The following is a 121,896-nucleotide window of genomic DNA, read 5'->3' on the forward strand; positions in this document are numbered from 1 at the left end:
AATGCAAGAGTCATTGCGCTTGAGCATTAAGTCATGATTATACACACAACTTCACCTTAGCCACTGAGTCATGAGGCAGACTTTGAGAAGCTCCGTGGAGCCTATCATTCCTAAGGAAATTCAGTGTCTTCTCAGTCTTGAGTGGATATGGCACCTGGTAGATACACTGTGTAGAAGGTACTAGAGTCTCAGGAGTCAAGCATGAGACCATAACTTTGTGTACTGTGCTTGGCCCTTGTAAAAGGACACGTGCCTGTGGGAAGTCATAATTATACTTCATTATTCACACCAGTTTGACAGTTGGTTGTGAGTCATTTGTAAAAAACTGTTTTAGAAATTCCTAGAGGAAGAATGTAGAAGCCAAGTTCCTAGTTTAGGCGTACACTGTCTTAAACAGACAACTTTCCTAGCTTCTGCTTGCAAAGCAGGACAACAGCTTCACCACAGTTCATGTTCTAGGGGTTTCTAAAGCCTTCCTGCTGCTGAGGCTGGATGCTGAGAAGAAGCGCATCCCCTCTTCATGCGGTTTGCCAGTTGATCCCTTGTGGTACAACCTGACTATATAGCTCAGGTTCTGAATTAGACTCTGTGGGTAACCTGTGCTTACAAGTCTTCAGGACAACTCTAAGGAAGACAAGGTTAGCGTTCCAAGCTCAGAAAAGGAAGGAGAGGTTCAGAGAGGATGTGTTGTAGATGAAGTAAGAGTTGATGTAATTTTAAGTAACATCACATTAACTGGGCACCTGCTGGTGCTGCCAAGGTGCCCAGCAAGTGTGAACACCTTAGACATGTATGTGAAGCCATGTGATGATGCACAGAGGGGAAATGTACTTTCAGAAAAATTTCCCCACATTTATTGTGTAAAAGCAATTGGTGCTTGGCAAATGTCAGGATCTTCATCTCTCAATGAGGCAAAACTAACTGCCCCAGTGTGAGCCTGTCTCAACCTAAGAGGCAACTAAAGATGACAATGACATAGACACCAGATGGAAGCCACTGGGGTCTGAGCAGATAAAGACTTTGGGTCCTTCGTCACTTGGGTGCTCTACTCAGAAGGGATCCCTTGGCCAGCCTGATTCCAGACCGCATCCTTAATGGTGCAGTCTGTTTGGATGCACTCCCTCATGGTTTGGCAAGACCTGCCGTGTGAGAAGTACTGTTGGCTGATGGCTCTGTTATCTGTGACTCAGGCTTAAAATTGTTGAATCTGTAAAGTGTCAGCATCTATCTCAGTAGCGGAGCTATTTCCAGAAATCACTCAGACCCCTCATCGCCGTTGTCTCTCATGTGAACATCTGACAGACCTTCGAGAAAATCGGCTCAGGGCAGGAGGCTGAGTCATACTGGAAGCCTGATTCAGACCTTGCTATCAGACCGCTGCCTTCCCCATGTACCCAGGAGGTGGCAGAGTGGCCATTGCTACTCAGGACTGGCTGTGTTCCCCAAAATGTAACATGGAAACCCCCTTGGCACTGATTCTTAGCCTTTGACCACCTGGTGGAACTGGAAAAGAGGCACCGAATGGCGCCTAGAGAGTGGCGCTGATTTTCAGGTTTTGAAAGTGTAGCACCCCAAATATCAAATGCACACTTGGGCAATAAGAACACTGAACCCTGTGACTGTAGGACTCCTCAGAGTGGTGTTTCTCACGACTCTTCCCAAACACATTTTCTTTTTTAATTGAGAAACTTTATTTTAAGAAACAAAGATAAATGTACAGATTTTAAGCATTTTTGCATAAAAGTATATGAATACATTTCTGTCAGTACTTGGTGTTTTTAAAGGTTTGATAGTGTGCATTAAGATCTTCCTAGTTACAATGGGCATAAAGTACATGTAAAACAAGATGTAACCTGGAATTAGTCAAAGTTTTCTTGGTGTGTAAAGATTAAGCATAATGGTTTTTTCTTTTTTCTTTCTTTCTTTCTTGAACTTCACACAGTCTGTGAGTTGTTTCTGGAGTGTTCAGAGCTTTCTGGGGTTAGTATCCCATTATCAGTGACTGCATATTATGTCTGTTCTTTTGTGACTGGGTTATCTCAATCTCACTCAGGATGATATTCTCTAGATGCATCCATTTTCTTAAGAATTTCATAGTCATTGTTTCTGATAGCTGAGTAGTACTCCATTGTGTAAATATACCACAGTTTTTGTATCCATTCATCTACTGAAGGACATCTGGGTTCTTTCCAGCTTATGGCTATTATAAATAGGGCTGCTATGAACATTGTGGTGCATGTGTCTTTGTTGTATGTTGGAGCTTCTCTGGGGTATATGCCCAGAAGTGGAATAACTGGGTCTTCAGGTAGTACTATGTCCAATTTTCTGAGGAATCGCCAGACTGATTTCCAGAGTGGTTGTACCAGTTTACAACCCCACCAACAGAGGAGAAGTGTTCCTCTTTCTCTCCATCCTCACAAGCATCTGCTGTCATCTGAATTTTTGATCTTAGCCATTCTGACTGGTGTGAGGTGGAATCTCAGGGTTGTTTTGATTTGCATTTCCCTGATGGCTAATGATGTCGAGCACTTCCATAGATGCTTCTCAGCCATTTGATATTCCTCAATTGAGAACTTTTTGTTTTTCAACTGTGTTAGATTGTTTAAAATGCCGCGTGAATGCTTGTTTTGTGCCAAGTGTTGTATCACATAATGCCACCTTAAATACCAATGTCACTGGGTAGTATTCCCATCTCCAAGGTAGACATTAGGAAAGGAAGAGGAGGTAGAAACAGCCAGGCTGAAGCTGCATACGCTTTAACCCTACTCGGAAATACTCTACTTCAGTCTCTAAAAGTCTCTTAGTGTATGTTAATTAGGCATGATGGTGTTTACTTCGTACATGTTTATTCTTACATTACTCATTGTGGTCCTTTGCACTTTTGCTGTAGAATGTTTCAGTTGTCATGGCCTATGACTATTAAGTAGAAAATTCTAGAAATAAAAAATTGACTGAAGTAAGTTTTGCTATAGAGTATGTTATCATTTTCCTGCTTCTTTATTCTCATTATTATTCCCTTGTTGAGTCTAATTTTAAATTAAAAATTTGTGATTTATGTAGGGTCACATGCCATCTGTGACTTCAGCATCCATTAGGGGTCTTGGAATACACTTCCATGGGTAAGGAACGGCCCCGTACACCTTACCAGGCCCACTTGATCTGGGCTTCTTCCATGACTGCATCACCTTTTTTTTTTTTTTTGCTTAGGCAGAAGAGAGTGACTTGGGGGAAAGCGAGGAGGCAGAGCAGGCACAGAGGTGAGGGAAAAGCTTACCAGGTACTGCAGTCTCTGTGGCTCATTGCCAAGTCCCATACACAGGCCATAACTTCCTCTGCAGAGATTTCAGGATGAAACAACTCAGTTTTGTGTTGCTCAGAGCCTCGTACCGCTGACACACAGAGCTAGAGTCTCAGACAAGCTCCCGCAGGGATGGGTGCTTCACTCACTGTGGTATGACTCTCAGAAGCATCTCCAAGAAAACCATTATCAAGATGAAATTCCCGCCCCCTCCCCTGTCCTGCTAGGTTGTTTGGCACTTTTTGTTGCTGTTGTTCTTGTTGTTCATTAGATAACAGTTGTTATTTTCTCTAAAACCATGGATTTGGACCAAAGGAGGAATGTTTGCACCTTGGCTGTGATCATGTGCATTGTGATAAGGCTTCCAGGGATAGTGGTGAGCTGCCTTCTAGGGCTAAACACTAGATGGTATTCCCCGGATTTCTTCGCCTTTATACTTTGTGTCCCTTGTAACCAAATATTAAGTGGAATATTTGTTTGTTTGTTTTTGTTTGTTGGGAGTGGCAGTCAATTTAGACTTGGGCTGTTGGTATGCTTATCCCAGTCACAAGGGTTGTAATCCCAAAATTCAGGTCCCTTGAAGTTCCTAGCTTTGAAGCACCCTGTGTACTCAAGATGTGAGTGTCACCCTGCTACTAGACCATCTGTCTATCCATCTATGTAATGTTTATCTCTCCCTCCCTCCCTCCCTTCCTTAGTTCCTTTCTGGATAGAAGTAACATTAAAAACATTGTTCAAAATACAGGGATGTGCTATTTACTTAGTAAGTCCTGAGAAAGCGAGACATCAGATTTCACAGTGCCAGTGAGAACTGACTCTTGCATTCGTGGTTTAATGTGGAAGTCGGTGGCTCTGGTCTGGCCTTTCTCCTTTGGTACCCATCTCCTGTTTTAAGGGAGAAGTATTTCTGAGTCATTTCGAGAGAACTTCCTTTTATATCATCGGTCAGCACAAGATGACACATTCTCTCCTACACCAGCCCCTGGGGAAAGAATAGCTTTTATGTTTTGTTTCAGCCAGTGATACCTGAACACAATCAGCTTCCTCTGGGAAGAAAGATGGCGGGAAAGGAAGCCAAGAGTCTGAGGAGAGAAGAAGGGATGGAAAGGGAGATGAGGTGACCAAGCAATGGCTGGAGGAAGTGAGGAAAACAAGAAAGATGCAAACCAAACAGCAACAGCAGACTACAGCTTGCAAATACTTTAAAACTCAATATGCTTTACAACAAATCTTGCGTAAGATCAGGTTCATTTACCATCATGACTCATTCTAGCCTCATTTTGGTCAAACTTTTTGAGGTAAAATTTTATAAAAATGAAAATCAAACCTTGTGTTGTTTTTCATTCTTTTGGTTAGACTTTTTGTTTTGTTTTGTTCTTGTTTGTTTTGTTTTGTTTTGCTTTGCTTTGGCTTGTCTATTAATCCTTTTTGGTTTCTGTTGGAAAATGGTCTTCACCCTTTTGGACTCCTCACATGCTTTCTTTAGCTATTTATATAAGCCAGAATAGAATTAAACTAAAGTGCCCATGGAAACTTTAATTTCTTCAAAGGAGCGGTCTCTCTTTCCCTCAATGTGTGAAGACCTTGTTGAACCCCAGGGTTGGGCCATATTAGCATCCTTACTCTGGAAATCCTTCTTTTAAAAGGGGATCAACTGGAAGGTGCACATTCAGCCACAGAAACAAGGCGACCAAGTTGCAGGCTTGTACCCCTCCCTTAATATTTAAATGTGGACAGAGGCTCTGGCAGGGGCGTGGGAGGGGTGTGTGGATCTAAACCAGTTTCAATGGTTTTAACAATGAAACTCACCTCTGTGTGTGTGTGTGTGTGTGTGTGTGTGTGTGTGTGTGTGTGTGTGTGTGTGGTGTTGTCCTTCAGGTTTAAATGCTCTCTAAAGTCAAATTGAAACCCCTAAGCATGGGGCTGACCCTCCAGTACTTTGAGCTTCAGGCCATGTGAACTGAAACCTGTATACTTCTCACAGCTTGTCAGGACCCACCTTTGAGGTTAATAGCTCCAGGAGGTAGCAGCCAATAAGCTGGTCCTGGTGGTTTGTGTTGAATCCAGATGGAAGACACTTTGAATTCCAACTTAAACTCTATTTACATTAGACACCATCCTCTTAACCTATTTCCAATACTGAGAGATAATGCAAGCCCTTCAAAAGTACACACACACACACACACACACACACACACACACACACAGGTAAAAGCCTTACATTTTTACTTAATGATCGGATTTACAGAATTTCCTTGTACCTCCTCATTCTATTTAATAGCTTCAAAATGTTTGTCTAGTTTCTGTTCTGTGTGTGGATGTTGCGGTCCTCAGATCCTCTTATTTGGCAGTGGAAATAACACTGCAGCTGTCTAGAAAGTTATTTCAGTCAATAAAGTGTCTCCCTTGCAAGCAGGAGAACCCCAGTTTGTTCTCCAGAACCCACATAAATTCTAGGGTTAGCAGCACACACTCACAATCCCAGGGATGGAGAGGCAAATTCAAATGAATCATTTGGGACTCGCTGATGGGGCATCCATACTTGGTGAGCTGCAATAGGGGACTATCTCATAAACATAAAGAAAGGTTGATGACACCTGAGGAATCATATCCAAGCTTATCCCCTGGCCCGAGTAAGCACTCACACACACGGGATAAAAGGAAAGCATCCATCATAGGGTGAATCTTTTCTTTATACCCTCGGCACTCAGCAGGTTCATTTCTTTGCCAGTTTTGCACAGTGGCTACACTGCAAATCTCACCGACTTTACCTGTGTATTGGTCAGCAGTGTTGCCACTAATGATAATGCTTTTGTATTTTGACTTGCATTTCCTGGTATTATCTAACTGACCTTCAACCCCAGCATACCTAGCTTCAAAGTCCCCATACTTTCTCGGAATCTGTGATTCATTTTACTATAGGGCAAAACTTCTAAGAGGTGACAATCTCTAAAGCCAAGGATTGCTGAGATCCACAACCCTGTGAAACATCTGGCAGCTGCAGACAGACATTGGTTTGCAGTGTCCTTTCCAAGGTGACAAAGCCCAAAGATGTCAGCACCCATCTTCCCTGAGGTTACAGAAGAATTCAGGGACATAACTTAGGGACATTAAAAGGTCAAAAAGCACATAAATGTTCATTGCTATCAAGTGTCAATTTTTATGATTTTATAAGACTCCGAGGTCCCTGTATCCTCATGAAGTTTGCAGTTTACCTGTTTCAATGGCAGTGATGCTACTGCTTTGGTCTAGTTAAGGTAAATTTTCTCATAATATTTGGAAGGATTCTTATTAAGACTATTGAGAAATTTTCTTCAAAAAAAGTTGTGTTGGCATGAAGGGAGAAACCTAGCTACTGCATATCTATATTTTTTTGTTTTGATATGAGGGAATTTAAAATCTTACATGGATCTTAAATCTCAACACACACACACACACACACACACACACACACACACACACATGCACTCATTTCTAAAGAACTGAAAATTATTCAGAATGCTTTTAGTTGAAAGTAACAAGGCGTAACTACTAACAGCTTAAATAATCAGGCATTTGTAGTCATTGTCTAGGGATGTCATATGTGTGTGTGTGTGTGTGTGTGTATTTGTGTTTGTGTGTATGTGTGTGTGTGTTTGTGTGTGTGTATGTGTGTGTATGTGTGTGCTTATGTGTGTATGTGTGTTTGTGTGTGTGTGCCTGTATGTGTGTGTGTGTGTGTGCGAGCGCGTGCGCGTGTGCGTGCCTGTGCGTGCGTGCAATTCCAGAGCCAGCAGGGCTGGTGACATGTGAGATCCTTTTTTGGCGTGTAGTGGCTGTCTTCATACTGTGCCCTGACACTGTCTTCCTTCACTTGCTAATTTCTTTAAGACATCAGTCAGACTGGATTATGGTCTACCCTAACATGTCCATTTTAACTTGTATATCTTTTAAAAAGACTCTATTTGCAAATACAATTCCATCATGAGGTACTGGCATCTAAATGTCAACATAAGGATTTTACCTGGACACAGTTCAGCCCCAATCTTACAATATGCAGCAGAGAGGCAGGCTGTTGTTGCCTCGGGCATTGTAGTCAAGGGAAAAAGTAAGAACAGGTGATACTGTGCTTCTTTTAGTAAAATAGCAGGAATTATCATGGGAGATACTTGATACACATCATTTGTTATTTCAGTGGCTGGACATGAGGCAGAGAGGATATGAAAAGTTTCAGTCTCTAGAACAGAGATGGGTGTGGGAGACTGACAGATGGTAAGCCGATAGTGTCTGCCCCACAGAGTCTCCATGATACCCTGCCATGCTTCCCTATTTGGTTTTGGTTTGCAATTTGTGGCTCCTTTTAGTGTGGCTGACGTCATGCTAAAGATTACCATGTAAGAACACTTACTAGATGTCAAATGTCAATTCCTCCTTAATCCTATCAGAGTTTATTTGATTTTTAAATTTATTTTTTCATAATTCTCTAATCCTTACATAATCAATATGTGCCAACTCTACATTTCAAAAGAGCAATGGGCATGGGAAAAAACCAAATTGTAATGTAGGAAAGCAATTCTTGTGGAGTGAATAGAAGTGAACAAAAGGCCCCTTTTTCTGAGAGGAACATGGGACTATGAGGGCCACATAGTCCAGAGTCATGCTTCTACCAGGGGTTCTGGGGAGATCATTTGTCAATATAGAGCCATAGAGCTGATCGGGGATGCCCCGTGGAGGAGTGGTCTTGCTTAGAAACTGCTCAACTGTATCCATTACTGGAACAGAATTCCTTATGCTACATCTTCTGTCATAAATGTAAATGAGGTGCTGCTTTAAATGTCAAGAAGCCTTCTGTCTCCTGAAAAATAAATACATTAGTTACCCTTGAGAAAAGAATAACCTTCTTTTCTTCTCCTCCTCCTCCTCCGCCTCTTCCTCCTCCTCCTCCTCCTCCTCCTCCTCCTCCTCCTCCTCCTCCTCCTTCTTCTTCTTCTTCTTCTTCTTCTTCTTCTTCTTCTTCTTCTTCTTCTTCTTCTTCTTTTCTGTTAAGGTAGATCTTGCAGAAGCTTTCTGGAGAGACTCTGGGTCTTACTTATAGGCTTTATGTGCCTTGTGCATGGCCTGTTCTATACAGATCAGGGGACCTACAGCAGCAGAAGAGTATGCCATTCACTATATACCTATGAATCTGAAAAGGGCAGATCATAAGCTCTGTTTTCTGTGGAGTACATTATTAGAAGCTGAATCTTGTCCCATAAAATGACACATTGACAGGCTAGCCTCAATGTGTACTTGGCCTTATTTGGAAACAGTGCCATTGCCATTATAATTTGTGAAGTTCAGTTGAGATCATGCTAAGAGAGGAGGATGACTAATGTCCTAGGGGGAAAATGGACACAGATGCTCAGAGAAAAGGCCACATTATAACCAAGGAAGAAACTGGAGTGACATTAGGCAGGGACACCATGCTCTGCCAGCCACCAGCAGAAAGTGGGAGGGAGCTGGGATTTCCCACATCTCGTTCTTGAGTTCCTGACCTCCAAAACTCCGAGGCTGCAGAATAAAGGTGTCTTCAGATTTCAGGCCCCAAGTCTGTGGCAATTTATTAGGATGGCTGTAAGGAACAAATGCAGATGCATGCACAGAACCCTCAGCAAGGGCCTGTATTGAGGCCATCTTATTCCAAGAGAATCTCTGCACTGTCTCAGCTCAGATGAGTGGGAAAAGCCTGATGCGATTCTCAGTCACTGCTGCTCCAGCAAGGAGTCTGCAGGGTGAGTGGGAAAGGAGAGCTAAGGGGAGCTTGCTTCCTCTTTTGAGCTTATACAGGCAGTAGTCAGAGCAGCCTTTGTTCCACAGAATCACCACAGTGGCACTGTGCAGCCAAGAGGTATCCAACCTGAGGAAAGAGTGGTATTGGGCCTGGACTATCCCTGCACAGACCCATAAAAGGCCCCGTAGTGCTACTAGAGGTGGTGGAGACTCTTTTGGAGGTCCCTAGTGAGGTCCTCAAGTCACTAGGGTCTGTCCGCAAAGGAGACTGTAGGAATCCAGTGCTTCCTCTTTCTCTTCTCCCTCCCCTTCCTCTTCTCCTCCTCCTTCTCCTCTTTTTCCTCCTCTTCCTTTTTTCCTCCTCCTCCTCTGCCACCATAAGATGAGCTTCTTCCTCTCTTACATACTCCCTGCTGTGTGCTGTGTTGCCACAAAGGCATTGGTGCTAAGCAACCATAAACCAAACCCATGGACCAAAGTAAACATTTAGGTTAATTATCTCAGTTATCCTGGCCAATGATAAAAGTTGACTAACAGAAATACAAACGGAGTAAGACAAAGCTTAATAACAGCAATTATAATCAAGGCAGCAACAATGCTAAAAATGAGTCAAGTGGAGAAATTTGTATTTTCAATCATTTTGTTTTTAAAGTTCCTGCTTTGTGAGTCTTGTTTTAGCTTCTCATATAAGGAAACTGAGAGGTAAATTACTTTCTTAAAGTTATACAGTGGCACAATAGGAAACTAAATATTGACCCACAAGGACTAGCTCCCAGTAAGAAGGTTTGGAAAGGAAGCTCGGGACCTGAGCTTACATGTGCAGTGGGTAAGTTGTTCTCATGTGAGTTCTTTTAAGACCACACCATCAGTTTCTAGAGAAGATTCATTCGTTCTTTTGGACTTGGTCGGCTTTTTTTTGTTTTGTTTTGTTTTTATTTTGATGGCATCGGGGTTGGGCCCAGGGCTTCAAGTACCAACAGCAAGGATATGGAATCAGTGTAGATCACTGATAACAGAAGAATAGATAAAGAAAATAGTCATTGTACACAAAAGAGTTTTATCTGGTTATAAAGATGAACAAAATCAAACACAAGGAAATAAATGGACTGGAAGTGATCATTCTAAACAAAATAAGCCCCAACTCAAAAACATATATCTCTCATATGTGGAATCTTGACACATATATGTATGGGCATTTTGTTTATAAATTATATATAAATGGTATATCAACACACACACACACACACACACACACACACACACACACACACACACACTGAAAAAAACAGTGCCTTGGGGCCTGTGAATATTAGCAATATAAGCAATGTGTAAAAAACATTGCAATGAAACCCGTTATTTTGTGTACCAATTAAGAATCTTTGAAAAGAAAGTAAACTGTTTACTGTTGCAAACTGTAGAGCTCCCTGGGAATCCAGTGCTACAGGGATAGAGGCAGCCATGGAGGGAACAAGGGATGCAGGTAAAGGCCATCTCTTGCTCTGCCCAAGGGCCTGGAATTTGTTGTTTGGTCCAAAGCTCTGCAGCCCCTTTCCCTTTGCCTTCCTGTTTCTGCTACACTGAATCCTACACCATGGATGGTGCCCAGACAGGAGCATAAATGTAGAGACCATGCTTGGAGCGGCTTGGGAGCTGAAGCTATTTTTTTCTGACACACAGACACTTGGGAACTCATTCTTCAGCGTTTCCTGTTGTGGGTAAGTTGTTTTCCACTTCTTAGTCAGGGATTCTTGTCTTCCTTCCAAAATCCCTCCTTCCTTTCTGTGTGTTCTACCTGCATCCACAGTGAACTCAGACAGGCCTGAAGGCAATAGTCCCCACCTTAGAAACCTGGGATGAGAGAACGCGTCTTCCCATTCAAAAACAAAATTTAAAGAAAGGAAGAAGAACGTTTGGCAACTTTCCTAGAACAATCGGTTTCCCTCCAACTGCTTGCCCTCTTCTCTCTCGGTCTCTCTCACTCCCCCGCCCCCCCCCCCCCCCCCCCCCCCGTCTAGCATAGTGTTTCCCTTTATGTCTCCCTCAGGCATGCTCTCTGTCTCTCTTTGTCTCCCCTCTGGATACTATTTGCCTCTCAGTCTCTGAGTCTCGTTTCTCAGTTTTCCTTTTTCCTTGCTGACATCAAAGGGCAGAAAAGAAACTTACCTTGTTTAAACTGACCAGGACCAGGACAGGGTGCCCACCCACACACGGCCAAGTGTGAAGAAGTGTGGTTAGTCACCTTCCAAAAAGAAACTTCTCACTGAAGAAGAACAGAGAGCGAGAGGTCAAATTATTTATTCATCTCATCTGCCAAGGGATGATCAGAGTCTATAACAGGTGGACAGCCGAGGCATCAGAAGGACAGCCACAGCGACAACCTTGTCACTTCAGATCTTTGGCATCTTGGTGCACTTACATCAGATCCTGTGGAACTGGGTTTCTGAGGAAACTGAACCACGAGAGAAAGGAGAAAAGGGGCGTTCTGGAAAGATCTGTCCTAGGCCATGGAAGCTATGTGGACAACACGTGCAAGAGTCTGGCTTTTCTGAGACTGGAGCTGGCTTCTCTTTTGAATGAAGTTTCTCCCCCATGGCCTATGCACAACCTCTCAGGTCTCAGGAGCCAAGCTCATTTAAGACCCACTGGCTCTGATGGGGGCACAAGAAGCCTGTTTGCTCCTGGTGCCATGTGAGCACCCACAGAGTCCAAGGCCATGGTGGCCCCGACTTCCCAGATATACCACATTTATGCTTTTCTTTCCTGGTAATTTCCTTGCACCTGAGCTAAAGCATCCTCATTCCCATCACTGTTGGACTTCCAGCATAACTGTTGAAGGTAGGCAATCATATGCTCCTGTGGTACTTTGATGCTTCTAGAAGCTTCTGGAAGGTTACCAGTTCTTGTGACTTTTGCATTACTTTTAAGCTTCTAGATTTAAAGTTTCACCCGCTTGTGTAGCAGTTTCTTCTGATATTGAAACATTCCATCCTTCAGGGAGGTAAGCAACTCAAAATAGCTTCAGTCCTGAAACTGACCAGATTCACTAGTCTGTGTCAGCATAATTAAAAGCTGAGAGTAACTCTCAGACTAGACAAGCTACAATGAAAATCCAGACCAGACCAGCTGCCTGGAAGAAGCAAAGATAAGTAGAGATGCCCAGAAGAGGCTCAAGTCCAGAGTCACAGCCCACGTGTTGAGCTGCCTTCAGATGCAGTGTGCGCCCAGGTTCCCAGGGTTACCTGTGCTGGGATGGGATTTGATGGTGCCGCTGTATTTGTGTCCTTTCTGTTCCTGTAAGTTATTTATTATTTAAGTTATCATTCATTACCCCCTCAACCATATTCCTGTAAATAACCCCCATAAACTCACTGGTTCAGCACGGTAGACTTTGTTGGTATTTGTATTTGGTTAGGCATGAGTTTCCTCTCTGGGGCAGTCTTGTGTGTTGTATCTCCTCAGGAAGTTACTCATACAATACACCCCTGAACTGGAGGTTCAGCATAGAACTGTCCATGGAGCTTGACAAGCATCCATCCTGGTTGCTGCTGTGAACATGCTTCAGAGTATTGATACCCCATCCATCCCATTCTTACTTCTAGCAGGAGGATGTCAAATGTCACACTGTCCTTGTGATTGGCGATTTGATGGTTTACAAAAAAAAAATATGAATGCTTAAATATCCAACAATCTTTTGGGAAGAATTTTATTGTACATTTAAAAAGTATATATGTATCTGAAAACACATTAATAGCATGCTATTTAAATTGGATGCCACATAAAAAGCTGTAAAATATCTAATAGCTTTTCCAAACACAGAAAGCCCATACAGCAATGGTTAAGCAACAGTTCTCAACCTTCCTAATGCTGCAAACTTTTGAATACAGTTATTCATGTTGTGGTGACCCCAGCCATAAAATTATTTTTATTGCTACTTCATAGCTATAATTTTGCTAATGTTATAAACCACAATATAAATATCTGTGTTTTCCAGAGGTCTTAAGCAGGTTCCATAAAGGAGTTGTTCAATGCCCCCCAAGGGATCACCACCCACTAGTTGAGAACCATTATACCAGCAATTATTAGAAACCATATTTCATTGCATGAAAAAATATCAGTGATGTACCAATAAATATATGAGATGATATTTTGGTGAATTGTTTTGTAAAGACATTTTATCTGTAAGTAAAAAAATAAGACTCCAGACTGATATGTTAGTAATACTTTCTCCAGATTATAGGCAATTTAAGAATGCCATTTTCATAAAATATTTGCACTACATTTCTTTATCTTTATTATTTGTTTTTGTTTGTTTGTTGGTTTGTTTGAGTCACAAAGTAGCCCTGGATAACCTGAGACTAAAAAGCTGAAAGGAACCCAGATGTCCTTCAACAGAGGAATGGATACAGAAAATGAACATTTACACAGTGGAATACTACTCAGCTATTAAAAACAATGACTACATGAAATTCTTAGGCAAATGGATGGAACTAGAAAATATTATCCTGAGTGCGATAATGCAGTCACAAAAGAACACTCCTGGTATGCACTCACTGATAAGCAGATACTAGCTCAAAAAGCTCAGAATACCCAAGAAACAATTAACAGACCATATGAAACTCAAAAAGAAGGAAGGCCAAAACGTGGGTGCTTCAGTCCTTCTTAGAAGGGAGAACAAAATACTCGTGGGAGGAAATACCCCTCTGCATAGCAGAGAAGTCAGACTCAGTCCTGTAAACCAGGTCAAAACCAATGTCTGGAGAGAGTATAAACTATGCGAGGGGCAGACATACTACTGATACCTCTGCTGTTTACATAGTATGAAATCATCTTCCATTTTCATGTTTATACTCATAGACAAGTGATACCCCCAGCCTTGATCAGAGAATATCCTCTTTATACTGGGTGGGAGTGTACTCAGATACTCATGTTTGATCACAGCGCTGAGGGTAACTGACTGTTAAATGAGCAGCCCTGAACGGGACATGCATGCCACCCAATCTAAGGCTGGGGAGATGTTCCAGAAAATGGGGCAGAAAGAATGTACGTTTTGGATGATTGGAAGAAAGCTGTAAAGTGCTGTCTTCTGAGCATGGACATTACATTTACACACTCACAGCAGCTCTGGCTGCTAGCACTGGGGCTCCGTAAGACTAGTTCATTGTCTTCAACTGTTTACCTGCTGGTGATCTCACCATTCCATGTCTGAGGTCTTGTGGATGTCACCAGCAAAGTCCAGTGGGTCACAAAACAGAACGCAAAGATGTGAATGTTAGAGAGGGACTAAGTGTGGTGGGTGGTGGGATGGTAGCGGGGAAAGAGACAAGAGAGAGAGAGGTGAGAGAAATCACAACGTGTTTGTTATATGGATGTGCGACATTTGTCAAATAATAAATTTAACCCTATAAAAATAAAATGTGTACAAGCTAGAAACCTAGGGGACATGGAAACTCCCAGGAATCAGTGAAGGTGACCTTAGCTAAGACCCCTAGCAATGTGGAATATGGAGCCTGAACTGGCCATCTTCTGTAACCTAATGGAGGAATTGGAACACCAACCCATCTACAAAGCCTTTGGCCTATCATTTGTCCTGCTTACAAGATGTGCTGGAGAAGAATTGAGGGAGTGGCCAACCAGTGAATAATCCAGCTTGAGAAGGAGCCCACTCTTGACATTATTAATGATTTTCTGCTATACTTGCAGGAACCTACCAGAATCATCAAAGAGGCTTCACCCATCAAATGACAGAAACAGACCCACAGCCAAGCATTAAGTGGAGCTTGAGGAACTCTGTGTTAGAGGGAGAGAAAGAATTGTAGGAGCCAGAGAGGTCAAAGGCACCACAGGAAAACCCACAGAGTCAACTAACCTGGACCTATGGGAGCTCACAGAGACTAAATTTCCAAGTATGCCTGGGGTGGACCTAGGTCCTCTCATATATGTTAGAGTTGTGCAGTTGGTCTTCATGTGGGACTCCTGACAGAGGAGCAGAGGCTGTCTCTGACTCTGTTGCCCGCCTTCAGGACACTTTTCTCCTACTGGTCTGCCTCCGCTAGCCTCAATGGGAGGAGATGCACCAGGACTTACTGTAACTTGATTTGCTAGAGCTGGTTGAAATCAACAGAAACCCTCCCCTTTCTGAATAGAAATAGAGGAGTGGAAATAGGGAGAGGGAAGGGGGATGGGATGGTGAGGGCAAAGTGCTGTCAGGATGTAAAATAAATTCATTAATTCATAAAAAGTGAAAATGCGATGTGTGTGTGTGTGTGTGTGTGTGTGTGTGCACGCATATACACACACATCTAGACATATAGAACAGCCTTTGAGATCACATATCTGTGGTGGGCTGAGGTGATCTCGCAGTAGGAAAGGACACGAAAACAGGAGCAACTTCATTGTGAGAAGTGTGGAAATCTAATATCTCGGCTATTAGTTTGGAGTCATCACATTTTCATAGTCTCCTCATGCAAACTTGGACCAGTCAGGGCTTTTGAGTTGACCCATATGAACTTGATATTTTCTAAGTTAAAATGGACAAATATCAGGAAATCCAAGTGACTCAATGTAGTTTTTCTTTCTTTCTTTTTCTATACACACATATATAATAATATATACAATACATATATCCAAACTACATATTCAATCTAGTCTCTGTGTGTACATATATATATATATATATATATATATATATATATATATATATATATATTATGCCTAAATACTAAATGCATATGTACATGCATATATAAGCATTCATACACACATCGACCATGAGCAAAATCCAAAACGATTGAAGCATTCTCTTGGTTACTTGAACAGAAAGACGTTGTGCTCTTTTTTCTTTCTTTTTTCTTTTTTTTTCCTGTCTCTTTATGTTGTCCTTTCTGGGAGTCTTGTGAAAGGTCATGGGGAGAGGTGATGGGGTGTTTTTGGCACTTACAAGCTCAGGAACTGGGAGGGCATAAGCCCAAGTCTTTCTCTGAAATGCAGTCACCGCAAGGAAAGACCACTGGCCAGTGTCTTCATTCTGAGAGGTCCCATATGTCTCACTCACACTTCACCATGGATACGAGATGGCTGAGACACACCTTGAAATTCTGTCTTACTTCTGGATGCTTTGCTTTAGGCCTCGAAGGAAAATAATCTTCAGAAAGGAATCTCTTTCTTTCTTTCTTTCTTTCTTTTAAAAATCTAGATCATCTCTTTGTACCAACGAAATAAAAGTAGACAGAATGCAGCTGTGATTCTGCTTATGGGGAATCCAGAGATTCTGAGTTTGCCTCTCCTACATTTTACACCCCACACCCCTCCAACCACATAGCAACCCTCGCTCTCCCACATCCATCACAGCTTAGGTGCCATCACCCATGGTGACACTGACTTAGGAGGGTTAGAATGATGTGTCTCTTCCAAGTTGTGTTGAGTCATTTGCACATTCTCTCACCTTTGAATGTCACTCTGCCTCGTGAGCAAGCACTGCTTAGCAGGGACATGGTTTGTGAAGTTTACTGTTGAATACAGAGGAACCTGAGCCTTTCTCCAACTATCAGGGGTAAACACTGAAGGGAAAGGATGAGGAGAAGGACAAGGATGAAGGGGACTAGGAGGAAAAAAGCTCCTTAATGGAGTAGTCATTATGGAAAAAGGAATCATTCATAAAATACATAGTTATGGTTCTGAATAATAGAGAAAACAGAAAGTACACACATTTTACATAATAATTTTGAAATATTATTTGCAGGCTATAAATCACCCTTTAAGAGCATGAAACTCAGCCAATGGTTATCATACTTATTGTATAATTATCACCACTGCCTAATGTACAATACTTTAAAAATTCCTCAATAAATTTTACATCTATTATAATTTATTCCCTACTTTCTACCCTCTCTAGTCACTGACAGTCACTTAACTTCTGTGTCTGTGGATGTGTCTATTCTTAACATCTTGGGGACATGATTCAGGTAGTGTACGGCCTTTTGTGCCTGATTTGCTTTACGCAGAAAGTCTTCATAGCACATCATGTTTAGCACACATTAGACCTTTCTGGCAAGAACCTTTCCCTGATGAATAAAGATTTCAGAGGACCAGTCACTGGGCTAGGAGCAGGCAGGACTTCCAGGTCAGAGAGAGGGAGAGGCGAGGCAGGAGACAGAGACCTCCTGCCTTCTAGGATGGGAAGGAAGACGGAGACAACATGTAGGTAGGAGAGGCACCCGGTTCAGGCGCTGGATGCATTTGCAGATGCATTTGGATCCACTACCGGAGGGTTTATAATTTGGATTATTTACAGGGCAATTTGTCTTATCTAGGGGGGCAGTTTATATCAATAGGCTCTGAGTTTATTGTGTGAACATTTTGTGGGGTGAGAATTTACTGATCTAAATCTGATAAGAGTTTGTGATTTTACGGGGTTGCTGGGAATGTGAGCAGAGAGCCGCGGGCGGCTGCTGCTGGGTCCAGAGAGTAGCCGACGCCAACGCGTGATTAGCCATGGAGCTGAAGAGACCGCCAGGGTCAGAGAGTAGCAGGGGTAGCATGGCATTGTGCCTGGAGCCATTTTCTATCTCTTAATATTTACTGCTACAGCCCTTCATTTTGTTTATGACTGGACAATATCCTATTAAGTTCATAGATCATATTTTCTTTACCCATTCATCAGTTGATGTATATCTGGGCAAGCTTCTGTTCTATTATGAAAGACGTTCTTATTAACATTCACAGACATTTTAAATAAACATACATTTTCAACTATTTCAGACATATACCTCAGAATTAATTTAAGATATTTTCATTGATTCTTGAAGAACCTCATACGTTGTATTTTGATCATATTCTCCCATTAACTCCTCCCTGATCTTCTCCAAGTCCCTATCACCCTCAACTTTATATCCGTTTTTAAAAGCATAACTTATCAACTCTAATTTTGGTACTCATGGCTGTGGGACCATCCACTGAAGAGTGGCCAATCCACCTTGAGACACACTCTCAAAGAAAACTGACACTCCTCAGCGATCATCAGCTATCCCTAGTTAGGGGTAAACTCCACAACAGGATGCTGTTGGGTTCCATCTTGTGCATCTCTTGGGCAGGCAACCATGGATCCTTTGAGTTCACCTGTGTAGTGGTCTTGTCATGTCTAGAACATAGTGTTTTGTTCTGATCCTCCCTGACCTCTGGCTCTTAAAATCTTTTCTCCCCAAGTCCATGATGGTCCCCGAGCCTTGGGAATGGGTACAATATAGATATCCCAATTATGGCTGAGTTCTCCACTGACACGTTTTCTCTGCACTTTGACCTGTTGGGAGCTTCTGTGTTAACCACAGTCCACTGCACAAAGAAACTCCCTGAGGATGTTTGAGAGCTGCATTAATCTGAGCCTGGATCCAGAAGGATATTCTCTACTTCCTCTAGAAATTTCAGTTTCCAGTCTTTTAGGTCAACCTGGAATTGACTTTTGCACAAGTTGAGATATCCATTCTCCCCAACACCATTTATTAATGATGCTCTTTTCTCCCACATATGTTTTTGGAATCTTTGTCAAAACTCAGCTATGTCAGGAATTTCTAAGTCAGATGAGAACATTGCTAGACTCTGTCCACCTGTTGTCAAAGTGGCTTCATCATTTTACATTACCATAATAAAGCTGGCGAGTCCAGTGTTTCTACACACTCATCATTGTTTGTCTTATTATTGACAGCTATCCTAAGAGGTATGAAGTAGTATGTCATTGGGGGTTTTCATTTCTTGTAATGGTTAGTGATTTTTTTTCATATATTTATTAGCTAGTTGAGCATTGTTTTGGGGGAAATGTCTGAAGATACTGTTGTGTTTTATAAAAATAAAGAGAGAAGGACTATGTTTGGTGGAGGTATGGTATGGTGTGGGGAAAGGCAGTAAAGGCAGTGCCTCCAGGGGCCCATGCTGAGGCATCCCTTCCCCCTGAGGGACCAGCCACACAACAGTATAGTTTGAAATAGTTTATTCAGGGCATAGGGAGGGGAGTTGAGAGGGTAGTAGAGGCAGAGTAAGGCTGGGGGGGGGCACAGAGGAGTAGAGGTCAGCCATGAACACACATGGAGAGATAGAGGGGGGTATGGGAGAGATGGGGAGCAGGAGGGAGGGGACAGAGCAGGAGCAAGAAGGCAAGAGAGAGAGGAGGGAGTGAGCAGCCACTTTTATAGTGAGTCAGACACACTTAGCTGTTGCCAGGTAACTATGGGGCGGAGCCTAGACAAAATGCTGACAGATACTATTTTCCTGTTTAGATTGTTGTTCTTTAAACAGTTATTTCTTTAATATTGAGTTGTATTTTATGTTTATTCTGTGTACAAGTGATGCCTGAAACCTTTGCTTTATAAATACTTTGAAATCTTGTTCTGTAGCCTTTTCACTTAATTAATTCTTAGTTTCAAAATAATTTGATATTCTTTATGGAATTCCTCTTGAATTAACACTTTTTTGTGTCATTGGACTCAGTATTTTGTCTTGGGCTTTTGTCTATTAGTCACAGTGGATGAGGTCTTTGTAGAACACCTTCTCTTTCTTAGCCAGGCCTGGTCACACATCTACAGTTCCAGCATTCAAAGGCCATGGTGGGAGAACTGTGTGAGGTGAGCTGTAGGCCAAATCAGTTTTCAATTCTGATCAGACATTATTAATTTTGTTCCTTTGTTATTTATGCTTAGAAATCATATGTGTGTATGTATGTATGCATGTATGTATGTATCATCTATTTATATCTATCTGCTATCTAGCTATCTATCATTCATAGATAAGTAGATAGATGATAGATAGATGATAGGTAGGTAGATAGAGGATAGAAAGATAGATATATAGATAGATGATAGATGGATACATGATAGGTGATAGATAGATGATAGATAGATGAATAGGTAGGTAAATAGGTAGGTAGAGGATAGATAGATAGATAGATATAGAGAGATGATAAGTAATTATAGACTCTATCTATCTATCATCTATCCACCCATCCATCCATCCATTCATCTATCTATCATCTATCTATCTATCATCTACCTATCTATCATCTATTCATCCATCCATCCATCCATTCATCTATCTATCATTTATCTATCTATCAGCTATCTATCTGTCTATCATCTACCTATCATCTATCCATCCATCCATCCATCCATCCATCCATCCATCTATCATCTATCTATCTACCTATCTATCTATCTATCTATCTATCTATCTATCTATCTATCTATCCATCACTATCATCTATATATTCATCTAGAGAGAGAGCTTCCAGGTTTGAAAAAAAAGGAACAGTGGTTAAGAACACTTGATGTTCTTGAGAGGACGTAGCTTTGATTTTCTCACAACTATCCATAACTCCAGTTCCAGGGAATCCAATGCCCTCTTCTGGCTTCCTGAGGCACCAGACATATTTGTGGTACATGCAGGCGAAACAGTCATGTATATGAAAATAATAAATAAAATGTTTTTATTATTCCTTTTACTTCTTCTAAGATCATATAGTTTCAGCTCATATGACAATGTTTGTGACTATAAGTCAATTATTATATAAAAAGAAAGTCTAATTTCATATATTTACACTTGGCAGTCAGTTTGTTCCAGAACTGTTTATTAATATTTTTTCCTCCTTGAGTCATCTTGGAAACCATGTCAAAATCAACTGACCACAAATGAAAGTTTATTATGAGCTCTCAGTTCTTTTGTACATCTGCATTTCCAGCAGCATGCTGAAACCATACTGCATTGCTAGTGTAAACTTGGGATAAGATTAGAGATCAGTCCTCCAACTTTATTTTTTCAAAATTGCTCTGACTTTTCAAATACTTTGCATTTCCTCTTTTTTTTCCTTCCTTTTTTCCAGTTTCTACAAAACACACACTGGAGCTGTGCATGGGACTGTATTGACTCTGCAAGTATAACTGGGGTGCATTGTCATCATAATAGCAACTATTAAATATACCATTCTTTGTAACAAGTATTGGTTTAAATCTAATTATCTAGTGCTTTTGTATTTTATACTCCAATCTAACTACCTTGTATTTCTTTTGTTAAGTGTATCCTTCAAATATCTCATTCTTTTTTAAGACCGCTGTAGTTGGAATACCTTCTTAATTTTACTTTCTGGTTGCTTACTAATAGTACACACAGAGGATTAGTTTCTGTGTATTGGTTATGTACTGTGTTAATTACCATGGTTTATTTTGTAGACTAGACCCCTCAAGATTCTGCGTATGAGACCACATCATCTACAAATGGAGGCAGTTTTCCTTCTTCCTCTTCCATTCGATGGTTTCTACTTCTCTTTTTATTTGCCCTCCTTTGATCCTATAGTACTATGTTGGTTCAAACATTCTTTTCTGTCTTATTCCTAATCATACAGATGCTGTGTTGGGGTATTTGAGAAGGTTCCTTTACTTCTTTAGTTTTTCTGGGGAGGAGGTGTCATGTTTTTATTGACAAAAGTTATTAGATTTTGTAAAATTCCCCACCTCTGGAAAGACTTGTAATGTGTTGTTCTGTTCCATTTGGGTTTATTAACTGATTTTTTTTTCAATAACAAAGAAAATTTTTATTCCTTCAAAAATTCCTCTTAAAAGCACTTTTTTAAAAAAGAAATCTTGTGACAAAATAAACTGATTGCTTGTTGAAATTTTTTGTTTATTTTTGAGATTGTATTCTAATTACAAAATTCCTCCCTTCCCTTTATGTCTCACTCCCCAACTGTCCCCTATGCCCCTCTCCCCCTCCTTCAAATTCATGGCTTCTTTTTCCACTAATTGTTATGCATGCATGCATTTTTAATATGCATATACATTTCTAAACACAATCTGCTGAGCTTGTATAATGTGACCTGTAGGTATGTTTTCATGGCTGGCCAAGTGGCCATAGACAAACAAGTGGGGTGCTCTTCCTTGGGGAGAGGTGCAGCTCTCCCAGCTTGGCTCAGGAGCCTGAAGTCCCATCTAAATGAAGACTACTGGACCCCATTGTTAATTGTGGGCTTTGGGGGGGGGTCTAGACTTACAATGGTGATGGTTTGTTTTTCTCTGCCGTGTTGACATGGCCCAGTTTTGATGTCTGTGACTGGCTTCCTAGAATGAGTTGAGAACTACGCCCTGACGTTCCCTTTTCTGAAAAAGTTCATGAGAGGTTCTTGCTAGGTCTATTCTCAATATTAAGAGTTTGCCAGGGAAGCTGCTTGCATTTGAGCCTTTCATGGGAAGAAGGGTTTTCTTTTTGTAATTCACTCAACCTTCAGATTTCTATTTCTTCTCTCAGTTTCAGCAGTTTATGTCTGGCACACACGTTAAGATTTTAAAAGTTCATCTGAATGTCTCTACATCACTCAAGTGTCTTCTTTATCAATTAGGCTCATTTTTCTGAACAGTGAAAAAAAAAAAAAAGAAGAAGAAACCAAAAATGTTCCCCGTTACAGATCTATTTCAAACAGGTTACTATGGCTGTCTTCTACATAGCCAGCTCCTCTTTAAAATTTCATTATAAAGAAACACACAGAAAAAAATGACAGGGAGACACTATTTTGCTGAGATAGAAATCTGTTTTGCAAGGCGTCATGGTTAAAAAAGTGGGGGAGCAAACATCAAACTTTGTCAGATCAGCCAGGCCCAGGAGACCTGGAAAGCACTCAGAAGCATAATGTGATTGTTAACAAAGCTGTGACGATGATTCATAACTTCAACAGAATTGAGAAAATTATATTCTGCACTTCCTTCTTCATTAGAATTGTAGCATAAGAGAAATGCTACTTCTTTTCTGAAGGTTAATCTCAAGTTTCTCTCCCCTCCTTTGAAGGAAGTGTTTTGCGCATTGATGGAGAACCACTTTTACGGAGAACTAAGGGTGAGGTCGCACCTCATCTTTTCATTTTGGAATAATTGAACAAATACAGACAGAAGCTCACCCTTCTACTCTTGTAGGAGAGCTCTCAATTCTGTTGTCTAAGGGAATGTATCAGTTATTTTCCCACTGCCCTGGTAGAACAGAGCGACCAGGGCAGCCGACAGAACAAAGCATTTACTTGGGCTTGCAGTTCCGGATGAGCACAGCAGCAAGCAGCAGACAAGGCAGATGGAGCAGAAGCTGATTAATTACATCTTGAACTACAAGCATGAGGCAGGAGTCTATGAACTCTCAAATCCTGCCTTCAGTCTCCTGTAATGTACCTCCTCCCACAAGGCCACACTTCCTAAGCTTTTCCACAGCATCACCAATTGGAGACCAAGTATTCAAACGCTCCAGACTATGAGGGACATCCTATTCAAATCACCATTGGGAATAAATCATTCTCTTTAATGTACCTTAAAAACATCACCACCACCAACATTACGATGCTAATTTATATTCAAACTTAAGTGAGAATTGTTTTCTAGAAAAGTCAACATTTTTTTCTGACGTATTTGTACCTCAGCATCCCAGTTCTCCATTTCTCAGGGAAGCATTTTGTCATTTTGAAGGGTCTGGTCTCTTTTCTGGACTCCCTTCGTTCCTCAATTCTCCCTCCCTCCCTCCTTCCCTCCCTTCCTCTCTCCCTCTGTCCTTCCATCTCTCCCACTCTCTATCCCTTTTTCTTTTCTTTCTTTTTATTTTTATATTATTATTATTATTTTATTATTATTATTATTATTATTATTATTATTATTATTATTATTATTATTATTATCATCATCATCATCATCATCATCATCATCATCATTATTATTAGTATTTGCCCCAGCATGATGATACTTTATGTTACAGAAGTTTGATCTTACAGGTTCTGTCTCTGTAAGATCAAGCTGGCTTGTTGTTAATTAGTCTGGATTAATTACACAGAAATTGGTCATCTGTTGCCCACTGAAGGATTTCCCTGTAGCTGAATTTATTTTGAATGCTTTGCTCTATAGCCAAAGACTGAGTTTCAGAAGGAGACCCTGGGTTCTCCTAACATTGATTCTGCTTCATGGTTTTGCAACTTTGGAATGATTATTTAAACATTTTTCTTACATCCTTTGTAGAGTTGTTATTGCTGTCTCTATAAATCTTATATTTGATTCTAATGTAAATGTCATTGACGAAGCCTCTCAAACGAACTGCCAAGCTTACTCCTTTTGTATGTCAACGTTCTTCATAAGAGTTTGCTCAAATATTTACTTAGAATCTGTTCTACCAAAAATTATTTCAGACTTATACAAAAGCTTCAAAACTAGTATGTATAGTCCCCATATCCTTTTCACCCAAAGATCCCATATCCCCTTTACCAAGAGCTCCCAAATGTTTATTTCTTACCAGATTTGCCTTGTCTAATTTAACATTTCTAACAGAGCTGTGATCTCTAAGGGTGGATCATTTTATCATGTAATAGGCATCACCCAACTCTAAAAGGCAGATTTGTTGCTATTAAGAATTCACATCTCCCTCCCAAAAGGAACTCTTCTATCCTATTTCAGAACAGCAGACACATGCGTCCTTACACCTTTAAAAACATCGAAGGACCCGAAAAGCCAGTTTTTAATTATTTCATAACTGAAACTAAACTTGAGCATCGGTCTGATACTGTAAGCCACACACAGGAAGCCCGAGTTCAGTAGAGAGTCTTGCTTTAGAACGGTAAGACAGGTATGGTCTCGGAAAGCACTCTGTAAATCAAGGCTGTGACTCGCTGATTCACATCAGTAGCTTAGCTCAGATAGGAAGCAAAGTATGAACAGTTTATTTCTACCTGTGGTGGAGTCATTATCTCAATGTGTGAGATGTTAACAGTCCTGCCCCCCTCCCCCACCAAAGACTTAGAATGTCATGACCTAAGTAATTGATAGCCTAAGAGAAATTATATGGATGTTGATACCACAATTCTCTTCTCTTTTCTTTGCCTTGTTCTTTTTATCTGTAGGCTTCAGTTGCACAAAGTTGAATTTGTCATTATCTTTGGTCCATAATGGATTTTCACCTTGGGTCCACAAATGGCCCATTTTTATTAATTTTTTCTCATTTACTTATTTCTAACAACAACAACAACAACAACAAAGACCAGCGAACCCTCCCACCAACATAAAAGCCAGGGCTGTGAAGCCTGAATTCTAGTTTACCAGCCTTCCTTTCTTAGTCCATGTTTCTCCCATCCAACAGTTAAAGTGTAACTGCTCCCCTGACTCTTCTGTTCATCCTCACATTGTTTCCTTTGACTCGGCTTTGGTTATTTTGTATGCTTGGCATTAGCAAACAAATGTCTCATTGTGTAGCTGGTGCACCAAAACTCGCCATCCTTCCTTCCTGGCCTTCCTAAAGATGGAATCAGAGACACCATACAGACTGGTTTTCTTGTCTGTGTTCTCCATTTCAGTATTGGGAATCAAACCCAGGGCCTTGTGTACACTAGGCAAACACTCCAAAGATGAACCACATCCTCAACCCACCTCTTTCTTCTTCTTCTTCTTCTTCTTCTTCTTCTTCTTCTTCTTCTTCTTCTTCTTCTTCTTCTTCTTCTTCTTCTTCTTCTTCTCCTTCTCCTTCTCCTTCTCCTTCTCCTTCTCCTTCTCCTTCTCCTTCTCCTTCTCCTTCTCCTTCTCCTTCTTCTTCTTCTTCTTCTTCTTCTTCTTCTTCTTCTTCTTCTTTTGATATTGGATTTTAACTAGGCATCTTTTTTGATTAGAAAGTTGATTGGTTGGTTGACTTTAAGCCCCTCCCAGCTACTGATGGGTCTCTCAGCCACTGCATTTGAATGGATGCTTTTGCTCCTTCCTGGGTTTTATATTGGCTCCTTCTACATTTATCCACACAGCTAGCAAAGTCACAGAGCAACTCCATTTTAGTTGTTAATAAAATCCATTGGCATGTCTGTAGGTTGCCCTGGTTACTTCACCTTGGAACCTTCCATGACTATTTCTGAGCAGCGCCTGCATCTGTCAGAGTCCGGTTGGAAACAGCACCATGAGTTGTCCTGAGTGGCAGCCAAATTAAGAACTTTTCCAGAGGAAGGAGAGGCCACACCCCGGTTCTGGGAGGCCGTGGGTGCTAGTTATGAGGCAGCAGGTACCCCAGACCGGATTACAGACACTCAGCACACTTTCAGTTCTGCTGTGAATTAGCTGTGTGACCGTGCAGATAGTTTTACCTCTCTGGACCTCAAGTTCCTCTTCTGGGGAATAAATACTCAAAAGCTATTTGTAAAGGTCTCTCTAGATGAGGAACCTAGGAAAAGAGTCGGGGGGGGGGGACTTGTTCAAGGTCCCACTGTTCCTCCTTTACCAACTTGGTCACAGGGTCAACATCCATTCCACAGAGCGCCTCCCTGTGTCAAGGACACAGGGAACTCGTCATCCATCCACACTATGAAATACCTCAGCATACTTTTTCAACATGTTTACCACTTCTTCTGTGCATGGGTATATGCTTTGATATGAACACCGAAGGCTCATAGTGGAGCCAACTTTAGCCAAGGTCAGGGCTTGGGAGACATGGGGACAGTAAGGGACTCATATGTCATAAGCAATAGTACCATTGTGACTCAGCACAGTTCCACACCTCAGCTGAAGTGTGGGGAAAAACCACTCTCACCATCTCACTGGCCCAGGGAGGATATGGCCTTGGATTTTATCCCCAGTGACGAGAAGAAAAGGAGGATCCCACCCCAGCTGCCTCACTTCTCCTCGACAGCATCTCCACTTTCTCCCGCTCAGTTTGCTACTTGATAGAAAATGGCTCTGACCAAACTATTTTATATGAGAAGTGACAAACCTCTCACTTTCTTTCTGAATTCCTAATCTTGCACCAAGCCCATCTTCCTCAATCCTACTCCACTCTACTAGACCAGGCTCAAGCGGAGGCTGAGGTGACCCTTGGTGCATCCACTCACCAGATGGAGATGGGAGAAACTCCGGTCTAGGGAAGAGCTGGCCTCCAGCTCTGTCAGGGTTCATGATAGATGCTGGGTTATGCCATGTTGGGTTACGCCAGCCTCTGACCCTAAAGGACTCGTCACATGGGTTCTGAGAGAACAAATTAAGGAAGATAGCCAAGTAAGAGTGAAATGACTGGGAAAGATAGGCTCGCCAAGGGAACCCTACTTCAGGGCTTTAAAAAAAAACTAAGGGTATTAACAACACAACATAAGCCACACAGCTTTTGAAAAGAGGTTCCTAGAAGGCAGTGAAACTTGGCAGTGAACTCTGAAGCCAGCAGCATGTTAGCCACATGCATTGGACAGAAGGCATGCTGCTGCTGTAGCTTGTGGAGGAGGACCAGCGGGAACCAAAGACACCATGACATCAGTTCTAAATTTTCAGTGACTTTTAGGGGTTCTTATGGGCCCACGTCACCTTAAAAGTTCTGACATCAGTAGGGAATGCAGAAAGCCTAGAAAAGGATGCTTTTGCCACTTGCTTCCCCCGTGGTTACAAACTTAGTCTAAGGAAAGCATCTCATGGACAGTGGTGGCATTTAAGAGCCCAACTGAGCCTAATCTGTCTGCCAGCCCTTCCTCATTTTACAACTGGCTCACCAACTCTCTGTCAACTGGAGGGAGGCCGGACCCCCACTTCCTGTTCTGGGAAATATCAATCTTCGGTTGTCATTAATGTTACGTGTATACAGTGACTAAAGGCACACATTCTTTCAGAGCTTAGCATCGGACCCCAACCAAGCATGGATTAGGACCACTTGTGGATTGGCCACCCGGGTGCTGGTTCTGATCTGCACTGAGGCTTGCTGTTATCAACATTACTCTGCTGTGGTGATATTTTGACCTGACTTGTTCTTCTAGCTTTTACTGCCCCCCCCCACCCCCTGGGTTCTGCTAATGTGCGCTGTGTTGAAACCATTTGTCTGAGTCTCTCTGACTCCTCAGTGCCTGATAGAAGTGAGGGATAGACAAGTGTGTGGACAGCCATGTAGAGAGCATGAGGAGACACAGTGAGAGGAAAGCTATGACTTCCCATGTTACATTATTTACACTGAACATACATTTATGGAAATGTTTGCATTATGTTCATATATATGTATCTACTGTCTAACTATGTTTAATATTATAAAACACAAGCTCTGACAAATGGACATTGTTTCCCTAGATTCCATTTTGTTTGTGTCCTATGGTGCTTTCTAAAGGGAAGAACTCTTTGGTGTTGAGATCTTTAAAAATTAAGGTAATCATAATCTTTGGAATGTAAAGTGGTTAAGTCCATACAGTATTCTAGAAAAAACAAATCAAGCTTTCTGAAACAGTTTTCTTTTAAAAATTAACCTGATCTTCCTCTGGCGGCTCTTGGTTGACTAATCATAAGAAATCCCCCCATGCTGAGATAGTTCCAATTCTGATTTTATCATTGTGAGGAAAAGGAAACTTCCATATTTTTCCCCTTAAGAGGGTGTCAGTGCTTCACACAGACAGCCTTTCTCTGAAAGAATACATCTCCTCAGACACAGAATTGTTTACGCTTAGACAGTTATTTGGTTGTTTAAAAACTGAAAGGTTACTCTCATAAGCTAAATGCAAGCAACCAAAAAAAAAAAAAAAAAAAAAAAAAAAAAAAAAAAAAAAAAAAAAGGACTAGAAGTAAGTACTGTTGTTATAAGATGATTTTATTTTCTTAAAAAAATACTTCTACAGGTGTGGAGAACAGTGTCTGGAATGGGCCTCTAGGAGATTCTTTTTGTGCATATAAGCTATGGATAAATCCTTTAAACATTGCCTATAAATGTTGTCCTTCTATTTAGTCAGAGGGGTGTGTGTTGAATGTACACACAAGAAATCTTTAACCTGCATGGTGCTTCCCATGTGTGTTGAATGTACACACAAGAAATCTTTAACTCGCATGGTGCTTCCCAGCAGGTGATGTAGGCTGTAACAAAAGGGAGAGTGGATGAGCCAGGGGCACAGAGTTAGCTCTCCTGGCCTGGCCTCCCACCAGCCTCTGCGCCTGCTCTAGCTCCTGGCTCAGAACCCTCCCAGCTCTGCATTTAACAGGTTTCCCGAGAGAGTAGCTGGCGCGTCTCTGCATGGGTTTTTGTCCATTCCTGACATTCTTGTCCACAGGGAGGACTGTGTGTTAGTGAACAGGGCAGGGGGCTTATACACATTCTCCTGTGGCCCCTTACCTGATTATCTTGGAGAAATCTAAAGCCAGAGATAGCTACTTCTCTTCTGTCATCTTAGTCCCCCGAACAAGGTACCCACAGGCAATCTTAGTTCTGTAGAAAGTAGTGTTGCCTGGTGAGACCTCTGAGGTCTATTAATTATCAGTTCTAGAAATAGCTCTGGAATTTATTTTTTGGAATGTGTTTTGCCATTACCAAAACTCATGTAGAATCTGGTTTCCAGTGTGGCTGTGTTGGAAGGTGAGGCCGGTAACCCTTTTTGTTTGTGTCCATTTGCCTTCCATTGTGGAGTTTCAGCAGCATGAGCCCCTCACTAGAAATAGAGGAGGCCTGTGTCCTGAACGTCCAGCACAGAGCCTCCAGAACCTCTCCCTCTTGGACATCACTCGTCTCGGAAAGTGGAGGAGGATAAGGATGTTGGGTCATTGCCAGAGATCATCTGGGGACGTCCATGACTGTGCAGAAGCCTGTGCTGGACTGTAGAAATGTTGTTTCTTTATTACTACTTAGTAACGCATCTATCTTGCATACTCCTAGTCAGCAATTAGGCTCCTATAGACTCCATCACTGGAAAGAATCTGTAAAAATCTTTCTTCTCCGAAACTAAGCCTGACATACTTGATTTCAGCTCCTTACAGAAAGATACACACTAGCTTTCTACTTGTTTCCTTTTAAATGTCTTACATTCTTAAAAAACATCAAAACTTACTGTTGTGGTTGAGGTTTGAGAATGCAAATTCACCATCTCCCTTTCCTGTCAAGGCTTTATAAATTAATTTTTAAATGCAGAAATGATATACAACAACTCAAAAACTTGATATGGACACAAGGTCCAGAAGATCTATAAGGGAATTTGTCCAAACCTAGTCTTCACAGGAAGGACAGCTGTGGCCTCACATGGCCAGGACCCCATCTGGCTCCTTGGTCTTACATACCCCATGGAGGGGGAGGACAGGTGCTTCCTGTTTAAAAAAAAAGATTAGAGAGGAGGGTGGGAGAGACGGAGAAGAGGGGAGTACCTACCAAAGCGGAAGGGGAACAGTGACCTTACACAGCAACCCCGGTCCTGAGCAGGCCACATGACTCAGGGGTGCAGTGGGAAACACAGAGGTTCTTTTTACAGCTTCCCAAAGTTACGAGTGTCTTTTTCTTGGTTGAAACCAGGACAAGAGGGACAGGACAATTAGAGGTCCCGTGGAACATTGTAATACGGCCAAACCACTGAGGAGGTTTTGTCTCAGGGCACCGGAATCTGAAATCAAGGAAGTATTAAGTGCAGATTTGTAAAAGTCATTGAATCCCACCTCAAGTAAGTAGTAGGCCCCCAGGCCAGCATGGACACTAGTGGTTTTGAGGGGAGCTGGAGACCAGAGCCTCTAAAGACATAGATCTTCCTCTCCTTCTTTTCCTTTTCCTGCTGTACACACTAGGACCTCCCTCAATTTACATTGTTTACACATTCCTTGTCCTAATGTCAAAATGTCTAGTTAGACAGGGAGGAAGTGGAAGGTGGACTTAATCAAAGCACATCACATGCACCGTGACAAGCAATTGTAACAAGTAAAAAAGGAAAGAAGAAAGAAACTAAAGGAAGAAGGATTTTACTTGTAAGAATTGTCTCCAAGTGGGTAGTGATGGGGAGAGGTAGGCACATAGCTCAACTGGTGGAAGGTTTGACTTGCACTGTGTAAAACCAGGCATGGTGGTACATACCTGTAGCCCCAGGACTCAGAGGTAGAGGCTGGAAGATGGAGGGCTCAAGTCATTCTCAGCTACAATCTACCAGTGAGTACAAGACCAGACTATGTGTGCTACATGGGACATGGCCTCAAAAGCAAACGATACACCAAATTCTTTTAACATTTTCAGTGTGCTGCGTGTTAATTCTAGGATGCTTAATTCTGGAAAGGAACTCGGAACAAAGCTGAGCTCACATTCAGGAGCTGTCCCAGCTTCCATGTAAACTGGAATGTCAGCGGCCTGCTACAGCCGCTTGGAGAATACCAAGAGATAATTCAAGGGTTAATTCCCGTAGGGAAGGCAAGAGATACAGGTAAGATTTATACAAGTGACTTGTTTAGGCTTTGTGGCAGTGCCCCCCTCACCCCACCTGCACCCAACTTCTGCCTCCTTGGAGCTGGGATTACAGACATGTGGTACTACAATTGACATCAGACACTTTCATTCTGAGGCAGGAGAGATACCACAACCACAAATTTAACTACTTTTTTTTTTTTTTTTTTTAGTGGTGAAAAACAAGCTTCGAACTCCTATTTCTGCTCTGGTTTTGCCAGGTAGTCAAAGGAGTTTAGACTTTTCTTATTTGCCTTCTCGGTTTGTTGAGAAGGGGTATTATTATGTAGCCCAGACTGTTTTAGAGCTTGCATCCCTCGTGTCTCGGCCTGGATAATAGGAGTCACAATGTCCGGATTTGGGGAAAAAAGTTTAGATTTATGTCTTATTTTTGTGGGCATGACTGTTTTGTCTGAATGTGCGCCATGTGCACGTTGGTGCCTGCAGAGGTCAGGAGAAGACTCCAGACCCCCTAGGACTGGAGTTCCAAATGGTTGTAAGCTGCCGGGTGGGTGCTGGGAATCAAACCCAGGTCGCCTGGAAGAGCGAGGGCTCTTTACAGCGGAGCCAACTAGCAGCCCCGATTTAGATGTTTATTGTGGCAGGCTACACACAGTCTAAGATATGTCATCATAAAGACTGATGAAAGGAAAGGTTTGCAGTGTTAGTTACATTCACAGAGCTGGGTTGCTGCCCTCACCACCGTCTGATGCCAGGCTGCCCCGCCTTCTTGAGCTGAAATCCTATGCCCACAAACACATATTTCATAATCCAGCCCCTGGAAACCATGACTTTATTTTCTGACTCTACTAACTTTCCTACTCCAGTTTACAAGTCTAAACTTATAAGGAGCTTCATTTGTTTAGAAAATTCTCTCCAAGATTCATTCCTATCGTAGCATGCATCCGAATCCCTTTGGGAAACTGAATAACATTCCACTCTATGGCTCCACCGCGTTCTGTTTATTTGTGGGTTGATGGCTATAGGGTTTATTAAATGGCTTATAATAAACATTGGAGTCTGAGTATCCAGCTCACTGTTTTCAGTTCTTTGTGGTCCATGTCAAGGAACTGAGTTCCCAAGTTGTGGTACAATTATCCATGTAACGTTGTAGGCACATCACACTGCTTCCCACAATGGCTGCAGCATTTTACCTTCTCCTCAGTCACGTACACGGGCCCCGGGTTACCTCTGCCGTCACCCACACCTGTTTATTATGGCTTCACTTAGATCTTCCTAGTGACTAATAGTGTTAATGATTCATTACCCATTTGTATATATTTTCTCACTGGGCTTTCTGTCTTTGCCTTTTTGACAAAAACAAATCGTTGAGTTCTGAACGTTTTCAAATTGATTCTGAATATTAATCTTATCAGACACATATGTGATTTATAAATACTCACATTTTATAGCTGTCTTTTACTTTCCTGATAATAACGTTTAAGCACAAAACTTTCGATAAAGTATATAATATAACCAAAGTCTTTTTCTTTTGTTGCTTGGTTCTGTGAGAAACCATTATCAAATTCCAAGTAATACCAATTTATTTCTATTTGGCTCCTGAAATTTTTCAAGACTTATTTTTATTTTCTTTAATATTTTAAGGATATATTTCTCTACATGTTATGTGTATGAGTGCTTTGTCTACATGTATGTGTGTGCACTATGTATCTGGTACCCAGGAAAGCTAGAAGAGAGGATCAGGTGCCCTGGAACTGGAGTTATAGACAAGTGTGAGCTGCCAACTGGTATTGGGAATTAAACCCAAGTCCTCTTTTATTATTATTATTATTATTATTATTATTATTATTATTATTATTATTATTATTTTACTTTGCAAGGTTTTGCTTTGTTTGACAGCAGTTATGGGTTGAGGGGGCACACAGGCCTGACCCCCGTGTTCCGTTTGTCCATGTGAGGAGACCCACGGCAGTGCTGGTGGTCCTGGGGGACCAGCCAGAAGAGCTCAGCCGGAACCACTGGCTTCGAGGCTTTGTGTTCATTTCGCCTTCGGCCCCTTCTCGATAGGCTTCCCGATGTCCTTCCCCCGAGCTTGAGGCCGATGGCTCTCTCAATTTTGCCCAAAACCTGGTTATTCGGAATGGCCCGTCCACTTTCATAGTCTGCGATGACTTGCAGCTTTTCATTGATTTTCGTGGCCAGGTCCTCCTGTGTCAGGCCTTTGCTCTGCCGACCCCGCTGGATCACTTTGCCCACCTCCAGGGTCACCCTGTCGTGATGCAGCTCCTCTGTCTCCCGGTCTAGCTTGACTGTGTTTTTAGTGATGGAATGCTGCTTGTTCTGGCCAGCAGCCCATTTCTTGGATGTCTCCACATCTTCTCCTCGTCGCTGAGCTGCTAAGATGGCATGCTTAGACTTGGCGGGTGGGGCCCTTCTTGCGCAGCACAGCACCCTCGTGGTGTCCCAGTCGGTCCCTCCTGCTCGAGACCCCCCCCCCCTCCTCTTAAAGGGCAAGCAGTCTTAACCCTTGACAGTCTCTCCAGATTACTGCTCTCCTTCCCACTTCTGCCTTCTCCTGCTTCAAGGGTTTAGGTTCACAGAAACGTTTAGAGGAAGGTAAAATTTTCCCACATATTCCTGGCATCCTCCATTATCAAAACCCTCCCTCAGGTTACGTACACCATTTATGAACCCACACAGGACACCATAATTACCCAGGTTCCACAATGTACCCCAGGGATTACCTTTGCTGTTGTAATGTCTGCAGGTGTCTGGCATTTCATCCTTCTGTTTAAATCCCACAAAAAGCTTCAGTGTCTACAAAGAGTCCAGCGGCCGGGTTCTTAGTTCCCTCTGTTCATCCACTGCAAGGACGTCATGCACGTCAGTCAGGATCTAAGTTCTTTTATGTGCTGCAGTTGTCTCGGTATCATTTGTGAAACCAAGTATTTCCCTCATGGAATGAAACTGGCACCTATGTCTAAGGCGAGTGGCCATAGATGGTGGGTTTAATGTGGGAGCATTGATTCTCCTCTGTTTCTATTCCACCCATATGTTTATCAATATGTTAATACCTCCTTGGTTTGTGTATTGCATTCTTGATGGGAGTGTTAGGTAGAGAGAACTATGAGTCCTGTGTTACAGTTTAAATGTGAGATGTCCCTCATAGGCTCCTGTGTTTGGAGACTTAACACCCAGGTGGCAGTGCTGTTCTGGGAAGACACGGAACCTGGGGAAGGACACAGGGCTGCTACTGACAGAGGTGGGTCATGCCCATGGGCCTTTAAAGGTGACACCCATTTCTGCTTCCTGCCCTTGCTCCGTGTATCTTGGTCCTTGACAGAGTTAAGGTTCCTTAAACAAAGAGATAGAGTTTTTTTCCTCAAGTTAAGATAGGTTTTTTTTTTTTTTATCTTTTAAGGTTATTTTGGCTACTGCTGGCCATTTGAAATTTTTACTATCAGCTTCCCCATGTCCTCAGTAGTTGGGATACTGAAAATAATGGCAGGGACTTGGATGGGTACAGATGACCGCAGCATCGCATCTTCTAGTCCATGAGCACAAGATGTCTTTGTATTTTTCCCCCCAAAATGTTTGCAGTTTTCTTTTAAGCCTTTTATGTCTTTGGTTGAATATTTGTTGGGTTTTTTCTTTCTTTTTTGTTTTGCTTTTTAGGACAGGGTTTCTCTGTGTAGCCCTGGCTGTTCTGGAACTCTCTGTAGACCAGGCTAGGCTCAGACTCAGATCCACCTGCTTCTGCCTCCTGAGTGCATCACAAAGACCTGGGTCTCTCATTAAATTTATTGGCAGGCAATTGTTTTTAATGATATGTTTGTAAACTGAATTGATTTTTTTAAATGTGGGTTTTTTATTGTTTTTTTCTGGCACATAGAAACATACCTAATTTTTGTGTGTTGATTTTATAAGCTCTAATCTCTCCACTGAAGACACAGGAAAGCTGATACTGAAAAGTATAGACATTTTCAAGTGGTCCACAGTAGCCAAAATAATCTTGAGAAATTCTTTAGAACCTTGAAGAAGTTTACTTTTTCCTTTTCAATTTGATTTCCTTCTTCTCCTTGTCTAATTTCTCTGCCTAGAATCTCTGGTGCAGAACGCAGAGGTGAAGGCAGACAGCCTTGTCTTGAAGGGAAACTGGGAAATCTAAAAGGGAAAGGTGTTTAGCCTTTCACTATTGAACCTAATGTCACCTGTATGTCCCACAAATGGCTCTTAACACTTCGAAGAAGCTTTATATAAACTCCAGTTTTGTGAATTATTTTTAAATCTTGAAACCATATTGAATTTTACCAAATGCCTTTTGCATCAAATGAGATGATCATGTGTTTCCTTTCATTTGTCCTGTTAGTTTTAGATTTTTTAGGTGGCATTCAAAGTGATGATCCAGTTATGACATTTTCATTTATATTACAGCTCACTAAGCTGTTCCTAACCTCCCACACTTCCTTCCCCTCCACCACATCCTTGATGCCCTACTAACTTAATAAATCTAATATACTGATCATCTTAAACATTTTAAATTAAAAACTTTTAGAACTTTCAACCACCTTTGTTCTTGTTGGGCAATTCTGGCACAGTGCCTAATCCTTCTAATATGTCATATGATGTCATCTGCTAGCGTTAGGTTGAGATTGTTGCATTTACATTTTTGAAAGATATTTGTCTATAACTATCTTGTGTTTTCTTAGCCTCGCGATCCACGTAATGGTGGATTTTTTTCAAGTCAAGATGGGTTTCCTCCTCTTCTTCCTCTTCCTCCTCCTCCTCCCTTCCTCCTTGTTTTACAAGAGTTTGTAAAGAACTGTTACTGATTCTTCTTAAGCATGCAATAGAATTCACTAGTGAACCTGTATGGCCCCGACTCCTTTATTGGGAGGCCTTGATTCAATCTTTGGTGACAAATTTGTAGAGATTGTCTGTTTCTTTGTATGTCAGTTTGGATAATTTATGTTTCTAGGAATGTGTCCAATTCATTTAGCTAACCCATCTGATTTGTTGGTAAACACTGTTCCTGGTATTCACGTATAAAATTTCATTTCTGTAAAACTAGTACTAATTTCTCCACTCCTGTTCCTGACTTCACTCTTTTGCGTCCTGTTTCCCCCTTTCCTGTCTCAGTAGACTTGTGGAAAGTCGTCAGCTACCTATCAAGTTGACTGTTTGTCTGCTTGTCGGCTTCACGAATCTCCCTCTAATCTTTGCTCTTTCCTTCCTCCTTCAGGCTTTGCAGATGAGAGTTAGTGTTCACTTCTCGTGGCGTGTGGTGTATGCCCTCAAGTCGTGAAGGTGCTTTGTCCACTGATGTGCGGGCCCTTGGACTGTACAGTTGCCTGTAAGCTCTGCCTTTGATGGGTTCTTACATTTGGCGTGCTGTTTCTTTTTTCAACCATTTCTGAGTATTTCCCCATTCCCCTTTTGATTTCTTCTTTGACTCTGCTGTGGTTTGAAAACAGGTGGTTAATTTCACACACTTGTAATTTTTCCATTATTCCACCATGCTCTGGGTTTCTAGCTGTGGTTTCATTCCACTGTGGTTGGCATAGACCTGGTCTATCTTGGAGAATGTTTCGTGTGTGTGTGTGTGTGTGAAGAAAGCATATTGTGTATTTGTTAGGTGATCTGTGTGACTGTTAGATTTAGTTGGTTTTTCCTGATTTTTAAGTTCTCTGCTAAGCCACCTTCTGTCTGATTGCTATGCCTATTACTTAAGTGGGGTATTGAAGTGTCCAATTATTGACTATTTGTTCCTTTGTTGTATCAGTTTCCTGTGAGGGGCCTGATGCTACTATGTATTCAGATGCTAAATGCTGGCCCCAAAGTTCTGTTTCCCCCACAAGCAGATCTTATGTACACCAAGTGATGCTATGTAAACCTTGCTCCCCAGTTTAAAGTCATTGTTACATAAAAAAAAGTGGCTACAGCTAATCATTCCGGAGAATAGAATTAGGTAGAGTTTCTGTTACTGGGCTGGGGGTTGCAGGTAGGGACCACAAGGAAGAAGGAGAAGGAGGTGGAGGGAACAGGAGGTTTCCATTAGATGTGATGGACCAAGAGCTTGTCTCCAGGAGAAATGAACTCTGAGGACAGGCTAATGGAACGGAGTCCCGGAAAGGCTCAAACAGCACACAACATATGGCTGGCATGGAAGTTACAACAGCTCACGACCTGCGCAATCTAGGTTTACAGCTTGTAAATAAAATACCTGGATTTTGTGTCTTTTATATAGACTAGCTAGACTAAATAAATTCTTTTTACAGATGGTAGTCAACGTGGTAGGCATAGAACCCAAACCTTTTAATTTTATATTCAGTTATTAGACAGAGTCCTGGGTAAAAGATGGTTTTGACTCAGGCCACATACATTTTAGAGGCACTCCGTTAAGAGAAGGCTTTTCTGCTCTATGGTCACTTTTGGATTGGAGTTTTTCATTGCACTTCCCAGAACTGTGGCCCAAGGATGCAACTGTCACCTGCCAAGGAAAAAACACACCATGTCCAGTAGCTAGCTGGTCAAATCAAAGAGTAAAGAGAGGCTCCAACTAAGGGGCCAGAGTTTACCACTATGTATATATATTGGTCTGAGGATCCTACAGCCACACAAAAGGACAATAAAAAAACTTTTTTGTCAAAGCTAAAAATCCCCAAATTTTTAAACTGGGTATAAAATTTTATAGGAAGAGATATCTTCTTGTCTCTGAAGGAAGAAGAGAGTTAGGAAGAAAATACTTTCTAAGTTAAAATTTTTTTTAAAAGACACAATGTTACAGGACATCTGGATTATATATACATTTGCTATACTTGACAACATAAAAATAATTATTTTTCAGAATAATTACAATTTTATATATCCTTTTAAAGAGAGATGAAAATAAGACAGTATTGGAAAAAGAAAAGACTGAGAAATTAGATACTAGTTTGGAGACTGTCTTAGTCAGGGTTTCTATTCCTGCACAAACATCATGACCAAGAAGCAATGTGGGGGAGGAAAGGGTTTATTCAGCTTACACTTCCACATTGCTGTTCATCACCAAAGGAAGTCAGGACTGGAACTCAAGCAGGTCAGGAAGCAGGAGCTGATGCAGAGGCTATGGGGGGATGTCATTTACTGGCTTGCTTCCTCTGGCTTGCTTAGGTTGCTTTCTTATAGATCCCAGGTCTACCAGCCCAGGGATGGCACCACCCACAATGGGTTGGGCCCTTCCTCCTTGATCACTAGTTGAGAAAATGCCTTACAGCTGGATCTCATGGAGGAATTTCCTCAACTGAGGCTCCTTTCTCTGTGATAACTCCAGCTTATATCAAGTTGACACAAAACCAGCCAGTACAGAGACTATAGAACAGAGATTGGATAATTCTTTGAATCAAAATACGAAACCTTCAAATGAATTCAATCTGGGACTTATGGATACTACCTTAGAACAATGTCATACAATGAGATTCGTGATTAATTTTATAGTTTGGAGAGTTGAGATACAGACATGAGTTGATGCACTTGCTACTGATGCATATTCAGAATTCCAATGGGTCTTGAATTACGAAAAGGATGATTCTAAGATTTCACAGTTATTAGAAATGGTGACTGTCTTTAGAATGCCTTTGATGACCAAAACTAATGATTCTCAGGCATATGTAGTCATTAGAATACAACAATTTTAAATACATTATGGCAAAAGGCTGTTCCTGAGATAGCTTACCATCCTACAGGTCAAGCCATTATGGAGAGATCTAACAAAAATTTAAGAGAGGTGTTTGCAGAACAAAAGGAGGATTAAAAAAATCACCCAGGGTTACATTAAATGATGTTTAGTTGACTTTCAATATTTTAAAAGTTAATAAAGCAAGTAACACAGCTGTTTAAAAAAACAAAACACTGAATGTTCGAAAGTACTGCTGAGTTATATCAGCATATGGAAATCTTGATTCCAAAATAGGAAAAAAAAAGGCGGGGGATGGAGGTATGAGGTAGGACACCATTGTGAACGCAGAGGAACAGAAGTGAGTATATACATCAGTATATTTCCTGCCTTTGAAAGGGGTGAGACTAAATAACTGCTCAGTGCTGCCTTGATTTCCAAACATTCTTCAACAAAAGAAAGAAAGAAGGAATATGGTAGAGAAAGAGGGAGGGAGAGAAAGAAGAAAAAAAGATAGAAAAAAATATTGCTGATTGATTACAAATATTCACCCTGTAAACCCAATATCACTACATGTAAATATCAGAAAACTGAAATGGAGGGACAGTGTACAAAGCATATTAAGGTCTCCATAAACAAAGTATAGGTATCTCTCAAAGACACTTTGCCTTCTAGGACCTGTGATTATTTCTTCCTTTCTACTCCCACTCCTCTGCTGAACGTGGGTTTTAATCCATGACGTGTCTGCAATGAATCACATATAGGAAAGGGGAGAGGCAAACTTACCTCTGGGAAACTGGCAAACACTGGTCTGTCCAGTTGCCAAGGACAACATCACTGTGATGAGTCACTTTGAAAGAAAGTACTCCCAGGGTGTTACAATGAGACTGACACCACTCCTATGTTCTCCTCCCCAAACCCTGCAAACCTAATATAACCACAAGTAAATATCAGGGAAAACCAAATTGAGGAACAGTGTACAAATACCTGACCAATAGGTCTCACAATTGTCAAGGTTATGAAAAAACACAGTCTGAAATTTTCTCACAGACCAGAAGAGGCATCTAAGAGTGATGATGGCATTGTTCATCTTATGATCCGGAAACAAAGAAAAGGCATTCATGAGAAACCTAATAAAATCTAAATAAGGAATGCCATTCCCTTAGTAAGGATGAACTACTGGATGGTTCCAAGTTTTGGAAGCATATCATTATATTACTTATTTGTTTCATTGTTATGATCAAGATAAGCAACTTAAGGGAGGATGGGTTTATTGTGGGTCAGTTTGAAGGTATAGTCCCTCATGATGATAAAGGCACAGAGGCAGTAGTAGTTCTGAGCTATGGCATCAGGGCATGAGGCTCACATCTGGAAAAATTAGTAATCAGAAACCATACAAAAAATAGGGCAGAGATGTAGACCTCAAGACCCCTAGCAACCCAGTCCCTCCAAGTTGGCCCTACAATCTGAAGACTACAAAACTCAAAACAATGTCACTAGGTGGGCACACAGTCCACACAATGAGAAATTCACAGCAGCAGGCATGTGAAATGTCTGGTCAGAGCCAGAAGGTGGAAGGCAGAAAAACGTGAATCCTGGTCTCAACGTGCCGTCTCCTTAGCAGTCAGTCTGGTACCATATCCCGAAGAATGGATGGTACCACCCGCATTTAGGGTTGGTCTTCCCAATTAACTCAACTGAGAAACTCCCTCATAGACATGTTTACATGTTTATCTCCTAGGTGTATTTCCTGTCTTTGAAAGGGGTGTGACGATTAATATTAACCACCTTCTAATTTCTTTACTTCCTGAAAGATTTTATCTCAGGGTGCCCTGTTCCTCTCCATGGGTGAATTATGTCTTTGTCCTTGTTGGATTTATTTTGCTTGTGCTGTTTTGTTGTCAACTTAAAACAAGCCAGAATTATCTGAGAAGGACAAGAATAGGTGAGTCTATGGGGCATCTTCTTGATTTATGGTTGATGTGGGAATGGGAAAGCCCAGTCAACATGGAGTGGTACCACCCAAGGCAGACAGTCCTGAGTTGTATAAGAAAGCAGACTGAGCAATTTAGCAAATAGCATTTTCCCGTGGGTTGTACTCTTGTTCCTGCCAAAGGGATTCTGCCTAGAGTTCCTTTCCTGACTTCCCTCAGTGACAGAGTTAGTTGCCTGCTGTCTGAGTCAGGGTTCTATCCCTGCACAAAACATCATGACCAAGAAGCAAGTTGGGGAGGAAAGGGTTTATTCACCTTACACTTCCACATTGCTGTTCATCACCAAAGGAAGTTAGGACTGGAACCCAAGCAGGTCAGAAAGCAGGAGCTGATGCAGAGGCCCTGGAGGGATGTTACTTACTGGCTTGCTTCCCCTGGCTTGCTCATCCTGCTTTCTTATAGAACCCAGGTCTACCAGCCCAGGGATGGCACCACCCACAATGGACTGGGCCCTCCCCCCTTGATCATTAGTTGAGAAAATGCCTTACAGCTGGATCTCATGGAGGCATTTCCTCAACTGAGGCTCCTTTCTCTGTGACAACTCCAGCTTGTGTCAAGTTGACACCAAACAAGCCAGTACACTTGCTAAGTGTCAGATGACATAAACTCTTTCTTCCCCAAGATTCTTTTGGTCATGGTGTTTTTATCACAGCAATAGAAACCCTAACTAACAAGGTCTGTCTTTATGAAATTAGGAAATATCAGGCATCCAACTCTTTGTTTCTTTTTCAAGATCTTTTGGCTATCCTGGGACCCTTGAGATTTTGCATAAATTTTAGGATGCATATTTATATTTCTGAAAAAATTATAATTTTCAAGGGACAGGATTTAATCTGTGGATCACTTTTGGTAATACCGCTTTTTATGTTAGCCAATCTTTTGCTTCTGTAAAAACAACAACAACAACAAAGACCCCCCCCCAAAAAAAAAAACAAAACAAAACAAAACAAAAACCCTGAAACCAACAATAGCAACAAGAAAGATTTTAAAGGAGGGAAAATTTATTTCAGCTTACGGTTTCAAAAGTTTTAACCCAACAATACAGTTGCTATAGGCCTGTCTTGAGCTAAAACATCATAGCGGAGAAAGCATGACAGAACAAAGATGCTTACCATATGAGTCCAAAAAGCAGAGAAAGGGAAAGAGAGACAGAAAGAGAAAGGAGTTGGTGTCAAAAGACACATTCAAAGGCAGGGCCCCAATGATATAATCATTGATGGATAGAGTTGGTGTCAACAGAATACAGTTGTCTCTCAGAAGTACTACCAGCTAGTAGGGCTTTTGGAGGGAGAGAAAAATATCCTAACAATATTAAGTCATAGTCCACAAAGATGGATGCCTCTCCATTTATTTAGCTCATAAATAGAATGAGGATTTATGGCTTCTTTGGAAACTCAGTTGTGTCATGAAATTTCATGAAAGCTGTCTGCTGAGAGGATGTTCTGCTGAGGCAGACATTTAGAGGACATGTGATGTCTGCAAAAAGTATAAATATAACCTAACAGACAGTGAATGATGCTCTTGCATTGGTACGCCTTGCAACACTAATCTTTGCTTATCATGACCCAGGCTCTCTTTCAGAGCAGCAAGTTCTCTTAACCACTGAGCAATCTCTCTCAGCCCTTGTATGTTGACTTTTAGATATTACTGATTGTATGTTTGTTCTAGCTCTGTGTTAGAACCTGTTTGGTCATGACATGTAATTGTTTAACAGTGCTATTAAATTTGTTTAGTTATTAATTTTAGGGCTATTTGTTTCTGTCCCCATCATAGATATCCTATAGTTTTCATAAAGTATTGCTGTCAGGCCTTGGGATTCTTAAAGTAGTAGCATTATGAAATGATTAGAACTCCTTTCCAATTTTCAAGACAGATTAGACAATGATTGATAATGTCTCTTAAATTGGGCAGAATATGTCAGTGAAGGCACCCCATGTTTTTCTTCAGTGGGTACTTTCATAGGTATTTCACTGCTGGTTCAGAGCGTTTCTTTATGATTCATTCTTGGAAGGCCTTGTGTGTGTGGGTGCTTGTCCATTCATCTAGGTTGTCCAACTTGAGGTCTTGTCATAGCTCTCTTTTATAATCTTTCATGTTTCTGCAGAATGGGCCTCAATAGCCCTGTTGGCATTTTTTGATTTTAGTAATCTGAGACAATTTTCTTGTGTTCTTAGTCAATCTAGTCAAACTTTTGTTTTTGATTTTTGTTGTTGTTGTTTTTGTTGTTGATGATGATCTTTTTGAAGAGCCAACTTTTGGCTCCCCTGGTTTTCTGTATTGTTTTTCTATTCTTTGTTTCATTTATCTCTACTATAATCTTTATTATTTCCTTCCTTCTGCTGGCTTTGGGGTTAGTTTGTTCTTCTTTTTCTAGTTCCTTAAAGTATAAATTTAGGTTGTTGATTTGAGATCTTTCTCAATCTAAGCATTTATAGCTATAACTTTCCCATTCAGCAGGATTTTCGCTGCATCCTGTAAACTTGGACGTTGTACTCTAATCGCTCTTGACATTTCCTGTTTCATTGGCTTTCTTCAGAGTGTGCAGCTTAGTGTGCACGTATTTGTGAAGTCTGCAGTTTCCCTTTTGTTTTTGAAGGAATGGCAACAGTGTAGGGGATCAAACCCAGGGCTTCTCGTAAGCTAGGTAAGAGTACAGCCATTGAGCTGTGCCCTCACCACTTCTTCCTTTATGAAGTCTAACCTCTAGTGTGTCCAGAGAAGACTGTTGAATCTTTTCAAATATACAGAAAGTCTTTCGGTGACATAACATACAGCTTATCTTAGAGAGTATCACGGATGCCTTTGAGGAATATATGTACTCCATTGTTGTGAGGTGAAGTATTTTATACATCAACTGTTGGATCACAGTGATGCTTGACCCTGAATGCCCTAGCCTCGCCATTGAAGTATTTGGCAATCACTGTAGAACATTATTCCTCTCCCACAGCAGCTCACATTTGCATCAGAACTTTGGAGACTCTGCAAATGTTTGATATGGTTGTCATATACAAACTGTGATCAATATGGAATTCTCTTTTCGTCTTGTAACCTTGGTTTGTATGCTATTGGTATATTTCTCCCAGATTTCTTTTGGTTATTACTTATATGAAACATATGATTCATCATTTTATTATCAGTATTTTCTGTTTCTTTGAATCTAAAGTGTAGATACAATACAATTGGATCCTATTTAAAATCTATCACACTCTGTTTTAGCATTCAAGAGATAAGTCTATACTAAAAAGTTTTCTGAGAAAAGACATTTTTAGCCACTTATTCATTTTTATGGGGTTTCTAGTTTTTTCCTTGCCTTATTTTGGGTTATTTGTACATAAATGCTATAGTGATATTTTGTACCTACCATGATCTTACATTCAGTAACTCTAATGTTTAACAGTTAGATTTGAATCTACACCTGTGTACACTCGAAGGCATTCATCTCTGGCTCCAGCTTTAAGTTACTAAGGTTAGAAACCAGGCAGAACAGTCGCACACAATGTTTTTCTTCCTGTGTGTTTGTCTATTGGGTTGATCAGAAAATTGAAAGGGGAATATAAAAAGCAACATTAACTTATACTAGCTTTAAAAATGAAAATTCCAGGTCAGAACGCAACACTCCTTCACAGAAACATACCAGTGTGAAGGTAAGAGTGGCTTGTCGAGAAACAGGAATGAAGGAAGCACATTCTGATGTCTCACTACTGCTCTACTGTACCCCTGCCCTTCACTCACAACACCGAACCCCCCAGAAGTGAGTGGTTGTCAGTGGAATAAGCAGGAAACAGGAAGCTTTATGACTAGTGTTACTAGTGAAAAACCTTAGGAATACACAACAGTTCTTGGTATATTCATCAATATGAAGTCTTCAGAATGTCACATTAACTATTGTCATCAAACAAGTTGTGATGAAAACACTGATTTTCTAAAATCAGTAAACATATTCCAAAATAATTTGGACAAATCGTTGTTACATAGCATTCTATTAGTCATGACCATCATGTACAAAAATAAACCATACTATGGCATGCATGGTTTACATGTATTTGTTTATATACTTTTTACTTTGGAACTTTCACATGTTGAAATATACTTACAATACCTAACATACTGATCCTGTTCACTTAACAAACCAGGGAGTCATCAGGTTTGGTTGCCATTTTTCATATTCCTGGGATTTACCGGGAGATGTAGTTTCTGCTACTGCCCGGAACCAGGAGACAATGGCTTTACACATCCATAATCCCAAGAAAACACCCAGACTCGAAATTTGAAATCTATTTTCTATCTTATACCCATGACCATTGCATCACGATAGAAAAAAACATCAAGTTGAACCAGTGTCCATTAGGAATTATGGGAAACAAGGATCGTTTTTCTCACTCTACAATGTAAAAAGCCAGGTGGTGAGATGTCTCAGCTTGCTGCCGAGCCTCATAGCATGAGTTTAACCCTGTAGAAAAGAGAAAACAGACCCTCTACAAGTTGTCCTTTGATCTCTACATGAATGCTGTGGCATGTATTCACCTATTCACAACCACACAAACACAAAGTAACATATGAATATAATAAAGTAAGAGTAAAATTTGAATGAACCACATAATTATATCTTCTTTAAGCTATTAGAAACCTAAAGTAAGAGGGTACAGGAAGAGCCTGTCTAAGGAAAGACAGGACCTTCTGGGAATGATCTGATATTTCCTATTTATGGTGTGTTTGCTGGGACATAACCTCCCTACAATTCAAGGATCATCGTTACTTAGAACTCTTTTAAATTTATTTCTTTATACATAGAAATTTCAGTAATGATGTAAAAAAATAGAACTTCAAGCTTGTGAAATGAAATTAGTCTTGCAAAGTTCATAGGTTTCTGTCTTATATAAAATATGAATTAGCTGAGATTATATTATATTGAAAATATGAATTATGTATCTCTTATAATAAGTAAAATATCAATACTCTGGAGACAAGTTTTTATCTGATAATATAACCACACAGATGAGGGAATTTGGAGAGGATAGGGAGCCATCTTTCAAAGACTCTGCGTCTCTCGGGACTATCTAGTGGCCAGAGTTGGGATAATAAGAACCACTACACATCCAAATTGGGATGGATGATGGGGTTGATTATTCAAAGCTAAGATACTATAAACCCATCCTCAGATCATTCATCCATCACACATGGGAATCATCGAATTATTGTTCCAACGGATTACATCATATGGTTTACTGCCTCAATCTTTACCATTAATTTAAGCTTTCAATGTTCAAACACTGGGCCTCCTACATGACTTGATGATCTGTCCTATGGTGGCACTTGGGAGCTTTGTCTTCTAGCAGGTCTCACAGTCACATTGGGACCCAGCTGGTGACACTGAAAAGCACTGTGTCCACAGGTTCCTCATTGAGAAGCACTCCATCCCCTCTCCCACCTTGGGTTAATGTTGGGATGGCTCACTACCTCTCCCGTGAGGAGCATCATATTCACCTTTTGCTCTTGCCTGATTTCCCCTCAACCCTCTTAGATTGTTAGGAACTAAAATAGCAACTGTAAAGGATCTAGTAGTTTAGAGTACAAAACTGTGAGACCTTGAAGATACAGAGAAACAATGTCACATTGTATCAAGTCCTACCTCAAAGACCTTATTTTACCTTAATTACCTTGATAATTCTGAATCCAATCTCAAATGTGAGCAAACTCTGAGGTACTGGTTAAGAATTTCAATCCATGAATTCAAAGGCATGCATCAGCTCAGTCATGATGTCCCTCAACTCCAGCTCCTCCTGGGCTCCAACCCATCCATGCTTTCTCTTCTCCCTGTGGACCTGATAATTGGCAACTACTGTTCATGGCTCCCGGTAGCTGAAGCCTTTGACTTCTTGGGTTCCATCAAGCATGGCCCACCAGTCATTAAGTAGATCTTCTCTAAAGTTTCCTGACCTCTCTGGGTGGGTTTACTTTCCCACCCCGATGATGTAATGTGCCTTTCTTGCTGCATTCCAACGCTTAGTGATGCAACTGAGTTCTTGATTTTTCCCATGGGGCTAGGAGTTCATTAGAAGTCAAACACGATGTTTACCCTCAGTATCTTTAGGTCAAGTTGTCTCTGCTCTATGCAGGTAATCAATATTTATGATATAACTTCCTCACTGACTAAGGCAGTCTTATCTGCCCTAGCCTGGCACTCCTGACCTCACTGACAAGACTACAGAAGTTGAGTTTAGAGTCTAAAGGCTCTGTCATGTGTCAGACTTTGACGCTTTACTTGCTGTAAAACTGGAAGTGGGGGAATTTCTGAGGAGGGGCTGCTGATGGGGTGAGAGGCTGGGACAACAAACATTTTCTGATTCTTCATCCTTTGTGTGGCCTTTTCACGTTGTACTACAATGGCCACCTGGTTTAGAGTAGGATGTGTTGATCCATAAAGGCTTTCTGGCTCTACAACTTGGTTTCTGTTAATGTTTGCAAAGGTGGATTTGATGATTTAGCTCATGACTTCCAAAAGCTAAGTGTTGGATAAAAGGTTTCTCTTCAGACATTTGAACATTACCAATTCCCACCTGTATAATAAGTGGCCTTTACTGTCTACATTTGTGACTGCTCTAAAGTCCATAGGCTTTTCTTTTCATTTGTTTCCTTCCTTCCTTCCTTCCTTCCTTCCTTCCTTCCTTCCTTCCTTCCTTCCTACCTTCCTTCCTACCTTCCTTCCTTCCTTCCCCTTCAAGACAAAGCTTCTCTGTGTGACTCTGGCTTTCCTAGAACTCTATAGACAAGGGTGACCTTGGACTCAGAGATCTCTGCCTGCCTCTGCCTCCAAAGTGCTGGGACTAAAGGCTTGCAAAATAAAACCCAAATGGGTGAGGATAAGGGGCCCACACCATCAGCCCTAACTTCTAAGCAAGTGCATATTCTGTACGGCTATTATTCTTCCTGCTTATGACACCTGCCCCACTCCCTTCATTGTAGTCCCCATGGGAAAAGATCATCAGAGGCCTGCAATCTCCAGCATTCAACACGAGGAAAGGACAATCTCATATTTCTGATCCCAAGTCACCAGAGTTGTTGAACTTGGAACACATACCAGAGTGTCTGAAATTTTCCTGCTTAGGAAGACAAAAAAAACAGGGTCTTCGGAGAGGCTTCGAAGCTCGGTAACCTCAAGGTACATGAGGCTGTATAGGAATGAATTGTGTGCACGCCCTTCTTTCCAGTAAGTACACTTATCAATGGCTGTGTGCTAAGCATGGGGGCTGTTCTGTTTTTATTTTCATATCTTTAGACTCTGGTCCAAAAGACAGCAGGTTCTTGGTAAATATTGGTTGGCTGAATATTAAAGATCCTCAGTGACTGAGATAGACACTGTGCCCGGGGCATCTGACACCAAGTCTGAGAGTGAACTGTGGGCAGCAGACAGTGAAGGGGCTTCACAGAAACATGATTAATTGAGGTATTTATGTGTTAACCCACCACACTCTGGCACTCTGAAAGTGTGTAGGAGACTGCCGATCTCCTTTTCGAGTTGTCCTTTTAAGCACTATAATCTCAATTTGACATCATTTAGGCTCCTGACCTCTCTCATGCTGACTCTGTGGTGGTTTTCTAGATCAAACATTCTAATGAAATCAGACAATATTGGCTTACTTTGAGGAAGATCGCAATACATTTCTCTCCAACAACAAATACTGGCTTTTCTAAGCGGGTCAGTTTTTCCTTTCCAGAAAGCCCAAGAGGCCCCAGGAGCGTGTTCAAGGCCAGTGTCCTGCACTGAGCAGTCATTACAGACACCTACTGACTTCCCACATTTTACAGGCGAGGTTTTTACATGCAAGTGTTAAATGATAACTTAGTTTTATTCGAATTTAAAGAAAATCCCCATAGATTTGCTTTAGGGTGCTTACCAAAACACACCACAGAAATAAAGTGTTCTTTATTGCTCAGGACCAAAGCAGATCATGGGACATTGGATTTTCAGTTTAAAAATCAGGAAATTGTTTGTAAAAACCAGAATTTACCAGTGACCTCAGAGTGCAGATGCTTTATATCAAATAAAAGAGCCAAATTATCTCCTCTTTGCAGCTGATAGTTAAACACAGTATAAAGGGTAATCTTGCTGCCAGGGATCAGCTTAAGCATGGAGTGGGTTTCTGAGAGAAGGGGTGACTAAGAGCAGTGGAAAAAATGACTGGAAGTCAAATCATGGATCCAAACTGATAGCCTAGGTTCTGCCGAGATGGCTTTCCAGACTCTCCCTCTCCTCCTCCCTCTCCCTTCCCCTCACTCTCCCCCTCCTCTCTTCTCCTCCCTTTCCTCCTACCCCTCTCTCTCCCCTTCCCTCCTTCTCCCCCTTCCCCCCTCCTCTTCCTCTTTTCCTCCCTTTCCTCTTACCACTCCCTTTTCCCCTCTCCCTCTCCCTTCCCCTCCCCTCCCCCTCCTTCTCCCTTCCCCTCCCCTTCCCCTCCTCTTTCACTCCTCTTCCCTCTCCTCCCCCACCCCATGTCTCTCTTTCTCTCCCTCTCCCTCCCTTCTTCCCCTTCTCTCCCCTCCTTCCTCCTCCATTTCTGTGACCAAAAGTCAGAAAAGCTGCTATAAAAATTATTAGATCTTCTGACCAAGACAGAGATCCTGTTAAGAAAAGCAAAGCAAAACAAAAACAAATGTTGAAATGTTGCCTTCCAAAGATCTTCAGGCAGCTCTGATCTCCTTAGAGACAAATTCTAAAGAACTGCTATCTTTTTTGGCTAGCTCATCTCTTGAAGAACAAAAGCCCAATTTTTTACATTTACATACCAATCCAGATTTACTTATTTATTTATTTATTCCAGATTTTCCTTTGATTATTTTATGAATCACCATCCCGTTAGCCACACTAGTGGCTATCTCTGTTCCTTTAGACTCAGGAAGCCCCTCATAATTCACACTGCATCCTTATGTTTTGCATGTTCAGAAATTATATATATATATATATATAATATTCAATATATATATATATAATATTCAATATATATATATATATATATATATATATATATATATATATATATATATATTGAACTCATGTGTTTAGAGCTCTTTCCCTTAGCTGTAGACCTGAAGGTCCTAGTGTTTACCACTAGTGTTTGTGCAGACATTAGCCACACCTTTACCTCCAGGACTCAGGCTGTTCGATTATCATGGAATCATTAACGTTAACAAAGAGGACATACCTTGGAGGAATGTGAAAAGATGTATATTATTACATAAACAAGCCTTACTCCCACAGAAGCCAGTGATGTCTCCTGGAAACTCACACCAGGGTCCTGTCCCATATCACTCTGTCCCCACCAGGCCCACACTGGGCTTGGCACCTTGCAAACAAAAACCACATTTACGTATCCACAAATACCCATCTATGTATCCATAGGCAGGGATTATGTATCTGTAAAGAAATACTGAAGGAGCAGTAAGGGGTTATTTGTGTACTAGTGTGGAAGGACATTTAATATCCACCCAGATGGCAGGTGCCCTGTTTAAAATGTTAGCCCTGTCCACCCCTTCACTAGACATCACACTTCCGTTACCATGTGGCAACTGCACACATTGAAGTCAACACTTCTACTGCCCCTCAAGTGTAGGGTTGCTATCAATCAAGCATAAAGTAAACTTCTTTTTGTAGCAAGAGGCAGCTGCCTGAGATGGCATGAGAAAAATACCAGCAATGCCAAGGGCTGCAGCTGTTCTCTTAGTTGTTACAAACAGTGCAAAATAGGCGGTATTTGTCTAACATTTCCCCATCTCTGTGATGGGGAAAGATCCGGCATACCTCCTTAGTCATGGACCAGGCCTTCTTCCTGTCACCCCCTCTACCTGCATTCTTCCCCTCATTTGGGCTACCCTTTGACCCCTTAGAAAGCAGTACTGGGAACTATTACTTCAAAGTTGCAGAGTTTGTGTCTGGAGAGAGGTTGGAAGGAAGGGAAGGAGGGGGGGGGTATCTCACTCACATCACTTTGGAGAGATCTCATATCACCTTGGAGACAAGATATACTTTTATTTGAGAAAAATCTCCCCCAAGACCCATGAATGACATGAGAGAGAAAAAAAGTCCCTTTGTGTTTTGAGTTGAGTAGAGGAGTTAAGGCTATTACTAGACTGAATATAAACGTCCAAGTCCTGCTCAGTTGCACAGTCTCAGAGCAGGGGCAACTTAACCTGGCTAAGAGCCTCACAATATTCTTGGGTGTTTTGGAAAGTCCCAGGGAGGGGGGCAACTGCAGCTTGTCCCTAGGTGACCTGGCCAAGAACCATACAGAACAATGCCACACTGTCCCCACCAGGGCCATGCCAGGCTCAGCATGCCACTCCACCTCTCTTGGCCTTAAGAAATACCCAGGAGGCTCACCAGCTCTGCCCCCTTCAGTGTCTAGACACAGTCTCTAGATCCTTATCAACCCTTGTTCAAACGGACCATGGAAGCTGCAATGTGTGGGAGAGTGGAATAGCCCCTAAGTGTTCCGGGTCAGGGACTCTGTCCATTGGCACTTCCTTGCACCCGACAGGCAGCTACCTCTCTGATACCCACTTCTGCTTCTCAGATGCCTAAGGGACACCTTTGTTAGAGTGGTTCTAGGCGGGGCACACTGCCTTAGCCACCTTGTGCTTGTCTGATGGATGTAATTTTGAAACTCCTCCCGAAAGAAGGGCCTGAGCTTTGCTTGGCTCATTAAAACAAACAAACACATACTCTACATGAAACCAAACTCGAATTGGGAACGAAGGCACGTGCACGCACAGCCTGGATTGGGGCTAGAGAGGGAGGAGGGGCTTTCCTGAGAGAATGGGATGTCCCAGGAGAAATTACACTCACCAAAACGGGGAAGTCCATTTAATATGAAAAAAACACCTGTCATTATCTGCATCAGGTTTTACCTTTGTTAATAGTTATATCTGGTTTGACTAAGTCAGTCATCATCAAAGTTGTATAAATTGGAGAAACTCATCACATAGTGAACAGACCTGATTGATCAGTGAACAAATTATCCACTATCCATTATCCACTATGATACCCTTGTGGTTTTGTTTGTTTGTTTCAGAGTAATGCCTATTTTAAAGGATGAAGCCCAAAGACACGTTCTTCCTCAGAACAATGACCAGTAAGTAACTCATGCCTCCTTGAAAAGCACCTCTCACTACCACAGTACGAGTTGCATTGAGTTTTTCAGATCTTTGTCACACCTCTGTAACCTTTCTCAAGAAAAGCTGCTGCACAGAGAATTAAGCAAGTGAGACCTGAGGTCTGTCTGAGAAACAGGGGATTAGCACTGATATTTCTTATACCTCCATCAGGACCTGAGAAGATTGTGGCAAAGAGTACACCATTGCTCTGAGACTTTTCCAAAACACCCAGTTTTGAAAAAGTAAACAAGGACACAATTTACTGGCTGACAGCCACAAGGTCTCATAGAAAAGTTCAAATACGCATCATCATCAGCCCAAATCCCCTCATCCAATTAACCTAAGGGTCACTGTAACCCACCAATGAGACACCACCACCCCATGCTGTTGCTGAAATTTTCCCTCAGAACTGTATAAAAATTGTGTGCTTTGAAACCTCGGGGTCGTCTCTGTCCCACTTGCAGAACAACCCCAGTATACTGGACTTATTGATTAATTAAACCTCTTTCCTATTGCATTGGTGTCTCAGTCTATCTGTGTCTCTGTAGGAGTGGAAACCCCGATCAATGGGCCATTCAGGTCCAACAGTTCTTGCCCCTGGGAAAGGGCCCTGGTGTGAGCCTCCAGGAGTATTGATGGCTGCTGTAGGCATAAGGCTTATTTTTGTAATGATGTGCATGTTTTTACATTCCTTTAAGAAATGTCCTCCCTGTTAAGGTTAATGATGCCGCCATGATAATCCAAGACAGCAGAATTCCAGGGTGTGAAAGTGTGGCTAATGTTTCAGCAAAATAGGACCTTCAGGACAGCCCTTAAGGCTATAATATATATATACATATATACATATATATACATACATATATCTATATATATATATAATATGTCAAAATATATGTAATTTCTCAACTATGCAAAATAAAAGGATGTGATATGAGTTATGAGGATTCCTGAATCTAAAGAACAGAGGCAGCTACACTATGAGCTAGAAAGATACAAAGGTAGAAACCTTTCTAAGTTCAAAGTCAGCCCAGGATAGAGTGAGGTTTTTGGTGTGGTAGAAATGGTAATTTTAGAGCAGGGTCCCACCCAACTAGTTCAACAAAGACAGACAGATCTTTCAATTGTTTTGCAAGGTTCAGATAAAAAGGCAAGCTTGGTATCTCTTAAGGATCAGAAGCCTGGGGGCCTGGAGATGACCATCCATACGATAAAGAGATCTCTTAGAATAGCAAGCATGCAGAATATGGACAGAGACCTCTCCAGAGAGAAGGCAGAACAGAGAGAAGCCGACTGGAGAAGCTGTGTCAGGCAGAACAGATTGATTCCAAGATTTGACTTTGTGTCACTCTTTCCGCGGCTCCCAAACACAGCTTCTCTCAGAGCCCCTCTTCATGCCGAGGCTGGACCCTGGCAGTGGTAGCAGAAGGGAAGGTCGGTAGTAGAGGAAGGCTCGAGCTGTATCACCAGTCCTGTCCTGTCAAACACCAAGATAAAGTCAAATATTCTGCAGGGGCTGGGACGACATAGTTGTTTGGGAACAGAGTTACAGACCACCAAAAAGGTTTCATTTAAACATTTTAAAGAAACAAATTTGTCGTTACAGGATCTTTCTGGGTGGGCATAGAGAAGTATTTAGGTGAATGAAAATAACCATAAAACAATATCCAAGATGGAAGTGACCAGGCCAGGCAGTCTCTTACCCAACAGAATATCAAGAAGTAGAGCCCTAGAAAACAGGGGGGCATGGAGGGGTGGAGCCCAGCAATGCAGAAAAGCACCCTTGGGAGATTAGCACTTTCCTCCCTAGTCCTTCTCCCTCCTCTTCTCTCTTCCCTACCTTTCTATCCCCTTCCCTGGCTTTCCCTCCTTACTACCCCTCTCCACTTCTCTTTTAAAGTCACATTGTACCTGTTTTTGTTTTCTAAATGGGAGTCAATAGGAGTTGGGTCAGTCCTAGTTCAATGAGCCATCACACATACAAATGATAGTGCTTTAGGAAAAATACAAGAGACAGGGTTGAGTGTGGCAATGCACACACATCAACCCAGCACTTGAGAAGCAGAAGCAGGAAATTGTTGATAGCCTTGGGTATAGAGAACCATCCAGATTAGCTTGGTGTACATAGCAAGACCATGCCTCAAATAAAGAGAAAGTGAAAGGGAAGAGGAAGAAAGGGTTGGAAGGACAAGAAGAAAGATAGAGAGCTTCAGAGTTGCATTGGTCATAGTGTCTTATCATAGCAACAGAAAAATCTCTAAGACAGAGAATTTCTTATCTGTGTTTCTTTCCTTATCTGATGCATAGATTTTCTCAGATTGAGAACTATTTTGTATGCCAGGTGCCACACCGAACAACAACTTTTCTTAGGATGGCGGTATAAGTCAGTGGTCGAGTATGCTTGAGGCCCTGGCTTCAATCATCAGCACCAAAATGAATAAATAAGCAGACAAACAACTGCTCTTTGTCACGGGCTGGCTGTGCTGACAATACCTGGCATGTATAGGAACTGGAGGTTCTGTCTTTCCATGACATTGGTTTAGAATCTTCTTACAATTTCCCCTCAATGCTCTGCCTGCTTCACCTGGGAGCCAGGGTGGCCTTTCTCTGAAGCACACTGCAGGTGTGAAGCTCTGAGATCTGAGCTCTCTGAGACTCTTGTCAGAAAGAAGGAGGCATATTCAGAAGGCTGGTTGAGGGCAGGGAGCAGGCAGCCTTCCTTCTGAAGGATGAGGTCATCCTCCACGGAGGCCAACCCTGTGGCAAGGCTATCCTATAGGTTCCAAGGCCTTAAGTAGTCATCTGAGCCTCTCCTTCTTCTGCACAGAGCTGCAGAAACAGAGAAAACAATCCGTGCTTCTGAATTCTGGGCTCTGCCTTGTGTCTTCTTCCTACACTCAAGTGTCTGCCTTTCCTTCCAGTCAAGCTTTGGCCAAGGCATATCGCATAACTGCTCATTTGGGTCATGGGTTCAAGTCCTAGGATGAAGGTAGGGGCTGAGACGGGACAAACTCTTGTTAAGGAAGTCTCACAACCAGCCAATCAATCGACCGATCATTCTGTCACTAGACTCTTGACTTTCGATTCGAGTCATCTTTTCTTTTACTCCTCTTCTCAAAAATGAAATCTGAGGATCTGAGGATTAGTGTTCTAGAAAGAGCCAAGTCAAATGCAGGCAGGATGAGTGCTAACTCTGAGTGTCAAGAGTCAGGAATGAGGAACTGTGAGCTCATGCTCTAAGCTATAATAGTAATAGTAATAACAATAGAAACAGAAGAATAGGCTCAGAAACAAGTGTCCCAGGAGGTGGCACAAGGAAAAACATGATTTGCGCTTGTCACTTACGGGTGTAGACCAACCTATGAACTGATTGTGCTGGAGAAGTCACCTTTCTACTGAAAACAACAGCCTAAGGAGAAGAGGAATAAACTCAGGACTGTTGCTTTTTAAACACACAGTCTACTGAACACACGAGGAGAAGGCTGAGAAATTGGCTCGTCTTGTCCAAGATCTTTCTAAGTGTTGGGGACAGAGCTGACCGTGGAATTTCCCCGCTAGAGTCCATTAACTGCGTCGGTCCTGAACAGCAGGTATAATTATATAATGGCACTATGGTACAGAGGGAGAAGGGCAGGCTGCCCGGGTGATTAGGAGGAAAAAGACCTGAGGAGACAGGGCAGGAACAGTCCTGTAACAGGAGCAGAAGCAGCCCAGAGTCTTGTCCTGCAGGCAGGACACAAGGCACACACACGGAGGAGGGGTGATGTGTTTTATTGCCCAGGACACAAATGCACAGGGAGAGCAACGAACAGGTGGAGTCAACAGGCTCTTCCCAAACATTTTTAGCACTCTAAGTTTTAAAAATACATTTCTTCACATGTGTTTGCTTACTATTCTCTCTCTCTCTCTCTCTCTCTCTCTCTCTCTCTCTCTCTCTCTCTCTCTGTGTGTGTGTGTGTGTGTGTGTGTGTACAGTCACTGGCATGGTCAGAGGACAACTTACAGAGCTTGGTTTTCCCCACTGTGTAGCTGTCAAGGACTGCATTCAGATCATCTGGCTTGGCAACAAGAAGTAACTTTAGCAGTGAGGCCAGCTCAACAGCATTTTGTTTTCTGGCGTGTTTGTTTTTGTTTGTTTTTAGAACCACCCTACTAGTTTCTCAGCCAAGAACCCATCAATTTTGTTTTCATGTTTAGTCTATTTTATGCTAGTTGCTGCCCCAGTTATATGGCTAAGTAGTTATTAAGACAGGAAGACCTCTTTCAGGGAATTACTAGCTTATGAGATAGGCAATATTAAGCAATTAAGTATGATTTCTGATCCTAAGTGTATGAAAAAATATGACTCAGTAATGCTATAGGTACCTGGAGTGTCTCTTATAGACTGTGTGATTTAGTTGAGAGAAGACCTCAAAAAAGCTATGCAAAGAACTGGGGGCTGAGGAGTCAGTAGCACAGGACCCTGTTCAAGATCAAGCCCAGGATGTCTAAGAAAAAATAGAGCAGCCCCTGGGGCTGATTCCAGGACGTGGGAGGGTGGTCTGCGGCCAGCAGAACTGGGCTTGAAGCATGGCATATTTTTACTCAACAAGTACTAGCATGTACTGTGTATAGGGCATCGTCAAGAATAAAAAATAGAAATGTTGGTTCTCAACCTTCCTAAAGCTGTGAGTCCTCATAACTTGGTGATCCCCCCAACCATAAAATTATTTTCTTTGCTATTTCAAAACTGTAATTTCTCTGGTTATGAACAATAATGTAGGTATCTGTGTTTTCTGATGGTTTTAGGTGACCCCTGTGAAAGGGTTAGTTGAATCCCCAGCTCTAGCTGAAGAATTTTGTGCCTATAAAGGAAATTAAAATTTTACGGAGGATGACAGATGGCCCTCAAATAATTGTATTACATGCTAGAATGCATGTACATTCTTGACAAAACCACAATGCAGGTTTGGGGAGGGCTGTTTCTGGGGGCAGTCATTGCAACACACTCCCCCGAAGAAGACCATTTAGAGCCGCCAGCCAGTTGCATTTCTCTCCGAGACCAGGGTCATGTCTCCGCAGAAGTGAGTCACCTAGCCCACCTTTCCCAGAGCGTCCTCCTTCTCGGTCTGGGCTGGGTGGGGCAGGACCACAGGAATCCCCCCGCCTAAAACTGTTGGCTCAGAAAACCCAGACAGGGGAGCCCCCAGCCCAGGTTCTAACACCTGATTCACCCAGGGAGTCAAGGCCTGAGGCACTGCCGGTAACTGGCACCAGGCTAGCCCCAGGGGAAACTGTCTTTAGGGACCTGGGGACCCCCTACTACCGCGACCCACTCCACTCCTGGCGCGCTTGCGCAAACCGCAGGTTTGGCGTCTCCTGCTCGTGCGCGAGAGCGAGCGCGTGCGCGCTGGGCGTCCGGCCGCGGGGCGAGGGCCGCTCGCCCCGACGTGCGCAGGGCCGGACAGCCATGCGGCGTCCCGGGTGGAGCGCGCTGCGAGCACCGCCCTGGCGCCGCCTCCTGCCGCCCCGCCCGCCCGTCCGGCTGCGTGCGGTCTCCTCCCGCGAGCGCCGAGCGGCGAGCCGGACGCGGCCATGGGGAGTGGGATGAGCCAGGTAACGTCCGGTCCCGGCCGCACCCTCTGTCTGCAGCTTCCGCAGCCCTGACCCGCACTGCGTGCCCTTTGAGGGCCGGGACCCATGCTGGATATGGTCTGTCTCCCTCCCTTGAGACCGGGCCTCTTGACGTCTGCCACCCACAGCATTGGTGAACAGGACCAGATGGGCGGCTTCTGTAATTTCCTCTTTTCCCCAGATTTGTGTGCGTGTGCACAGATAAGCCGCTCTGGTGGGGAAGTTCACGGAAACCCGAGAACTGACAAGGCTTTTGGTGTCTGGGAGCTGGTTGACCCTGGGTTGTGGGGCTTCCGTAGGGCAACCTGTTGGCTGGCTCTTGTGGCCACGAGGCCTTTTAGAAACTCTTTCCTTGCCCCTGTGGTGGCCCAAACCCTCTGGGCCAGTTTCCTCACCCCTACCCATAGGCTGAGGATGGAGGTGACAGTCCTCTATTTGTGTCAGCCTCAAGGTTAAGGAACTTGCTGGTTCAAAGAGAAACCTTACCAAGGTTTTGAATGCCTAGGACTAAGCCAAGTACTTCTGCAAGTATTTTGACTAGTTCTGGGCTCTGTTAGCTTTTGGCGTTAGCTCCACTTTGTCTCCACTTTATCCGTCATGTTTATGGGATCTAGTGGTGTGGTTCCCTTCCTCCCTTCCACATTTGTCTCTGCTTTGTGAGTGGCCCTGCAGTGGTTTAGTTATTCCCATGGGAATGACTTTTGAGGCAGAGATCCAAGACTAGGGGAAGGAACGAACACGTCTTTGCACAGCCTCCGTGGTTTTGTGTGTGGTGACTAGTCCCCCCCCCCCCCCCCCCGTAATCAAATTTGAAACAAAGTCCCTCTCTTGGATATATGCTTGTATTATGTTCCCATTAGCACAGGGATGGGTTATCACTCCCAGCTTTTCTGCTTTTAAAAGTAGAGCAGTGAAGATGTCTGCCTGGGGCTGGGGGCTCTGTTTGCTTTCCCACTGGTTGCGCCATAGCTTTCCTATGGTGTTTCTAGTTGGCTCCACTGTTTACTGTCCCTTTCTACATTTGGTTTCTGGTATTTTATATTATTGAATTAATAGGTTTAGGCGAACCTAGGCTTAGGCATACAAATGATTGATTACCCAAGGGACATTCTTTTCACACTTCTGAGAGAAGCTGGCAGTATTCATGTACACACTGTGCTATTAGAATTCCTTGGCTATTTTAGTATCACGACTGTCTTTTACAATTTCTAGTGTAGAAATGGAAAACTATATGTGCAGAGAAATCTAGATGCTTCAGTAGTTCAGTACTTACTGTCTATACTGAATACATGTCAGGTGTAGTGCTTTTGGGGATGGAGGGAGGAAGCCAGCAGGGAGGGCCAGGAATTCCATTACACACCCCCTCAGTGTAGGATTGTGCTCGTTCAGTAAAAATATAATGTGAACCAGATATGTTATTTACATTTTTCTAGTGACATTTCTTTGAAAAGTTAGAATAGATGATGATCATGTAAAGAATATTATTAAATGGACTATATTTAAAATATTTCAATACATAACCAGTAAGTAAAATTACTTTTTTCCCCCTGTGAAGTCTTAAATGTTCATTAGGTAATTGCTATGTTTTAAATGCTCAAAAACCCACCATTGGCTAGTGGGCACTGCCCACCACAGATTACTACGTCTCCATACCTGTGTATGGGATGGGTGGGGGTGGGGTAGTTTGTCAGGCTCTAAAGATAATTTCCAGAGTGTGGGGAAAGTAGACACTAACCTAAAGGAAGGCATCTTCAGTCCAGACAAAAGATCCCTGGTAGAGGAGACATCTTAATCGGGGATCAGAGGGAGTTACTGGAATAAGACAAGGTAGTAACGAGGTAAATTACTAAATGCTGGTAACCAAGAGTCTTACCAGAAGTCTTCCATTTATTGTCTAACCTGGAACAGGGTTTCTGTTTGTTTGTTTTTCCCCTAGTTGGGAAAAGAAAAAAAATAATTTATTTACAGAATCAGGAGAAAGTGCTAATGGTGGAGATGTGATTCTAAGAATGCAATTAAATGTGTGATACCATAGAATTTAAGAGTATCATTTAGGGGCCAGAATTATGAGGACCCTCACACTCTGACATCTTGGCCTCTGGTAACTGCTCAAATTGTTTAGCTCACAGCAGTCTCCTGACTGGCAGGCAAGGATACTGTCCTGGCATTTAGTGGCAAGCCTGCTCTCCCTTCGGTTGGGATTTTCCATGAGAAGACTTCTGTTGGTAAGAGGGCAGAGATGTCAAAAAGCCTGATTTTCGCTTCCTGGATTCATAGATGCTTAAAGCTAAAAGACCTTTAGTGGTTAGCATTCTCTAGTCTCCGTTTCTCTCTTGGATGTGTGAAACAGTGCCTCTCCCAGTCACTACTCAGATTCTTAGGAAAAGCTAAGGAAAATTTTGGGTGAATTTTTACCAAGGGTAAGTAGCATATGGGCTCTGTGATCAGAGTTCTTGGTTTTGTCCACTGCTGAATACAGCGGTATGGCAGGCTCCGAAGTGGCTGACATCTGTTTAAATGACTTTCTGTGTGAGAGACAAGACAGGAGTAAGGAAAGGATTGTCGTCCAGAGGAGATGCACACTCTGGCATAGAGCAGGGTCCTCAGCAACTGCTGGTCTTTCGGATGGCGTTTGTTTGCTGTGCAGGCCTTTGTGTGTCACAGGGAGCTAGATAGGCCTCTTTCCAGTGGGTGCCCTTTGTGCTCTCCTACACTGGGGCAACCCAGAATCTCCCGACCTTTCCGTGTCTCCCCCTGAACTACCCCAGGGGAGGGGTGCACTTGTTCCTAGTTGTCTACCTCTGGTCTTGTATTCTTTGTCTCAGAATCCCCTGAGATGTATTTGACCTGGAACTGAGTAGTTATCGAGGAATGGACTTAATCCTGTGGGAAGTACTGTTTCAATATGGGAGGAATGGAAGTCTCGCGTGTTTGTCCTGCTAAACACTGTTTCCATTGTCACCAGGTTCATCCATCCATCCATCCATCCATCCTTCCATCCATCCATCATCCATCCATCATCCATCCATCCATCCATCCATCCATCCTTCCATCCTTCCACCCATCCATCCATCCTTTCATCCATCCATCCATCCATCCATCCATCCATCATCCATCCTTTCATCCATCCATCCATCCATCCCTCATCCATCCATCATCCATCCCTCATCCATCCATCATCCATCCATCCATCCATCCATCCATCCATCCATCCTTCCATCCATCCATCCATCCTTTCATCCATCCATCCTTCCATCCATCCATCATCCATCCATCCATCCTTCCATCCTTCCACCCATCCATCCATCCTTTCATCCATCCATCCATCCTTTCATCCATCCATCCATCCATCATCCATCCATCCATCCTTCCATCCTTCCACCCATCCATCCATCCTTTCATCCATCCATCCATCCTTTCATCCATCCATCCATCCATCCCTCATCCATCCATCATCCATCCATCCATCCTTCCGTCCATCCATCCTTCCACCCATCCATCCATCATCCATCCATCCATCCCTCATCCATCCATCATCCATCCATCCATCCTTCCATCCATCCATCCTTTCATCCATCCATCCATCCATCCATCCATCCATCCATCCTTCTACCCATCCATCCTTCCTTCCATCCATCCATCCCTCCTTCCATCCATCCATCCATCCTTCCATCCATCCATCCTTCCATCCATCCATCCTTCCATCCATCCATCCTTCCTTCCATCCATCCATCCTTCCTTCCATCCATCCATCCATCCTTCCATCCATCCATCCTTCCTTCCATCCATCCATCCATCATCCATCCATCCATTCTTCCATCCATCCTTCCTTCCATCCATCCACCCATTCACCGTTCAAGTTGTACTACTCCACACCTGCTACTGCTAGTTTATGTAGTGTGGGAAAAAATAGGGAAATGTGAAGATTCCCCGAGGCATTCTTTGTAGTCATGGAGCATTCGCTTTAGAAAGTGAACATGTTCTGGGCTGGTGGACAGATACTGCACCATAGTGATACTATCTTTCCTATGCCCTCTCAACCCCCCCCCCCACTCTCTCTTTCTTGTTCAATCTTTAGAAATGGACATAGGTCCTCATTTGTAGTAGGCAAGTACTCTACCACTTAGTTGCATTGCCAACCATTTTTAATTTACTTTGATTCAAGACATTGCTGTTATGGCTCAGACTGGCCTTGAACTTGGATCCCTCCTGCCCTAGACTCCCAGGCAGCTGGGATTACAGGCATGTACTTTGGTGCCTACTCTTTTCTTCTTTAGCATTACAATCTTATTTAATATTTCACAGAACAGATGTTTAAGGCAATGATGCAAGAATACGCAAGGACACTTAGATATGTCTTTTTATGAATGCATACCAGGTAAATCTGTGGCCAAAGGACATTGGAAACTCTGTGATATTTTACCTTTCAGGAAATCCACCATAAAGGACGTTTTCCAGATGTCTTTGGGTTTAAAACCCAGAAAGTCCTTTATAACCTGGGACAAATCCAAATGCCACACACACTCAATTCATTCAGACATAAGCAAAGGGTCTGAGCTGTCTCCATTTGTGAGGCTGATGTTAGAGTTGAATAATATGTCAGTATGAAGGCATATTGATCAAAAGGAGCTACAAACCCCTGGGTGCTTTCATGTGTTCCCAAAGTGCTCCTACATTCCAGGGTTCTGCTGACAGACAGGCATCTTGCTGACCAGGGGCTTCCAGAGAGCCATTTCCTCTGTGGTTTTCATTGCCATCTCACGGACCCCCTATTAGCATGCCACAGCATGGAAAGGACTATGTCCTGCCTTGGTTTAACAGTGGTTTGTGCCCACACAGAGGTATGTTGAGTCCTAATCCTCAGTATATCAGCTCAGAGACATGGTAGGTCCCACAGAGGCATGAGAGACATGAGGCAGTGATTTCATCAACAGATTGATGTTTTCCTCTCAGGAATGGGTTAACTGTTATAGTTCAGCTTCTCTCTTCCACAAGCACCAGCATGCCCTCCCACCATGTCATACCTGACTGAACAAGGTGCTGGAGCCATGTTCTACGCCGTTCAGAACCACCCAACTAAACCTTCCTTCTATGTGCCACTCAGTCTTTGGAGCTCTGCAGAAATAAGCAATTGGAACTGAGCAGATACCTGCCTGGTTATTCACGGTCGGCCAGAAAGTAAGGAAACCGAAGTTCTGGGTAATGACAGCTGTGGTAAAAAAAAAAAAAAAAAAAAAAATTAAACAAAACAGAGTATGATACAGAGTTTGTGACCAGAAGAGACATCTCTATAAGGACCCCAGGCAAATGGTAGGGACAGGTGGTCCCGCAGAGACAGAATGATAAAGAAACAAAGGTGATCAGGACCAACTCTATGCTGACCCTTCTGGAGAAGCAAACTGTCGCAAGTCACATGATAGACTTTTTCCTCCTGCCCCATGCTGCTGCATACCAGCCGCCGATGCTGGTCTCACTCACCGCCTGTGTTTGCACTGCCGCTGATGCTGGTCTCACTCACCGCCTGTGTTTGCACTGCCACCGATGCTGATCTCACTCACCGCCTATGTTCGCACACCTCTCCCGCGGTGTCCCAGTGAACACCGCTCTGCGAACCATCTTTCTGCTGGAAACTCGTTCCAGTTGGTTCGCTTCATTCTCTCGTTCTCTGTGCCCAAAGGTCACCACCAGCCAAGTGGTGAGTCAGACTCACTGTCATCTTCAAATCACAAAGCTGACTAGTCGGGAGTCTTCCCAAGTACTATTTAATCTGTTAGAAACCAGCCTTGATTTTGTTTTGTGATTCTGTATGGAAGAGAGCCGGAGTCTATGGGTGTGAGCAGTTTGCTTACTAGTTCAGCCTGTGACATTGCAGCTCTCTGTCTTGTCTAGAAAACACAGGTAGAAGAGGACTGACACAGCCCTGTCCTTTCCTGGCAGTTTTAACATGGTTGTCAGTAAACAGATTCTTTATCCAGACTCGTTCCCGAGGCTCTCTTTATGGCCTACGTAGTTTCACATAGCTTTCAGCAAGAAATGTAAGTCTTGTGCCCAGTCAGGAAGAACTACCAGGATTAGGCTACCCAGTGTCTTAATCCTCAGCCCCATACTGACAGGTTCCTTCTCCAGTCTCATCCACATCCCTGAAGGTGACCAGGTAGACCTGTAAATCCAGCTGTAAGGACATAGGCTGACTCTACTAATGGAGTCATAGCCTGCCATTGGCTAGATGTGTGGTGTTTTTGTAGCATTGGTTGCTTAAGCACTGTTCACCTGTGTGTCATTCCTGTACAGTATAGTTAGGCCCACAATGGCTGCTTCTGTCCCAAGGACTTAGGACACTCCTTGTTGTCATCATTCTCTAAGCAAGACAGTGCACAACAGCGTGTGCAGTTTCCCAGCCTCTCTCCTCATCTGGAAATGACTGAACACATATGCTTATTAATACAGTGTCGTTTTAATAAGGGACCATTTGCCCTTTGATGTATGTGTGTCCTTGAAGGACCCTAATGTGGTGGGCCCATAAAGGTCACAGGCTGTATTTGTTGGTTCCTCAAAGATGTCTGTGATCCCATTGACACTGGTACCATGGTAGAGAAACCCTATTTTTCCCTGATGACATTAGCTTTTTTTGCAATAACATTTCCAAAGTACATTCACCCATCCTAAATGTCTTGACAGCATTTCATATCACTCAGCCTACAGCCCTGAAATCGTGGAGTGTCCTTAGTGCAGGACCAACTCTGCCAACTCACCTTCACTGACTGCCCTCTCCCCCCATTCCTGCTTGGGACCCATGTGTTTTCCTGACTAGACTTGTTCTCAGTCCACAGAAACAAGCTAATCCAGTTCATAGACGCCCCAGTCCCTGGCATCCACTAGTGAACCTCCTCAAAGTGACTGTTTTTCCTAACCACTCCCTCCTGTCCCTCTTCTATGGGGAGTTGAGTTAACCTTGCTCTTGTTTTCAATTAAGTCTTCCTTGCCATTAAAATACTGTTTTTAATAACAGGGAGGTGTGCATATCTCCATGTGGTTGTGTCTGAGTACAGGTGCCCAAGGAGGCTGGGCCTGTTGGATGTCCTGGAGCTGTTGTTACAGACAGTGTGAACAGCATGGTGTGGGTGCTGAAGACTGAACTCTGGTCCTCTGGAATAACAACCAGTGCTCTTAACCATCTCTCCAGCTCCTCCCATTTTAACAAGTGCCAGCATAACTTCCTTCTCAGCATTGATTGTAAATGTCTCCATTTCCATATGGTTAAATTGTGATGAACCAATGATCATTTGTTTTTCTAGTATCACCAGATTGTGTAAACTGGCCAGAAGAGCCATGTTCTGAATGTTCCCTTTAGTATTTTGATGTCATGTCCTAGTAAAGACAGGAGACTCTGGGGAATGGAAGATGAAGAAAAAGCTCCAGGTAGCCAGAAGCTGCTGGAGAACCCAAGCTCAGTCCATCTGTAAGATGAGCACACAATATTGTTCTAGAACAATACAGAGGGGACAAGGGACAGGAAGACAGTTGTGGTTACAGCATCTGGGTATGTGCAAAACCAGCAGGTGAAGTGCAACTGGAAATTGTGGCAGGGAGGTCTCGCTGGACATGCTTTTAGTTTCCAGAGCATTTTTGTAATTGGATTTTATTATCTTTGCAAAAGACAGCTAAAGATGTGCTTGGTACTTTGAAAAACACGAGGTGTGTGAGAGATATTGCTGTTTAGCTCTACTGAAGTCTTCCATAGAGGATTGGGGAATTTTCCAGCATAGCAGAGAAGCAGGCCTGCCACAGTGTCATTGTGGTGCTATAAGTGGCTGCCAGTGGACATCTTGCACAATGTCTTAGTCAGGGTTTCTATTCCTGCACAAAACATCATGACCAAGAAACAATGTGGGGAGGAAAGGTTTATTCAGCTTACACTTCCATATTAATGTTCATCTCCAGACGAAGTTAGGACTGGAACTCAAGTAGATCAGGAGGCAGGAGCTGATGCCGAGGCCATGGAGTGATGTCATTTACTGGCTTCCTTTTCCTGGCTTGCTCAGCCTGCTTTCTTATAGAACCCAGGTCTACCAGCCCAGGGATGGCACCACCCACAATGGGCTGGGCCCTCCCCCTTTGATCACTAGTTGAGAAAATGCCTTACAGCTCGATCTCATGGAGGCATTTCCCTGACTGAGGCTCCTTTCTCTGTGATAACTCCAGCTTGTATCAAGTTGACACAAAACCAGCCAGCACACACAATGATCTTGAGCATTAGGGGATATGTTTGCCAAGGCAGTGAGGGAAGTGCAGTGTAAGAAGGGTGCTGTTCTCTGAATGCCCAGAGCAGCATGCCCTCCTGCTCCTAAGCCAGGGAGCTGAAAGGTTACAGTGTAACTTTTGGAGCAAATTTCCTTAGTAGCTGTGGTCAGCAAGGCACTGGGAATTGGGTGTAGTATGTGGGGTTTGGCTGGGACAGCTTGTGAGGGCCTCACTTTGTGAGCAGCAGCACTGTCCACTGGGCATCTTCTGACGGTCATGCCTGTGTCTTTCTTCCAGATCCTGCCGGGCCTGTACATTGGTAACTTCAAAGGTGAGGTATTACTCTGTTTATTTTTATTTTCTACTGGATATATTTTATTTTCATTTCAAATGTTATCCCCTTTCCTGTTTTTTTCCTTCATAAACCCTCTATCGCATCCCCTTTCCTCATACTTCTATGAGAGTGCTCCTCTCCTCATGCACCCACCCCCTCCCATCTCCCTACACTGGGGCATCAGGCCTTGGTAGGACCAAGGGCTTCTCTCATTGGTGCCCAACAAGCTCATCCCCTGCTACATATGCAGCTGGAGCCATGGGTTCCTCCATGTGTACTCTTTAGATAGTTGTTTAGTCCCTGGGAGCTCTGGTTGGTTGGTATTGTTGTTCTTACGGGGTTGCAAACCCTTCAGCTCCTTCAATTCTTCCTCTAACTCCTCCATTGGGGACCCTGTGCTCAGTTCAGTGGTTGGCTGTGAGCATCTGCCTCTGTATTTGTCAGACTCTGGCAGAGCTTCTCAGGAGACAGCTATATCAGTCTCCTGTCAGCATGTACTTTTTGACATCAGCAACATTATCTGGATTTTGTGGCTGTATATGGGCTAGATCCCCAGGTGGGTCAGTCTCTGAATGGCTGCTACTTTGGTCTCTGCTTCAAACTTTGTCTCCATATTTCCTCCTGTGAATATTTTTGTTCCTCCTTCTAAGAAGCACTGAAGCATCTGTACATTGGTCTTCCTTCTTGAGCTTCATGTGGTCTGTAAATTGTATCTTGGGTAATCTGAGCTTTGGGCTAGTATCTGCTTATCAGTGAATGCATATACCATGTGTGGTTTTTTTTTGTTTTTGGGTTTTTTGGGTTTTTTTTTTTTTTTTTTTTTTTTTTGTGATTGAGTTACCTCACTCAGGATATTGTCTAGTTCCATCCACTTGCGTAAGAGTTTCATGAACTCATTGTTTTTAATAGTTGAGTAGTACTCCATTGTGTAAATGTACTACATTTTCTGTATCCATTCCTCTGTTGAAGGACATCTGGGTTCTTTCCAGCTTCTGGCTATTTTAAATGAGGCTGCTATGAACATAGTGGAGCACTTGTCTTTGTTATATGCTGGAACATCTTTTGGATATATGCCCAGGAGTGGTATAGCTGGGTCCTCAGATAGTACTATGTCCCATTTTTCTGAGCAACCTCCAGAGTGGTTGTATGAGCTTACAATCTCACCAGCAATGGAGAAGTGTTCCTCTGTCTCTACATCCTTGCCAGCATCTGCTGTTACCTGAGTTGGTTTGTTTTTGTTAAAGATTTGTTTGTTTGTTATATATATATGACTACACTGTAGCTGTATTCAGACACACCAGAAGAGGTCATCTCTTGGTTGTGAACTACCATGTGGTTGCTGGGAATTGAACTCAGGACCTCTGGAAGAATAAATAGTCAGTGCTGTTAACTGCTGAGCAATCTCTCCAGCCTGAGTTTTTTTTTGTTTTGTTTTGTTTTGTTTTGTTTTGTTTTTGTTTTATCTTAGCCATTCTGACTGATGTGAGGTGAAATCTCAGGGTGGTTTTGATTTGCATTTCCCTGATGACTAGGGATGTTGAGCATTTCTTTAGGTGCTTCTCAGCCATTCGATATTCTTCAGTTGAGAAGTCTTTGTTTAGCTCTGTCCCCCATTTTTAATAGGGTTATTTGATTCTCTGGAGTCTAACTTCTTGAGTTCTCTGTATACATTTGATATTAGCCCTCTATCAGATGTAGGATTGACAAAGATCTTTTCTCAATCTGTTGTTTGCCATTTTGTCCTAATGACGGTGTCCTTTGCCTTACAGAAACTGCAATTTCATGAGGTCAATTCTTGATCTTAGAGCATAAGTCATTTTTGTTCTGTTCTGTTCAGGAAATTTTCTCCTGTGCCCATGTGTTCGAGGCTCTTCCTCACTTTCTCTTCTATCAGTTTCAGTGTATCTGGTTTTATGTGTATGTCCTTGATCCACTTGGACCTGAGCTTCATATAAGGTGATAAGAATGGATCGATTTGCATTCTTCTACATACTGACCACCAGTTGGACCAGCATCATTAGTTGAAAATGCTATCTTTTTTCCACTGGATGGTTTTAGCTCCTTTTAGGTATGTGGGTTCACTTCTGGGTCTTTAATTCTATTCCATTGATCTACCTGCCTATCTCTATACCAATACCATACAGTTTTTATCATTATTGCTTTGAAATATAGATTGAGGTCAGGGATGGTGATTCCCACAGGAGTTCTTTTATTGTTCAGACTAGTTTTCACTATCCTGGGATTTTTATTATTCCAAATGAAATTGCAAATTGTTCTTTCTATGATGAATTGAGTTGGAATTTTGATGTAAATCTGTAGATTGCTTTTGGCAAGATGGCCATTTTTACTATATTAATCCTGCCAGTCCAAGAGCATGGGAGATATTTCCATCTTCTGAGATCTTCTTCAATTTCTTTCTTCAGAGACTTGGAGTTCTTGTCATACAGATCTTTCACTTGCTTGGTTAGAGTCACACCAAGGTATTTTATATTATTTGTGATTATTGTGAAGGGTGTTGATTCCCCAATTTCTTTCTCAGCCTGTTTATTTTTTGAGTAGAGAAAGGCTACTGATTTGTTTGAGTTAATTTTATATTTAGCCACGTAGCTGAAGTTGTGCATCAGTTGTAAAAGTTCTCTGGTGGAAATTTTGAGGTCACATAAGTATACTATCATATCATCTGCAAATAATGATATTTTGACATTTTCCTTTCTTACTTGTATCCCTTGGACCTCCTTTTGTTGTCTAATTGCTCCGGCCAGGACTTCCAGTGCTATATTGAATAGTTAGGGAGAGAGTGGACTGCCTTGTCTAGTCTCTTATTTTAGTGGGATTACTTCAAATTTCTCTCCATTTAGTTTGATATTGGCTACTGGTTTACTGTATATTGCTTTTACTATTTTTATGTATGGGCCTTGATTTCCCGATCTTTCCAAGACTTTTAACATGAAAGGGTGTTGAATTGTGTCAAATGCTTTCTCAGGATCTAATGAGAGGATCAGGTGGGTTTTTTCCCCTTTGACTTTGTTTATATAGTGGACTTTGTTGATGGATTTCCATGTGTTGAACCATCCCTGCATCCCTGGGATGAAGCCTATTTGATGATGATGGATGGATGTTTGATCTATTCTTGGATTTGGTTTGTGAAAATTTATTGAGTATTATTGCCTCGATATTCATAAGGGAAATTGGTCTGAAGTTTTCTCTCTTTGTTGGGTCTTTTTGTAGTTTAGGTATAAACGTAACTGTGGCTTCATAGAAGGAATTGGGTAGTGTTCCTTCTGTTTTTATTTTGTGGAATAGTTTGGAGTGTATTAGTATTAGGTCTTCTATGAAGGTCTGATAGAATTCTGCACTAAAGCCATCTGATCCTGGGCTATTTTTGGTTGGGAGACTTTTGAGATTAAAGAAATAGAAGCAGTCTAATAGAAGACTGCTTCTATTTCTTTAAAGGTCATGGGACTGTTTAGATGGTTTATCTGATCCTGATTTGATTTTGGTACTTGGTATCTGTGGAGAAAATTGTCCATTTCATCGAGATTTTCCAGTTTTGCTGAGTATAGGCTTTTGTAGTGGGATCTTGTGATTTCTTTAATGTCTTCAGTTTCTGTTGTTATGTTTCCCTTTTCATTTCTGATTTTGCTAATTTAAATACTCTTTCTGTGCACTCTGGTTAGTCTGGCTAAGGGTTTATCTATCTTGTTAGTTTTCTCAACAAAACAAAACAAAACAAAACAAAACAAAAAAAAAAAAAAAACAAAAGCCAAAAAAAACAAAAACAGCTCCTGACTTTGTTGATTCTTTGCATAGTTCTTTTTGTTTCTACTTGGTTGATTTCAGCCCTTAGGTTGATTATTTCCTGCTGTCTACTCCTCTTGGGTGTATTTGCTTCTTTTTGGTCTAGAGCTTTCAGGTGCACAGTCAAGCTGTTAGTGTATGCTCTCTCAAGTTTCTTTTTGGAGGCACTAGAACTCTGAGTTTTCTTCTTAGCACTTCTTTCATTGTGTCCCATAAGTTTTGGTATGTTGTAACTTTATTTTCATTAAACTCTCAAAAGTCTTTAACTTATTTCTTCCTTGACCAAGTTATCATTGAGTAGAACAATTGTTCATCTTCCATGTGTATGTGGGTTTTCTGTCGTTTTTTTGTTGTTATTGAAGACCAGCCTTAGTCCATGGTGATCTGATGGCATGCATGGGAATATTTCTTCTTGTATCTGTTGAGGCTTGTTTTGTGACCAATTATATGGTCAATTTTGGAGAAGGTACCATGAGGTGGTGAGAAGAAGGTATATTCTTTTGTGTGTCTCTGTTTAGTTTCTGTTTCCATGATCTGTCAATTGATGGGAGTGGGGTGTTGACATCTCCCACTATTATTGTGTGAGGTACAATGTGTGCTTTTAGCTTTTCTAAGGTTTCCTTTATGATTGTAGGTGCCCTTGCATTTGGAGCCTAGATGTTCAGAATTGAGGGTTCATCTTGGTGGATTTTTCCTTTGACAAGTATGAAGTATCTTTCCTTATTTTTTTTGATAACTTTTGGTTGAAAGCCAATTTTATTAAATACAAGAATGGCTACTCCAGCTTCTTTCTTGGGGATATTTGCTTGGAAAATTGTTTTCCAGCCTTTTACTCTGAAATAGTGTTTGTCTTTGTATTCTGTGGTGATGCTTGTATCTGTAACTCCTGATCTATTTCCTAGGTTTTCTACCTCCAGGGTTGTCTCCATTTGTGATTTCTATATTCTTTGTATTTCCATTTTTAGAATTTTTATTGTTTCTATATTCCATTTTTGATGTTTTTTTTTCAATTCCTTTACCTATTTTGGTTTTGGTTTTCTATAATTCTCTAAGGGATTTTTGCATTTCCTCTTTAAGTGCTTCTACCTGTTTACTTGTGTTGTCCTATATTTTTTAAAGGGAGTTATTTATGACCTCCTTAAAGTCTTCTAACATCATCATGGGTTGTGATTTTCTTGATTTTCCAGTGTGTTGGGATATCCAGGACTTGCTGTCGTAGGGGAACTGGGTTCTGATGCTGCCAAGTGTCCTTGGTTTCTGTTGCTTAGGTTCTTGGACTTGCCTCTTGCCATCTGCTTATCTGTGGTGGTAGCTGCTCTTCTGATTCTGACAGTGGCTTGACCCTCCTGTAAGCCTGTCCCAGCAGGGTCTGGGTAGAGAGAACTGTGGCACTGGATCAGCTCTGGGTATAGGTTATATGGTGATAAATACATTATATATCACAAAATATACCATTCTAGCTATCCATGTATGGGTCAGAAGCCCTAAGTATCCTCACATGTTTGTGTGACCATTTCCAACTATTTCCAGAACTTTCCCTCATCCAAGATTGGAAATCTGAGCCCTTGGTCCTCCAGAGCTCAGTAGGTTGAGCACATATGACTCTGGATTTGATTGTCTGACAATTACTCTTGGTAATACCTTTTTGAAAGACCCAAGGAAGATCTGATTTCAAACTTATGGGACTTGATGCTGTGTGTACAGCTCATTGCCACAGTGACTGTGTTTGTGGGTTTCCATTTTGAATGTCCAGTGATTTGAGGTCAGTACACACCAAAGGTTACCTGTCATTGTCCAACCAAACTGATAAAGGTGTTCATACATTCTTACATGAACAACTGAGCATCACGAGAGAGGGGCAGAGAGGGAGAGGAGAGGGGACAAAGGGGGGGAGGAGAGGAGGGGAGAGGAGAGGAGGGGAGGGGAGGGGAGGGGAGGGGGGAGGAGAGGAGAGGGAGAGGGAGACCCCAGAGTAGTGCAGCCATGCACACATACTTTGATACAGCAGAGAGCAGGCAGGTGCAGCAGCAACTCTGGCCAAGTCTTGCTCTTCCCTGTCTCAGGGACCCAGCAGCCCATTGGGTCACACATGGTAGAGTCACAGATTTACAGCTTCATCTCCAAACCACAGTTTAAAATGGTAAGCTGTTACAAAATATATTTTATGGGTAATGAAACATTTTAAGTTAATTTTGGTCATAGTCGCACAACTCTACATGTGCTAAAAACTACTGGCATACATGTATACAAGGGTGAATCGCATGTGAGTCATACTTTTACTTGACCATCAACAAAAGACTGAAACGTGTATTACAGCACAATAAAATTAAATGAACAGTTAAAAAATAGTCCATTAAGTATATTGTCTCAATATCTGCTATGGGCTAGCTCCAGGACCCCTCACAGAAACCTAAAACCAAAATCAAGTTTTTTATTTAAAATGATGTGACATCCACACAGAACTTCAGCATGTCTCCTCTGCACCTAAAGCATCTCTAGCTCATTGCCCATATATAGATCTGGATACAGGGAGGCAGTTTTGTATGAGGTCAAATAATGATTGCTAAAATCTTGTCGAAGTAGATCACCATGTTAGGTGAAATGGCCAGACTCGGGAAAGTAGTGTATCCCCTCACAAGGAAGTGAGGTGCAAGGAGAAGGGGGAGTAGTAAAGAGGAGAGAGATGAAGCACAAAGCAGGAGTGGGCAGTGGATGAAATACGATTAAAGTACTTTATGTGCACATCAGATGCCAGAATGGAACTCTATTTTGTGCAAATGTTACCTGCCAGAAAGTTTTTCTTCAGATTTAAATTCTGATGGACTTGGGACCTGAGGAACACCAGTGTCACAAACCTGCTCCATCAGGCCTTCAACCGCTGTCTGCGCGGTCCTCAGTCTTCGCTTTGTCTGCAACTGCATGTAAAGAGGAAATTGTGACATCCAACACTGATGTGACTGTGTGGTAGATGACTGGGTTGGTGCTGTGCTGCCGATGTGGAGGCCAGTGGTTACCCTTGAGGCTTTGGTTCTCTCTTCCCTTTGCAAGGGAATTAAACTCAGGCTGTCAGGCCTTAAAAGCTAGTGACCTCATCTGCTGAGCTATTCAGCCAGCCCTTCCCTACACAGTTCTTTCTCTGTGTTGTGAGCTTATTCCTGTAACAAGCATCTGGAATAATCACCCCATGAGGAAAGGTTCACTGTGTGTTGAGGAGTCTGAGTCCACAGTTGACCTTTGGAACTGTGGCAGCACATCACGCTGGAAGTGTCCCAGGAGAAGATTCTGTTCATCTCATGGCAGCAGAGAAGTTAGACAGAGAGGAAGGGACTAGTGTCTGTTTATCTCCTTCAAGGACGTGGCCCAAATGACTTGCAAGTCACCTGTTGATGCCACCACCACCGGTCAGTGGCACTAACCTGAGGATGAGCCATTGATGAGCCTTTGGAAGTCATTCTGCACTACTTTCTGTAGGACCATGTGATTCAAAGCTAATGTATTACAGTGGTGTAGGGTTGTGGTTCACACTGTGTGTGAAATGTAAAGCTGTTTCTCAGGATGCAATTTGAAGCCCCAGTGGTTGAATCAATGAGGAGACTTTTCAAATTCAAACCAAACTTTAACGTTACATTTAAAGACCTCTTTCCCTGACATTACAGAATATTTAGAACACTGGTCCTTAGTTTTTGCTCTATTCCAGGGCTTGTTAGGAATGTCCATGACCTCGTTTGACTGTAAACCACATGCACCATGGAGAGTACACATTAGTCCACATCTTGATAAGCCTGTTTATTGCATATCCCACCATGTGCAGTTCTGGCTATATGTTTGTACAGCGTTTCTAGTGTACTTAAGTTTGTTGCAGGCCCCTGGCACTTTCTCATGTCACCAGATACTGTCAAGGAGCATCATCATGGAATACTTTCTTCTTGGTCCTTGTATTCCTATGAAGAGGTTGGGCCAGAGCCAAGCATTCGAAAGACTGGGCCTTCTTTCTTGTTGTACTGTTTTGTAGATTAGCCAAGGTTTAAAACTCAGAGATTCTGAAAATTAGTCTTCTCCTACAGGTGTGAACATTAGAAGGGAATATTATTTTGGTGCTGTAGTTTCTTATGGCAATCATTTAATAGCTAGTTGATAATTCTTTGTGGAATTTCTAGAAGACATTCTGGATTTTTACTGATTTTGCTGTAACGTGAATACAGCTAATATAAACCAGAGTCCTGTCTCAGGCTTTACCTCTCAGCGTAAGGACTATGAATTGTACTTCTGTCTTCTCAGCAAATGGTTTCTTGGATTTTACTTTCAACTTAAGTAATCAGTAAGAGGTAACTTTTTTTAAGTAAACATGCTTAATATATGTGTCTCGTGTAAAAACATACTAGTGTACTATGCTACATCTTGTATTTCTTTTAACAGCTTTCCTAATTAAAATATTTTTAATCTGAGCATAATACTTGAGCTCAAAAGCTATATCAGTCAAAAATAAATTAAGACAAAGTACATAAAAGCAAAAGTCCTAATTTCATCAATCTAGATTATTCTGGATACTATCAGCTATAAAGTTTCAAGAAAACAAAATCCGCACGTTGTGGACTGTTTTCTGCCTGGACTGTAGACTGGTGAACTCACAGAGACTAAAACGCCCGTCTCTTTATCTCTGATGGCAGATGCAAGGGATGCAGAGCAATTGAGCAGGAACAAGGTGACACACATTCTTTCTGTGCACGATACTGCCAGGCCCATGTTGGAGGTAAGAAAGAACCGTGTGTGCGCATGTGTGCATTTATACTCTGTGGAAGTGCACATGACATTAGTGAAAGCAGCCATATCCCGGCACTAGCATGTTCCTGTGGCATTGGACAGATTCCTTTTGTATTCAAGTCAAACCCACTTGAGGCCATGCCGCATCCCGACAGAGGGCATCCATGTTGTATTTCTGCATTGTTTGCTTGACTCTTTTTTCTAGATGCCCCCAAATAAACTGACATTGCATTTCCTTCTGAATTATTAAGGATATTTAAAACACAATTTATAGCCTGAAGGTAGATCATACCTATACTTCCAGCTCTCAGACCAACCTGGGCTACATAGTGAATTCCGGTCTGACTTAGGCTACAGATCGAGACCCTATGTTAATAATTAATTAGTTAATTAAAATTTAGGCTCAGGGCATCTTGGTGGTAAGGTAGTCTAGCACACATGAAGATCTAGGTTGCATCTTTAGAACTTCAGAAAAAAAATGGCTAAATAAGTAAATCCTATTACTGCTATCAAAATTATGTGTGCTTTAGTAGGACCCTAACAAATCCAAGCTGTTCATTTCCTGGCGATGTTTGCCACAAAAGTTCTATACCATTTTTTTAAGGAGTAGAGGACAGACAGCAAGCCACCTCTGACCTTCCCAGGCCTGGTCTGAATAGACAGCATCAGGGGAGAGCTGCAGTGTTTTAGATTTGGGGGGTAAACAGGGTGTGTCTGGCTGTACACTAATTCCAAAAACATCTTTAATTTTTACCCTAGTGGACGGTTTGAACTGTTGATCAGGAGCAAAACCTATTTCTGTTTCTGCTGTGACACAGCCCAGGTTAACCTCGTTTTAGAAAACAATGCCTGTGTGGTTGTGATACATGCTTTTTCTATTTTAGGGTGGGGTGTTAGGAAGGGAGGAGTACTTGTTCTCAAACAACAAATCCTGATTCAAGCTGTTTTCATTGAAAGTTATATCATGCAAGAATAGTAGTATGTGTGTATGTATATATGAAGGTATGTATGTCCGTATGCACATACTTGGCTTTGAAGCGTCCAGGTTTTAGCCAGTACAGAACAATGTAAGTGTACAGGCGAGAACGGAGGCTGAGAAGCAGTGTGTGAGCCTGCTGCAGATGGTCACCGTGGCCCAGGTCTCTCCCATGCTATCTTCCCAGTTGGAAGCTCTCACTTCCCTCTGCTGTTCCCATGGGTGTTTGCTAGGGTGCTGTGTTAGTCTCAATGGATATGACAGCTTTTCTTTCTTTCTTTCTTTCTTTTTTTTTTTTGAGTCCAACAGTTACTTTGAAAATTGTTATTCCTGTTTTAATTAACTAATTAGTTAGTACAACAATATTAATTGTTTAATCTGTTAATGACAATTTGTGTTTAAAATATAGACATTTTAAACTGCACAGTGGTTATGACTGACTTCCTCTTAAATCACAAGATGAGGCTTGAGGTTTCCTTTATTTTAATAAATTGCATAGCAGTCCTTCCCACCCTCCCCCAACTCTGTCTCCTTACTGTATTTTATCCTAATTTAATGGAACACACTGTCAATCTCTTGGCTTCCACTGCTGTACAAGGTCTTAAAGTGTTAGAGGTAGGACAACTGCAGCCATTCTGCCACACACAGCAGCTCTGGCTGCACTGAGAAGTAAAGCAGGTGGGATTGTAAGCCAGGGATAGAGAAGCTGCTGTGTGCGTGAACCCGGAGCTCAGGGCAGACTGTGGGTCTCCATTCTGAGCAGCCCATTGCATTCTGTGCATTCTGTCTGTAGGGACAAATTGCCATTACGAGGAGAAGAGGGAAATGGAGAGCAAAGTCACCATGCCCCCTTGTTACAGTTCTTATATTGTCCCCAACACCCTCCTCCTACACCTTCAGTGTACCTGCCTGTACTTTCAGAGTCCTCAGAATTGTCATAACCATTGGCTACTATCATAGCTCTGCCTATAGCCAGTACTCCTGTTTACTAAAGGCTACTCTGCAGCTTTATAGGGTAACATAGTTTAACATTGTCCATCTTACTACATTCATTTTTTTATGTCATAGATAGTTTGTAACTATGTTTCTATAAAGTTATGTAACAGCCTCTCCAGCTATGTGTGGAAAGTTTTGTAGAGTGATGTGTACAAAGTAATTAAGTTACTAGAATTCCAGATGTTCAGGGATTTTTTTTTTTTTTTTTTTTTGCTATGTTATCTCTGAAATTACAAATTCAGTTCCACCTTCCAAATTTAAATCCATGGCCTAACCAATCTGGAGAGCAGGCTGGGAGGTTATTAGGTGGAGTCTTCCACAGCTCTGTGTTCTGCTGGCCCTAACCCTTGAAGGGAATGGGGAAGGAATTTTCTGAGAACTTCAAAGCCAGACACATTTATGAAACTCCCCTAGCTAAATCTGGGCAGCCTTTCTCTGTAGTGCACTGGAGGTAAGAAGGTGGTCTCTTCCCCAAATGAAGGGATTTGGGTCCAAATAACATCCAGGCAGAATTTCTAGAAGTAAGACGGCCAGGGAGCCATATATAGGGCTCTATGGTATGAGTATTTCTAGGTCATGTCAATAAACCTCAGGGTTTTGAACCATTGAAGTTCTTGCCATCAAGGCCTTTAGGGTCCTCAGACCTGCTTTTCATGCAAGAAAGGGCAAAAGAGAGCAAGTGGTCGCATCATTGAACGTGCCTCAAGAACTGACGAGCTCTCTGAAGATGAGCTGCTGTGGCTTTGTGATGTCGTGCTTTGAGAAACGAGTTTAGAGAGTTTAGTATGTTGTGGGCTCCTGAGAAGATCCTGGTTAGGCTGAGAGGACAGACCTTTGCAAGTTGCAGTGGAGACACATGTTCAGTGTCTCTGAACAAGGATCTTGTAAGCACGCTTGCTGATGGGACACATGATCTGCTCTAGTCTTCAGGCATGCCTGAAGGGAAAGACTAGAAGCCACAGATCTCAGGCCTCCAAAGTGGCTGAGCCACTGTCTTTGGTCATTAAGTGGAACCAGGTGTTTGCGATGACACAGGGTTTGTGTGGCCTTTCATACATGGAATAAGACAGTCAGTTCAGGGGGAAAAGCATGGAGCTCCAAGTTCAGTCCTTCAGAAGAGTATCAGAGTAGACCTTTCAGAATGAAGATGCTTTGCTTGCTTATTGAAATTCAAGAACAACTCTATTAGTGTTTAAAAAAAAATCAGCCAGTACAGCAACCTTCAAATCTCAGTATAACTGCCTGGAGGAGGAGACAGTAGAGAAGGAGAAAGCCACCCGTGTGCTAGAATGGAAGTCAGACACAAGGCAGACAAGCAGCCATAGCTTTAGAGAAAGAGTAAGGAAGCCCGGTGACAAGTCAGGGAAAGCCACTTTAAACCCACAGCAGGAAGACAAGGAGCCTGACTTTTCTGAGTAATTCAGAAAATGTCCGGAGTTGTACAACTGTGGCCTTGTAAGCTACTGTGCTATGGGACTCTGGGAAGGAACAGTATCGCATTAAAGCACTGGTTCTAAAGTAAACCTGCCTTCCTAGGAGTGGCTTCATCACTAAGAATTGACCAGGACCATTTGGTCTGTTAGGTCTCTACCCAGGCCAGAGGTTCTGTTCTCTTTACCAAAGGTTTTCTTTTAATGGGTCTTCACTGCTACTCTGGGGAGGTAGAGGCAGGAGGATGGCTTGTTGACCAGCTAGTTTAGTTGAATCAATAAGCTCCAGGTTCACTAAAGCACCACACACATTTAGGGACCTCACTCATTAGGAACACCAACTCCCTCTCCCTCTGAGGTTCTAGTCCCACTGTTTCTCCCTCTCTTCCCTCTCCTCCCCTTGTGCCGTGTGTGCATGTGTATGTGTGTGTGCCTGTGTGTATGTGTGTTGTTAGGAATCTTGCTCAGCAGGTGCTCTAACGCTGAACCACACCCCCATCCCAGCCTTTTATCTGACAAATCTGAGCAGAACTGAGTTTCTACAAGTGATCTCTCCTAACTCCATCACTGTAAAAATAGAGAGTCCGAAGTCTCCATGCTGGTTTAGAGTTCAATGAGAAGCTACTAGTTCTGTCTTAGGCCAAGGATTTTTTCCCAGCATTCTCCCTGTCTCAGTCCTTTGCTGCCTCGTCTGATGCTTATGTTGACAGTGTCTACAGATGTTTCTACGTTCGAGGTGGGGTGCACATTTAGCTCGCCCTAGCAGTTGTGGGAGTGTGCCCGTTCTCAGTACCAGCACAATTTTATTTCTAAGCAGGCATTAACTATACAAACTAATGGAATTTCATTGTGATGTCTCCATGCCTGATTATAATATACTTTGACAATATTCACTACCTTCTCTTTTTTTAAAATCTATTTATTTAGCAAAATTTCTGCTTTATTTTGCTTTGTTTTTTGGTAAAAGTTGTATTCCTTTCCAGAGTGCTCATGGTATATCTTTTTCTTGAGCATCTAGTGTGTGCCAGGTCAGGGGCAGACACTAAAGATACTAAAAGTGTGCTCCCCACCCGTCTGCCTTGGCAGAGCCTTTAATGCACAGACAGCATCATATTCTGATTATTTTATAAATACATTCATTACAGACTAACAAAAGAAGAGCTGTGGTTCAAGGTAGGTGAGAAAAATCAAATAGAAACAGTAGACTGGAGACCCAAGCGTGAGCTCTCTCTTCCATCCATCCATCTGGAGCTGCTTGCACTGAGCATGCATCTGAATGGGCCGTAAGCAATGACTAGGAAATCATATATCCTGCTTACAGCATTGTGTCCAGAAGGAAGCTGGCACAGAGAACCAGAACGGAACCTCCTACGCATGGCTCTTTCGTGACATAACTGATTTTGGTGACCTCACCTGTCAGAAAATTGACCCTGGCCAGGGTTACATTCTGAGGTCTTCTCATTGCCAAGGCAAGGGTCTTTCTCCTGGACACAATCATTTAGGACTAAGCTTTGATGTCAGTCATTGAAACACATGTTATTAGTGCATTTATAGGGAGAAACCATCAATTAATTTCAAATAAACCCTCTAGACCTGTAGTTACAGTATTCATGACAACAGTTCTGCATCTGGCTGTGTGCTTGTGCTGTGGCTGGGAAGTGCTTATGCTTATTAGGAAGTGTTTCCTTACTGGGTTGCAGGTATATTAAGTGCTTATAGTCAATAGCATGCTTGCCAAAGGACTTGAGTTTGATTCTCCCAAACTGATGTTAAAACAAGCATAGTGGTTCCTGCGTGTGATCCCAGTACTAGGGAGACAGATATCCCTGGAGCACACTGGCCGGCCAGCCTAGTCTTGTTGGTAAGCTCCAGGTCAAAGAGAGACCTTGTTTCAAAAACCTGGTGGACATCACCTGAGGAACAGTACCTGAAGTTGCCCTCTGACCTTCACATACGTGCACAGACCAACATATCTACACATGCTCACATGTGAGAGAGGAGAAATGGTGATTTTTTTTTTTCCAATCAGAAACTCAATATTGCTTGTAGGTGCTGAGGAAGTAATATTGAACGAGGAAAGGTTTCTCTCTTCCCCTGAGAAAAGAAACAGAGCCCTGCCTTTCTGATGTAAAAATTTCAGAGTTTGTTTCATTTTTCGTTCTATGTATTTGACAGAGCACCTGCAGGAAACAACCACTTTTCTCTATTAATAGAAATGCTTCAAAAGTGCTCTCAGTCCATCACACATCTTCCTCACATCAAGGATTCTAATTATGCATTGATGAACTCAGTAGAGAAACAGAATCTACATACATGTATGTTATATGTTTAGTGGGTAGATTATATGAGTTGGAATTTGGTTTGAATGTTTTTGGTTTTCTATTTTGAACTCTTGTAGTATATATGGGACGGATAACAATTAGCATGTTGTCATAGGTAGGCATCTATGTATTCATTCATTATGCAATAGGTTCCACTGTGAAACCTAGGCTGCTTTGCAGTCCCTATTTCTTCGAAGTCTCCCAAGTGCTGGGATTACACGCATGTGCCACCCTGCCTTGTTTATTCTTAATGATCCTGTTTTTATTTCCTTTAACACTAAAGATATTTGAGCTATTGCTATTCAGTGTCTACTTTTGTGGTTTTGCTTTACTCTGACGTAGGCTGTTATCCATGTGTCTCTACACTGTCTACATTCACATACCCCTTGATGAGGACACACACCAGGATGCGGCGCTGCATCTGATTGGACAGTCCTGTACTTTGACCATGGGACTAGACTCAGTGGCTGATTAGAAGGTCCCCTGGAGGAACCTTGGTCCTCCTGCCCTGTGTCCCTCCGAATTTCATTTGAGCAATTTTGTTGGCTTCTGAAATATGGAGAGACCATCTCCTTCAAGCCAGAACCGGAATTAGAGGGTGTTTAAAGTTTAAGGAAGAAAATGCTTCTATTGCTCCTCTCCTTTCCCATATGGTTCAGTACACCACCACATGCATGTAGCAAATACTGGTGCAGTCCCGCCTGTCTTTCCCAGAATTCAGTCACTGCTGTGTGTTTAGCAGGGAAAGGGAGACCTTGGGCTTCTTTCATTTCGGTATTGCCTACAATGTGGTCTTCTTTAAGACATGAATTTTGTCATTTATGACAATCTCTGATTAATGTTCCAAGTCTGTTTGGTTCTTTGTTGAGGTTTTTTTTTTTTTTTTTTTTTTTTTTTTTTTTTTTTTTTGATTCTGATGGTGTATAGTTCAGTCTGGCACACAGGGATGTAGATGCTTGCCAAAGAACTATTTACGTTTTAACCCCATCCCAAAATGAGAAAGCATGTCTTTGCCACATGTGGCTCGTTGTTGTAGGAAAGCAGAGCTGAATCAAGAATGACTTCATGCCTGAGGTGGCAGAGGCTCCGTTACTGTGTTACAGCCTCCAGTGCATAGGTTGCTGCCATAGCTCCTCCTTGCCAGGAAGTGAAGGCAGACATGGAATCTAATTTTGTGGTAGTACTAAAGCCTCTATAGTGGAATTACTAACCTATAATCCCCTCAGAAGGTTCAGTGACTTTCTCATTGAGCTCTAAATGGTCCATCACCCGGCTTTGGTGGGCACCATAGAAAGGATCGCAAAGCTTCTTAACAGTCAGTCAACAGAAGCTATGTCATAGTGAGGTTACACGCGAGGTTGAAGGAGACGGGCTCTTGGATTTCTCAGAGCCTAGAATTAAGTCATAGAAAGTGAGGTTACATTCAGGGCAAAATGTCCTCTTCTGGTGTGGAAGGGGGTAGCTCCCCAGACATACACTTGGGTTTTACCTTCTCCTCTGTCTCTCTTATCTGATGCCCACTGTGCTCCCCTGTGCCTAGGACACAGAGACCTAACAGGCTGTGTGTGTGTGTGTATGTGTGTGTGTGTGTGTGTGTGTGTGTGTGTGTGTGTGTGAATGTGCAGGAAACTAGAAGTCACATTTCTTCAAGCACAAGGAGAATAGACTCCCCAAGCCGTTTTAAACACACAGTGAGTGCAGATTTGGGGTGCACCGAGGCTCACGGACACAGTGCTGGTGATGGCACAGCAGTAGAGCCAGTCTCAGTCCATGCATATGAGAAAATACTTGAAGCAACCCTCGCAGAGGGGTGTCTGTGTATTTAAAGAAAAGAGCTCAGTAAGAAACAGAAACAAATCATAGTAAATATCTATAATATGATTTCTCATATAAAATGTAAAATCATCATTATATCCCTATTACATAATCAAATGGAGTCTGAAAGGATCATACCAGACTCCCAAGAATGAAGGAGTATTGCTTCTCTATGTTCTTTTAGTCTTTAAGTCCAGTAAGAACAGCAGCTCTCAACCTTCCTAATGCTGTGACCCCTTACTACAGTTTCTTATGCTGTGGTGACTCCAAACAAAACATTACTTTTGTTTCTTCTTCATAGCTGTAATTTTGCTACTGTTATGAATCATGCTGTAAATATATTCTAGGCAGATAGTCTTAGGTGACTCCTATGGGAGGGTTGTTTGATCCCCAAAGAAGTCTTGACCCATAGGTTGAGAACCCCTACAATAAGAGCGTTTCTTTGAGTGATGGGAAAGAGAGGTTGTTGAGCCATAGTCTTAGTGACTGTACTAACAATGGGTAGATTGCATGTGCATATTTAGGGTTAGCTTGAAAAATACCCCCCGTGTGTGTGTGTGTGTTATCACTGTGTACTATGGATTCATGTGTGATATGTAGCATCAAGCATCCTTTGTGGTCTGTGGTCAGCAGACACAAGGAAAGTACACCATCCACTTCAAGTTGTCTTAATCTTCAAGGCAGAAGCTAGCCCAGGATGTGTCTGTATGATAGAGGCTTTGTTCTCAGCATCAGAACAGTCTGTTTCTACTGGATTGATGCAGTGTTTATGCCCTTCTTTCAGGACTTACCTAGTGCTGCAGCTTAAAGCACTGGGCAGTGGCTCCTGTGTAGGTGCCCATTGTCTCCTACCTGGGTGATTTTGTTTTTTACCAGCATCGCACAAGCACCAAAGTACCCACTGGTAGTGAAGCCCTGTGGAGGCAGCAACTTTGGAGGCAAGCAACTGTTTTCTCTAGGGTTGGTTTCTAATTGATGGTTGTTTCTTACAACCTTAGCTGGGTCTTGCTTCTCTAGGAAAATTTCTACATGTCATCTGAAAATCAGTGGTACCTACTCTGCTCAGGGATTGCAGTACTTCTTGTGTGTTAAAGCAAATTTGTTTGAAGCCAACCCCAGATTTAAATAGATATGACTCAAATAGAAATAATTACTATAGGGATCGAAAACTCTCCAGTAATTGCTCTTTCTTTACTCAGCTGCCTGAGTTCCTTGTGTGGGGCAGCCAAGTGCAGAAGAAGGTCTTTGCTCTTCTCTGCCTGCTGCTTCTCTGTCAGCATCCTGTCTGCAAATGGAGCACAAGCAAGACAAGGCTGCATGGGGCAGGAGAAGAAGCTTCCAGTATGAAAGGGCTCTGTTTGCCTCCTGGTAGCAAAGCCAGGCTCTCAGCAAATATCCTCTTCCTCCTCATCAGACTTCCCTGGGGTTTTCCTGCTCCCTAGCCTACCATGGATTACTGGATGATACAAAGAAAATCAAGAAGGGGTTCCACATTGATACAGGCATGTAAATCCTCACAGTGGTGCCGAGTTGCAAATACGTATCAAGTATAAGGGTTCCCAAGACACCCAAGAGGATGTGGCAGCTCGTAAGACTGTACCAAGGGGAGAGTTTTGAAGATAATGGGAGCTTGCAGGTGATGATGGTGAGGACAGTTGTGTGTGGTCCCCAGTAAAGAAGAATGCCTGCAGTGACGTGGGGGCAGTGCAGGCTGTGTCCCAGCCTGTATGAAAGGCTTAGCAGAGTAGACAGACCAGTGGCCAGGCTGAGAGTCTGGTGGGAACTAGAGACTCACCCACGGTTTGTGCATCAATCAAGTGACACAGTCAGACTGCTTTTCCAATCGTTACCAGTGCAGAAATAGAATGGAGAGAGGAGATGCGCATCTTAGAGACCTCTGGAGGCTCCTACCCTACTCCTAGAGATAAGGCTTTTACCTGGAGCACTAAGGGGTGATTTGTTTTCTAGAAATAAAAGATCAGATTGCATCAGGGACTGTCACACAAAATGATTCAGCAATGTTGAAGGAATGTGGGAAGATTCAGAAGCAGAATGAGCCAAAAGAAGGAAGAACAACAGTAGTCCTATTAGACAAACATGTGATACTTACAAAAGCAAAGAGATCAGCCTGTGCACACCTGCAAGGGAAGTGATGTAATCGTCTTTAAGGTTGAGTGTGAAGCGAGTGCATGGCTGGCTCCCTCGTGCAGACAAACAAGCTGTGCCCAGAATGCTTTCGGAATGTGCTTCTCTCCCTGAGCCCAGATCCCTGGGATGTTCTGGAGACGTTCTTGTGTGTGTGTGTGTGTGTGTAGGATGGCATTCACCCCTGGATGTGGTTGACATATCACTGTCTCCTTTCAGCTGCTACCACAACCACAGCAGATTTCAATTTCCACCTTTGATCACAGAGCAGGTGAATTGTTGGCCACCTCTTGACCCTTTGGATGGGAAAGAAAACAGTGCAGGGTGAAAGTTAGAGCAAGCCAAACTGTAGGAGGTTCACAGTGCAATTCTGGCAATACTGCGCTCGTTGTTCCCAGTATCTTAAGACTCTCTTTTCTTTCTCTTTCTCTTCCTCTTTCCCTCCTTTCCTCCCTTCAACCCCCACCCCCCAACTAAGGATTTAATCCAGGTATTTGTGCAAACTAGCACTCTCTCCCTAAATTCAATCTCCAACTTCTTTTCAAATTGTTTTGAGGCAGGGTCTTATTAAACAGTTCATGTTGCTCTTGAACTCTTTCCAGCCCAGGCAGGCCTGGAACTTGCGATCCTGCCTCGGCCTTGCAGGTAACTGGGATCACAGAACTGCACCACCAGCTTCAGCTTGGAAGATGTTATTTCTTCTCCCACATTTTCTTGTAGTCAAAATAAGATTAGCCACTAAGTTGCTGGTTCTTCTGACCATGGCCGGTGCCAGAAGGAAGGGGGCTGTAGGTGAGAACCAGCCACCTCCTTGTCATTTGGTAATTCTGGGGTGAGGCAGCTTGGATGGACAGAACCAAGCCCAGGCATTGAGACTCTGCTCTTAGGAAATTGCTAGTATGATGTGACAAATACTACCTAATTTTCTTAAGTTAGAGTTTCTTTTCTGAGAAACCAGCTTCATGATCCCAGGGAAAGGCAGTTACTAAGGATACTGAACTTCAACTGCACGTGGTATTCTGCCCTCAAAAAATAAAAAAAGTTTCCTGGCTAACCTAGTATGAGACGCTTGTCTTAAACATCTCCTGTTTTGTGTTGTTGTTCCCTTTAAACTGAGGTTTCTGATGAAAAACTGTTCTTCCTGCTTCCACGATGAGCAGTGATATCACAGGTGAGTGGCTCTTACTGGCCATTCTAAGTTCCTGGTGACCCTCTGCCTCCTCGGTGGCCACAGTGCTTTCTGCCCCAGGGTTTCCATCTGTGTCCGGTGCTAGAGAAAACAGCTGTAGAAATAAAAATAGCCCATCAGAATGTTCACATTGGAGGGGGTGTGTGCACCTGCCATGTTGTGAACCTCAGGCGGTACCATGGCAACCATTGCAGCATTTACAGTTGAGCACATTGCAGACGGATGCTGCTCCTTATAGGGAGGAGAAATGGCAGAATGCCATCCTTGCCTTACTTCTCCCTAACTGTCCAACTTCTGAACCCTTGCTACTCTGAAAGCTCTTTGCCTTGCTCGTGTATTTCAAACGCTCTTGCTAACTTTGGCCTCGGCTTTTGGGAGCCTGAACCCTACCCTCAAGGACTTAGCTAGCCCTTAAGATCAATACTCCATTCTGAGTCAGTGTTTGTCTTCTTCCCAAACATGCTGTGTGACCCAGAGAAGATCTCTCACCAATTAAAAAAAAAAAAAAAAAAAAAAAAAAAAAAAAAAAAAAAAAAAAAAAAACTAAGTCTCCAAATTAAAAAAAGAAACCTTGAACTGTTGTGAGATATATGTGTATATATGTATATCCATGCATATTCCTTAATATATGCATTGAAACCTGTTCAGTCTATATAATGTTACTTGTGTATATAAGATTTCCTGTCTGACTATTTGGCATTGGATAATCAATTAGAGGGCTTTTCCCTGGAGAAACCTATTTGTCCTGCTCTTGGCATTCATTCCTAGTTGTCTGTAGTTCTTTGTCTGGAGTTGATGTCCCCAGAGGTTTTACCCTTCCGTGTTCATGTGTCCATTGGAGTCATCTGTGTTCATGTGTTCTCTAGGCAGCCATTGTAACAGATGGCGGCCATTACAGAGCGCCACAGTCCATGAACGAGTAGAGATTAAGTGAGCATATGGTACCTAACCCTGACTGATCTATCTACAACATACGTGCAGCTAAAGCTCAGGGACCACAGTAGAGAGGGAGTGGGAGGATTTAAGAGTAGGAGAAACTGGAAGTTTCTGTGAGATTTTTGTTTCCTAGACACGTCAGAGATGTTCTAGATCCATGAAGCCTTACATGTTGGATGCCTAAACTTCTCATTCTTAATGAGCACATTCACCATATGTCCTGCCGAGACCGTTAGCAACAGCCAGTGAAAGGTGAGGCTCAAGCCTTGTACCTGCATGGAACCATGAGTCTAGGGCCAGCCCCACATGCCATGGCTGCTTAGGGCCTGTACTTTGAGGATGGACAGGCTTGAGTTGTAAAAGATGAACCTACTTTTTGAAGCATCCTTAAACAAATTTGCTGCTGATTTTCAAGGAGCAAGAGCTGAGAGACTGGGAAAACAGTGATCACTGTAAGAGTTTGGGATCAAGCAATCCAAGCTTGCAGTCTGGGAGGAACCCAGAACACAGAAGCAGGAGGCTTTGTGAGCCAAGTAGCAAGAGGCGCTGCACTGTGTTGAAATTCTGCCAAGGAAAGGCCATTGGGAGGAGCCTACAGGGAAGGAATCACAGAGACTGAGAAGCAAGAGCTCAGGGGAGGAGTCCAGGGAAGGACAAGGCCTGCAGAACTGACTTGTAGGCAGGCCTGTGGTCCTGAACAGGTCACTCAGAGTGCAGAGAGCAGACTTCAGTAGGAGGGGTGTGTGGACACACCACAGGACTTGGTGCTGGGTCTTCTTTACTTTTCGGATTCAGAGGTGCTAGTGAATATGTTTTAGGCACACACACAGTCAGATAAAATGGATAAAACGTATCATTTACAGAACAAATGATTTCCTTAATGATGTTCTCCAGTTGGTCTCTGAGCAGCACTTTGATTCACAACTGTTTCTTTGATGTGATTAGATGGCATACTCTGCGTGAAGGTACACTGCAGACTGCCTGGGTTTTGAGCACATGTTAAACTGGCCTCACACTGACCCAAATCTAGAAGAGGCAGGGTTGTGGAGCAGCCTGGATCTCCCCATTGCCTTCCTATAATCTATCCCATGTGGGCCAGAGGAAACCCCTTGTTCTGAGGCCACTTTGGTTTTTCTCTGAAACCTTGAACAAAAATAAACATCAGAATCCTCTTTAGTCACCCTGACAAGTCAGATGGATGTCAGTTTTTGACTAACCTGAAAGCAGCAGCAGGTGTAGAGGCTTCTGATTTGCATCCTGGCTCGAAAAATCAAACCCAAGGCTAAATCTTACCTCTCCACTCTGACCCTCCACTTCCCTCCCAAACCCCGCCAAGGACTGCAGAGTTCTTGGAAGCTATTTGTAGTATGTTTCCTAAATTTAGCCCGCAGGAAGAATCAGTGGCATCTAGACTTAAAGCATGCACTATGTCACTGTGATTTATTTTCAGCTATGATCTTTTTAAGTAATCCCATTGGCATTGGCATTTTTGCCAGACCAGAAATGTTAAAAGAAGTACCAAGAACCTAATAAGAATCTAGACCGTACCTAGTCTTTATTTCCTGTAACAAACTTCAGCTCCCAGTCATGTGGTACTTAGACTGTTTCTAGCTTGTTATTCTTGCAGATGTAACCTTGACTTATGCTTTCCCCTTTAATACAGCACAGTTTTTTTCAACTGTTATAGGCTGCATGTACATTCTTAGATTGAAGAAAGACATCAGTCCAAACTCATGGACCAGGCACTGAGCTTAGACCAGCCTCCAGCAGCTCTCGAATAGACACCCTTGCAAAGAGGCCCTTGTGAAGGAGACTGACATGGTCTCACTGTAATGCATATCTCAAGGACGTTTCAAGTCAATAGTTGTCTCTTGGGTCTGTGACCTCTAAGAATCTACTTTTCAAAGTTTACTTCCTTTAGGTTTATATGAAGTGCAGAAGTACTAGGGTCCACAGGGACAGAGATAAGAATGGTCATCTCTAGGGGTAATGAACAGGGAAGGAAAGGAGTTAGTGTGTAATGGCACAGAATCTGGCTATATGGCTGAAAATGGGCTTGCGCTCTGATTCTTCTGCTTCGCCCCCAAAGTACTGAGATCAAAAGTGTGGACCAGGGCACTCAGCTGACTGTGAGCTTTGTAGCAGTGCATGAAGTTATGGTCTAGGTTCTGAGCAAATGAGGCCAGTCTAAATTTTAATTTTGCTTTTAATTTTATTTTTTATTTTTGGAAGTGGAAACTTGGTAGCAGGGGATTGGTTAACTTAACTCTTGGTAGGGTTTCAGGTTTAGTCTGTTCTTGTGTCCTTTGGACCTGCACGTTTAGAACTGGAAAGACCTGCTTAGCAGGCCTCCTGGAAATCTGAATGGGCTTGTTTGTCAAAGAAAGATGTGCACCCATCCTGTCTCTGGTGCTCAGTGCTAATAGTGACATCTTTTCTGGTAGCTAAAATAACATTTCTATCGTGTGGTTCCCTTCCAGAATTTATGTTCTTCTGTTTGTTTTTAATATTTTTACAAGGATGCAGTTGAGGTTTTTTTAAGATACATGGTGTTTGTACATATTTTACCACAGGAATTGTACAGTGTGCAGTGATTGAATCAGAGCAGGATATGTAACCTCTCTCCTCTTTGCTGTTGCCCCGTGTGTCCTGGCTGTATTCTAGAATAGTTGTCTCTGACATCCTCTTTGCCATTGTTAACTTCCACATCCCTTTCTCCCTGAACCTACCCAGGTTCTAATATCTACTAGGCTACCTGTATGAGAAAAACAGCTTTAGCTCCTGTGTATAAGGAAGATTGGATGTGCAGGCTGTCAGGCCCCCAGGGTCCAGCCATGTTGCTGTAAAGAGTTCTGTTCATACATGCTTCACCGTTGCTTCTTTGTGGGAAAGAATGGTTGTGCACAGCTGGATCTTGTGCACAGCAGGCCACCTGGATTCTCAGAAGACTCTTACTATGTCTGGGGTTGGGGGTAGTTTTAGAAATTGCACTTGAAACAAGCAAGAGTTTGGCCTCTTTCCTGATTTTGTGATCAGAAGCTTGGCTCTGCTTTTCAGGTATGTGTATATTGTTTGAAGTGTAATCTTTAGTTTCAGTCCAAAGAAAGGCAAAACCCTACCTTTTAGTGGTTATTATACTTGCTGAAACAGAAAACTGAAAAAATGGTGGAACTTTTGAGAATACGACAGTTCTGGTTTGTTCAGATCAAGCCTTTGTTAAGCTTTCTGAACTTTCTTCTTCCCCAGTGATATGTAATTTCTTTCTAACTTTCTTCTTGACCCAGTGTTGGCTTTTGACGTAATTTCAAAACCTAAACTCAAGAATTTTAGCAGGAAGCTTCTCGGGGCAGCTGATCCCTTTTAACTCCTCACTTCTGTCTGTGTTTTCTAGCTTTTGGGCCATGTCAGTCCCTCACTGTGGGCACCAACTGTTTACACGTCCCCTTCAAGTCCATCAGTATTGCTGCTGTTTCCTGGTTATGTTGGCCCCTCAGGATGGCAGAGAGGACAGAAAAGTGTCCCATAGGAACTGTGACTTTTAAACCAGTGCTGGATCATTAACTGATCCAGTTTTCCCGCTTCAATGCAATATGAAACTGTTCTGCAATTGGAAAAGTTGTGACTTGATGTTTAATAACTCCATAAAAGTTAACTGGCTTCCCACCAGCCTGCTGTTCTGAGACACCATAAAAAATACTCATTTATTTTCTTTATTTTATAAGAATTTTATCTCAAAGAAGAAAATCAATTTGATTTTTACATGTTTCAAAATATAGAGAACATGAGGCAGAAAATATAATGCAAATGCTATATATACTACTGGAAGCATTATTACTATTTTTACTACCTGTAGATTTTCAGATGGTTGGGTTTCTCTAAGTTCTGTATTTTAAGCTTCTTTGTTGATGTCTTTTACACGGTGTAACTAAACACATCTCCCCTTCATCTTCACTCTGCAGAGCTCACCAGAGAACGGCCCCTGGATCGTTCACAGATAGGAAATGTCCGTTCCAGTGAGGCCAGCTTTCTGGTGGCACAGGGGTCTCAGTGCTGCTTTCTGAATTAGTAACTAACTGTTAAAGCTGTGCACATGTGCAGCATCTGACGCCTTTTTTTAGGTAGCTATAGTTCTGCCTTCGTAGCCTCAAAGATATCTGTGCTTTGATAATGACTAAGTCACGATAAATAGACGCTTTTGGGGGCAAGTAGCTAAGCCTTTTTGACAGTTTTGACTCCTTCAATGACTTGATTTGCATATTTCTTATTGTAGGTCATAGTGAAGTGGCTTATGTCTGTTTGAGTGTCACTAGAGCATATGTAGACAGCGTGCCTTTGTGTGGCCGAAAAAAACAGCTGTCTTCCTTTCCCAGTGGTACTTAGCAGCTCAGCAGTATGCATATGCACTCTAGCATGAATGCACGCGCACGCACGCGCGCACACACGCGCGCACACACACACACACACACACACACACACACACATACACACACCCTGGACCCTTCTTATGCTGTGATCTTTATGGAATTTATTAGCACCTATCTGTAGCACTTAGACTTTGAGTGAGTGCCAGCCATGGGCCAAGCATCATTCCAGGAAGTTATGTGTTCTTGTGGCTATGTAATCTTTGATGCTCCACTGTCTTGTCCTTTCTCTGTTTTGATTTAACAGCATAGGGTACCCAAGTGTAATTGAGAGACACACATTCATTTTTGCAAGTTGCAGGAATAGGAAGCCGGAGGTGCCACATGCCCTCTCCACTATGAGGGCAAGAGACCTAGAATGGTCACAGTTTACTTCCTTATCCTGAGGCTCACAGAGAGAGAGAGCATACCTCCCACCCATTTCCTATGGCTGGTAGAGACTCCTGCACACTGGGCAGGTTCTACTTAGTGGGCCCAAGCTTCTTTGCTTCTGTGCATCAGGTAGCACACACGTAAATGTGCTATTCCCATTTTCCTGCTAACAAGTGGTCAAAGCATATGCTCTTAGTAGGCGGAATGCCATGTGGCCTGACCTGTTCATTCTCTTTGCTTCTCTCTGTTGATCCGTCTTCCCGGTATATAGACTGGGCTGACTTAGGCTCTGCTAGCGGCTATCCATTAGCATGAGGGCGAGGTAGGCATTTCTGTGCTGTCCTAGAAGACTCCACCTAACCTTTCGCCCGACGGAAGTTCCCAGGCTGACATGGCAGTAGCACACTTGAGAATCCTGTCCCTCTGGATGTGTGGCCTGCCATGAGGACAGAGGAAGTCTGTGGGAGCAGGGATTTCACAAGCTTGTGAACCTGAGCAACTAACTACCAGCTCTCACTCAGGGGCCAAAGGAAAGAATGAGGCACTCCCATGCAGCTGGATGAAGCAATGGGTACGTGTGCCCGACAACATGCACCTGGATCACAGTGGAAGACATGAGGGACATGATGTTTTTTGGCAGAAGTGCGTTCTTTTCTAGTGCCTTACCCTTCAGATTATACTGTAATATGCTACCAGGTTTGGAAGAACTTTAAATGTTTAAAATAACTGGTCAGTGTTCCCAGCATAGCACAGCTCCTAGAGCCCAGGAAACAAGAAGACAGGGGTGGGGGGTGGAGAAGGGGACAATGGGACTGGCAGGTCCAAGCCATATAAGGAGAGCCCATGGCTTCCTTCCCCTTCCCTCCCCTGCTGGCAAATCTTACACTCTGGCAAAGCCCATTTGCTCTTGGGTGAGATGATCCTATTGTGATAAACAAGTAAAATTGATCTTCTCCAAGACTCGGAAGACTGTACTGAAAGAAGCAATAGCTGTAATATGTCATGATTTTCTTTCAAGTTGTAAGTAAATAACTTTTTCCAAAGCTTGAAACGGTACGTAGGAATGAGAGATTTTCCCCATGGCAGATGGGAAGGGATGAGATTGTACTATTCAGGTTGTTTTTTGCTGACAACACATCAATTTTAGCAGGAAGGGGATTACAAAGTAGTTAGGGGCTCAGAAAGCTGAAGCCCCGGAACCAGCTCACTGTTCTCATTACGCAGTGTCTAGTGTATTCTGCCTTCTGTACCAGCATGAGCTCCCACCCTCTATCCCTCCTGCGCTGGGTCACAGTTTGCCTTCTGTAAGCTTGCCGGAAATAGAAGGCCTGGTGCTGAGTCTGCACCCAAGCATCAGGGTCTGCAAGTATGATGCCTGTATCGTAGCTGCCCAGCTGTAGTGCTAATGACCCTCCAGAGTGACTAGATAGATCAGCAGCAAACATTGCAGAAAGACAGCAAGTAAACCTAAAAGCAGGTGGCTTTGTAACTTCCTTTCCCAAGGGACTTGGCTGTATCTGTGTCGTTATTGGTCATCACGCTGGTCTCTCTCACTAATGACTTCTCCTCTCTGGCTGTCCATGATGTGGTGACAAGATTCTGCGACAGTTGGCAAATCCAGAAGAAGATTTATGAGTGATTAATCTGTCCTGTACCACACTCCACTGCCAAGAGCATAGAGAGCTCTGTGCCCTGTGTTGATGGACATTGGGGATTTTAGAGCATTGTTTGTCTTTCCTGAACAGGAGTAAACCAGCTTTATTTCTTTTTATAAAGCTTACCTTGGGTAAAGATTTTTTTCCTCAAATTAGAGGAAAATAAAAAAAAAACACTTTAGTTTATCACTAAAATTTTTACTGTCGCTGTGCAAAGCGAGCAACATTGTTTCCCAGTTTCAGCAGCCTAGTAATGGAAATGTAATTCTTGTAACACTAGAATGGCATAGAAAGCAATTGAGTAGCATCTCCATTTCCAAGCCATTTTGAAGACATTGACCAACATTGTCTCCTTTTGGGGTATTCAGGACCCAGAAGAAACACTGGAAGTGTGTGAGAAAGTGCTAAGATGACAGTTGTGAGCCTTGACCCCAAAGAGCCCCTATTTCTTCACTGTTGCTGTTTGGGTTTTTCTTTTCTTTCTTTTTTTGTTTTGATCCCTCAAGTTTGATCTAAATTATATATGCTGCCTGCAAACCAAAGTGTGAAGATTGACATGCCCATGGAAAAGAATCAGTTAAAGACCTTTTCCTCAGCTCCTAGGCAACAAAAAAAATGAGTTTTTTTCTTGTTAAACTTCTCCTTTTTTATATTCTTGTTTTGGGACCTGAGTAAATGGTTCCTTTTAATACTTTACTTCCACTGTGTATGGTTTTATTTATATATATATTATTTGTCTTTCTACAGGGAGTCAAATACCTGTGTATTCCAGCAGCAGACTCACCATCTCAAAACCTGTAAGTTTTCTTTCTGAGTTTTTGGGAGAAATTAAAAACAAGTGCAATGTGTGTTACAGCAATCATTGAGCCTAATGAAAAGCAAGCACAGGGCTCTCAAGGCAAATAAAGAAGCGCCATGAGAGCCCGGGGTCTTAGTGTCCCTGTGTCCCTGCTATCCTGACGAGGGAGTGGGGTCTACAGAAATCAAAGCTAGAGAAGCCAATGTCAAACTGTGGTTAGAAGCACCTTGTGATTTCCAGTCCTGCTGTGACTCACGGAGGCTGGAATGTGCACAGGAAGGGTCTTTTAACCTAGAGAGAGGCTCAGTCTGGAAAGTGTCTTTTCTGCAAATCTGAGGACCAGAGTTCAGGACCCAAGCACCCACGTAAAGACTAGCACAGGCACATCTTCAACCCCAGTACTAGAGGCCAAGAGAGAAATCGATCCTCAGAGCACACTGCTCAGCTCTTCTAGCCAAACTAATGAGTCCCAGATTCAGGGAGAGGTCAGCAGCTTCTCATCCCCACACATATGGACTCATGTGCCTTGCAAGCTTGAGGGCCTGAGTTCAGATCTCCAGTGCCTGCAAAGTGAGAGGTGTTAGAGGGTCTCATAGGAGAGCTCTTCTGGTCTGCAAGGGGAAAACCTCCACCAATGACCAAATCTGGTCAGAGACAGTCCAGATTTAAACCGTATTTTTGAGTCCGGAAGACCACAGGGTTCATCCACTCACTGTGTACAAGTACTGGTGCATACACGTCTTCTACATCAGTAAGGCAGACTGCACACTTGCTTTCCATCCCAGCTCACCAGCTTCTCTAAAAGATGCTGGATGTCAGCCATCCTTAAGTTTTCGCTGCCAGAGAGCAGAGATGTCATGGATTAGGCTCTGACATTATAGAGGAGGAGGAGGGATGGGGTAAATCTGTCAGTCAGTGAGTAGCCAGACAGGGGACAGAGGGTATAGAGTTAGACCAGGAAAGCACTGACGAAGTGGGAAGTTGGTACAGACATGTTCTGCCCAGGCCAGGGTCTTGTCTCTACCCCAGCTCTTGGCCTTTCCCAGAGAGGTGAGACTCTAAGACTGGGAAAGGGGCAGGGGAGATTTTACTAGGAAAACAAAGTAGTAGCCTCATCTGGAAAGAGAAACAGCAACATTGGAGAACTTCCTTGGTTACTACTCGTGTCAAGAAACAGAAGTGGTTGGAAGGGCATGGTCCTTGCGGAAGGAAGTGAGGCGCTGCCTTTCTCCGAAGACCACAGCAATCTTCTTCTACCCTTGTTTTGGTGACTATTTTTGGAATGATTGCTTTGCTCTCATCTACAACCAAGATTTGACCATGCTGTTGAGTGTGTCAATACCTGACTGTCAGGAATGAAGCTGGAACTTATCCTGGGTTTGAACAGTCAGGGCACATAGCCCCTGGTCTTTGAGCTAAGTGCTGCCTTCCTCTCCCATAACAAGGATCTCATATAAGTGCTGACAGTCCTGCAAGTGAACAGAACACCCAAGGGTCACAAAGTCCCAGACTTTACGTCTGTCCCACCTACTGTTTCAGGTCCTTTTAACTGGGTGCACCCAATGTTCATCTGAAAGTGCCCATCTCTGGGATTTGGAACACAGTCAGATCTACATGGGAATATTTCTGTGAACTCTTAAGTACTGTACATGTATGAATCGATTTCTTCTATAGTAGGTGTCTTCAAAGTTACAGGAACGATTATTGATGAGTTTTGGTGACAGCTTAAGTTGTTTTTATCTGTTGCCAGTGGAGATGGCTGCGTGTCTTCATCACTTTCTGCTGCTATAATAGAATATTATTAATCACCTGAGACAGGGTGATTAATGCAGAAAGGAAATAAGTTTTATCCCACAGTTCAGGAGCCTTGAAGTCCAAGATTAGGCTGCCACATCTGTGGAGAGACTCATGGCTGCTTCCTAATACTGAGGCAAAGAGTGAGCGTGTGTGGAGGGGGAGGAGAGCCAAGGTCTTGAGACGGCCATGGAGACACGACCACTATGACCCAGACACAGCACACCAGGCTGTTCTCAGTACTGCCAGACTTAGAATTTAAGGTCCCAGTGAACAAATTGGGGGAAGAGGTACTCAGACTATAACAGTGAATGTGATTCCTCCTGAGTTCACTACTCACAACACAATAAGAGTTCTCGGTGAACCTTCATCTTCCGTATCAACTAATACAGGTGGTCGGAAAGTCAGTGTTCTTTTTTATTTAAATGTATTTATTTTTAACAAAGAAAAGATTTGCTTACTTTTATGTGAATGGGTATTTTGCCTGTTTATATGTCTGTACCACAAACAGCAAGCCCACAAAGGATGGCTTTGAGTTATAGACACTTTTCACTGTGCACCAAAAACTGAACCCAGGTCCTCTAGAAGATCAGCCAGTACTCCAGCTGCTGAGACGAAGCCATAATTCCAACTCCAAGACAAATTGTTAGTGCGCTGGGTAACTAAAGCAAGAGAAGACTTGAGTAGTTTGTTGAACACGCTCTTTAAACCCGCATGCTTATCAATAGGCAATCTCTCGTCTGACCACACTGAGTCCCTGGTACCCGCTTCCCTTTCTTTACTGACAAAACAGCTCCTGGAAATCTGTACCATTACTGTTCTAAGCATAGAGAGTAACTTTTAAGATGATTTCTCTAAGTTTGGGTAAAACGCTTTATTTTGTAAATCTTTAGGCTGGGGACATAAGTCAGTGGTAGAATGCTTATTGCCATGTGGTAAGATAAACATTACATATTTCTTTCTCAGCAAAGCCCTGAACTGGCAGGTATTTAGGCTGATTAGGCTTAGTAAAAGGTGTGTGACCTTTGCCATTTTAGTCACCTGATAGTCTTGGCCTTAATCCTAGAGAATCTTCCCCCATCTGACCTTCCATGAACTTGAAATGTAGAAAGCTGGTTTGAGATAACACAAGCACAGAATTTTAGCTCAGTTCCCCCAGCCGCCTAGCCTGCCCAAGTCAGGAAATTGAAAAGTTCAAGTTCTCCATCTCCTGATAACCTCACAACCCTAGTGTGGTGTGCTTTGCGTGATGCTGTCGTAATTAGAGATATGCTAGATGGTGTTAAGTGTGTCGGGTGGCCAGTGCTGGAGCTTAGTACATGAAACTGACTTTCGTTTGTCTTCTCTATGGCTTCTCTGAAGCAAGTCACGCAGTTAATAATCTGCCCATCTCATTGGAGATGATGTATGAGATTGGGTATTTTGTTAATTCTGTAGTGTTTGTGAAATAAGATTGTATCTTCTCTGTACTCAAGTAAGGAATGCTAATACACTTTGAAAGTAGATGTTTAGCTACTGTTCACTTGCATTAGCTATTTTGTTTTTATTATGGAGTAAGTTGGTGTTTGTAGCCAAGCAGCTCCCAGTGGATAATTTTTGTTCTGTTGTCTGTGAATTCTGAGGGAGCTCGCTCCCGCTCTGTGGTCCATAGCATTGCATTGTAATGGCAGGCTCTGTGGTGGTCTGCATTGGGGCAAGCACGTCTCTGTTTTCGGGTCCTGTGGAGAGACATGTAGGTAGTGCACTGAGCTCGGTGGGGGATGGGGAGACCTGGTCCTATCACCATACTGTCCTTTGCCGGTGTCGTCTCAGAAGAGCTGGATTTATCTGTCTTCCACTTTTCTTTGTCTTTTTTCTACTTCTCTTATTAATGAGCAGTTTTCAAGATCAGAGGTGACTTTGTCCCCACTGTCGTTGTGTTTCCAAATGGTTCTTGAGGCCTTTTCATCCCTCAGGAATGCTCTCCCTGCAGTGGGGTAAGTGAGGGCTCTGGAAAGTCAGACGTTTGCTAAAACAGCAGTCATTCAGCTCAGGCAAGGTCCCTCTGGTCTCAGACTGTTCTTGTTACTCTTAAGTTAAATTATTCTTTTGTGAATTGGCGCCATGTTAAAGGGTTTTTCTCTTGTTTTTAAACTATCTTTTTAAAGAATTCCCTCCATCTCTCCTTTAGTGGTGCCGGTTCCTGAGACATAAAGTTTGGAGTCGCTGTTTCCCATGTAAATGGCATGTGATTGATGCTGAGGGTTGATTTCAGACCTGTCTGTGAGATGGGCAGGGAACCAGGAGTCCTGGACCAATTCAGCCCTAAGAAGAATCTCTCAACAAAGGGAACTGAGCACAGTTGCTTTACAAAGGAAAATCACCATCGTTGCTTGCCTTTGCTGGGATTTTCTCTCTATGCTCTTGGGTTCAGTTGGAGAGGAAAACATCTTGTATTTCTGTGTTGTTTGCTATCAGCCAACCTCATCTGACACACTGGCAGTGAAGTAAGACCCACCACCACTCCAGGTGACCGGGTCATAGGGTTCCTTCTGCAGCAAGCAAAGCCTCAAACCTAAGGCCTGTCACATCACACTAGGGACCAGCATCTAAGACCATGGGTGTTAGAGTAAGAGGTGTTCACGTAAGAGTGGTGTGGTACAGCTTACACTCTCTACCCACCATCCTTTACTGAACTCTCAGAAAATCAGCAAGACCATGTGGTCACTCTCAGCCTCTTACGCGGGGAATGAGTGGTTGGGATACTAGTCACTGAAAAGCAAGAGGACAGTTTGCAGCTACCAGGCTCCCTGCACAGTCCACATGAAGAGCACCTCTCCACCAAGGCTGCCCACCCCTGAGTGATCTCTGAGGGCTGCTCACAGCAGCTCATATGGTCACATCTGTGCACTGCTGGGTGAGTATGGTACACCTGTGGGCATGCTTCCCGAGGCAGGCAGGACTGTCACACATGTCTTTGTGTGGAAGTAGAGGCAACTGCCAACAAAATGAAGAACACAAAGAGGGAACTGGTGTCCATGTAAACACCATGTGGTGGGACGAGCTGCAGAGCTCTGCTTCTGCTTCAGACTAGAGCTGAAAAGAAAATACCAGACTGGGTATTTCCCACTGTGGAGGAGGGGGTTAGTGACCAGAGTTGGGACTTATGTCATTGTTTTCCCTGGAAATAACCCACATACACCTCTGTCTCTGCAGCACTGGGCCAGGCCACCTCCTGGCCTTTCTTGTAAAAGGCATTTCTAGGAATGTCTGCCTGGCTTGGCCTTGTGCCTGATTTGTGTGTCTGAGTCAAACTCACGGTGGAGTTCTGCATGTTCTCCTGAGGCATCACTGTGTCTTAGATTGAAACATCTGGGGCTCTACAGTCCTTGCCCCCAGCACACTGGTGGCCAGAAACAGCATCCTGTGTGTCATTGTTGATCTAGTCTCTATCTCATATAGACACGCAAACCAAAGGATGGAAAGGCTGTCAGGGGGAGCAAGTGATCTTCTACACGCTATTGTGGGCTCAGCACAGGTTTGGGTGTTGCTCAACACAGATGCAGCGAGGCTGGCTCTTGAATTCAGTTCTGCCTCACAGTCCATAGAAAGCCTGATCCCATAGTGTGTGGGTTTGGGACATGGAGGTCTGAAAAACAGATAAGAGAAGTTGCTCCCAGGGAGGCCTCAGTAGAGGAATTGGCCTGACTCCTCAGCAAGATCTTAATGAGACTGTAGAACCAGTGACTTCCTGAAGACTCTGAGTCCTGTGTGCACTCAGAGGAGCTCAGCTGGCTTTTGCACCACTGTGCTCATTGCTAAATGCTCTTAGGCAGTCTGCAGCTTCTTCCTTCACCTGGGCAGCTCTCGTTCATTGCTTCCTGGCTTTGCTTTTGTGACACTGGTGCTCTACCCCTTGTCCATGCTTGTAGACTAGCGATTTCCCAACTAGAAGAGAACCACCACAAGGTAGGACCTGCAGTGGGACAGGGACCCCAGGGGCCCCAGTACACTCTGGACAACCACAGAGTGGACAGAACTAGGAAAAAGGAATTTGCCATCTGGCCATCCTATGTGGTTCAGCTGGTCTGAAGTGACCTTAGAGTCTGTCAAGTTTAAGGTCTGGAGTCTAGCCTCTGTCTCCTGCAAGAAGGGTGGTACCACTGTATAACTGTGAGGCAGATTGGAGCCTAATGTCTTGAGTCTAGGAAAGAGCCTATGTCATCTTACAGCATGTAGTCTATCACCCTGCAAAGTCAGGGCAGGAGCTGGTGCAGAGGTCATGGAGGAGTGCTGCTTACTGGCTTCATCTCCATGGCTTGCTCATCCTGCTTCTGGCTAACACACAGGACTACCTGCTCAGGAGTGCCACTGCCCTCAGTGAGCTGGATCCTCCCACACGGATCATTAATTAAGAAAATGCACGACAGGTTTGCCCACGGGTCAATCTGGTGAGGAAACTTTTCTCAATTGAGGTTCTCTTCCAAATATGACTCTGGCCTATATCAGGTTAACATAAAATGAGCCATCACAAGACACTTTGTACCTAGGTGAGGTGGTCTGGGCCAGTAGTCCCTCAATTAGGTGCTAGTATGAAGAAGAGGGCGTTTGCTGCAAGTGGACTTTCTCTTTGATGGTGTCTCAAGGAGAGATGTTGCCGAGAAGCCTGTGAGTGGTTCTCCCAGGGGTACCAGCAAAGCTCTGGCATCTGTAGGAACATAGCTTCTCTTTCCGAAACACTTTATCCTGGAGTTCTGTGCTTCTAAAACACAGCTGTCAGTAGCTGTCTGCTGGAGGCTAGAGGCTAGATGCATCTTTCCTCAGAAAGGGAGAGCTTGCGGGACTCCTCCCCTGAGAACTCTGCTGCCTATAACTGAATCAGTGTCCTGGGCTGATAGCACAGAGGTGGAGCTTGACCAGAGGTGCATCCTAGCCAACTGCAGGTAGCTGGTCTGGCTTGTAGCATGAGAAGCTCTGCTCTCCTGCTCAGCCGTTGGTCTGCTTGTGCACTCGCCCCTCCCACCTGTTCACACGCCTCACTCCTGGGCACAGTTGCTGCCAGGTGCAGGGTTTAGGATGGACGTGGTCCTGCCTGCTGCTGGCCATTGGGAACAACACTGAGTCCTGTGCTCACATCTAGGAGTCTTTTTCCTGGAAAAATTGCCAGAAATCAGTGTGCTGTGCTGTGCTGTGGAGATGTCTGTAGCAGTCAGTGCCCTTAGGTTGGTACACTTGGATTCTCCACTTGGTGACACTTGTTGGCAGGCATCTCTCTCTCTCTCTCTCTGTGTGTGTGTGTGTGTGTGTGTGTGTGTGTGTGTCTGTGTGTGTGTGTGTTTTGTATGTGCATTCATCAATGAAAACACTTCCTGCCCCTTGCCAGCATAACTCACTGAGCTTCTTTTCTGACTCATTTTATTTGTGTTGTCATTCTGCAGGGAGAATTATTCCTTCCCATAATGTCTCTCAGCCTAAATGGCCAGTACTCAGTGTTTGTAGAGAAGTGAGTGAATTGGGCGAATCGGCAGCTTGGGGGGGTTCTGTGCTTGGAAACCATCTGAAGGTAGAACAGACCTGGTAAAAGGTTCTGTGCCCACACCTCCCAACCCTCACTTGCTACCTGCTACTGTGCAGATCTCCGTCCGTGTGGTGAAAAGCACACACATAGCCTGGGAACTTGACAGTGGCTCTTCTGAATAGTTGTGTGCTGAACAAGTGCCCAGAAAAGAAGTGACCCAAAGGGATAAGGGTCAGAATAAAGAACTGTGATATTCACCATCATTGCAAACTGGAATTTGCAAAGCAAACCGACACCACGTCAGGTCTCCTCTGGAGCCATTGTCCTTGCTTGTGGCAGAACAGGGCTGAAACCAAGGGTTGCTTTCCCGCAGCTCCAGCAGCGGCTGCAGAGCTGCAGTGGTGATAAGGCTGAGCAGGGAGCTCCTCAGAGAGTGCTAGTCCACACAACAGGGAAAGTCCTCCAAGCCACCGTGGCTGTGCAGGGTTCACAGCCAGAGTGACAGCAGAGCAAACATAGGAAGCCAGGCGTAAAGCTGAGACAGCATGGCCCCCGAGGGGCAGACTCTCACATCCTAGGAAATCACAGCAGTTGTTCTTTTGACAGATGTTAAATTGTAAATGTTACCTGTTACCTTTTTTCCTGCACAGGACCAGACATTTCAAAGAAAGTATTAAATTCATTCACGAGTGCCGACTGCAGGGTGAGAGCTGCCTTGTACACTGGTATGTGACTCCTGCTTGATACATTGTCATCAGTTCCCTTCCCAGTTGATGTCTTTCTGTCTTAGCTGCTGTTCTAAGGCTGTGATAAAACCCCTTCACCCGCACAGCGTATAAAAGGCTTTTAACCGGGGGCCCAGCGCTCCGGAGAGTTAGAGTTTTTAGCCGTCACACGGAGCAGCATGGCAGCGGGCACGCGGGAGTGGTGCTGGAGCAACATCTCACATGCGTGCTGTGCTCCTGCCCTGCTCCTTCCCTACCGCCTTGTTCTGGAAGAAATCCGACTGGCTTTGCTTTGTTTCTGCTTCGGTCACTGATGGGATTTCTAGAGGTTGTTACATTGTCAAGGTTAGTGGCACAGAGGACTGTCATTTGTAGCATGGCATTTCATTGAACAGCCTTCCATGTGTCAGCTGGTCCTGATAAGCTCACACCAGGCCCCATGGTGGTCACTCCCAAGCCCTGTGTCTTCACACCTACCGCAGCAGCAGCCATGGGGGCTTAGGGATACATTTCTGTAACATCAAACTAACTCCATTCCATGCCGGCTGGGGCTTTTGTTGAGTGTGTTTGGCTCTAGTAGTTTACTTTAAAATGATCCCAGCATCCTTAGAAGTAAACATGTTAGCGACAGTGGCCCACCTGCAGGCTCCTGTACTTTTCTATCATACAGGGAAGGTCAGTCTTCCATATCCTTGGTTCCAAACTCACTATGTCACCCATGAGTCAAAGATATCCAGGAAAAGGATGTCTATACCGAACATGTGCGTGTTTTTCTTGTCCTCATTTCTCAGACAATGTAGAGTAACAGCTCTTGTGCTGCTGTGTGCACTGTGACATGTGCACCACATGTCACTGACAGATGCATAGGACGTGTCAGGGCACCAAGTACCATGTGCTTCTCATAAGGTGCCCCATGGGCAGAAAGGGCCACTGCACATGCACACCAGTACACACCGTGACTAGGAAGGCAGGCCAGCTTACGTAGTAAGCGCAGTGTTTGCACGGTGCTCTGGGTGAGTGTTCTCACCGGCAGTGATCCAGGACTCTGCCAGATTGCAGGGAGGACTGATCACCTCCCCTCCGTCTTGAATGATGCGTGGCGTTAATTAACTGAAAGCGTGAGTCTTGGCTGAGTGAAAGCGCCCACCCTGGCAGCGCAAGCAATATGAAGTGCTAACTCTTGGTGCTGTGCCGGTAACAGCCAAGACAGATACAGTAGAGAGAAGCCACACCCAAAAGCCTCGAGCAAGTAACCTATAAAAGCAGAAAAGGACAGGAGATACTTTGGTAGCTTGAAGAATGGTATTTTGCAGATTTACACAGATTTGTGTTTATATATATTAAATAATTGCAGGGGTTTAGGGGAGGGTTGTTTGTTTGTTTTGCTGTACTGTTTTAAGTAGGTGGTATAGCCATACGAACAATGGTTACTTCAGCCTTCCCTTACATTTGGTTTAAAGTGCCTTGGGAGTGCAGTTGTGGGAAGTTGGTACAGATTCTGAAACCCCAAACCCTGGGTCTCTCCAGGTTCCTGGTGAATTCATATAAAGAACTGTAGCCTAAGGGGGTTGTTTAAATCTTCCTGCAAGTTCTTAATAAAGCGTCCTGGTGCTGAGGAGGGGGTTACTCTTGTTGTCACTAGAACACTCTAGACCTGATTTTCATATCCTTTAAAAATCATAGATTTAGACTTCCTCTATGGTAGTTAAGAAAGCCATGAAGCCTCTGAGCCTAGTCCTGGTTTCGGCTGGAATTGTTGCAGAGGGTTGGAAGCCCCAAACCCCTCTGTGTGCTGCACTTACATTATTGCCCAAGGAACTAGAAAATATCCAGAGCATAGCCCATAGAAAGCCTATGGAAAATGAAAATGAAATTCCTGTAGAATGTTGAGCCCCAGCATCTACAGAAGAGGACAGTTCTTGCTGTGATCCTGAATAATTCTCTACTAAGCCATGAAACCCTGAAGGCAGACAGGCTCTTTAAATGGGCTCCTTTAGATGGTGGAGATGGATCTGCAATTCCCAAACTACCCTGGCAACATGTGTCTGTCCCGGTCCTGCAGCCTGGCTGGGGTCTCCAGGAGTGTGACACTGGTGATCGCGTACATCATGACTGTCACCGACTTCGGCTGGGAAGATGCCTTACACACCGTCCGTGCGGGGAGGTCCTGTGCCAACCCCAACCTGGGCTTCCAAAGACAGCTGCAGGAGTTTGAGAAACATGAAGTGCACCAGGTGAGTGTCTCTGGGGGAACGTTTCAGATGTCAACAGCCACACTGGGCCACACTTGCACTTTGAGAATTGTGGCACGTGTAACTGGAAGACCCACAGAAGTGCTTGGGCCCAGGGTTTCCTCCACATTCCTCAGAGTCATCCTGCATCCTGTGTGGTCCTGCTCTGCAGCCACAGATCCCATGCTTTGGTGTTATCACAGGCAGATGTCACAAGAACATAACTGTTCCAAGTCTGCTAAGTAGATGCATAGTCAGCAGATTTCCAAGTCATGAGCTTGAATATCAGATAGCTAAAGGAGCAGCTATTTCCCTTGCTTGCCATTGGCTGTCAACCACAAAGCTACGATTGATACCCAGTGAGTGTCCTTTTATTTCCATGTTTGTATGTGGAAACTTCACCATTGCTTAAGAGGTGAGACTCATTGGGAATTCATGCGTGTGTAACATTTGGGATTTCTTTCCAACTTCTCCAGTACCGGCAATGGCTGAGAGAAGAATATGGAGAGAATCCTTTGCGGGATGCAGAAGAAGCCAAAAATATTCTGGGTAAATATAAAGAGCAAGGGCGCATGGAGCCCCGGCCTGGCAGCAGGCGGTGGAGCAGCTTTTCAGCCCTGCCTCCTCTTACCTACAATAACTACACAACAGAGACCTAACAGAGAGCTGGCGTTTGCCTTCTTGCTGCGGCTCTTCTGGGTTGCCTCCCGTGTGCTGGTGTGCCTGGTGTGCTGGCTCCTGCCTCTGAGGACTACAAGAGGAGGCCACAGTGAGGTGGAGCGCTCAGGGCTCCTTCCCAGAGCCCCGCCCTGCTCAGGCTCTTCCCTTCTCCTGTCTTCACCCATTATTTTCCTCACCTGAACTTGCCCAGCCTGGGATGCTGCCCGGCCACTGTGTATTTCTCGTATGTGTGCAAGAGTGTGGGTGTGCATGTATGTGTATAAGAGTGCATTTATACCTACAAATGTATGCATTGTGAACATGTATACATGTAGATATGTTTCTGCATGTGGGAACTGAGTGTTTATGGTGCCGAGAGTCATAACCCGCTGCCAGAACTGTGATGGTCACGCTCAGTCCACATGGAAGTCATCTGAGCCTGAACAGCTGCTCACCAAGTAAGTCTGTGGCTGTGGTGAGAGCTCAGGGAGTGGGCAGCTGGAAACGGGTGTTCCAGATCTCCAGATGGTAAAGGGGAAAGGACAGGACCCTCCAGAGGAAGGGTGGCATAATCCCAGAAAGTGCTATGTGTGCAAACAAGGGAGGGCTTTGTGAGCGTTGTCTTGGAATTGAAAAGTGTGCAGACCTCAGCCTCCCTGCTGGGTCCACTCTCGCTCCACTTGCCAGCTCATCACGTCCCTGAGTTCCACCTGGTGCCTGCTTCTGGGTGGGTCCAGAGCCATTTGACTTCCATGGTGATACAGTATGGTGACAGGGACAACCTGAGACACAGCAGCCCTATACCAGAGGTCTAGTCACCTCCTGTCTGCTTTTACTCACTCCAGCCTCTGGCTAGCCTCTGGTTGCAGGGGTCTCGTCTCAGGATTGCATGTACTTGCAGGAACTGGAAAGAAACGGTTATTCAACACTGTAGCAGTTTGTGATTTAAAATGCCTAAGCTTTCAGTGAGCTCATTGTCATATGCTGTGGACTAGACCTTTGACTCAGCTACCTCATGAGGCTTCCTTCCTCCTTCCTCCCTCCTTCCTTCCTCCCTCCTTCCTTCCTCCCTCCCTCCTTCCTTCCTCCTTCCCTCTCTTCCTCCTTCCTCCCATTTCCCTTCCTCCTTCTTTCCTTCCTCCTTCCTTCCTCCCTCCCTCTCTTCTTCCTCCTCTCTCTCTCTCTCTCTCTCTCTCTCTCTCTCTCTCTCTCTCTCTCTCTCTCTCTTTCTATCTTCCTTTCTTCTTTAAGGTTTGGGTTTCTTTGGTACCCCAGTCAACTCTACTTCATAGTTGAGAATGTTTGTCATGTGGCTTTTGTTTGTGAAACCGAAGAGAAGAGCATACTTCTGTCATTGAGTAAATTTTTCAGTTTGGCTTCCATAGGTTTTCTAGTGGGTCAATCCTCATATTTCGGCCATGAGAGCCCCTTAACTCAAAGTTAATGGCAGCAGGCACCCAGGAAGCTCTGCACAGTGCAACGTACGGTCCTTTCTACCAGCTCACATTTCTTAAGCATGCATAACCATGCAAATGAAAAGTACACTCCGCCTCTCCCTAAAGATACTGCAACCAGGTTTCTCTGAAGCTTAAGAAGCTCCCGAGGAAGAAGCGGTAGTCTTCCTGTGTGCATGGAGCTCTTTGGGGCCCAGGGAAAGTGAGGTTGTCAACTCTCCATGTGTGCAGGCCCTGCATAGGTAGTGAGAAAAGGAAAGGTGCCCAATAACTCATCATCTTTAGCTAAAATGAGTCACCTCAAGCCAAGCAGTAGCATAGGGAGTGAAGCCTGAACATGTGTGAACATGTGTGCACATGTGTGAACATGTGTGAACATGTGTGCACATGTGTGAACAGCTACACGTGTCCATAGGTTCTCAACTGTCTTAATTTTTGTTGCCAGTGATGTTCTTTCTCCACAGCTGCCCCGGGAATTCTGAAGTATTGGGCCTTTCTCAGAAGACTGTAATGTACCTGAAGTTTCTGAAATATTGCAAAGTTCAGGCTGGTGCTGCCAAAAAGAAAAGTGACGTAGATTTTTAAGAATCCAATAGTGATTTGTTTACCTGTTCATTTTCATTTTAAACCGAATGCATGTATAATCATGTTGGAATATGTTAAGAACTATGGAGATTCTGTAGCAAGAGAAAATATCTTTGCCTTAACTCCACGGCTGTGGTTGTTCCTTTGACCTGACCAGTGCTCATACAATAATCTCAAGAGCTCTGTCTGTTTTGTAATAGTAACTGCTGCTCATGAACACTACCAAGGAGGAAGCCTGCACCTGGGAAGTGTGCAGTGTGAACTCTGCCCCCCGTTACGTTCTCCAGCTCCAGACATGTCTCTTGGTGTGTGTTTTATCCACTGTTGTTACTCTACGTGTTGGAACTACCAAAAGCTATTCAGATTCTTAATAAAGGGCAAGTTAACCAAGTATGACACCATGCGCAGTGTATTCTTCTGTGGCATATGCAGGTCAACTGTTTCTCTGGACATGCTTCTCTCCACAAGGCAGAACAGCACACACTAGGAAGGGTACATAACTTCAGGTACACTGAAGACTAAAAGATAAACTTGTCCTGGGGCTGTTGGGGCTGGAGGTGTAGCTCAGTCCTTACCTGTGTCTGTCAGCCTTGCACCAGAAAGAAGCACAGCTCCTCTGTGGGTGTAAAAGTCAGACATGTAGTAAGACTTTCCCTGCAGAATGAACACTTTGAGTATTCGGTCTCTCTGGGGTTAGTATGTATACCACAGGGATACACTGACCAGGGAGTCCACAGACAGCTACTACATTTTCCTATCTACATCTGTTAAGGTTTAGCTTGAAGGAGAGGCAGGTACTATTGGGAGTTAATGTACCTGGGCTTGACCACATGTCCCTGGAAGCTCCTGCATGCACACAGGTAATCTTGTAGGAACGTGACACGTTTCTGTGAGTCAGGCAAGGAACCTTTGGCATGCCACTCAAACCAGCTGTGAAGCTGTGAGGATACTGAGGCAGCAGAAAGCAGGTGTGTGACAGTCCCAAGAAAACTGTCATGCTTACATAGGGGTAAGAAAGCGGAGCAGGAGATCGGGTTCCTTGGGCATAAACCCAGTCCTGAGCCAAGACGACTTGTAGCCTGCTGTCTTTTCCTGCCTGTTTCTCACCGTGTAACCATCACCCTACACTTTGTAAACTTAGACTAGGAATAATTTAATGGACTGAAGGCTCAAGCCTGAAGCCAGCACCTACCCTCATGATAAGTCCCTGGATAGCAGTAGCCCTGCTTTTGTCAGGGCTCCCTGGGTGGGTGCAGCCTTGACCTGCTTAGACCTGGAGACATCCTCTTCATGATCAAATCGTGCTGACTTATAGACCATGCTGAACATGACACCTGGGACCTGCACAGGGTCACTTAGCCTTGTCACTGAGCCAGAGGAGGGACTCTCTTCAAACATAGGCCTTGACTCAAATGCTGCCTCTGTCTTTTTTACAGCCAGGCCCTAGGACAGCAGGCTGCAGTAGTGACTGCAACGGAGCAGGAGAGAGCCAGCGCAGCCACCCTGGTGCAGTGCAGGAACCCTGGGGGATGGAGTGCTAAGGGAGGGCTCTTGAAAACACTTAAGCCTCATTTGAAACCTGACATCTAAGTCAGCAGGGTGTGAGGGAATGAGAAGCAAGGCTGGGGCTGCACGTGGGGGAAGCCTGGAGGTGTAGAGCTCAGCACTGGGAGTCACAAGCCATCCCCAGTGACCACTGCAGAGGCAGCGGTGAGCTGCAGACCAGGCTGTAAAAGGTCTGGCCTGGTCAGTCCTGTACTGGTACACACTAGAATTCCTTACTGGAAATGCTAGGGACTGGGAAGTGTTTTAGATCTGGGGTGGCTTCCTAACTACAGCGTTTTCATGGGTACCATGAACTAGCTTAAGAACAGGACCCCCCATAAACCTACAGTTGATTTTGCTTCATATGTACCTTAAGCGCACATGCATATGACACGCAGAGTCGGGAGGTGTCTGTTTCATCCGTTACTGTCAGCACGTCTGTGTTTTGACTTTCGCTTTTTGCTTTGAGATATCAAGTATGGGGCTTCCCACTTGCAGAAAATACCAGAGATCAAGAAAGTGGGATCTGGACACCTTGTGGATGCACATACCAAATTAAAAGCAACCCACCTGTAGTGGCAGTTGTCACTCACGGAGACTGTGGTACATGCGTTCTCTGCTTCTCAGCCCCGTGCGTCTCACTGACCTGTGCTCCTCTCCTGCAGCTTAATCCTGAGTGAGAGCTTCACACGGGGCCAAGTGCTAGAGATGAGTTCCTTGGATGCTTCAGGGACTCCCTGGATAGTGCTGAATGAGCAGGTGTGTGATCTGTACACACACACAATTGAAATGTGAAATAGTTTATTCTAAACTAAATCAGAACGTCTGTGGCTCAGGAAGACTCAGGCTGTCCTGAATGTTGTGTTCTAACATGAAGTCAGTGACATGAATGATTTTTTTTAATATTTAAAAAAGCGAAAGTCAAATTAGTACATATACTAGACCCATGAGCCCAGACATCAAATGAAGTGAAGTGGGAAGATCCCTGTTATGGGCTCCAGACAGTATCTAAGCTTTTAGATCTTAGCTTTGGGTTCGGTGGAAGCTATTGATCTGCTAAATTAACTTAATCCGATGTTTTGCCTGATAAAATGATGGTAAGTCACACAGGGAGGTGATAACTGGTTCTGGGTGACCAAAGAGCCCAAGATTGAGTTTGGCCCTCAATCTACAATATTCCGTCTCTGTGCCTTCTGTCGCTCTATCTACAGAATTTTAAACAAAAATGTTCCAAGAATTTTGTTTTATGCCTGTGTATTGTTGAGGCCAGATTGGAGGCCTATGAAGGGGGAAGGGGGCAGCTGTGACCACCGTTCCGGTGAGAAACAGGAGAACCTTGGGTCAAGTCCTGCTAATGGTGATGAGAACCAAGAGGGCAAGGAGACTGGAGTTGAGAGAAACTAGGAGAAGCAGGAATTTGGTGACTGTTGGGGACGTGAGGGTTAGGGTCCTGACTGCTCTCTACACTGCAGGGTTGTGTGAGCTTCTGCCATGTTAAGGTTTGATGTAAGGGAAATGCTAAAGAAGAAGCTGGCAGATCTCCAAAGAGGCTCATTGCTCTGTGCAAACAGCCCTGCAAAGCAAATACTCAAGTCTGTCCACCCAGGAACCAGACTCATGAGCCGTAATGTACAAGTCAGTCCACGTCCTAGTCTTTGAGAGGGAGATAAGTCAGTCTCCAACGTCCTAGTCTTTGAGAGGGAGATACTAGCTTCCTTCCAGCCAAATTATCTGTCTCATCAGAACTTCTGGGGGGTCAGCTTAGTCCTGGGGCTCCTGATCTGCTTACTTTCTTGTCAACTTCACACAAGATGAGATCATCTGGGAAGAGAGCACCTCATTTGAGAAAATTCCTCCATCAGATTATCCTGTAACTGTGAGGCATTTTCCTGCTTAATGACTGATGGGGGAGGACCTGACTCACTATGGGGGATGCAAGCCCCGGACATGGTCCTGGGTAATAAAAGAACATAAATAAAATAAAGCGAGCAAGCCACAGAGAGTAAGCCAGTAAGCAATTCCTCCACTGGCTCTGCTTCATTTCTGGCCTCCTGGTACCTACAGTCCCTGCCCCACCTTCCTCGGAAGATGGACTACAAGCCTTAAGAGGATGTAAACCCTTTCCTCTCCAAGTTGCTTTTGGTCATATCATGGTGATGGAAAACAAATTAGGACAGGGCTGTAGAGCAAGCATGGAGAATCAACGTGAGCTTGGGAGCCGCAGCCCTGGCCCTGCCTGAACTGGCTGTGTACCCTGGCAAGAGTGCTGTTGACACAGCTAACACTGTACAGGAAAGACAGTTTCCTGAAGGCTCCATCTCCCCTCGCTAGGCAAGGCTGCTAGCTCCAGGAAGACATCTTTGATGAGTTGCCTGCAGATCACCCACATTCGTACCACAGGCTCTACCCAAGCTGAGTTGACAGTAAGTCGTGTTTCTCAGAGTACTAACCTTAAACTTTGGCATTTGCACTTTTCCCTGACTAAAAGATCCTGCTTGAGGTTTGGTTTACTGCACAGTGGATGATTCTTTCTTGTTTCTGTCTTGATAGGCGACCTATGGGGTTGGGGAGAACATGTATGTTATCCACAGAGGAACTGGGGTGGTGGGGTTGGGGGTGGGGTTGGGGAGAACATGCGTGCACTCAAGGCATTTGTTTTTATTGGTGCTTTTTGTTTATTAAAGAAATCCTTACTCTCCAGAGAAGTAACAGGTGCCATGCAGGTCTACAACACCCCAAGCTCAAGTACCTGGACATTCAGGTCCTCAGTTCCTTGGCACCTGGCAGTGGCTTGGGAAGCATATGAGTCCATATTCCACAGCCAGGGCTGATTACCAACTGTCACTTCACATGCCAGCCTCTGATCGTAGAAATAGGGAACACACAGAGAGTCACACCCTTGCCATCCCACATCAGCTGACTCCTCCCATCCTGCCCCTGAGTTATTAATAATTTTATTAAGAATGTGCTTTCAACACTCTGGTATATATATGTACTTAGCAAGAAATCACCAAGACTGCAAAGGGCGGTTCTGCTTCCCTTATTGCCAGGGAAATGGAGGAACACAAAGCACTGCCCTCGGCTCCTTACTTGGAAACCTCTTTCCTTTGTTTCCATTCGGTGGCGTCCCCTGGTCCCAGGTGCAGCAGAACACCAGAGGTGGGGACCATGTGATCGATTGGCACCATTTCATGCACTGAAGGCTGGTCATGTTCACGTTTCCCTGTCACACCTTGAAACCCCTGACGTCAAGACACAGGGTGAGATTAGCACGATTGCCAGGATCCCCGAGTTCCTGTCATTTCTCTCTGCAGCTCGGGTCTGCAGGAAACACCTGACAGAGCTCTAAGCACCGAGCCCACATCTTTCCATCATGGGAAAGACTCGCCAGCACATGTTTGAACATCTGCAAGTTGAGGTTTATTTTGGCTCCAGGTCTCTATGCAAACTATCAACCATAAGAGTTTGTCGCTCACAGTTAATTTTTCTGAAGGTTTTAATTCAGGTATTAGAATCTGGTCACCAAAAGGGCTACTTAGCAGGTGTCTGAAAGTGTGGGCAGTTCAATGATCTAATTGCATGGGGTGGTGGCCAGTGACTTAGAAGCTGGGTTACTACAAGAGGTGTTTGGAATGGATTGTTCTTGTATATGCTCCGTGTGCAATGGTCTGTATTTTAAAATGGTGTCAGAGCCTGGGGAAGGGTCTTTCAGGAGCAATTCCTTCGAGGAATAATACCCTTTGGTACCATTATAATTGGCCATGCTGACTGGCCCAATGGACCAGAAAAAGATATAGAAGGGCTGTGACTTCCTGCTCAGCACAGTTCAGTTATAAACTCTGTGTGCATGGAGCATGTCAGAAGCAGGACCTCTCTCCCTCTCCCCCTCCTCCTCCCCCTCCTCTTCCCCCTCCTCCCCCCCTCCTCTCAGAATCTTCTTATGATCTTCTCTGCTCTCAACCTCAATTCTTGTCCCCAGGAGCTGCTAAGGTAGCACAAACAGGAACCAGGCCTTCTGAAAGATGCGGCACCGTGGGGAAACCCAGAGCATTGGTTGGAAGCCATGTTGAAAAAAATGGAAACCAGAAAGCTTTCTATGTACATCAGAGAAATGCTCTTTTCTGCTTTGCAAGGGGCATGTCCTTCATGGCTCCAAGCCCAAAAGGTATACATTTCCCTCAGACCTCAAGTTTAGGAGCAACCCTGTCATGTGCCTGGGCCCCAAGGTTAGGATCCTCTTTGGTCTTGTGTGAAGCCATACCGAGGTAGAAGAGAAGATAGGTGTGAGGAGAGGGGAAATTTGCTCAGCTGTGGATGATGGCCACTTGCAGATTGGGCTCTGTCTGACAGCGGCATGGTGTGGTCTGAAATGGCCTCTTAGCTCTATAACCACTGCCCTCCCGCCAAATTCCCTGCTCTGCATATTCAGGGCCTCATCCAGTCATCCATGTTCCTGGGATACGAGGCATGGTTCCAAGTAATGCAGCTGTGGGAGCGTGCTTCCTTATCAGATGATCGGCCTGGCTGTCACAGAAAATGTGGATGAGGCCCAGTTTGATCCAGTTCTCTGGAACACCTGGGGGAGTCCCAGAGCAGGCCACTTGTTCATTTGAGGAAATTCTACTGCAACCTGCGCAACAGAAATTCCTTACAAGACAGTGATGTGGCCAGAACCATCTTCCTAGGTACCATCTGTGTTTGTGAATTCTCTCATCACTAAGCACCTCCCTCAAGATGGCAGGACAGTCACTGTGTAACAGCCAGCTGTCACTGAACATTAAATGTGTGCCCTCAGAGCAGTGGCTGAGACATTTTTCTTTTGAAAACTGTTCATGGCAGTCTTGGGATATGGGCCTTACTAGCATCCTCATTTGACAGATGAAATTGAATTCTAATGTCACAGCCAGAAAACAGTGAGGTCATAGTTGCTGGCGAGAAGTACCCCAAATTCCTAGTCCATTCAAAATGCCAACATCATCTGGGGGTGGGGAGAAGCTGGTTCTTGACAGCCATGTCCATTGGAAAGGATGCCCCCTGTAGGAAGATAGCTGCCTGTGGGGGGGAGGGGTAGTTGCAGAGGGATACTTTTCTCCAGAACATCAACTGAAGGCTTTCTGTGACCCATTCTCCAGCATTTCTACAAAATAGGGTTGCAGACACCTGAAGACTCCTAGCAGGAAACAGAGCCCCCCAGATGAAGGGATGATTAGCAAAGACAAAGACAAAGGAAGCAAGGACTGCTTGCTATAGCAGCCAGTCTGCCAAGAACTCCTTCCACCCCTGTGTCCAAGGGAGGAGCTAGGAGGTGATGTCCCCAGTAAGATATGGCCCCCAGGTAGAGGCATCCAGAGGCTGCCCCTTCTGAAGCGCAGCGAGCCAGAAGAGCTGATGGGAAGCTGGCTGTCCTGCCCAATGTCTCTTTGGACTTTGGTCTGGGTGTGATAAGCGATTGCACAGATGAGGTCAGAGGTCTGGTAACAGTCTTAATAACTGGGAGCTTCCAAGAAACACCGTTAGAGATAACCAACTATTAAGCTAAAAATGATCTGGGGTGAGGGCTTTGGTCTGCTACCCATGTGCTCTAGAACATGGCAGCCAGAGCTTTCCTTGTCACTGCTTTCAGCTTTAGAAAGCATTCTAGAAGCATCTTTACTTGTGCCCCTCCTCCAGCGTGTGCTCTTTCTTATAGCCTGTTTGGAGGTGACACTCTCCAGGGGGAAGCTGTCTTTCGTGAGCTGAGCTACATCTTCCCCAAGAGTCCACCCTCTACAGGGTAGAGAGAGGGCAGTCTGCTGTGTCTGCGTCATTTGTCTTAGCCACACTAGACTCAAGGGTGACAGACTTCTCAATCAGTCTGACTAGATAGTATCATTCCATGAGCATACGCTGAGCTCAGGATGTGAGCGGAAGGACAGGTGTGAACATGAACATGGAGAACTTGGAAGAAGGGCCTGGGTCCTGGGTGTGGATCATGCACGCAAAGGGAGAGCTCTGCATTCTTGGACTGCCTTTGGACCTGGCAGGAAGACACTAGGGAGACAGCCAGAGGGCATTTCTCTTGTGCCCCTTACCGTCTTTCACTGTGACTGTTGTCACTGTCCCCACCATGCCTCTGTCCACAGGCTCCATGACCAACGAGAAGTGTGCACTTGCTTGTGTGTCACTCTCTTGTTAAGCCCCATTTTGTGGGAATGCAGCTGATCAGTGGTTCCTGGGACGCCCACCTCCTTGTTTTAATCTTTACTTTTATTGGAGCTTCCAATACTTGGGACTGGTCCAGCTGACTCCATCCATTGTTTCTACAGAGAGAAAATGAAGAGCCTCTGACTTTCCACGTGCCCTTTTCACGCTTCTGACCCATCCTTGGGGACAACTGAATATTTCTTTGGTTATTTTAGAGAACTTGGTAAGAGCCCCTGAGTGGGGCTCCTGTGGCTTCCCCTCCATGAAAAGAGCCAACACAGGAAAGTCTAGCTGTCACAGGAAGGAAGGCTGACCCCTTAGCCCATTCTTTTTCAAAGAATTCCTATTGGTGTGGTTGAAAAGTGTCCATTCCCTTGAACATTTCAGAGTTGTTTAGACTCCTGTGTAGATGCAGCTTCCTACAGCCATCACTCCCACCACAGAAGTAGCTGATGTTTTCTGACTCCCAGCCATCCAATGTTCCCTCCTGAGCTTGGAACTACCATGGAAATGTCTATGGAGTAGGGCTCCAGTCTTCCAGCAACTTGGTGCCCCTCGAGGACAGGGCCTGGGTCTTCATCACAACATAGAATGGCCTAGCATAGGAGAACCTGACAAGGAATTCCAGGGACTCCATGCCCTAATGCCTTCACCTACTGTCAGCTACGGGTTAATGGTGGCCCCAGTGGTGGAAGTGTGCCGGATCCTCTAGGCTGGTTTTGTTTATTTGTTTGGTTGTTTGTTTATTTGGTGTGTTGGTTGGTGTGTTGGTTGGTGTGTTGGTTGGTGGGTTGGTTGGTGTGTTGGTTGGTGTGTTGGTTGGTGGGTTGGTTGGTGGGTTGGTGTTTGTTATTATTTTGGATTTTGCTTGTTTTGTTTTGTTAATTTGTTTGTGAACTCCTGGGAGGGTCAAAGAAAAAAGCCTGGTACCATCAGATCCATTTCAACAGCCATTCTCTGGCTTCTCCACTTCCGGCTGAGACCTTTGACCCAGACCTTCGATATTATTCTTGTCACCGGTCACTCAGATCCACACACTTACGACATGAGAGCCTCTCCTTCCCATGGTTTCATTCACGGCGTTTCTCACAATCTTCTCAGACTTCTCAGAAGAACCTGCTGCTCTTTGCTCTGAAGCTACTGTTAGCAAAGTTCACTGTGGCAGTTCCCAAGGTTTCTCGAGGCAGGAGGAATACCCAGAGTTCTACTCTGTAGAGGATCTCAACAGACACCAAAGCCAGCACACTGACAGAGCAGGGTCACTGGGCCCCGAGGTACAGAGCTATTCATAGTATCTTTCATCATGGTTCTTTTGGGGGGGTTAAAAGAAAACTCAGGGCTTCCTGGCCTGAACTTCTCCTTCAAACTTCAATTATTTTATTCTCTAAAATGATAAAGAATTCCACTTTGAGACTGAGAAAACTAATTTAATTTAGTCAATTTGGTATGTTCTGTCAACTGCTTTTCATTCGTGGGGCACACCCACATATACTGACCCCTTTTTCCCAACAAGCCTGTGAGAGCCACGCAGTTACACCTACGGTTTACAAGTTAGTAAACACAAACAGTAGGAAGGAGGCAGCGTCACTCATGTTGGTAGTGTTGATGAGATCTGTGGCTCTAGAACTACTCAGACAGGGCCATTGGAATGTGACTTAGGTCAAGCAGGTACCCCAGTGACAGGGTGCCTGGGCTGCCCCCACACCACTGCCAGGGAGAACAATGCCCCAACTGTGGTTTAAGAAATTAAAACTATCCAATCTAGTGCAAAGCCTTCAATATTAACTGGAAATAATTGTAAAGTCACAGTGGATGTCCTCCAACCTTAGAGGTGCCATTGCTTTGCTCCAAAACATTAAAAACAAAAAGCTTGAGTCCCTGAAAAAAAAAAAAAGACCTTTTAGGAAATTCTTGGGTAGGAAAGGATGCCGTGTAAGGTCTGCCTCCTGTAGGTGTCCACTCCCAGGCCAGAAGGCAGGAATCCACAGAGGGAACATGGCATTTCACAGCTCTCCATGCGAAAACCTTTCCAACATGACCTCTGCAGCTTACAGCTGTAAAGCTGACAAGGAGAGGGAGGTGGGAACTGAGTCCTGTTTCTGTGTTTCTAAGACCTTTGCCTCTAAACCATTTGAATCCTGCCCAAGGAGCCAGGCCAGGAAGTGAAGGGATGCATTTCCCGCAGGCAGTACATGGGAGAAGCCATGCTGTATGGAGCCCACAGCACCTGCTGATCACTGAAAATCCAAAAGATGTCTTTGTGGGATTCCCCAGAAAGCTGCAGGGATCCTGTGAATTAACTGGCGCCCTCTAATTCCAGATTTCCAAACCAGGACTAATCAGAAATGTTTACTTCATCAGCTTTTTCCAAAGTGGTACCAGGCACTAGGTAGGCTCTTTGCCTCTCTAGAAGCCTTCTCCCCATCCTCAAACAGACCCAGAGCTGCAGACCTCAGTTTGCTGAGCCAGGGAATGGGGCCAGCCTTCCTCAGTTCTAGTGACATTAGATGGTTAATCCACAAGACAAGGGAGTGTTGTTTTCTGTGTGACTGTTAGGAGTCTGAACTTCCTAACTTACCTCTTCTCTTCATTGACCACAGTTTCCAATAAAGCAATGAAATGAGTTTGCCCTAGTAACCTTTTTTTAACCCCAGACTTTACCAAAATGAGGTCTTGGGAAAATTTGCCCCAAGCCCCAGTTTCTGACCTATTTCTCGTTTTGTTTAGGAATTGGACTGAAGATGCTAAACATGTTCATGGGGCCATGTCTTCAGTCTGTCGGTGTCTATAACCAGACTAGGGAAAGGGCTCTAAACACACACGCGCACACACACACACACACACACACACACACACACACACACACACACGACACTCTCCTACCTTGAATGTTTTTGTAGTGATCTTGACAGCAGCTAATGTGCTCCAAGAAGACCACTGCTACACCATATTTATAAGGAGAGTCCCTGGAATTTCTGCAAATAATGTCAGCATCTGCCGTATAAACCGAAGGACAGAGAAAAACAAAATCGTGTTTGGCCTTTACTTTTGTTTTTAATCTTGCTATGGCAGAAGTTTGAAGGGAGAATGGGGGATTCTGTGTGGTTTCTAACATTTTTCCCTTTAGATAATTGTGTTCTACTAGGTGCACTGGACCACTGGCTTGAATTTATTCATATTCTCACAGACTGCCTATAAGACGTATCTATGCTGCTGGCTTGCCACCTTCCTGGCCATGTTGAACATGAGTGGCCATGCATACACACTATTTTCCATACAAGATACAGGCCAGGGCTAATTAAACAGCCCGTTGGGTCACATCAGGTGCTAACAGACTCTGCAGCTGTCTGACTAGCAAAAATATTGTGAGCTTCTTGTAACTGTCTTCTGGGCAGACAGAACACAGGGAATCTGACCTCTGTTTAAATGAGACAGCTCAACATGAAGGGTGTCCCTGTTTTGAATTTCTCCTCCTTTTCTACGTTGCCAACCACTGATTTTACATAGTTAAAAGAGAGAGACTGCTTGGCAGGATTTTAAATACCGTAAAACACAACCATCTAAAGTATAAATTCAGTGACTGCAGGGAATCCACCAAGTTGCTTGGCCATCTTCAGAGTCTGGTTTCTGAATACATTCATCACCTAGTGGGGCTGGCCTGCCCCCTGCACTGCGTTCCTGTTCCAACTGCCATCTCTGCCCAACTCCAACTCCCTTTGGTCCCTGTAGAGTTACTGTTCAGGGACATTGCATTGACCCAGAATCATACAGCACATGCTGTGCAGTATTCCCTGTCTGGCATCTTGTCTCCTGTGTAAGGCAGCTGAGATTTGCCCTGCTGCAGCCTGTAGCAGCAAGCCTTACTTGACTTATCTGGGTTTGTTTGTTTGTTTTAGCGAACTCAAGGGCTTATGCCGAGTAGAGGACAACCTCTGCTGGAGCTGATGGTGCCCCTTTGGGGGAACATGTGGTGATGTATGGGGGTCTGTTTGCCTGTCACACCTGGGCTAGAGGATGCTACTGGCATCCGTTACAGATCGATGCTGATGGCAGAAGACAAAGAACAGCCTCTTAAGTGACAGTCACTGACTAGGGATCCTTCCCTGGAACTCGCTTGTCTTTAGGGCTTCTTCTGTAAGTTAGAGGGACTCGGTGCTAATCTTCTGTTGAGTGACTTGCAGGTCAGTGGCACTGATGCTGTGTCCAATCTGTGTATATCTAAAACACAGGTGCTTGTGATTTGATCTCTTCTTTTAACCGTCTGAGTAAGTTCCGGAGTCCTCTAATATATTATTGACTTGTATGTATTTTTCGCCAGAGGGAGAAACGAGGGAGGGGGTGGGTAATTCTTGTCTCCTGGTTGATATCACGCACACACACACACACACACACACACACACACACACACACATATATATAATGTTTAAAACATTTAAAATGTTAAAAACAGGAAGTACTTGCTAGCACAGATAAAATCCCAAGATGAAGAACTATCAAGATTTTGGATCTGTGTTATTCTTAATGAGAAGTGGTAAAGTCTGCACAGGGGTAGAATTGGAAAGAAAACAGATCTAAGAAAACAAAACTAAAACCCTTATCACCCAACCTTTGGCACAGCATTAAACCTTGCGTTAGCAAGAAGATATCAGCCAGAGTTAAAATATTTCTTTTATCTGAGACCAGGGACTGGCTGGCTGTTTGAATCTTCTTCTCTCCAGGGTGACTGGGATGCCAAGAGGTGGAATCCTATCCCCCAGTTCTCTGTGGCTTTATGCAATGATGAATTAGCAGCAGGGAGCTCTGTCTGGAGCTCACTAACATAAGGGGACGGATGCGGCACAGGAACCTTTGGGAATTTGTCAAGTAAACAGCAGCGTTTCAGCTACCCAGTGCGGCTTCCCCTCAGTCTGACCCCTCTTTTGCTCCAGTGGGCAGCTCTGCCTCCACCCACGAGGCTCTGTGGTGACAAGAAAACACAGGCAGCCTGGGAGAAACACCCGCCTGAAGCAGAAGGCCTAATCCTTGTTCCAGCAAATACGCCGGGCGGCCTGTGCCTTCCTGTAACTCCAGCTCAAGAAGAATTTGAGGACACCTACACTTGTGTATACATGTCACAGACCGGGCGGGGGGGGAAGGAAGGGGGATATATATATATACACACACATATACATATACATATTCATATACACATACACATACATATACATGTATATTTATGAATGTATTTATATGTTATAAATATACATAAATCTATATATCCATCAATGGTGCAAAAACATTCCAGCTCTGGTTTCAAGAAACTTCCAGGCCTTCTTGTTCTCACTGCACAGATGGATAAAGACTTAATCCACCATCTTCAAATAAGAGCAGGTTCATATCATCCCAGCAGTCTGTGTGCCTGTGCAATCTGAGAAGAAGGCAGGCCTCGTCTCCATGCTTCCTGAGAGAGATGCAATCCCAACGCCTTGTCAGCCTTTTCCCAGCAGCTTGTTCTCACTCACCGATGCATGCTGGAGTTCTGTATCAACATGTCTAATTCTATGTTATTATAATGGCCATGTGAATTCAAGCCAGTGCCTACTCTGCTCAATATGGTCTCTCTCTCTCTCTCTCTCTCTCTCTCTCTGAATCTGGAGCCATGTTCAAGCCCCATGGATTCTTCCAGCAAGCACTGGCCTAGGGGCATCTACATGCTAGTGAGAAAAGAGAGGGGAAGAATCAAGGCACAAGGAATAAGATGCAAAGGGGGCACTGCCTGTACCCTTCTTTCCAATACCTGGGAAAGCATCTTTTGCTCCTTAAAACAATTTTCCAGAAATACCAGAGTCACAGGAACTGAACGTTTAACTGGCCTCCAGAGACACAGGACAGGATGAAACTACAACAGAGCCCAACAGGTGCACCTCCCTCCCCCACTCCGTTCTTGTTCCCACTCTCCTTCTGTCCTCCCATTGAAGGAAAGAAATGCAAATTCCCACCCTCCTCCCTCCTCCCTCATGTACTTTTTCTAGGAATCTGTGTTCTGATTTTCGAGGGCAGGTCGTAAGGGTTAGCGGGCAGGGCTGAAAACCTTCAGTGCCCATCTTTGCCAGAGTCCATGGCCAGGTGAACCTCAGAGAGCCCCACAAAACTGTCTCTCTGTGACTGATGGGACAGCTGGGGACAACCTGTCTCTTTGGAAGCTCAGATTTCCCTATAGGAAGACAGTTATCTTTAAACCCTTACCACAGAGCTGTGTTCCGTCCCCTGACCTCACCCGAATTCATAGATGAAGCAGGTAATATATCCCACTTCTTGACTGTTCCTTCCAGTGTGCCTTTCTCACTCATACTCTGGAGACATTTTACTTTGTAGATAAGAGGGTTTGAGTTACTATTATTTTTAAGTGTGACTGTGGCACCCATAAAATGTTTCCCCAGGTTCTAAAGAGTGATCTGAGAGAGAGAGACACACACAGAGAGAGAGAGAGAGAGAGAGAGAGAGAGAGAGAGAGAGAGAGAGAGAGAGAGAGACAGAGAGGGGGGGAGGGAGGGAGGGAGGGAGGGAGGGAGGGAGGGAGGGAGAGAGAGAGGGAGAGAGGGGGGAGAAAGAGAAAAAAAAATGGCAAACTTCCCTCTGGCTCTAGCCCTTGGCAGAAGCTGGTTCCCAAATTGCCAAGTGACGATACACTGTCCCGTGTTTATAAACGATCTCTCCTCCCGAAGAGCACAGCACATGTTAATCTGTGATTTAATCTGTTTTTTTTAATTTGATCAAAATATTGTGTCTGAAATGTTTTGAAATAGGCACACGCCATGCAGTTAAAGAGATTGATCACACATCATGTGACTATAGTTAATGTACTGCAGAGTTGAAAAGTTAAGTAGGTGGGAAGCTGTGTGTATGCTAATTAGCTGGAGTTACCACACTGCACAGAGAATTCAGAGGGGTTTTGAACTCTTGCCCCTCTCCTGGGAGGTGTTTCCATGCCTTTGAAAAGAGAAGGAGATTGGTTTTATTTTCACTGAATCAGGAGGGCTTGACAGTGGAGGAAGGCGGTGCCTCATCTCACTTCCTGCGGCTCCCTGCCAACTGCAGACTGAGGATTTCGGACCCTGAATATCTATCTGGCCAATGGGAAACTGCTGGGGTTACTTAGTTAAAAATGATGGAGCAGGGACTCCATGCATGATTTTATAAAGAAGCTGCCAGTGAGGTTCTGCACCACAGCCCACGGTTCACCTGCTCATGGAGGGTCCTCAGGAAGTCTCAGAAGAGTAACGAAGAAGCTCTGCTGCTGTCTCCAGAAAGTTCCATAGAATGGCTGGAGAGCTGGAGCTGCCTGCCATCCTGCCCCTCAAGTCCTACTGGGTTTTAAAACTATGTATGAGTTTTACCTGTGTGTGTGTGTGTGTGTGTGTGTGTGTGTGTGTGTGTGTGTGTGTGTGTGCATGCGTGCATGTGTACCACACATATTTCT

The 121,896-nt window shown here is 43.7% G+C and overlaps 1 protein-coding gene and 1 pseudogene across 4 annotated transcripts; one reads left to right on the plus strand and one right to left on the minus strand.

Annotated features, from left to right (window-relative positions):
• Window positions 1-33,049: 33,049 nt before the first annotated feature.
• LOC308422102 (endothelial differentiation-related factor 1-like) lies at window positions 33,050-57,412 on the minus strand (annotated as a pseudogene). The gene is made up of 2 exons: window positions 57,267-57,412; window positions 33,050-33,645 (listed from the first exon to the last, which is right to left on the minus strand). The product of its transcript is annotated as an endothelial differentiation-related factor 1-like (transcript).
• On the plus strand, window positions 57,372-107,099 carry DUSP22 (dual specificity phosphatase 22). Of its 3 annotated transcripts, XM_080917742.1 has the most exons (8): window positions 57,372-57,556; window positions 66,113-66,146; window positions 74,615-74,697; window positions 93,712-93,761; window positions 101,705-101,779; window positions 103,842-104,013; window positions 104,487-104,559; window positions 106,589-107,099. In XM_080917742.1, the coding sequence occupies exons 1-8, from the start codon at window positions 57,536-57,538 to the stop codon at window positions 106,633-106,635; spliced, it is 555 nt and encodes a 184-aa protein (XP_080773868.1). In that variant the 5' UTR covers window positions 57,372-57,535; the 3' UTR covers window positions 106,636-107,099. The 3 variants fall into 3 exon arrangements, with proteins under 3 accessions (XP_080773868.1, XP_080773867.1, XP_080773869.1); XM_080917741.1 differs by having other exon boundaries at window positions 104,487-107,099; XM_080917743.1 differs by lacking the exon at window positions 74,615-74,697 and having other exon boundaries at window positions 104,487-107,099.
• The last annotated feature ends 14,797 nt before the right edge of the window (window positions 107,100-121,896 follow it).

The sequence above is a fragment of the Micromys minutus genome, assembly GCF_963924665.1.
Source record: "Micromys minutus genome assembly, chromosome: 6".
NCBI lineage: Eukaryota > Metazoa > Chordata > Mammalia > Rodentia > Muridae > Micromys > Micromys minutus.

Coding starts and splice junctions, on each gene's coding strand:
- DUSP22 (XM_080917741.1), top strand. CDS start 57,536: ATGGGGAGTGGGATGAGCCAG. Junction 57,557..66,112: donor TGGGGAGTGGGATGAGCCAG/GTAACGTCCGGT, acceptor TCTTTCTTCCAG/ATCCTGCCGGGCCTGTACAT. Junction 104,014..104,486: donor AGAAACATGAAGTGCACCAG/GTGAGTGTCTCT, acceptor CAACTTCTCCAG/TACCGGCAATGGCTGAGAGA.